This window comes from Fistularia commersonii, chromosome 7 (assembly GCF_037954325.1).
Source record: "Fistularia commersonii isolate RoL2024-O1a breed Wild chromosome 7, RoL_Fcom_v1.0, whole genome shotgun sequence".
NCBI lineage: Eukaryota > Metazoa > Chordata > Actinopteri > Syngnathiformes > Fistulariidae > Fistularia > Fistularia commersonii.
The window spans coordinates 17810332-17954510 of record NC_141290.1 but is presented as its reverse complement, the minus strand read 5'-3'; the positions used below and the strand labels follow the sequence as shown (position 1 = coordinate 17954510).

At 39.7% G+C, this 144179-nt stretch overlaps 5 protein-coding genes across 5 annotated transcripts in view; 1 reads left to right on the top strand and 4 right to left on the bottom strand.

Moving 5' to 3' along the window:
- Nucleotides 1-36996, bottom strand: part of rims4 (regulating synaptic membrane exocytosis 4) — a 40151-nt gene extending 3155 nt beyond the window's left edge. The window contains exons 1-5 of the mRNA XM_086150154.1: nt 35671-36996; nt 13739-13883; nt 5366-5478; nt 3051-3152; nt 1305-1444 (exon numbers count right to left, since the gene is read on the bottom strand). Coding sequence (XP_086006280.1) covers nt 1305-1444; nt 3051-3152; nt 5366-5478; nt 13739-13883; nt 35671-35767 — 597 coding nt within the window. The 5' untranslated portion in view covers nt 35768-36996. The remainder of the gene's footprint in view (nt 1-1304; nt 1445-3050; nt 3153-5365; nt 5479-13738; nt 13884-35670) is intronic.
- Nucleotides 36997-76297: 39301 nt separating this feature from the next.
- Nucleotides 76298-97106, top strand: LOC147232965 (14-3-3 protein beta/alpha-1-like). The gene is made up of 7 exons (XM_086150153.1): nt 76298-76451; nt 84653-84812; nt 85982-86122; nt 91676-91799; nt 92828-92991; nt 93996-94091; nt 94944-97106. The coding sequence occupies exons 2-7, from the start codon at nt 84660-84662 to the stop codon at nt 94998-95000; spliced, it is 735 nt and encodes a 244-aa protein (XP_086006279.1). The 5' UTR covers nt 76298-76451; nt 84653-84659; the 3' UTR covers nt 95001-97106.
- Nucleotides 97107-99219: 2113 nt separating this feature from the next.
- On the bottom strand, nt 99220-105777 carry LOC147232964 (mitochondrial import receptor subunit TOM34-like). Its single transcript, XM_086150152.1, has 8 exons — nt 105512-105777; nt 104086-104241; nt 103359-103458; nt 103113-103265; nt 102794-102963; nt 102477-102624; nt 101747-101873; nt 99220-101218 (listed from the first exon to the last, which is right to left on the bottom strand). Exons 2-8 carry the CDS (start codon nt 104219-104221, stop codon nt 101120-101122), a joined length of 933 nt encoding a protein of 310 aa, XP_086006278.1. The 5' UTR covers nt 104222-104241; nt 105512-105777; the 3' UTR covers nt 99220-101119.
- A 1396-nt stretch (nt 105778-107173) lies between these two features.
- On the bottom strand, nt 107174-121014 carry tgm8 (transglutaminase 8). Its single transcript, XM_086148879.1, has 15 exons — nt 120964-121014; nt 118775-118945; nt 118041-118295; nt 117680-117798; nt 117464-117592; nt 116651-116828; nt 115578-115713; nt 113732-113841; nt 112807-112922; nt 112559-112685; nt 112262-112410; nt 110533-110707; nt 110290-110453; nt 108713-108846; nt 107174-107807 (listed from the first exon to the last, which is right to left on the bottom strand). The coding sequence occupies exons 1-15, from the start codon at nt 120986-120988 to the stop codon at nt 107660-107662; spliced, it is 2136 nt and encodes a 711-aa protein (XP_086005005.1). The 5' UTR covers nt 120989-121014; the 3' UTR covers nt 107174-107659.
- A 1625-nt stretch (nt 121015-122639) lies between these two features.
- On the bottom strand, nt 122640-131823 carry ccndbp1 (cyclin D-type binding-protein 1). The gene is made up of 11 exons (XM_086150149.1): nt 131670-131823; nt 130166-130225; nt 129678-129757; nt 129279-129360; nt 129047-129143; nt 128040-128113; nt 126152-126228; nt 125114-125373; nt 124652-124712; nt 123795-123841; nt 122640-123294 (listed from the first exon to the last, which is right to left on the bottom strand). Exons 1-11 carry the CDS (start codon nt 131755-131757, stop codon nt 123186-123188), a joined length of 1035 nt encoding a protein of 344 aa, XP_086006275.1. The 5' UTR covers nt 131758-131823; the 3' UTR covers nt 122640-123185.
- Nucleotides 131824-144179: the final 12356 nt, after the last annotated feature.

Below are 144179 nucleotides of genomic sequence, written 5' to 3'. Positions count from 1 at the left end.
TGAAATCCCGGCACTCCTTATGGTGCAAGAGACTGATTTTGGTGTATTTTCCAAACCAAAGAAGATATCTTATGATAAAATATCAACACAAAGTGAGAAAGTATTGACTGAACTTTATGTTTTTTATGCCAGATTGTACTTCTTTCTTCTTATTGGCCTATTTTTCTATGCTGTCTTCCCATCTGTTGCATAGCTGTGAATGTATCACTTCCTTGTATTTTGCACCCTCTTTCCAGTGTTAAGCAGCAAGCGGAGCATCCGGAAATGGGTTGGGGGTCTAAGAAAGGGGTGGGGTTGGGGTAGCATTGTGTGTCTGCGGTGTAATCAGCCTCTGCACCCCTCCCTCTTAATTATCTGCTGGCTCTCATCACATTTGCTTGCTGGAAAGTGAAAAGAGCTGGAATCAGCAACCCTTTGCATTTCGTCTCTTCCCTCATTTAGCAGAAACTGTCCACTGCCTGAATCGACCCCCGTCTAGTCTTTGCAACAGCGATTCTTTGTTTTTCTCAACAGCCTCTGTCATCCTCTTGTTTAAAACAATACTCGCTCCATATGTTGTTTTTTTTGCACAGGGAAGAGGAGAGAAAATGCATTGTTTCAATTTTGTGCCTTATTTCCAGACATCCAATCGTGTGGATAGTGGTGTTTTTCAGTTTGTATATGGGTGCTGTAATAAAATATGTGCATCTATATTCACATATATATGAGTATCACAACTAGATGGACGGGAGGACAAATTAATAGATCCTCTGAAAGAGTTAATGTTGCCGTTAAAGGCTGGAGGAAGATCTATAAATAAATCCATTTACTGTGTGAGGAGCAGGATATGGGGAGAGGGTGGGGGGTACACAGGGACGTGAGGTGAGGTGTTGTGTTGCGTATCTCTGCAGTGTAATGTGTGTCACCAGAGTGTGTTCGTATGTCGCTCAAGAGTGTAGCATGTCCCCAGGCTTGTGTGCCGCTGCAGTGTGTTGCTTTTCCAGTGCATGTCGTGTGTCTCTGCAGTGTGCTGTGCATTTCTGAAATATACTGGGGTTGTCTTTGCAGCATGTTTGTGTGTCCTCGGAGTGTGTTGTCTGTCCCCAGTGTGTGTTAGCAGTCCCTGGTGTGTGTGTGTGTGTGTGTGTGTGTGTGTGTGTGTGTGTACGTGTATCTGTTGTTTTTCTGTTGCGTCCATAATGTACCTCGAGGGTATTATGCATCCTGGAATTTGTTGTCTTTCGTTGTGTGTGCTTGCATGTTGTTGTGTGTGTGTGTGTGTGTGTGTGTGTGTGTGTGTGTGTGTGTGTGTGTGTGTGTCCCACCTGCACCACCTTCCCCTGAGGGCTCTCAGAGAAGACCAGGACCTGGTTGTAAAGAGGATCCAAAGATTTTCTGACAGACTTGGTTTTCTTCTTAGCGACACACAAGCCGTTATCCAGCAGGTAGATCTTGATGTAGGCAGCTGGAATTACAGCACAAATGCGTGCGCGCGCACACACACACACACACACACACACACACACACAGTCATTTTACTGGGGGCAGATCATACTGGTCAGCAGTGGGGAGGATGTCAGGAGAGAAAGGGACGACAAGAATAAAATGAGTAAACAAAATGGAAAATTAGAAAATATAACATAACAAATTAAGGAAAACTAATTTGATTGAAATTGATTTTGTTCATTTCATTTGGATGCTTCGATGTCCCTGAAATAAGTAAATTTTCAGTTGACAAATTATTTAATTTTATTTTTTTTTTTTTATTTTTTTTCAATTTCATGTCATTCATGTAACTTCATTCATATAAACTGTGGAGCACAAAGCAAGAGAAGGACAAAGTCAAATTATGAAAAAAAGAGCGGAAGGAGAAGCTCTGATTATCTGCTATCATCAAACTCACTTCTTTTCAAATGACCTATTTGATGGTGAAAGAGGGCCGAGGCTCAGACAAAAACAAACAGTTTCCTGCCGATTCAGTCACTGTGGAAAAACTTGGGTCTGTACCTCCAAATATTCAACAGTAAGATCTGTCCTCTAACAACTTTGTATTATTCATTGCAATGTATGAATATTCTGCAAACTTTACTGACATTGACATTGATACTGAGCATGGGTTTTTATCTCTGAGCTGTTAGTTCCTGCAGCCATACTCGTACACACACACACACACACACACACACACACACACACACACACACACACACACACACACACACACACACACACACACACACACACACACACACACACATACATATACACACATCTACCTGACAAGATTAAAGATCCAGCCTCTGTACAGTGAAATATGGGTCAAGGTTTTTACTTTGTCTTTACATCATGGAGGTTCTTTCATCTCATTTTCTCTTTGCCCTTTATTCTATCCATTCACAATCTCTCCCTCTTTTCCTCTCTCTCTCAAACTTCGTTTGCTCAGGTTGTCCTCTGCTCTTTCATGACATTGTTCCCCTCATGTTGTGGGATTAACATTTCGGTTTGGTTTTGTCCTGTTTTTTCCTCATGTCAATTCTACTCTTATGCAATTAGGATACTTCAAAATTATGTGACTTGAGAAAAGGAATGTGATTGAATTGATCATAATTATAATATAAAAACACTCCTTAATGTGCCTTTCCCCTTTTTATTTCCTGTTCAATTATGATCGTAAGTATAATATCATGCATATTTGTATATTCAGTCATTTATTCCCTCATTATCTATGCCACTTACTTTACACACATGGTTGCAAGGGTGCGTGAAACAATCCCAGGCTAGAGGCAGGGCTTTACCTGGATCAGCAACTTGTCAATCACAAGTCCACCTACTGACATTTTTGTGTTTTCACTTAACATGTTGCATGTCTTGGACTGCAGATTAGAAACCAAAGATAATTATAGGGATAAAAGATATTTTCCTGAAAGGAAGGCTGCTTTGAACCTGGAGACAGCAGTCTCAGGATTGAAGCATGAAAACTACATTCAGCATCATTGAAGAGCCCCCTTCAGCTGTCAAGGTACTTCATGGGCTGAACAGGATGGAGGGAAACTCCCGGCGTGAGAATGAATCACCTGGAGGACCTTTGGAGCCGGGTTTCATCGTTAGTCCTCTGGCTTGGACGACCTCCACCTCAAGACCTCCATTCCTCTCCATCAGGCCAATTTCTACATCACCTGAAACAGTGAAAGGAGGGAGATGTGCTTAATACATGACTGTAATTATAACATGCCCTTCACTTTTACAGCTCATGACTCACTAAGTTGACATTACAGAAATAGCAATGATCTAAAGCTTCACACAGATCCGGAAATTTGATCAGAAAAAATATAATTTTCATTTTCTACCTATCACTTTTTGGGGTTGTTCAAGCAACAGAGATAATTTGGTAAAGGTGTTAGGCTGAGACCCTCACGGTTTCAAACACAATCAAATGTTCTCAAATGAGTGTTTTTTTCCACATGTTGTAGCTGCTGCTGAATTTTGCAGAACCAATATCTGAGAATAAATGCTAGTGTTGTTCAGTATATGTTGGGCTCGGCTCAACCTTGTTTGGTCAAATATGGAGGCTAATCCGCTCTGCAATACAGTTGTGACATTTTTTTGCATTTTTACTAACAGCTAATTCAACTTTTCCTTCAATTTTCACTGGTAGCACCTCCAGAGTGTTTTGTCCTAGAAAATCTCAAATGCTTTGAAACCAAGCACGCACAACAGCCAAGTTATTCTGGGTTGTCTGACATTATATAATTTTGAAGTGGACACTAGGTCCGGAGAGGAGCCAGTCCAGTCCCTGTTGTCAGGTCCAAGGACACAGTCTGGCTGTCGATGAAGGAACTGACCCACTTAGATTTCACGGCTGCTTGTCAAGAGCAATCTAAATACTAAACACTTAAGACCAGCAATGAACATAGACCAATACACTTCCCTGGACACACACTCTCTAACTCTGTCATTACGCATACTATCAGTTATAGACACCACAGGGAATTAGACGGGAGTCGGCTCCAGGATAACGGGCGTGGAGGCGTCGGACGAAATGGGTCACAGACCTTGTGGATTCAAACCTCACCCCGATATATGACTCAGCTCTATCAGTAGAATAGATAAATTGGAAGACCGAGAGGCCAGAACTTTTCATTAAAACCAATGACATCTGCCGTATGTGTCCTTTTGATATCAGCAAGGAACTTTGAAATAACTTAAGTACTCATGTACTAAATATTCATTATTTACAAAAAAATATTTATATAAAATATAAAATTCAGGGTTCCTTATGTGCAAATGTGCAAAATCTTGTTATTTTCAGGAGAAAATGCCAAATTTCCTTATTCCATTCAAAATACTATTCAAATATACATTTTATTTTCTCATTTCATTTGTCCCTGTGGTAATCTGATAGTGGAAAAAAAAATAGTTTGCGGAAGAACATGTCACATTTGACCATGGATTTTGTATTTTTTCTAAATTTTCTGACATTTTGTACGTAACACTGCCCTTAGTTAATCAAGTTAGAGGAATCAAGGAAGAGGATAGGATAGGTTCAGGAATGACTCCATCAGGAGGGCAGCGATTGTTAGATGTTTTTTAAAATAATATCAGAGACCAGACCAACAATGTTTGGACATGGATCTAGGGTCGGTGTGGTGCAGGAGGAAGAGCGATCATGTTTGGAACCATACATTGGGTGTTGAAGTATCATTGAGCAAGGCACTGAATCCCTAACTTGTCCCCTGACGCTGATAGATGGCAGCCAGCTGCTCATGGTCCATCCATGATGGGTTAAATGCAGAGAAGGAGTTTCCCCACAAGGGATTAATAAAGTATAAATTATTATTATTATGTTCAAAGGAGAGATAGTGAATATATGGGTCGAAGGCTGATGAGTTTGATTCAGTGAAAGCGGACATGAACTTAGTTGGTGTGAGAGATAAGGATGCAGAGGATAGGGTTAGATGAAGCCAGATGATTTGCTGTGGCGCACGGGAAAGAAAAGGAAGAAATGCTTTAAGTCCTTTGTTGAGTGAAAAGTTGTTGACCCAATGATTGTCCAGTCATGTATATTGATGAGTCATGTCCTGTCAAATAGCACAAGATTAAGTTTCACAATAACAAAAACATGTTGCTAGGACATTTATAAATTATCATGAATGTGGGAATTTTCCCCATCTGATATTTCTTTGAAATTTTCAAGATGTTTCTGCAGGTATCTTCTGTAAGGTTTTGTCATGATTTTTATTGTCATTTTAATGGTATTGTAATTGTAAACAATAGTGGATGTTAACATCATCCTTAGTCCAACTGATTGGAGATTAAATGAAACCTATGCTAGCTTTCAAAATATCAATACTTTAAACAAACAACCAAAACAACTAAAAACACATCTCACCCATTGACGTGGTGGCCAACGTCTGTCGCCCAACAAACTGAGCCGGTCCCATCCCATCCAGGAAGTCACTAAACTGGGTGTCCGAAGCTAAACACATGCCACTGTAGTTCAGACTGTGTAGACAGAGAGAGAAAGACAGATATGGGGTTTGAAGGGGTAAAAGCAAGTGAAGGGCTTATATACAGTGTATACAGTATATACACTATATGGCCAAAAGTATTCACTCACCCATCCAATTGATCGGAATCAGGTGTTCCAATCACTTTCATGGCCACATGTGTGTAAAATCAAGCACCTAGGCATACATACTGTTTTTACAAACATTTGTAAAATAATGGATCGCTCTTAGGAGCTCAGTGAATTCCAGCATGGAACTGTGATAGGATGCCACCTGTGCAAAAAATCCAGTTGTGAATTTTTTTTTTGTTCCTAAATATTCCACAATCAACTGTCAGCTGTATTATAAGAATGGAAGTGTTTGGGAACAACAGCCACGTAAACTAATGGAGCGGGGTCAGCAGAAGCTGAGGCGCATAGTACTAAGAAGCCGCCAACTTTCTGCAGTCAATCGCTAAAGACCTCCAAACCTCATGTGGCTTTCAGATTAGCTCAAGAAAAGTGTGCAGAGAGCTTCATAGAATGGGTTTGCATGGCAGAGCAGCTGCATCCAAGCCACACATCACCAAGTGCAATGCAAAGCGTCGGATGCAGTGGTGTAAAACACGCCGCCACTGGACTCTAGAATAGTAGAGGACATGTTCACTGGAGTGGAGCTTCTCCATACGGCATTCTGATTGACAGGTCTGGGTTTGGCGGTTGCCAGGAGAACAGTACTTGTCTGACTGCATTGTGCCAAGTGTGAAGTTTGGTGGAGGGGGATTATGGTTTGAATTTGTTTTTCAGTAGCCGGGTCTTGGCCCCTTAGTTCCAGTGAGAGGAACTTTGAAAGCTTCAACATACCTAGACATTTTGGACAATTCCATGCTCCCAACTTTGTGGGAACAGTTTGGAGCTGGCCCCTTCCTTTTCCAACTAGACTGTGCACCAGGGCACAAAGCAAGTACCATACACTCATGGATGACAGAGTCTGGCGTGGATAAAGTTGACTGGCCAGCTCAGAGTCCTGACCTCAACCCGATGGAACACCTTTGGGATGAATTAGTGGAGACTGAGAACCAGGCCTTCTTGTCCAACATCAGTATGAGACCTCACAAATGTGCTTCTGGAAGAGTTGATGCTGTTTTATGTTTATACATATATATGTATGTATACCTATGTACACAAATACATTATATACACATACTGTGTATGTTTAGCACTAATACACGACAGGGAAGTAAGAAAAAAATGGGAACAATTAGGAGAGGAGGGGTCACATGACCAGTTTCAACTAAAAGTCGGTATTTCAAAATGGTTGCATAAAGTTAAATCCCTTTTGTGTGTGTGTGTGTGTGTGTGTGTGTGTGTGTGTTTGTGTGTGTGTGTGTTTGTGTGTGTGTGTGCGTGCAAAGGAATCAACTCAGAGTGGTTTGGTGGATGAGTGCCAGGTATTCGTGCAGCTTGGAGAGTCTGTTTGCGTGTTTGTGAGTACACATGCACGAGCCTGGATCCCATTGTCAGAAGGCAAATCCATCCTAAATGTACATGATTTATGTGTGACTTTTTTTTAAAAGACATAATGGACTAAATGTTGTTGCCCTGGAGACTGAGGGCCAATCAGGCCTGGTGGGTCTCATCCAAACTCCAATTCTGAACCTGCAACCAACTGTTACTGATTTTAGAAAATGACATCATCAGGTATGGTGTAATTCAAAGTGAAACAAGTCACTCCTCAAACACAGTCTGGTACGATATTAGTCGCTGCGATATTAGTCATGTATGATATCATACATATCATATATGTATGATATTTTTTGGTTTAATGACAGTTGACATTAATTTCCTGTTGATTTTATGCTTAGAATTGCAGATATTTTTCTATTCAATTCCATATCATTTTTCATTCCATCATATTTTTAGGAAATTCCAGTGGATTTAAATGATTTTTCTCCTTTCGTTGCGATTACTGAAAGAACCTTCTGCCATTCTGGTTTGCAGTCGTAGTTCAGCTGACTTAATACTTCGTTCACTTTTTCAGACTGCGAAATTTTTTAGTCTCAGTTCCATCCCTCACCGGTGCAGTTTGTTAGATCCTGAGTGTTTTTGGCTGCCGACCACGGTTTGCGTGATGAGTTTCAACCACCAATGAATAAAATGTAAGGAAAAAAGCAGCAGTGCAATTAATAGTGATGACTTGGGTCCATTCTGTGATGCAGGCACCTTCAGCGGGACGATTAATGTCTCTCTCAGACCAGACGTTCCAATGTGGACATTTATTTTGCCTTTTTTTTCTTAAGCACACTTTTCTTTCCAACTGGGCTCGTGTATTAAGGAGATGTTGTCACAATATCAAGAGATTTTCCATTACTCCCACTCTCTACAGAGTTGAAATACATGCCCAAAATGTGGCCAAAAGAAAGACAAGTAAAACTGCTGTTTAGAAGGAGAAGAAATCCTTGGTGTAATTAACTACAGATAGAAACTGTTCACTTTATTATCAAATGATTACTAGTGAATATGTGCTGGCCTGGAGAGATTGTGGATACCTGCAACTCCAGAATATGCATTAACTTTTCATAACATCGTGTCCACAGCTGTAGTTTGAATCAGTTTCAGATTTTTCAGTCAATTAAATTATTTTCTAATTAATCTAACATATTTCTAAATGTCCTTTTAATTGTCTTTCCTGAGTTTTGCCCTCAGTTTCAAACTCCCAGTACATATATAGATAGTGATATTTTGAATTTACAGTACAATTTTGTCTAATCCCAGGAAACCAAGTGTTCTGGCTGCATAAAAGAAACAGGGGAACAACTTTTTTAAAGACAGTGATTCAGCGCCGGCTGCCACACAGATTACCCTGCAGCGATGACTGTCTTCATTGTGATACAGAAGGAAAGAGCTTTAAAATATTTACAACAGTATTCTGCCAAAGGCATCCGGGGTGACATTTAAAATTAACAGCAGAATGAGTTGACAAACACTCAGCAGTTGTTATACAATTGTTTGATTCGCCCCACAGGACAATTAAAACACAAAATTGCTCATTTATAAGGAAAATTATCCCAGATAGATATAATCATTGAAATACATGTTGTTATTCATGAACTTAGGGTCTTGGGGGATGCTGGAGCCCATCCCAGCTGTCACCGGGTGAGGTGGGGGGGGGGGGGGCTACACCCTGGACTAGTCGCCAGTCAATCGCAGGGCCACAAAAACAGACAGACAAGATTCACTCCTTCATTTGGGGCAATTTTCCCAATTAACCTGCTATATGTTTTTTCGACTGTAGGAGGAAACCAGAGAAATATCACATAGACACGGGGAGAACATGCAAACTCAGCACAGAAAGGGCTCCTTGTATGATTGTCAGAGATTCATCATGCCAGAGGCAGGGTTTTACCTGTCAATCACATACATCCGACCTGTCATTCTCCCATTCATTCCTATAGACAGCTTAGAGACTTCAATGAAACTGCTGACTGTTCATGCGGTGTAGGAGGAAAATCCATTAACTTCATCATTTAATTTTCATTCTTTGACAGATGAATTCTTGTGGTCACAAAAATATAAAATATCAGGAATGATTTTGTCTAGTAGAGCAGCATAGGATAGAACTTTATTAATCCCAAAGGAAATTATTTTGCCAGAAGGCTCCAAAATTACAGCACTAGTGGACAAAACACATTGAAAATGTAACTATGAAAGTCTTAAAGCTTGGAAACGGGCGTGTCTACTGTGTCTGTATGTGTGTGTGTGTGTGTGTGTGTGTGTGTGTGTGTGTGTGTGTGTGTGTGTGTGTGTGTGTGTGTGTGTGTGTGTGTGTGTGTGCGTGTGTGCGCGCACACTCCTCTATGTGATCTAAATGTTTGTGTATAAATGTGAGTATGCTGAACTGCCTTTGCATTTCTGTGCTTTTTACTATGCGTAATGTGTTTGCATCCTTTTGCGTGTATGTGTGTGCACGCATGCGCAATGAGTGGGTATTACAGGGTGATAAAATCCTGAGATTTAGATTAGATTATGATGTCGGTGTGTGAGGCACATCTGGCGATTATTGCTGTGTGTGCTTTACACAAATATGAAGCCCAGTGCCAAGTGACGACACACTCGTCACGATACGTCAAATATACACCCTTCATCACTGGGACATGACGTCACTCTGCATCAGTTTATTAGGATAAAATCAGTGTTGTGAGGGGGAATATTCTGAGTGGGGTCTTCGTCACCATTCATTGTTCTTTTCCACACTTTTATTTTTCTTAGCATCACAAACTATCAATATATCAATATTATTTCGATTCAGCTAATAATCAACCTATTTATTTATATCAACACCTAGTCTTACACAACAGATGTATGTATGTATGTATGTATGTATGTATGTATGTATGTATCTATCTATCTATCTATCTATCTATCTATCTATCTATTTATCTATCTATCTATCTATCTATCTATCTATCTACCTATCTATCTATCAATCTGTTGATCTGTTGCCGATACATCATAATGTATTGTACAGATGTTTGTACACATACAAACATACATACAATTATACATATATACGTATTATTCACATTTTAGCAGATTTGATGATCAAATTCGAGCCACATTTATATTTGGATAAAATTGAGAAAATCTTATGACTCAATGTCATTTGCAAATAATTTGTGAGACTATGATCTTGAATTGATTTAAAACATGTTTGATTCATGAATCTTAATTTTTTTTTTTTTTTTTCAAGTGGCGAATTGAAATTTAATGAACTTCATCTGTCACCTGTTTTCACTGAGCTCTAAGAGAAGACAGTACGAGAGGAATGAAGAAAGCAGATCAGCCCGAAAATAAACAAACCATTTAGCCACACATAAACCATTCATAAACACACACTCACACACACATTGGCTGGGTCATGATTTGCCTGCCTAATAAATCAATAAGCTCATAAGTGTGATTGGATGTCGTTCACTGACAAAGTGCTTATTCATGCCCAAGCAAACGCAGCCTGGAGCTTTCCAATCATCCTGCCGAGCCAAACAGCTGACGGAAACACGCAGAGATTTAAAGACACTGTGGACAGAGCCCCAACACACTCACGGTTCAAGCTCTGGCTGAATAGGACATTCAGAAAACTATAATTGCATCACTGACAGACACTGGCAGGAGATTATTTGTCCAAAAACCGTCACAGTCTTCAGTTAAAAAATAAACACATTTCATGGCACAAACACAATATATCTTTCGGGTCTGAGTTTGAAGTCAAACTGTTCTTTTATTTTACGGCATTTATTTGATGACAGCACAGTTAGGATGTAATGATATTGAGAAGATTATGCCATAATTTTTCACTGACTAAGTAATAATGTATAGGTTTATAAAATTATGTCTATGCTAGTGTGCTGGAATTTTGGGGAAAATCTTCCTGATATTCAATGAGTGTCAAGACTGTAATCACTGAACCAAGTGTTTATGACGCAGAAAAACCTGTTTCCATCAACAGGAAATCTGCATATTTCTAAAAATATAAAAAAGTGAATATTAATATGTGAGTAAACAGTGCAGATACAGCCGTCCTCCCTGTCTGTCTGCTTTGTCTTGTTATGTAACTGAAGGAATTCATGCTGAATGCCAGGTTGGCACTGATCACTGTGTGTATGTGTGTGTGTGTGTGTGTGTGTGTGTGTGTGTGTGTGTGTGTGTGTGTGTGTGTGTGTGTGTGTGTATGCATGGGCTGCACTACATACAACTCTAGTTCTGCCTGATGTCATAAGCACTTTTTCCACTGGGTTTTACTGTTTGCTGCCTCTTGGTGTGATTGGGTGTTTGTCTGCATGAGTTTGTGTGCATGTGTGAGTGAGTATGCACGCACAATTTGGATGGATGATGATGATGATGGGTACAAACACAATTAGGTGCCAGTAAAGGAGATAAATATAATGAGGGGGAAAAAAAAACATTTAAAATAGAGGCTGAAAGAATGAAAAAGCAGCCTTTAAATATTCCAGGCAAAATGCATTTCTGAATACTAGGAAGCCTTTTTAAGATATAATCCTTTAACTCTTAAAACATGTTACACAACAAGTAGATCTAAACTATTACATTGTCTTTCTATGATTTGAAAAATATAAATTTCTGATGATGGTAAAAAGGCCAGATGTCAGATGGAAGACACTTTTAGAAACCAGAAAAAAAACTAAACAAAAAATTGAAAAATTGAGAAGTGAAGAGAAAATTACCCACAAATGTTTAAGGTATTACTCTCATTTTAAAGCTGAAGTTTGTTAAATCTGGTTTTGCTCATTGTTATAAAGGTGATTCACTTTAAAAACCATCTAAAACTCAACTTTGCATTGACAGCCAGCTCTGTGTATATTAAAGTGTGAACCCATATTTGTGGCACTTTCTGGGAGCCATGGCAACAAAAATTCTCCCTGAAACCAAGCAAATTTTATCCCCAACAAAGTATCAGGTGAAACCAGTGTTTGGTAAGGTTTCAGGTAACCATGGCAACAAAATGTTCCAAAAACTAACTGTCAGAAGTGAGTAGCGTATAATGCAGCATCAAGGGGACATACGCCAGTGTCTCCCAAGCCCAGATAAATGCTGAGGGTTGTGTCAGGAAAGGCATCCGGTGTAAAACTTGTGCCAAAACCAAATATGCAAATCAAACCTGAGAATCTCTTACCGGATCAATTGAGGCCAGAGTTAACAACGACAGCCGATCATGCCGATAACCTACAGGGTACCACTGCAAATTGGGCTACTCTGGGTCGAAGACAGGGAGGAGGAAGGTGTGTTCAGGATCAGAGAGAAAAGGAAAGGCAAGAGTCTGGGACTGAGAGCAGGGACTTTGAATGTTGAGAAAATGACAGGAAAAGGTATAGAGTTGGTTGGGATGATGCAGAGAAGGAAAATGGATACATTTTGTGTCAGGGGACTAGGTGGCAAGGTGATAAGGTTAGAAGATTTGGATTGGGAAGATTTGGAGCAGGTTTTAAGTTTACCACTATCATGGTACTGATAGAAAGGGATATGGAGTAGGAGGTAATTTGAAAGAGATCAGTGACTGCAAAGTAGCGGTAAGTGAAAGTGTAGCCAGGCACCGTAGAATGGTGGTTTGTAGGATGAGGGGTGACAAGGAAGACTAAGAGGACAAAGGCAGAGCAGAGGACAAAGTGGCGGAGGCTGAAAAGGGAGGAGTGTTGTATGATTTTCAGGGAGGACTTCAGAAAAAGGCTCTGGGTGATCAGGGTGAGCTTCCAGATGACTGAACAACTACAGCTAATGTGATCAGGGAGACAGGTAGGAGAGTACTTGGTGAGTCAGAGAAAACAGTTAACAAAGAAGAGGTGGGACACAGAGGGGATTGAAAAGAACAGACAGGAGTACAGAGAGATACAGTGTAAGGTAAAGATAAAGGTAGCAAAGGCAAAACAAACGGCATAAGATGACTTGTATGCTCGGTCGGACAGTAAGGAGGGAAACAAAGAGATAGAGATGGAAAGGATCTATAGCAGGTCCGGTTGATTAAGGATAGACAGGGAAACGTATTGACAGAAGCTAGAGGAGTGATGGGAAGATGGAAAGAGTACTTTGAAGGGCTAATGACTGAGGAAAATGAAAGTGAGGGAAGGGTCATGTAGAGAGGAGGGATAGTGAATATAATGGAAGACTGATGCTGGAATTGAAGTTGCCAGGCATTAGGTTCTGAACCGGAGAACTGAAGAAGCCTCTCAGATGAGGGATGAAACACTTTAAAGCGAAGAAATTCAATTCCAGTTTCTCAGACAAAAAGATTTTGACCAGAACTCCTTTGTTTGGCTTTACCTTTTCACATTCCAATCCAGGTATTCCCAGAAAAGTTGCTCTTTTGTCCCAACGAACAGCACCCCCATTAGCATAACAACCCCCTTAGACCTAGTTTCTATCAATCAACTCTTACATTTACATAACAAGCTACCATAACCTCGACATGCCCAAAACCTTGGCAGTTATATTCAGAAACTCTCAACATTAGAACTGAAGAAGCCTCTCAGATGAAATGGAAACGTCATCAAATGAAGAAATTCAAGTCCAGGTTTTTGACAAAAATTCACCATGACCTGGATGACTGAGAACCTCGCAAAGACATGTGAGAGAGGAGGATACAGAGAATAGGGTTAGATGGAGAAGGTTGATTTGCTGTGGTGACCCCTGAAGGAAAAAAACGAAAGGAAAAGAAGAAGAAGAAGAAAGAAGGAAGTGAGTAGTGTGTGTTTGTGTTGAACTCACTTGCCCTCAGAGCCGTAGCTGTTCATACTGTCCTCTATGGACTCGTGACTGGCCTGACGGACGGTCCGACTCGGCATCTCCACTGCCAGGCCGGTCTCTGTGCTCCTCTGGATGCCCCCCTTCAGCTTCCTGCCCTCCGTGTCAACTGTTACACACACACACACACACACACACACACACACACACACACACACACACACACACACAAACAAATACAATCAATTTTAAATCAAAGAATCAAAGAAGTTGTGTAAAACATTTCAAAAACAGGATGAAATATATTTACACAATTTACACAATTTTGTATATGATCCATTCAGTGTCAAATCAAAATGAAAGATAGATTACTGTGCTTTTCAAAACAGTCCTTTGTAACAATTATAATTTTGTTGAAATATTGTTAATATAGTCTCTAAACAGCAAATGAAAAATGAAAAATGGCAGGAATATAAGTGACCAGTTGCCAAGACTGTTCTGCTTTTTTAAATGGAATAAAATGCAAAGTATTTCCAAATGTCACTTTAAAACCAGACATACAAAAATGTTATTAACTTGAGTAATATTATCTGTGATACATGGGTTGTATTTAAAAGACTTTCTGCAACTGCTGTTTTTAAGTTTTACCTTTGGATTATGATTGGGATTTTAATTATAATCCCAATATAAATAATTTTTTTGTTTTTGTGGTAAAAAGAGATCACACGATCAAAAACAATGATGTAAATAGAAAGGGAAAAATATGAATATAGAGCAGATAACAAATAGATAAAGGAATAAGCAAATTGGAAAAAAAAATTGTTGATAAGCAGTGACGTTCCCGCTCGGTCATAATCTGATTTCCATATAGACTGTTCAATAATTTCTACATCTGCAAATGAAATCTGAAATTCGATGACATTCTACATGAGGACACAAGCTGCCGTGCCCTTGTGTGAGTATCACAAGATGAGCGGTGATGAGAAATCACTCGAAGTGGCCGAGGACAAAAACTCTTAGACCCTCCTCAGATCCCAGAAGCACATCTAGCAGTAAAAAAGACCACAAATTGATGCGCGTTCCTGCTGCACACCTTTGTGTGTCGATGGAGGTTGAGCTAGTAATTAAGTGCTTCAGCTGCGGGTCTTTGACCTTGTAAAGAGGACGGGGAAGTTGCTCTCTTTGATGGCTACACACACACATGCATGCAGACAAACATCTTTAAATCAATGCTACCAACATCAATATTATCATAATCACTATTATATTATATAAAAGTTTTGTTGTTTGTGCCCCTATTTTCTTATCTCATTTACATTTCTTATGTGATTAAAATGCAATCCAATCCTAATTTCATTCAACGTTCTCGTAGATGTGTTTAATTTTAATTATATTCTATTAGGTTCCAAACAATGTGAAATGTAGCATATTGTATTCTATTATATTCTATTCTAAACTTCAGAATCCTTTGAATTTCCGGGGTTTCTCAAATATTCCAAGACACATCTTTGTCCACAGTGAAACACGCAAACACACACATATTCAAGCATGTGTGAAGAAGTGAGTGGTCGAGCTGATTAAAAAGTGAACTGGAACGTTACTATTTCCATCGCGCTCATGTGGGACGAGTCACTGGCAGATTTGGGTTGTTGCTGCTGCTCTAACTTTGTTAGTATTGTTTATCAACACAGAGGTCGTTCGCCAGCACAGAGCTTGGTCAGAGGTCGGGAGACCAAGGTCATATGGAGATCAGTCGGACAGAACATGCAAACTCCACACTAAAGGAGTCAACTCTCATGCAACTCTTTATGGTGTTATATAATCAATTCATCTATTGACAACATCACTTATCCTGCACATAGGCAAACTGACATTAGATGAGAGGCCGGGTTTAACGTTGATTGACTCCTGTCAATCACAGGGTCACATCCATCAACGCTCCTTCATAGCTGCTAAAATGCTATGCTATGCTATCTGTTCCTTTCCATTTAATATGCCCGCAGAGAAGGTCCAAAATTAATGAAGAAAAGTGACTCAAGTCTGAAATTATAAGCATGACAGAACAGAAGAAAATCCCTCAGGGAGAAAGGTTGAATGATTTTGCTTCCCCCAAATGTTTTGTCCTCTGTTGTTTTCTCCCACTTGCTAAATCTTTAATTTCATCAGATCCGCCAGGTTTCTAAAGCTTGTTAGACGACACCCTGACTGCTTACAGGGAACATCCAAAACACCTCTGATTAATTTAGAGCCTAATGACTGTCCATCTGCCCTTTTGCATCAAGATTATTAATCCTTCACCTAATTTTGACGAGCCTCATGCGGCCTTAAAATCATATGTTATAGGTCATTTAATTTGTCCCTTAATGATGTTGACAATAATCTCCCGTGAGAACTGTGTGTTTGTTTTCTCTTCTGAATGCAAATGCATTTTCAAAAAAGCAGTGGGTGATTTATGACCATCTGGCATGTGAAAGCGTTTTTGTGTTTGGGCATGTGTGTGTGTCTGTTTTATGAGTGTCTTTCGGTTACAGACAGTTTGTTACACAACCCCCCTGAAATGATTAAATATAGACTCTTGAATGACAAAGAATTTTTAAAAAATGGGTCACATTGCACTTTTTAAATGCATGAGTGACCTGGTAAGCAACCTGAACATTCAGACGTCCAGTGTGTGGAGATCTTAATCCTAATCTTGCACTGCAGCTGGATTTGCCAAAAACACAAATCTGCTTTCCTCTCTATCCTCAGTCCAACAAGTGCAGTACTGCGGTGAAGAGAGAGTGAGGTCATGAGCATATACAGATCATTCCAAACTTTTTAAAATTTCATATATATCTATAATCATATTTTTAACAATGTTTACACTCTTCTACCAGCATATATACCAATGCTATGCAGACAGCAAAGTAGGAATTTCGCTATAAACCATTTCAATCTTAAATCTTGACGCTTGAATACATACATATTTAGTGTTTTCTTTGATATTTATAGGTCAGGCTTGATGTTTTCACTGCATATTGATTTTTGTAACAAATTCAACAGAAACCGGTGACTTGTAATAACCATGTTATAAACTATGACCGATAGACAGGGGGGCTATTGTTGACAGTCCCTTCACAAATGTGATCTGTCTTTGACTATGACAGAAATCCATGTAACCTCAATGGACGCCTTGTAAATCCAGAGGGCAGAGCTAAATCTACTCAAAATAGAGAAAGAAGTTTCAGTTGGAACATAATTAATTTGACTTTTTTGCATCTTTTTTGTTGATCGGGACCATTTGAGCCACTATTGTAATTCAGCAGAATAACAGAAGCATGGTTTAGAAACAGCCCCACAACTAGTCACACTTTAACTGGATTAACCCATTAAAAAATAGAAAATAAATATTATATAAAAGAATATGTCAATATAGTTTTCTAAAATTCAAAACAACATTAACCTCATGTCTCTCATGTTATTACTTCACTGCTCAAGGGATTTCATGTACAAAAAGGTACTAATTCGCTGTCTGACATTTCATTCCGGGAAGTAATGTTTTAGAAAATGTCGTACCATGATGATGGAATAACATGTTAAAAGGTCACAACCATTTCTTTTCTTTTTTTTTTTTCTTTTCTCAGGGTTGTAATTTATTAGACCTGATTAACCCCATAAATACCACATAGTTTCCATTTGGACAACATATGAAAAATACACATTTAGTAGAATCCACATGAAAACAGCAGGGTATTGTGAAAAAAAAGCCATGTGTCGTAACTATCAGAGTAAAATAATGCAATTGACTTTCGTAAAGCTACAAAATAATTCCAAGCCAGGAGAGACTGATCATTTGAAATCACACAAAAACAAAGCTTCATAGAAGGTTAAATGTAAAGAGGTGTAAAAATGCTTGATCATGACACTTGTACTTTGCAAACCCAGACATTGTATTCCTTGTAAACATTAATCCCTCAGACAATGATACAGTTGTGTTTATGCTCCTCTCCTCTGATGTACCAACTGTCCATCTGTCCATCTGTGACTCTCCGTCACCAGCCACCCCGGCACCTGGGAACAGGACATTTTGTCATGCGGCAGTGGTGACACAGATACAGTTTCCATGGGCATGGATGCCGTTACTATGGAGACCAAGTTGGAACCCGAGCCTGTGGTGTGCCTTCTCGAAGAGCTTTGCAACACACTGGAATGTCATTCTTCGCGTTATTGTCTTTGCTTATGCTTCTGTGTGTGTGCCTCCGTGTGTGTATGTCGTGTGTGTATCCCGTCAGTCATCGTCAGTGATGGTGTGTCGGGGGAAATGGAGTTACATAACTAATGTGGCAGGTGTATAATAAGGCTGGAGACAATGGATTCTTTCATTGCTCTGATGGAATATTATCTTCATTCACTTCAATCCAGCTCAATGAGCTTTTCTGCAGCAAAAAAAGAAACAATTCCGCCACACAGTCAAGATAAAAGATTAAGGTTTAGAGGGTTTAATTTCATTAACTGATTTAAAATCAGAAATTGAAAAAAGATCTCAGCTGTTAATTTTTCAGGGGAGAAGTCGAAGAGAACATTAACATTTCAGGTAAATTTACCTTCCAATGCGGTAGGTTAACAAATTGAAGTAATATGAGCCACATAATGGGCCTTACAACAAAGCTTCAATAAATTATTTCGCTTAAACAAAATTTTAACTTTGTCCACGAATAATTCTTATATCAACATACAGTATACAGATTCCAAATCTACCTTTTTTAATTTCTTAGAATAGACAGACATTAGCCTTCAATTTTTAGAGACCTTATTGGAACTTTGAGCAAACGTTTGGTTTTAACTGTCGCATCTGACCTCGGAAAGTGTCAGGATGACCCAAAAACACGGATGTTTACAGGTAGAGGGGGCAGATGTTTGGATGGACATTGTTTGCTTGGAAAGCTGAGCTGGACCACTTTTCCTCTCTGAGGCCAGCTGTTTATTTTTTTTTCCAGATGTTTGGCATCTTAAGGCCGGTCAAATCTCATCTGGTCACGGAGGAATTGCAAAGTCTCCTTCTGCCCACCATGTCAGCCTAATTTTGTCTCTTTTCCTTTCACGTCAACAGTATTGGCTCATCTTGCTCTTGCAGTTTGCGAGTGAGCACCCACAGCATGTGATGCTAGGCCCTGCTGAGGTGTTGCACAAAGACCCGCCGACGTGATGCTCCAAAGTTGTGATGTAGCGATCGTAGAGCCAGGACTCATTAGTCTGGTCCCTCAGCAGAGAGATATTAATGAAAGCAGAACAGATGTAAAAATAGCTGCCCCTCCCATATGCACACACACACATACACACACACACACACACACACACACACACACACACACACACACACACACACACACACACACACACACACACACACACACACTCCGATAGGACAGACAGCCAGGCCGGGAGACAAACCTGGTGGCCTAGATTGGAGACTCAAATTTCTAAGGTTGTGACCCCCAAAATAATGGCAAAGAGACTTCTTGTTTCACTGTCCTGGACATGGACACAAATAAAGATTGACATTTTTTTAAAGTTTTGTAACATTTAGGGTTAAAGAAGTTTTTTTTTTTTTTTTTTTTTTTTTTTTTTTTTTTTTTTTCATAAATTAAATAATTAATTTAATTCTTAATTTTTAATCATTAATTATTATTATTAATAAATTATATAGAAGTCATTTTGAAATAATTTCTTGTAGTTTTTAAGGAAATGTTTGGCTTTATTTTAAATGTATTTATCTGAATGCTTGGATAGTTGGCATTTATTAGCTTCTTAGAGCTATCAAAATTTCAAAGTCAGTCAGGGGTGTTTGTGAGGAAGGCATGTCAAATCATCAAAAATATTTATCAAATTTTGACACAACTACAAAATTGTAACTTTTTAAGAGCTAGATCACTGTGGTATAGATACCCATCAGGTAATTTTTTCCAATTTTCTGGATGATCTCTTGCAATTCTTTTAAAAACTTTCTTGTTCATTTTAGGCTTCACTGTAAAAAAAGGAAATACTTTATCAAACTCTGACATACAACTAGGTGCTGCTAATTTGGACATAAATTCTTGATCCTCATTTTACAAGACAATTTACACTAACCCTAAAATAAATGTGATTCTTCTTCTCAGCCTCAAGGGAGCCAAGATACTCGATGTAGAATGTGAGAAGGGGAATCAGTGGGGTCTTTGTATGAAACAAGGTTAAAATAAGTTCGAACATAAACGAGGAGTCAGAGGACAGAGGCTGTTCTCCTCATTAAAAGTCTGGCTGCAGATCCCTGAAGGGGCCAAAGTTTTCCAATCAACTTTCCAGTCAAAAAGATGCCGGGGTTGCCCAGGTTGCCGGACACCAGGCCACAAATAAGTTGATGCGTCCTGCTCAGTCACCGACAGAGGACGCAGCCCTGGTCACTTTGCCGATTTGGGCTCAGAGTTTGTCACATACGCTAATGAAGACAGTAGGGAACACGTCCTCCTCTGGGCGACACTGGACAGCCAGTTACCCTTTAAAGTCCTTTTAAGCAGTCCCCTTTTATTATATCACTACCATCAATATGATTACCACTACTGCTAATAATGTTATCTACATTTCTGTGATACTTAATTATATTGCATTTTTGAGAAGACCCGAGCAACATGAGAGTGTAGTTCAAGTGCCAAATGTGCTTGACTTGATCCTTAAAGAAAAACATGATAAGGTCCAAATTATATATGAACATGTACAGTTGAACTTGGCTTAAATCCTCACAGTGTCACTTTGAGTGAGGATGTAGTCATCCTAACATGGCTCTGGGCTGAACACCAGAATGCTTTCCTGATTCCTCCACATTGAACAGCCACATATTTGACCCGCCAACCATTTGCCAAGGAGACAGGTTTGATCTCAGGGGCCAAGCTGCACATCTTAACCTCTATGGGCAAATAAACAGTTAAATAAAACCGAACAGATGCACTGCGTCGCCTGCTGAGCGAGACCTCTCATTTGCCACTAGTCTGTTCATTAGGAAGAGAGAAGGGAATCTGGCAGTGATCGTCAAAGTGAGATGGAGGGGATATAGGATCATGGAAGGCAGTGAAGAAGCGGCATTTATTTGAGAAATGACTTTGTGGTGGAGCTGCAGAGTGGAGCCGGAGAGACGGATGGGCAGCAGCAGATTGCGGCTAAAAATCAGCCGCTGGGGAAGCAATTTTTAAACTCTACATTTTTTATTTTTTTTTTATCTCAGCAATTAAGATTAGCTGAGTGATAAAGTCCATTTTTTTGGTCAGAGTTCTATACATTTAAAAAGAGAAGGTGTTCCCTGCCAATGCATTACATTTCTTTTTTAACTTGTAATGCCTTATTTTCATTTTGTTTTTTTAAGCAGAGCAAGATATTCTGAAATAACAAGAGTCCTTCTGTGGCTTAAAATTATCTGAATTATGAAAGAGCTTTGAAACAAATATATGTATTACATTGATACATTTTAGAAATTAAATCATCACTTAAAAAAAAAAAAACTTTCGTGCCATAGAAATACAGTGTCTTAAGCTATTCATACTCAGAACTATCCATCATTGTACAACTTATGTGCCAACATAAAAGCGGGAATGACAACACCTCTTTTGCAAATAAACAAGTCCACTTCAAATTTCTAACAAAAATGTTCTCAGAAATCCTCTGAGAAAAATGCTCTGCCAAGATAATATAGGGAAAAACAAGCGGTAAGAGCCCCCAAACCAAAGCTGAATTATGTCATTTGTTCTCGCAGCCCTGGGAGCGAAAACATAGATCTCGCCTCTTGCAGAGGAAAATATGGGCCTCATATCAGTCATGAAATGACATAATTTACATTACAATGTAAACATACAGCGATCTGAGTTGTTCTCAAATTTCTCAAAACCAACATGCCTGCTTGGTCCAAAACACCAACAAAACACCAACAGAAACAAAATTCATGGTTTGAAGATATTTCAGGTTGGAGGCAGAATAGAACTCTGCCTCATACTTGAGTCAACCTCCTTGCACCCATCAGAGTGTATTTGCATCAACTAGAGGTAAACCCTGATTTATGCTAATCAAAGTACTTCAATAACCTGATGCCAGTCAAGGTCAGATTGCAGCTCTCAGCGGAAGATAAATGACATCTGTCAAAACAAGGAGGAAAAACTATCTCCTATATTGTAAAAATAATTTTTACCCACATCAACGCAACTGATCTTTCAAAATAATTTTGACCCAACATCAACGCAACTGATCATTCCATGGAGTTCTTAACAATGGAAGATGTTTCTCGGTGTGGTCTAGTTAGCCTTTGCCTAGATGGAGGCTGTTTCTTTGACTTAAGTGTCAGCAACAACCTCTCTCTCTTTTCAAGTGACTGCACAGATTCTGGCTTGTCTGAGAATTTGAGCTATCACAACTCCAAAGTTGGCTTAAGTTTTGCCAGTCATGGGTCATGGGTCCCTTGTCACCTCACTTTTAATGTATCAAAAAAAATGCGTTTTGTCAGTCATCTTTTTACTTCCCGACCTTATGATGTTTTTCATATGCAGTGAAATGCTTCGTCCTTTTTAAAAAGTGTTTTCGATTTTCTCGGAACACTGATGACCTTCCACGCTCCGTGTATTGCATAAATTGTGTTTGCCTGTAAAGCCGAGACTCAATGACCCCAACTGTAATTATGTGAGGACGTTAGTCCCTGTAGAAGCCATTTTATAAGGGCGAGGCCATTTTTTTAAACTTGACCTCACTGTTTGAAATTAAGAATTATGACCTCGAGGATGATTACAGCCTTGTGAAACTTCATAACCATAAATTAGAGGCTGGACGTTCAGAGAATTTGAAGGATATGGAGCTAAAAGGGGAAATAGGGGACACTGTGGGGAGCATTAGAGACTCGAACACTGTAAAATGAATTGACTTAGATCAATCGATCATGAAATATAAAAATCTAAATAACAAAAGGGAACAGTTAATATTGAAAAACTAAGTGATATAAAACAATCACATATAAGTTATGGTCAATGAACAAGGAAAGAGACCTGTTTCTGGAAAAAAAGAGATAAAGGCAATATTCTGAGACGCCTGGGAAAAAAAACAATGACAATGAATGAAATGAATGAAAATAATAGGAAAATGGGAAACAATTAACCTTAAAACCATCAAGAAATAACCCAAAGATTGTCAATAAATAGCTTATGACCAAATGATTTACCCAAAAATGAATGACTTATTGATTTACAATGATGAATTACTTTGAAATCAGGTAGGAGTTATCCAAATATGAAAAGTAAGAGTATTAAACAGTTCACAATCGGTTTAAAAAAAGTAAAAACTATCTTCTCTGTGAGAGACATTTTGACTTGACATCCAACATGTCTCACATGATCAATGACCGTCTATTTGTGTGTGTGTGTTTTACACACTTCGTTTGCAATCGCCCAATCTTATTTCATTACTACTGTCAAGGAAACCTGAGACAGTTTTTTTCACAAGTCCCATTAAGGCCAATTGGAATGTCCTAATCATCACCAGGAGGGTTATTGATTATGAAGTTCCCAATATCTTTGTTAAACCTGTGGATTGATTGGGTATCTCTGTCATTAGCGTCCCTACTCCTTGTTGCCTCAACGTTGACCTTTAGACCCTTTGTCCTTAGATAGACCTGTTGTGGTGAAAACACACACTCACAGGCAGAGACCCACACATACACTACTTTCATCTGAATATTATGCTGAGACAATACAATGTTCTGCATCTCTATCATAACAGTTATTACCGTAATTAATTACTCTCATTCTGTCTAATTAGCAAAGTGAGCACAAAAATGGAAATGTTCATCAGCAAGTAAAGACTTTCTATATGAGATTAGTGGAGATGTTCACTTAAATCATAGGTTGATGATGTCCAGCAAAAATTAAAAAGACTTGCAACATGACTTTCACAGTAATTTTGGTGGCTTAAGACTTCAGTTTCATTATGTGGCACAGTACGGGGAAAAAAATGCCATAAAAATAATTATCCAGTAATCTTAATTTGCAGGGTTCAGCAGGCTTTACTGCTTCAAACAGAACTAGAAACTAGAAACATCTGCAGGAACCCCAAAAACCTGAAACTGGCCACAGCTGCACATGCAAAAATGTACCAAACTGCCATACTTCCATTGAAAAAGCTCTTGTTTCAAAGCACCAGGACTCCACTACCTAACCCACTGCCTCAATCAAACGTGCATAGCTTGGTTCATGTAGCTATTATGAGGTATTACTGAAGTATTGTGCAAGGACAATGCTTAGGATTTATATTATTAGGTCCAAGTAATTCTAGAAGCTGCATCAATGCTAGAAGATGCTTTATAACCCATATCACGGGATATGCCATTAGGTCCTGAAGTCAACAAATGACTAATTCTACCCCGATAGTCATAGCAATTGATAATTAAATTTCAAAATGGCTTGTTGTGCAAAGAAACAACGTTGGCATCCTCGAGTTCTCACTCAGTCCTGCGTGGACGAGATCTTGACATCAGATAAGATAAGCAGATAAGCAGGCAACTTATAAGGCACTGACTGACTCCCTTCAAGCTTCTCCAATGTAGCTTTAAAACCCAGACACACTTTCATTGATATTAAAAAAAAAAGAAGAGATATAGTTTCATAGAGACGCAGGAATCTTCCAGGCTTCCTCCTGGCTTGCCAGCGACAGATGACTGGACAATTTCTCGGCGGCTCCCCCAAGGCAGAATAAATCACTTTTAAGGTGGACAGATTCTGTAGTGGCTTCCAATTAGATAAATGTAACATGATTTTTGGCTGGATCTTTCAACGGCTGACACATACAGACACACACACACAGACACACACACAGACACACACACACACACACACACACAAGCAAATCATCGAGCCTCGATTAAAGCTGGTGGAGGTGATTTGTTCCTGTCAGTACTTGGGCCATGGGGCAGCAGGGAGGTATAACATAGAAGAAAAAGAAGAAACAGAATAAGAAGAAGAAGGTGCAGGAAAACATGGTAAAGTGAGATAATGTGTGATTGTGAGATTTAATCTGTGGATGTGTAAGTGTGTGTGTGTGTGTGTGTATGTGTGACTACAACACACCTTTAAATGACATTTCAACAAACAGCTGTTGTTCCAGCCTGTAACTTTGTTAGAGGAGTTGATGCAAACTAAGCGCAAAAAACAAAATTAATTAATTTAAAGCTGAAACATCTGTCCACACGGACTCTAAGCTCATCTGAACAAACCACAGGGTAATTCTGATATATTGCATTCAACTGTCGTCAGTAATGAGACGCACTAATAACGTTACGTGATCATAATGCCATCAACAGTTGTGCATTTCCAGCAAAACGCCATAATCATCATGTGAACAGAAGAGGAGGGGCTGCTGTCTGATCAAAGGAGGCTGGTACTGAAACATCCATTAAACATATAATACATTTTACCTTAAAGAGAAAATATATGATCCCTCACATAAATATATATTTTTTAATCTTTCAAAAAACATTAGTACCATAATCAAATTTTGCCCTAAGATTCTCATTTTCACCCCTTGTTTGTACAAATTCATTCTAAAGGTAAAGTAATTCCAGAGTGTCTTGTCTGGCAAGCAATTAACAATGCAGGTTACTATGTGCATTTTCATGATGCTAATTTTAATTTATATATTTTTCATGGTAAATACTTGCAGCAGGGTTGGAAAACAGTTGGAAAAATTTGGTGAATCTGCCTCTGTGATTTTCACACTTTGCTCAGATAGCGTGAACCACTCTGCCTCTAACTGGTCATTTCATGGACATGTGGTGAGAAACAAGGAAGTAAGGTTGCTGTGAGGCTGTTGTCATTTAAGTTAAGTGCTGCTGAAGAAATCTGTCTTCCTCCTGTTGTCTTTTCCATTTAAGAGCGGTCCAATACCAGGCATCAAACCCACACATTACAATGTTGCTATTTTGTGGGAGAAATCCATCCTGAATACATCATTTCTTGGAATGCAGAAAAGAATCTGGTTCTGAATGATGTAGAGGAAGACATGAAGGCCCAAAACTATTTTGATTGATGTTTGCAGTGATATTTCTGTCATCCAGGGATTTGCCAGGAGGGGGGATAACCTGTCGAAGCTCATTGAGGGAACACGTTAGTGCCGCCACTAAGAGACGTCCTGTGTTTGACAACACAAAGCATGGCAGTAAATATCACACGGGTTCATCACGTGACATTGTGTTTTGAAGATGCTTTCGTCTCCATGCAACAGGCCTGCAATCAGCTGGCAGCTGTCAATAAGAGCCGACATGAAGAACCTTCATCTCACCGTAGTTTCCCCCCTTTTCCTCAATTTCTTTTCATCATGTTGAATAGGATTTGAAATCATAGCACCTTATTTTCTGTCTAAAATCCAAGCTTAAAACTTTGACGAAGAGTAAGTTAAACATTATAAGTAATAGAAATCATTACTGAGCAAACGCAAAATAAAAGATTATTTGGTTCTTTGATATAGATTTATATAGAAATAATTTAGCCCACCCCTTTCATTCCTCCTTACGAAGTAAAAGATATCTTGATACATTTACTCCTCCGTGACCTGCCACCTTGCCATGTGGAGGGGTTTGCGCATCTCAGTAATACTGGGAGCAATGGTGTCGGGGGCTTAAGGCCCCTGGAAGGGTCACCCAAGGCAAACGGGTCCCAGGTGAGAGACCAGACAAAGCACAGCTCAGAAGACCCCCCATGAGGAAGAAAAACATTGGATCTAGTCTTCCCTTTCCTAGACGCGGGTCACCCGGACTCCCCCCTGGAGCCAGGTCCAGGGGCAAGGCTCGATGGGGAGTGCATAATGGCCGGGCCTTCACACAAGGGGCTTGGCCAGGCACAGCCCAAAGGACTGACATGGGTCCCTCTTCCCCTGGGCTCACCACCCACAGGAAGGGCCAAGCGGGTCAGGTGCAGTGCAAGCCGGGCGTTGGCTGCAGAAGCTGGCTCTAGGGACATGGAATGTCACCTCTCTGGCTCGGAAGGAGTCCAAGCTGGTGTGCAACGCTGAGAGATTCCGACTAGCTATTGTCACCTCGACGCACAGCATGGTGTCTGGTACCAGGCCTCTTGAGAGAGGCTGGACTCTTTTTCAATCTGGAGTTGCCCCTGGTGAGAGGCACCGGGTAGCTGTGGCATGTTGATTGCCCCAAACTCGCCGCCTGTACGCTGGGGTTCAACCCGGTGGACATGAGGGTAGCCTCCCTCCACCTTCACCTTGTTTGTGGCTATGCACCCAACAACAGTTCAGTTTACCCATTCTTCTTGGGGTCCCTAGAGGGGCTGCTAGAGAGTGCTCCTACCAAGGATTCCCTCGTCCTACTGGGAGACTTCAGTGCTGACGTGGGCAATGATAGTGACTTGGAAGGGTGCGATTGGGCCCCTGATCTGAAACCGAGTAGTGTCTTATTATTGGACTTCAACAAACACCATGTCCAGCTATAAAGGTGTCAATATGTGCACTTGGCACCAACACACCTCAGGCCACAGTTCTTTGATCAACCTTGTTGTCGTGTCGTAGGACTTGCTGCCACATGTCCTGACAATCAGGTGAAGAAAGAGGGGGTGAGAGATGCCGTTAAACTGAAGAAAGAGACCTATCGGCACCTTCTGGCTAGTGGGGCTCTGGAGGCTTTGGTAGTTGCCAAGGCAAAAACTCAGGCATGGGAGGAGTTCAGGGAGACCATGGAGAATGACTTCCGGTGTACGTTGAGGAGATTCTGGTCCACCATCCAGTGGCTCTGCAGTGCTCCATCAACACTGTGAGAGTGAGGCACTGCTGTCCTCAACTCGAGACATTGTTGATCGGTGGCAGGAATACTTCCGGGACCTCCTAAACCCTTCCAATAAGGAAGCAGACCCGGGGGACTCTGGAGTGGACACATGTCTTTCCGGGGCTGAAGTTACTGAAGCAGGCAAAAAGCTCTTCAGTAGCGGGGCCCCAGGTGTGGATGAGCTACACCAAGGGTTTCTCAAGTCTCTGAATGCAGTTGGGCTAGCCTGGCTGACATGCCTCTACCGGGACAGTGCCACTGGATTGGCAGACCGGGATCGTGATCCTACTATTTAAAAAGGGGGATCGGAGGGTGCGCTCCAACTATAAGGGGATCATAGTCTTCTGTCTCCCTGGTAAGGTCTATTCAGTGGTGCTGGAGAAGAGAGTCTGTCAGGTCATTAAACCTCGGATCCAGGAGGAGAAGTGTGGTTTTCACCCTTGTCATGGAACAGTGGACCAGCTCTATACTCTGGTCAGGGTCCTCTATGGGCCATGGGAGTTTTCCCAAACAGTCTACATGTGTTGTGTGGATCTGGAGAAGGCATTCCTTGTGTCCCGCAGGAAATCTTGTTGGGGTGTGCTCCAGGAGTATGGGGTACCAAACCCTGTTATATGGGCTGTTAGGTCCCTGTATGATTGGTTTTCGGAGGTTGCAGTGATGCAAACTCTATACTGGTCTGTCGTGGTGAAGAGGGTGCTGAGCCAAAAGGCAAAGGTCTCAATTTACCGGTCGATCTATGTTCCCACTCTCACCTATGGTCTCCTCCACATAGAGAGGAGTCAGATGAGGTGGCTCCTGGACGTCTCCCACGGGAGGTGTTCCAGTCATGTCCATCTGGGAGGAGACCATGGGGAAAACCCAGGACACGCTAGAGAGACTATGTCTCCAGGCTGGCCTGGGAATGCCTTTTAGTCCCCCAGAGGAGCTGGACCATGTGGCGGGGGAGAGGTAGCTCTGGGCCTCACCGCTTCGGCTGCTGCCCCCACAACCCGACTCCGGATAAGCGGGGAAAGATGGATGGATGGATGAATAATTTAGCCCAACCCTTTCATTCCTCCTTATGATGTGAAAAAAAATCTTGATACATTTACTGTGCAGTATTTTTAGAAGACAAGACAGCAAGTTGCAGTTATTCAATAGTCAAAGGTTTCCTGGATCATTATGAAAAATTTTAAATCATATTGACTGAAAAGCAGAGAGACTTTGAATTAATACAGGTTGATATTTGGTCCGCATGTTAGTCTGTAAGAAATTATTTAAATGACATTCATAAAAAGTAGCAGTAAGTTCCTTGAAAAATAAAAAAAAAACAAATCTTACTGTGGTCAGAAAAGAACCTTGAGTACTAAAAATGTGATGAAGATATATCCAAATTGACAGGGAAATTCCAAAAAAAAATGCCCCTGACAGATTTTCCATCGTTTGGATGAAAACGGCCTTATAGTCAACCCAGCAAAGTGTCAGTTTGGACTGCCATTGATTGACTTCTTAGGTCATCACATTTCACCATAAAGCACAGTCCCATTATCTTCAAAGGTGCAAGCAATAGTGGACTTTCCTCGCCTGACTTCAGTCAATGCATTGCAGTAGTTCTTGGGTATGATTAACTTTTACAACAATTTCCTCCTTCATACTGCCCACCTCCTTCAGCTACTTTACTGGGCTCTGCGGCTCAAGAAGGGAAGCTACACAGTCGTCCAGGCTTTTCAAAGGGCTAAGCGTGCTGTGGCTAACGCAGCCCTTCTTGCCCATCCCACACCCACATTGACAGCGGATGCATCTGCCATTGCCATTAGGGCTAGGTTCAAACAGCGTGTGGCAGATGCGTGGCATCCAGATAGGCTGGCCAGTGAGGTTTTTTTTCCCTTTCAACGTTCCCTGTCAAGGTCGCCTTCCATCCAAGACCCCAGCAGTGCCTCCACAGGTCCAACGTCCAGTGCCTCCTGCTGCAACAAGCGGGAGGGATGCAGTTGTTACGGCAGGCTGCTCAAGCCCCCCATGAGAGACTAGTTTGTTTTCAGGAGTCCCTTCTGGGTATTCAGGAGTGCTGTATGGCAGACACTAATGGGTGTGGCCTTTCAGCCCCAAGGAACTCGGGGCTGGGGGCGTGGTCCAGGTCAAGGCGCATTATGGTCCATGAAAATTCAGTCAGTTTTCTGTTGGTGTTTAAGGAATAAAGTTAGAGTTCTTCTTCGTCTCCCCAATCCTTCCTTTTACCCCCACAATAAATATAATTATATGTGTATAAATAATTTCATTTTTTCTCTTACATAACAAGTACAGAAAAACAGTAAAAAAAAAACCACTAAAAACACTAAAACAAATGACCACCTGCCTACTCTTCCTCCTCCTCCTCTTCCTCCTCCCAGGTGAGCAGACCTCCTTTAGTGACACTCCATTTTTTACTCCTGACTTTTCTGGGTCGTCTCAGAATCTCTCCCGGGGCCCTTCTGTCTCCGACGTAAGTCGAATCTGCAGCAGCTACTCCACACCTCATTTCTCACACTCTGGTCATACCAGATTAACGTCGACTCAGAAGACTAATTTGTTTTTATAACTGTTTTTATTTTTTGTCTTTTTTTTTTCCTGCCCGTCAAGTGATCTTTCTCCCAGTTGCAGAGACACTATATGAACTTGTTCACTAAATGAACAAGTACATATCTAGGGCTGGAAAACAGTAGAAGTATTTATAAGCCCACTTTTATATTAGCATTTCGTTGCTATTCTTAGCTGATTGTCCTTCATTCTGGCTAATGTTTTAAAAATAATTTTTTGAAGCATTTTCCTGAAATTTTGGGGCTTAATTTCTAAGCTGTTTTAGATTGTTTATAGATAATTGTTTTGAAATATTCTTTCGATGATTATCTGGGGATTTGTTTAATGATTATGTTTTCAGGGTTTTTTCCATTTGTTGCTCCCTCCAACATCCTTCAACTAAGGTCTGATATTTCCTTTCCATCCATCCTTCCTTCATTCATTAATTAATTCCCTTCTCTGGAATTGAAATCTCATCCATGATGACTTTGCAGTTTCAAGTCTGCACAAATTATGTTGTCACTGTGGAAACAATGTCACACAAAGGAGAGTCAAGATGGAAATACAGAGGGTCTAATTCCGGTGCACACAGATGGGATTGCTCATTTGGCAGTGACTCTGATCTGGATCTGGTTCGGTTCTGCACTTTATGTTTATGTTTTGGACTTTTGTGTGTCTTTACCATCTTTACCATCCGTTTTCCTGAATTGTGAAACTCTGGAGGTCTTTGAATGCAAAAACATGGGATATTTGGGGGATGGAGCTTCAGGTCAGAGCTATCTTATTCATAAATAATAGCATTCTCATTAAACACAAATAAGTCTTAGCTGAATATGTTAGTATTTAGATGAAAGAAACCCTGACCATACTAAACCGAGCAGGAGAGAAGACAAGTGAGGATGCAATTAGAGGAGGATTCAAGGCGTAAAGATGGGGTTAGCTTCCAAACAGGATTTTCATGGCCGGAAAGAGAGAATGGGCTCTGTGAGAGAGATAGACAGTGGAACTGAATGGGAGAGAGAGAGCATTAACCTGCAATCAGGAGCCTATTTAGCTGCAGTCAACCACAATCAGCTGCCATATTAGCATTTAATTAGACTGAGAGCCACAAACCACAGCCTGCCCCTGCACTCTGATTACCACACACGTGTCCTCATACCTGTGTGTGTGTGTGTGTGTGTGTGTGTGTGTGTGTGTGTGTGTGTGTGTATTAGCACAGGAGGGAACATGTACACCAAAAATGTTACTTGTGTATAGATTTCATCTACTGTGGTTGCTAAAAGAGGTAATAAAACTACTACTACTATGAATAGTAGTAGTACTACTAGTATTAGTACTCATACTATTACCACTGCAGTACTACTACTAGTACTTCTACTTTTAGTGCTAATACAAAGTACTAATACCAATAACTACTACTAATGCTAATAGCAATAATAATAATACTTTTTTGGTGTAAATGTGTATGTATATTCATCCATAAGTATAGGTATATTCATAGGTATATTCAACCTATGTACATGCATCCACATGTACATAGGTTTGTATAAATATATCATAGGCATATGTGTGTGTATATATACATATCAGTTACTTTAAATGAAATAATAAATATCTAATTTGGGATTTTGGTGTATACTACAATATTATCTGACATAAATAAGCTTTTATTTTGCTACACATGTATGTATTGATTTTTTTATGTTTGATTCAGATACAGGGTTCTACGACTGAGGGAGCAGCTAATGCTCCCTATCGCCATGGTCTATAATGGTGAGGAGGGACCTCCATCTACAACTGGTTGCCACGGGGACAGCAGCTCAATATACTGGGAGGCATGCGGGCCTTTAAAAACCCTAAAAATCAATCCCAAAAACAAATGAGCAGCTGCTTTAAGGCTATCAAAATAATGTAATGCTTCTTTTTTTTTTTTTTAAGATGCTGCTGCTGTCTGTATATTAAGAGATGTCTGAATTATATCTCAGGGAAAACCATTAAGGGAGTGATAGTTTGTCATTAAAACTCAGCATCGATTGTTTCCTCTGCGGCCAGTCAAAGGACACCAGGACTTGGAGATAAATGTACAGCAGCCACCTCTTAAGTGCGAATTACAGGGTGGTACAACATTTATTAAAAATAGAAGACACATCATAGTCTGTGAGGATCCTCCCATGACTGAATCGCATTATTTGATTGCTGAGGTTACAGCCCCCCCAGCTCAGTCCATAGAATTTAATCTCCAATGTCCAGTTTTTCATGGATCAATACAATTATTAGTGTATGAAAACTTTCCTAGTCAAAGTTCCCGATCTGATCATTCTGTTGTATCTATCCTCCAAGCTGCACAACAATGTCAAGATGTTATTCCAAATGCAGGTTGTGAGATCAATGTCAGGGACCTTCAATTTACGTACCAAAGACAGCTGACAGCTGACACTAAGGTCTAATAACTTCAACCAGATCATATCAAAGTATTTTTCCTGCTCCAAATTATTCCAGAGACGAATAAAAACAGAAACCGCTGGGATGTCAGATCATTGGCTGCATAAGAGGGTTTCATACAATATCAAGAAAATAAATGGCTAAAAAAAACATTTTTTGGACGTTCACTATTATGTGACACAAAGTGGATCCACGTGAGTACAGAGCTTTTAGCATATTTTCCATCTGGGGACACTGAAAGCAATCACTAAACTAACACAGCTTAAAGAAATCAAGAACTGGTTGTGTTACTTGTTACTCAGTGAACACGAATGTGGGTTTTATGTGTTAGTACTGTAAATATAATAGTCATACAGCTATGTTTCTGAATGTCAGTGTGTGTCTGTGTGTTTGGGATGTTAGGGCAGGGGTGTAATTATCTCTGTTTCATTTATTTATTTTTTCAAACTCCTGTTTTTCCATGGAAATGCCCGGAGGAACAAAGGAGCATCGGAAGGTTGAAATCGGCTCCTGAGTGTAAAACAATTATTCATACCCGATGTTCACATGACGCTCTGCTTCAGACGGTGCCAAGAAAATAGAAAAACACACACACGCACACACACACACAGTCACACACACACACACGTCCTTTCAAAAACGAATTCACACTGTGACCTGCTTCAAAGAAGCACGTGTGTCTATGTGCATGCACCCATGTATTGATTTACATCCCCTTGGGAAATCTTAACATCACTAAGATCCAATTCTCCAGCAAAACTGTTAATTTGAAGAAAATCCGTTTTGTGACTAGATGTTTCTCAACACTTTCTAATTTGTATGCCCCCCAACACACACGCACACAAACACACACAAACACACACCTGGTTCTCATGTAAAGGTTACACATGAGGAGAATCAGTGATAATCATGACAAGCAGACATGAAGTTCTTAGCTTCCAGGGGTGTTTCAGTCTTCGAACCACTGCCTTGCACCATTATTTAACCCTATAAAATTATTAGCTGTGCAGGCAATTGGGCATCTTAATGTTCCAGTCTGGCTGCCACAGAAAGCAGAACTTTAAAATCAAATGGCATGGCAGTTGTTGAACAAAGACCAGGAAATGAGACATATCAAAGATGGGAGCAGCCAATCCAGCATCTTAGAGTGGTTTGTGTGTGTGTGTGTGTGTGTGTGTGTGTGTGTGTGTGTGTGTGCGTGTGTGTGTGTGTGTGTGTGTGTGTGTGTGTGTGTGTGTGTGTGTTATTTCTCATCTGGCATCACAAGAACAAATCTCTGATGGCCAATTCTTCAGGTCTACCACAAATTAGATATTCAGTCGGCAGTAACAACAGTTGTAGACTGTTGTTACTGACATTGACGCAGTTGTCTTGTAAAACAATAATTGGTCATGGAAAGAATACATGGAAAGAATACAAAAAAAAATATAGTAATGGGAGCTTGTGCTGCAAAAGCAACAACAAATATGCTCACAGACAACATGCTACTAATAAAATGTCACATGCGGTTCAGCAAACACATGATTTCTCTGTTATTAATTTTGTCATTTCATCTGCTTTTGCCAACTTGCTTTTTTTCCACCTGCTAATTCATCGATGTCATGATCAGAACAAATTAGCAAGCATGAGAAACTGGAAAAACATTGCATGATATAGTTTTGGCTTGAAAATCCTGAAGTAAAATTTGAAGAAAAAAAAAACAGACAAACTCAATTATCAAAAACAGAAATGTATGTTCAAACTGGTTTAAGGTGTTACCTATCATTAGTATTTTATTTTAGTCAGCTGTGCTATAGCCCAGGAGCCAATTTAGGCAAGATTATTTTCCAAATTTCAATGACGTTCAACATTTTCCAGCATAAGAGCAGCTGTTCTGATAAATCACAAGGCAACCAAAGGAAGCCTATGGCGGGTGGTGTCGATAGATATCAGAATTTGCAAGAGGAAATTATTATTGATGTCCTGCAGGATAGTTATTACAATAATGCATTTAAACTGAAAATACAACTTTTTCTTTAAATAACTTAGTTCCTTCTAAGAACTACAAGGCCAGGTGCCTTCTTATTCCTATCCCAGATCCTATCCAATGATTTAATGCAGGATGAGATATTTCTGTGATAGTGACCACTGTTAGACTACTTGTTTAAAAAAGTAATAATGTCTTTAAAACATAGTATAAACATCATCACTGATTTTTTTAAATAGATATTTCTGTGATCCCACCGGATAATCTTATCAGAATAAAAGAGGACTTTTCATATTATCTACTGGTTTTCATTCTGTGCAATAAAGATATGGTCGAAACTAATGCTCAAAATATTGAACATGAAAATCATTATCCCGATCTCCTAAATTGAGCATCTATACACAAACGAGGTTGTTTGGGGGGGAACAGAGAGCAACAGAGCGTTTACAAGACACTCTGGCCATGAACTAAACCATCAGTTACCCAGCAGCCCAATGACCAATGGCATGGCTGCCTTGATTCATGGCTGTGAGCGAGACTCTGCAATTTACTGACATTATGATGGAAACTGACATTCAGAACGTTGAAACCGCTGAACCTGATTCTCAAAAGTTAACCTCATTCAATCTCATGCCTCTATGAGGTCAGGAACAGGTGGAGAAAAGGAGGTGGAACACTGAGTAAACAAACAGGCCTTTAACCGAGCAGCTTGTACCCATAAAATAACATAACATCCACAGTTTAGACGCAGTTTGGCCTCATTCAGGATGATGGAACAAGAACGGCAGAGACAAAAAAAAAAAATAATTGAATGGGATTGAAATCTGCTGTTCAATTCGATCAGTTTTCACTCTACAGCCTTCAACACCAGTCGACTCAAAATTTTGAGATATTAAGAGATTGAAACTATGAGAAAATGCCTTTGACTGGGTAAATACAAAATAATAACCTAAATAATCTTAAATCCAAAACATTCAAATTACATTAACTTTGAATCCTCAACTGATATGTTCAACAATAACATTTGAAACAAATTACTCACAGTAGTTTGTCGGACAAACTTATATTCTTAAATGGACAAAAGTCAAAACAGTTATCAAGCAACTTTACAAGTCATTGTACATTATTCAATATAAACTGAAAATACAACTCAAGCAGGCTTGACTTTAATTTTTCAGGGCATGCGTGTGACCACCAACTCACCCCCGTCATCCTCGTCGAAGGAGTTCATGCAGGGGAAGTAGATGGCAAGGGCCTCAAAGGACGCCGACAGGCTGATGCGGCTCTGTGACCTCTCCATGTAGAGACCCGCCGTCTGGCCCGGGTCTGCCGGCTTGGCCAAGCGCGGCTGGGCATTTTTCACGCGGAGTACGGCTCGCGGCGTCTTGGATGTCTGTCAACTGCCCCCCGAGGCAGATCCTCCTCAATCTGAAAAGAAGAGTCCAATAGTGCCCCCCAAAAGATGCACCGACTGGAATCGGTGCCAATAAAAGGAAACTAAAGTCTCAGGATGCAAACTTTAGATGAGCAGTTGTTGCAAAATCAACCTAGAACATGAAAACAAGAGGGACTCGTTGAGCTTTGTGGCCCACTCACTTCTTCTATCTATCTATGGCTGAGCTTTGTGGTGTGAAATGTCTTTCTTCCTAACATCTCTGCTTGAGTTTTTTTTTTTACGTTTGTTTCGCTTCTCCTCCTTGGCTGTTGCTCTCCTGGGCCCTCCTCTTCATCCACATTCACTCAGTTTTCTCTGGGATCAATAAAGTATTTCTGACTGATTCTGATCTCTCTTTTGCTGTCAGAAGTTGAGAAGACACTCTTGCAACGGCAGGGGGTTCCAGGTGAAGATCTCCTTTCTTCAGTTTGGTCTAAAAAAAATCCTAATTGTGCACCTTTTTTGATCACCACAAAATTCCATGAACTCCGCTCACCAGACCATGATCAGACACCTCCTGCTTGAAAACATAAGATGGGAGGGGATGCTGGTGAATGGAGGGGATGAAGACGCCCAGCTTGTTGCTTCCTAAAACCAAAGCTTGTGTTTCCGTCTTTCAGCAGTGTCGCCTTCTTGTTATCTGCTACACAAGGACCATGATTTTCTCAGACAGAGAAACTCACCCTCTCTCTCAAAAAAAAAAAAAAAAAAATAGGAACGGGATGTCACCTGCGGGAGCTGCTGCAATTCAGCGTTGTTTTCAGTCCGGCATCAGTTGCAGCAACTGTTGCTTCTTACTTGTTTTGCAGTTTATTTTCACGCTGTCCTCTTGTAGGTGTGTTGCTGTCCATCAAAGGTTTGTTCTTTTGGATGGTATTTTTTCGCCTGTCCTCCACTCTCCACCTTGAAATCCCGTTGCCACTCAGTTGCCGTGCCGATGCTCACTGACTGTCTGCTCCGGAGACAGGAAAGGACACAGGAGGAGGGAGGGGGGAAAGGAGGGGGAGAGAGAGAGAGAGAGAGAGAGAGAGAATGAGAGCGAAGAAGGGAGAGAGAACGAGACAAACGATCGTAGTGTTTAACAGCTTGTGTCTGACTCGACTCATTCAGTGGCGGCGAGCGAGAGAGAGAGAGAGAGAGAGAGAGTAGATGGAGGGAGAATGGAGGAAAGGAGAGAGGGAGAGTCTGTTTCTGGCAGCTCGACCAATCACAACAGGGATGAGGGAATATGGGCGTTGCTTGCTGGGCAGAGGAGGAGATGCAGGGCAGGACAAGTTTAAAATCTCTGTGGTTTCAATCATCAAGTCAAGAGGTGCCTTTTACTGTTTTAATATTTGACGAGAGCATTAATATCTTGCGGCTATTTTTTCAATAGACCCCATGTTGTATTTATCATTTTCCCCCATCATAGGTATTTGCCTCCTCTTGCATTTATGTAAAGTTGTTTAGTCACAGGATAAGAGTGGACAAATCCTTAGGTTGCTGTATCTATAAGTCTCAATTTTACAACACGATCAGGTTTAGCATGGAAGAATAAAACAGACAATGGCTAGATAAATGCTAGACTGAGCAGCTGAAGGCGGCATTAAAGTGTCAATGTAGAATAATTCCAGAATAAATGTTCTGCATTTGAGCAAGTTGAATTATTAAAAATTTGAAGGCTCATAAAACATGATATTGGTTGGTTTGGGTTTTTCTCTGGTAAATATAGTTTTCTTGATTTGAATCCCAATGAACTGCCATGCTTCACAATTTTTCTCCCTCGGTGTTCACAGCTGAAGGAAAGCAGCAGAACCTTTTTTTTGCATCCAATGCCTTCGTTTGCATCCAACACGAAAAATCCTAAGCAGGTGGATTGCTTTTTTACACATCTATGATCAAAAATACATTTTTTCTGATGAAGAACTGGTTGTTTGGCTTGTAAAATGGAATGGACGGGTTCTAGATGTTCTGGTTCACCCTTAGACTGCCTCAGCAGAGCATTGACGGAAGAGCGGCATGAAGTTAGCATTACTAAAGATGCTTGGTAAGAAGTAGCTCAAAGCAATAGATGCGGTCAATGCTTTGGACTCGGCCGTCTGGTTCAAAAGATGGACAGGTGGTCAATGAGTTTGCCCGCAGTTCTCAGCATTTCCCGGCCTTTACTTCATTTATCTTCCTTTGTCTTGGGGTCATATTGGGTTCTCTGATTCTCCTTTCATTCATAACAATTCTACCTTTTTCCTCTACCACCTATTTTTTCATGCCCACACTCTCCTCTGCGCTCATTCAATCTTTTTCTGTGGATTAGATGGACTGTGTAATCCAAACTGCTGCAGGGCTCCATTCTTTACTATACCTTCCTTCATATACACCAGAGGAAAGACACACACTCACACACAGGCGTGTAAAAAGAACTGATAAATATAACTGTTATATATAACTGATAAAGATAAATATGGAAAAAGAAAACAATTTCAATCTCTTCTTATTTCAGAGGCAGCTACACGATGAACAACATACATACGTTAAGACACATTTATGCATGTACAATCATATGTATACGAAGAAGTTGGTTTGTCTGTTTTAAAGGACATTCAACAAGCATGATCTTAACTCTGATCTTTTAACAGTAAAATAGATCCTGGTAATTACAGGGATATTTGTTTTTTTATTACACTTGTGTTGCCAACAATATTTGTCTCACCCCAATAATTAGGGGTATTTTTCAAGGTAACATGTACTCAAAGAAAACATGGACTTAGCTAAAAATTAACCATAGGTGAGTTTGCGATAACACAAATGGCGGGCTCCAACTCCAGACACAAAAGCCTGGAGTTGGAGTATGTGCCCTTGCACGAGGGATTGGAGAGCAGAAATCCACAAGGGAGATGATTTTCCTAATTCAGCAGCGCTAATGTTGGTCAGCAAGTTTTTCGTAGATGACATTGTGATTTTAGTGAGAGCAGAAAACAGGTAGAGGAAAATCTACAGATGTGGAGGTATGCTCTGGGAAGGAGAGGAATGAAAGTTAATCGCAGCAAGACTGAATATATGTGTGTGAATGACAGGAACTTGAGTGGAACGGTGAGGCTACAGGGAGTGGAGATCAATAAGCTGGAGGATTTCAGGTACTTGGTGTCAACAAGAGCAACGGAGAGTGTGGAAAAGAGGTGAGGAGATGGGTCCAAGCAGGTTGGAATGGGTGGAGAAAAGTGTCAGAGGTTCTATGTGATAGAGGACTATCTGCCAGAATAAAAGTAAAGGTGTACAAGGCAGTGGTGAGACCAGCAATGTTGTATGGCCTAGAAACAGTTACAATGACAAAAAGACAGGAGGCAGAACTAGAGGCTGCAGAGATGAAGATGTTAAGGTTCTCTTTGGGAGTGACCCGGATGGATAGGGTCAGGAACAAGTCTATCAGAGGAATAGTACAGATGTTTTGGAAAGACCGTCAGAGAAGCCAGACTGAGATGGTTTTGTCATGTACAAAGAAGGAATAGAGAATACATTGGTAGACGGATGCTGGAATTGGAGCGACCAGGCAAGAGGTCTCGAGGGAGACCAAAGAGAAGTTTTATGGACGTAGTGAGAGAGGATATGAAGGTAGTTGAAGAATAGGGTTAGATGGAGAAAGTTGATTTGCTGTGGCCACTCCTGAAGGGAAAAGCCAAAAGAAGAAGAATGTTGGTCAGCAAGTGAAATGCCAAAAGACCCAAACATGTTTTACTTTCCCCTGAGATTCTTCTTTGGGCATTTTGAGGATGCATTTGTTATTTGTGCAATGCCAATTTCCTCAAGGTTTAACATTCCCTGTGTCACATGGTTCCGGTGTCATGTTTTCCCAGGTCCAGTGATCCCTGGGTTCAGTGGTCCAAGAGTTCACTGTTTCCAGGGACCAGTGATCTCCAAGCTCATTCTTCTGCACAAGCATAAAATCAGATGTTGGGGATTAGAGTTCCCCAGGTGCAGAGCATTAAACCTGGACACGTAACATGGGACAAAATTAATTAACACGAACACAATAGTGAAAAGCACAAGCCAAAGTGTAGCAAATTGTTCAGCAAAAATTGAAACACAGCCAGGCACTTGTCTGTGTTTGTCCGAATCACAGGCGGACTATGTAAATGCAGGATCGTTTTGGCTGCGTGTCCAATCTCTTGCACATTCTAGGTGACCCGTCTGATGTGTGCAGTCTGCTGTCGTGAAAGGGCATCAGCAGACATGACAGGAATTCATGAGGAAATTGTTGTTCACTTTAGAAGCCTACCTGGGAGTGTTTCTGCTCGAATGTAATGAAATACATAAAGTAAAATGTGATGTCTTTGTGTGAAGGTTTTGTTTGGCATTGTGCTCAAAAAGCAGAAAGATTACATTAATACAACGGATTTCCTGTGAGACTCGACATTTTTCAATGTTTATGTTATGCAGACTGATGAGCTTGATTATTAACAGGTTTTGTGTTTCAATCCGGTAAATTTAATACTTCATACTTTATTCATGTTCCACAGAGGAAGGACTGTGTTATTTAAGATTTGTCAAATGATAGCATGCGTTAAAATGTATATCAATGTGGAACATTCTCTAAATGTGCTGTGTGGGTGATGGAATGCTCTGAAAAGGGGCTCTGGCTGTGTATATGTGTGTGTTCCATGACCTTCATGGCAAAGCAGGATTAGTGGGTCAGCAGGGTGTTTTCAGGTTCAGCTCAGAATTTTCAGTGTGACAGGGCTGGTTCACATTCTAGCTAGATCACCATGGTAACGTCTGCTGTAGACCTCACCTGCTCAGAGCAGGTTGGGGTGAGAAACAATGTGGTGTAAAACACTGATCTTTTTCGGTAGCACGCTGATCTTATGGTATGAAAATACTGATCTTGTTTTTGATTGGCCTTCAACCAATTGGTCTAAATGCAAACCAGTTATGTCTGATTATTGAAGGCGGGCTGCAAAGAGGCCGCTTTTCAACCCATTCCAAGTTCACAACCAGAATGATCCCACTTAGCAAACACATCTTTATAATCCAACATCTCCATTTTCACAGTTATCTCCTCCTCGCCATCTTGTCTAAACAGCCGAAGCCAGTAGCATTATGTCCAAGCAAACTGCTCTGTAGCCACATAGACCAGCACAAATAGTTTCATCAACCAGCAGCCTCAGATGACAAAATACAGAGATGCATGTCTTTTTGCCAGAGTCATTTCAGCTTGTCCATTCGTATACTTTTCTCTCTTGGTCTGTGTTTGCGGTTGTTATAGCGTGATGTCAGCCTAAGCCTGTACTCAGATTGCTTATTTTAGATAAGATATACTTTATTGATCCCCATAGGGGAAATTCTGTTGTCACTGTTGACATTATCAATAAATATGGGTATAAATATGAATAGACAATTAAAAGATAGAAAGAGACATCCACAAATAAATAGACAGAAGGGTGAACAACAGCAAGGATAAGAATAGACAACAGAATGCAAAAAAAGACAACCAAAACGACAACAAGGATAAGAACAGAAACAGGGTGACAATAACGATTGCAAAAATAAATACGATGCGAGTGGAGTGACACCAACAAGGATAAAAAATAGATAACAGTTAGGTCATGACACATGCCAATGAGTGAGGTAGTGAGGTTCCAGTAGCACAGATGCACCTAAAGCGCTGTCCAGACTGCTGTTATCCAGTCTGATTTAGAATTAGAACTATGAGGAGGCAAGGACAAAATCTGACTTCCTGAGGCAGTGTGCAGCGCACTTGCACGTTTTGAGAAAAGAGTGAATTCCTATGTAAGCTTCCTGAAGTGGACAGTGAACATCCATCTGAGCAAACAACTTCATGAAACAAGTGTTTGGGACCTCAGAAACAAAGCAATTATTGAAAAGGCACATTAATGAGAGACGCTAGATAAATAAAGAGAAATCAATACACTTTGTGTGATTTCTATTACTTCCAGTTTCCTCTCTGAAAATTAACTCCACTTTAACTTTGTTTTTATGTGAACTTTTTCTGGCTACTTTAGTAAATGCATGCGTGATTAAAATCCTTATCGCTGCTTTACAGTTACAATGTGATCTTATTAAGACTCTACCCGCATTAAGACTATCCGCCCTCCCTGCCCCCTCTCTATGTTTGTGTTATTTTCAGCTTGAACTTGCAGTGGCTCATAAAAGAGTCCTTAAACTATGATGTTTGCACTGCCGAGGCTTCTGTGGCCAGTCAAGTGAACCAGCATCGGTTTGACAAGCGCTCACCGTGAGCACGCTGTCCAAGCTCGTTTATCACAGCACCGTTGACCTTTTACTACAACTACCTGCCTCTGCATCCATAGCCGCCTTTTTCATGTCACCGTCTCTAAGAGTTCCTGCCTTTTCTTACCCTCCATCAGACGCTTCTTGTTTTAAGGCTTTGAACCCATTGTTTGCAAAGAGCTAAAGTGTGTGGCAGACATTAAAGTAAAATTATGTGCAAATGCAATGCTAGTAAAAAAAAAGAAGTCAGCCAGATGGTGGGGGTGTAATTAACGGCCCAAGAGGAAAACTTAAAAGCACCCAGGATGCACACACACTCGGTCTCCCTCTGTCACACACATCTTGAATTTTTCAATTGCTTGATAAAAACTCTTCAACAAAAAAAGTTAAGCTCCACTCTGACTCTGACAGACCCTCATATATATAGATATACATATATATCTATATATATAATATATAGATATATATAACCCTATATAATGCAGCCTCAGGGCGGCACTGGCCCATGTGTCCCCAAGCCTGCCATGGGGGGGGGGGGCACAGAGCAGTGTCTCCCTGAGCTGGTCCCAAGCCCGGATAAATGAAGAGGGTTATAAAGTGTACTTTTTAACAAAAACACAAATATATAGCTTTAAGGCAGGGGTGTCAAACTCATTTCTTTTCGCGGGCCACATACAGCCTAGGTAGATGTCAAGTGGGCTGGACCATTAAAGTAATGGCATACTCAGCAATAAATAACCAAAATATCATGTCTTTCCTCTGATTTGGTGTAAAGAAGTACAAGGACATTAGGAAAATCTTGGAATTTAATGAACAATCCTTTAATAAAACATTTCATGAAACACCTTATATTTCCTTTGACAAAAATGCAATTTACTTTTATCATTCACTTGTGTGCATTGCAATCATGAGATCATGCGATCCCACTGATTGTACAAAGGCACAAAACTTTAACAAGTAATTGGTATTGAAAAATATAGTAATGAACTTTAAGATTAAATGAGACTTATACAGAAAGGGATTTTTAAACCATTTACACATGTGCATTTAATATCTGAATTGAATCCCTGCCTACACCCTACAAACTAAAAAGAGTGCTATTAAATGTGTAAGGAAGAAAGTATTCACCTGCCCTGTAAATGTGGAAACTTCATACATGAAACATGCATACACATACAATACATACTGAAAATGTATGGAGTTGCATGAAAATTGAATTCCACCATACTCGTTTGTAGTGAAGCTGGTGACGAACATTAAATTGCACATTTTCGCTAGCAGTTAGCTAGCTGGCTTTTACCGCTGCTTCGCTGATGTCTCAGCTATTGGTGAAAGTGGACGCCGTTTCCTCAGACCGGCCAGCAAATCGTTGATCTTATCTCTTCTCAGTTGTCTTAGCAAGCTGTCATATTTTTCGCTCTGGTGAGTCTCGTAGTGACGCCGAATATCATATTCCTTAAATACCGAAATTTGTTGCAAACACGCCAAGCACAAAGGTTTCCCGTGCGTCTCCGTAAATAAATAGGAGGTAGTTCATTTTTCTTTGAAAATTCTACACTCTTCAACAACTTTTCTCTGTTTTGATAACGACATTTTGGCTAATGAGGGAGTAGAGAATAAGGTAGAAACAACGACATAACAAGCAGCAGGTGGTGCATTTATAACATCTGCTGATTGGTCCGTCTCAGTGATGCAGATTGTCGTATACTTTGACAAAAAATAGTGCGCCCCCTAGCGGAAAAGTCTTAAATTGCATTTAATTTAAAAAATTAAATCCTTGTCTTAAATCTTAAATCCTTTGCATTTTTTCACTTTCAGACACGGAGACATTCAGAATGATGACTGTCTAGCTATTCCATATTAAAACACACACATACACAAATAGTCAGCCCTGTTAAGTAAATTCTACAAAGTGAGTATCAGCAATTCCACAAAAGACCCTCAAAATCCATGGGTTCATTTTCTTCCACCTCCAGTCAGAGATGGCAGCCACAAAAGAACATGTTAGCAGCTTCAATGTATCTTCATTGTTTGCTTAACTACACACAAAACGTATCACTTACTTGGTTATGAAGGTTGCCATCACTGAATTTATCTTGTAGATTCAGTAAACAAGGCTAATTATCAAGCCAACTCTTTTGACTAGCAACAACTAGCAAATAAGTTTTCAAGCTCAGCTCTCCTCATTAGCGTAAAGTCCTCACAACATGAATCTAAATTGAATTCCATTATTTAATGATAATGTTTGCTGTGAAATAATAGCAAAATAAAACCATTTTTAAAACACAATGTTAATTTTGTAAATCAACAAGCTATGATGATGATGAAAAACTGTAGATTGTTCATAAGATAAATATTTTTATTTTTTATACATATTTTTTATTCAAAAAAATGTGTATTCAAAGTTTGAAATGAAAAAATACTGTAGATAATTAGGCAACAGACCAAGCCATCTGAAGAAAAGAATATTTTTCCATACTTTAGCATTACATTACATTATATTCCAGTCATTTGGCAGACGCTTTTATCCAAAGCAACTTACAAAAAGTGCAATTCAGTCACCAAAGATCCAAAGGTAAACAGGATAAACCTGCATGAAAGTTATTAATGTAAGTCAGAATCGAATACAGTTTGCAATTAACATTTTTTACAGTGTTTCCATCTATTTAGACATTCTCTTTAACCCTGTCGATATGTATTGAGCGATCACTCAATTATTTATTTAAAATAGGCTAGCCTCAGAAATTGATCAAACACCAGAAAATCACATCTCTTCAGTCGTTTGCCTTCCAGCGTGACCAAACTGATTCTGTTGCCAGGGCAACACAGTCAGCTGACACTGCCACAAGGTGACAACAGCATCCAGGGAGGAACCGAGAGACAAAAATCCAAAGATATGTGACTGAGAACCAGTGAATTTTCTGATGTTCAAATTGCCAGAACAGAAGGAACATTGTGGAAGAGACCAGATAGATGGACATGATAATCAGGAGATAGGGGGTTCTTAATTTTTTATCACACACACTGACACACTCATGTCATCCAGTTGTCTCATATAATGTGTTATATTCCACCAAAATCCAATTTTGCAGGGTTATAAAACAAAAACTTTCACAGGATCTGGAATGATTCTTTTTGTCTCTTTGTTCCTTTCTCCCTAAATGATCCTTTGTCTTATGATGTCTCACACACACACACACACACACACACACACACACCATTTTTTTAATAAATGTCAACTTTACGTAACCCCCCTCATCATTTTTATATAATTTCAAATCTTGCAGCACATTACCTTTATTGTTTTCATTTCAAATTTTTTCTTCAGATTAATTCTTTTTTTTTTATGAATTCCTGAAAGGGGAAAAAATAATTGAAGAAGTCTAACTTCCATAACGTTCACAGTTTTTAGTGCTATGGCTCTTGCTTTTCCATCCATCCATCCATCCATCCATCATCTGCCACTTATCCTGCACTCAGGTTCGCTGGACTGGTCACCAGTCAATCGCAAGGCTATACCGGTATATACGGACAGACATTCGCTTGCTCACTCAGTTATTCAGGGCAATTTTGACATTTGCTTTTCTTGGAAGAAAACATTAAAAATGGTTCATATGCTTTATTGCCACTATTAAGTGTACTTATACCCAGATAAACATGACTTAGACCAAGAAAGTTTCATTTTTTGTTTGATTATTCATCTGCTGCCACTTATCCTGTATTCAGGGTTGCGGGGGATGCTGGAGCCTATCCCGGCTGTCATCAGGCGAGAGGTGGTGTTAACCCTGGACTCATCGCCAGTCAATCACAGGGCCACATCAACAGACAGACAACATTCAGTCACTCATTCAGGGCAATTTTCCCAATTTTTTCCAATTCACCTGGATAGGACTGTGGGAGGAAACCAGAGAACTCGGAGAAAACCCAAGCAGACAGAGGGAGAACATGCAGACTCCTCACAGAAAGGTCCCCTTGTCGGAATCGAACCAGGTTCCTTCATGCTGTGAGGCCAGCTAACCACTGCCCCACCATGCCGCCCCTATTATTATTATTATTATTATTATTATTATTATTATTATTATTATTATTATTATTATTATTATTATTATTATTATTATTATCATCATTATTATTATCATTATTATTATTATTATTATTATTATTATCATCATTATCATTAGTAGTAGTAGTTGTAGTAGTAGTAGTAGTAGTAGTTGTAGTAGTAGTAGTGGTAGAATTTACAAGAACAACTGCCATCCTAATACAAAGCTTAAATGTGTTGAAATAGCAGAGCAGGTAAAGAATATTCAGCCATTTGCTGAGGTGAAAAACAACAACATCCCCTGAACCTCACAGGTTTTGGAATTATTCATCTCAGTTTACATCCTTGTTTTGCCATGTTTTTCCCCTGCTTTGAGGTACTCTATTACAATTTATTGGAAAGAGACATCAAATTTAATAGACACCAGGCTGACAAAAGAGAATGCGGAATGATTGATGCTGAAGATCTTGTGGCTTGAACACACACACATGCACACACACTTACACGCGTATACACACTGACGTCAGCCTGTCAGCCTGGCTGTGTCTCTGGGGTCCGTCCAGGAAGAGACAGAAGGCTGAGCAGTCAGAGGTAAAGACCTCGACTGAGCATCAACGCAGAGCGCGTGTGTTTGCATGAATGTGCTGGTGGCGTGCAGACAAAGCGGGGGGTGATGGGATGGAGGGGATAAAGCTGTTATATAACCCTGTCATGATGGATTACCAGGTAGCTCGGAACTCTGTTTGTGGATGACTGTGGTTAACAGTTAGAGTTGTGGTAATTATCCCAGGCCGTTTCAATAAACTTGCCAACTCGTTGAAAAGCACACAAATTTGCAAATTTACGCTTCCCACCATCCTAGCACATGGAATGAGTTGGTCGGTGGTTTTGTTGCCCCCCATCTCCGGGTGGGGAGCGAAAGAGGTGTCAGCTCCTCACTGACCCCTGAACCACACTTGTATTTTCCATGGTCAGCTCGGTTGACACTAACACCAAGGCAGGCATGGCTAAAGGAGCTTGAGAGCACATGGATGAGATAATCCACTTCATTATACATAAGAAAAATTGAGCTGTGCATCATGTGTGTGAAACAGCTGCCACATACTCATATGAATTTTCTATTATGTTCTTCTTCTTCTTCTTCTTCTTTCGGCTTTTCCCGTTAGGGGTCGCCACAGCGAGTCAACTTTCTCCATCTAACCCTATTCTCTGTATCTTCCTCTCTCACACCAGCTACTTTCATATCCTCTCTCACTACGTCCATAAATCTTCTCTTTGGTCTTCCTCGAGACCTCTTGCCTGGCAGCTCCAATTCCAGCATCCGTCTACCAATATATTCACTATCTCTTCTCTGTACATGACCGAACCATCTCAGTCTGGCTTCTCTGACCTTCTCTCCAAAACATCGAACATGTGCCGTCCCTCTGATAGATTCATTCCTGATCCTATCCATCCTGGTCACTCCCAAAGAGAACCTCAACATCTTCATCTCTGCAACCTCTAGTTCTGCCTGCTGTCTTTTGGTCATTGTAACAGTTTCTAGTCCATACATCATCGCTGGTCTCACCACTGTCTTGTACACCTTTCCTTTTATTCTGGCCGATAGTCTTCTATCACATAGTACCCCTGACACTTTTCTCCACCCATTCCAACCTGCTTGGACCCGTCTCTTCACCTCTTTTCCGCACTCTCCGTTGCTCTGGACTGTTGACCCTAAGTACCTGAAATCCTCCAGCTTCTTGATCTCCATTCCCTGTAGCCTCACCGCTCCACCCGAGTTCCTCTCATTCACACACATATATTCTGTCTTGCTGCGACTAACTTTCATTCCTCTCCTTTCCAGAGCATACCTCCACCTCTCTAGATTTTCCTCTACCTGTTGTCTGCTCTCACTACAGATCACAATGTCATCCGCAAACATCATGGTCCATGGGGATTCCTGTCTAACCTCATCTGTCAGCCTATCCATCACCATTGCGAACAAGAAGGGGCTCAGTGCTGATCCCTGATGGAGTCCCACCTCCACCTTGAACTTCTCTGTTACCCCTACAGCACACCGTACCAGTGTCTCACAGCTAGCATACATGTCCTGCACCAGTCCAACATACTTCTCTGCCACTCCAGACTTCCTCATACAATACCAGAGCTCCTCTCTTGGCACCCTGTCATATGCTTTTTCTAGGTCTACAAAAACGCAGTGCAACTCCCTCTGGCCTTCTCTGTACTTTTCTATTAGCATTCTCAACGCAAATACTGCATCTGTAGTACTCTTCCTAGGCATGAAGCCATACTGCTGTTCACAAATGCTGACTTCTGCTCTCAGTCTAGTTTCCACTACTCTTTCCCATAACTTCATTGTATGGCTCATCAACTTTATCCCTCTGTAGTTGCCACAATTCTGCACATCCCCTTTATTCTTAAAAATAGGCACCATCACACTTTGTCTCCATTCTTCAGGCATCTTCTCACTCTCTAAGATCCTGTTGAATAATCTAGTCAGAAAATCTACCGCTGCCTCTCCTAGACACTTCCACACCTCCACAGGTATATCATCAGGACCAACTGCTTTTCCACTCTTCATAATTTTCTATTATGTTCATGCACATAAATTCAATGAAGTGTGCAGAAATAATGACCTCAAGGTTGTTTGTGGAGGTTCTCAGTCATCCAGGTTATGGTGAATTCTTGTCAAATTCTTTTCTTGGCAACTGGACTTGAATTTCTTCACTTGAAGACGTTTCACCCCTCATCCGATAGGCTTCTTCAGTTCTAATAACCTATGGGGATTTTCCAAATATAACAGCCAGGGTTTTGGGCAGGTCTGGGTTATGGTGGCTTGTTCTGTAAATGGAAGAGTTGATGTGCAGAAACTAGGTGTAAGGGGGGTTGTTATGCTAATGAGGGTGTGCAGAGGTTGTTCGGTCTCTCCGATGTAGACGTCATCACAATCGTCAGTGCAAGTGACAGCACTCACCACATTATCTATCTTGTGCTTGGGTGTTTTGTCCTTGGGGTGCACAAGTTTTTTTCCTCAGGGTGTTGTGGGATTTCAAATGTACCAATATATGGTGTTTGTTGATCACCCTTTCTGAGTTTCTCCAAAACACCAGCAATATACGATATGATGATGATCTTTAGTTTGTTGTTGGCATCTTCCTTTTCTACGTTCCTGCGGCTCGTGGTTTCTGATTTGGCGAAGGCCCAAATAAAATAACCTGTCGTACCTTGGTCTTGCTTCCTTCGGCGATTGATGGGATGTTCTTGGCACGGTGACGTAAAAATCTGATTATCCCCAGTTTGTGCTTAAGGGGGTGGTGTGAGTCGTAAAGTAGATACTGGTTGGTGTGGTTTGTTTCCTGTAAATCTTGATGTCCAGGCTTCTGTCCTGTTGGATGTAAACGGAACAGTCCAAAAAGGGGAGTTGGTCAGAAGTGATATCCTGTCTTGTGAATTTGATGTGGGTGTCAATCTTGTTGAGATGATTGGTGAAGGCTTCTACCTCATTCTTCTTGATCTTGACCCATGTGTCATCTACATACATGAGCCAGTGGGTTGGCGGCGTTCTCCTGAACTAAGCGAGGGCCTTGAGCTCAACCTCCTCCAACCTCCACTGTACATCTCCCTTTTACGGCTGGGTGGATGGTGATGCTCTTTTCCAAGTGAGAAGAGCGCTGACTGCAAAATTAAGACCCATAGACAGGACGCCAACCTTGTCAGGGTTAAGTTGCCGGCCGGATAAGTTCCAACCCACTTCTTGTTGTCGCTGTTGGTGGTATTGTCGTTTCTGTACCATGTAAGGATTGCGTTCCAATGAGTCCCGTTTAGTTTCTTTTGGAGGGAACAGAATTTCCGTGTCTGTCTTTTCTCGCTAATGTTCTGTTGAGATGTCTGTGCCTTCTCTACAAACCTGTTAACCTCTTCCATGACCAAACCAAGAAGAATTGATGTTGTTTCTTCCCTTATCTTATCTTATCCTTTCATTTAGAAGCTGTTGTTGGGTTCTCTGAAGGATGCTCCCTGTTCTGTGTCCCTTGACAGAGGAAACTAGATGTAGACCATTTGGGGTGATCTTCTGTTGTCTACAACGTAGATTGGAGCGTTATGAACATCAATGTTCATAGCAATATGACAGACAGCAATTTATCAATAAGATAAAACCCTTGCTGTGCTGGCCTCTGTAAAAACTAAAGGGTTCGACCTTTAACGCAACCATTTCTCTTTGTTTTAAAGCTTTACTGCAGCTCTACTTTGTTTTACATCGCTACTGCAAATTCACATCCACATTTCAAAAAGCCCATTTCAAATAAAAAATAGAAGCCCACAAACTAATGAATAACATCAATTAAATAATCTATAAACACTGTGTTATGATTGTGTCAGATGTAAAAAGCTTTGGTGAAATGAGTTTAAATGAATGCATGTTTTGGTTCATTATTATGGAGTGGGGTTTCTGGCTTAATATCATCCTGCCTCTACAGTAAGGACAGTAATTTACCAGCAACGTTTAATTATAGCATAGGCTGTGACAGCATGCACTGACCTCCACAAACCTGCACTGGAGGCATGAACACATGTGCACATCTTTATGTATGTGCGTGTATGTAATTACTATTATAGACACACAAGATGGATAACGCATTATCTGGGTGTGTCTGGTGGCAGAAGGGAGGTGAGCTGCTTTGCAAATCATGCTCGCAGCTGTTGATCGACTCAGAAAAATAAAGAGGTGACATTGACTCACCTTTGGGGCCATGGCATCCCTTTGGCAATTCACGTTGCCACCCTTACCTTGACCATTTTCACCCTTGCACCCCCTATTTCCTTCCATCATTTACATCTACTGGACCCTGACCCCACTGAAATGGGTGTTTTCAACTGACTTAGACAAACAGGAAGTCAGTGCCTTGAAATTAATAAACATGCGCTTCCTCAATGTGTTTCCTAGATTGAGAGACACAGGTGATGCTGCAATTTCCAATACAAATCTGGAATGAGGGAATTGTATCATATTGTTGTAGTTCATATATTTCTACAAACAATAGAATGGGTGCGTCACAAGATGTTTGATAATCATCATAATTGTATGAGTATATTGCCAGCTGTCCTGAAACAGATGATAATCATTAGTGTGTGATGCCCTTTTCTTTCAGCAATGGAAAACTGAACAATGCAGCCATATTTGGAGACAGTCTCAAAACATTGCCTCTATTTAATTTGTTTGGTTTGCATTTCGGATTAAGGTTTACTGCTGACCCGGTTGCAGAGTGAACCCATCCTCTCCTATAACAGCTAGGATTGGCTTGAACCCCACTGTGACACTGAGTGCAGGACAGAGGGTACAGAAAATGAATGCATTCAATTTTAACAATCTTCTTTAATTATAAAGAACTAACTGATGTTGGGTGTCAAAGTTTAGCTGAAAATCTAGAATATTACATTTTCACCAATTGTATTGTGACCTATGTGTGACCATTTTCCTCATGTTTTCTGTCTAAGGGATAACTTTTGTATGTAATTTTGTACAAAGTAAAACATTGCAACTGCCAGCTACCAACTATGATTTTACTTAAATTACACTCTGAGGTTTATCTCAATAATTTCAACCTACGGTCTGGTGTTTCTTGTGCTCAGTGATCTACCTCAAAATATGGTCCGCATCAGGGATCTTCTCTCCTGAGGCCAATGGTTGGAACGTCCTATCGCTTAGAGCGAGCAAAAGAGTGAAGAGAGTAGACATTAAAAAAATAATCATATAGATTCAAAGGTGTTTGAGGTGAATTTCTAACTAAAATTCAATTTCTGCTGAATTAATAGCTGTTGAAATGTGTTTTTTCATTTGAACCTGAATTTCAGTGTGGCTTCTTCCATATTCATGGTAACTACATTATTTATCTCTCTCCAACCCTAAATTTATGGTCTTGTACTTTTTTGTGTGTGTCTGGGGAGATTTGCTACTACCAGACCTGATAATATCTATATTTCCTTGTTGATCTGATCAAGTATCAGTACAATCATCTATATTAAATGTCAAACCTCTTATCTGACTTTATTGCGTTACTACATTACATTACCTTTTTACATCTGTATTCAGCTCATGTTCATTCCAACTTTGATGAGTGTTTAAGTTTACTGACTGATGCATCAATTGTTGAATTCTGACATCATAAAACTACTATTTATTGCATATACATCTTTTGAGGATTTTCTTTTTGAAAACATTGCCATTTGTGGTTTGAATGAAACCACAGCTGCAAATGTGAATACTTTGTTTTGTTTGACCAGGGAACAAGGCATCGTGTGTAAAAATATAATTCATTGAACTCTGTGTGCATTACTACCGCTACGTTTACATACAGAAGACCCTTGTGAATGTCTTGCAGGTTCACGTAGTACAAGTATTCTGTGTGAGTATGTTTCCACCAAATGTCAAAGAAGCACATTGGCAGAGTACAGCTGGTTCCCTCTGAGAATGACTAATGCCGCTGCTGTTGCAGCCCAGCTGGGCTCCAGCCTGAACTCGCACTCTTTTACCACAGTGACACACACACACACATAAACACAAACAGTAGCAGACATACCTTAAATGTCTAACACCTAATTCACACTAACTTTAACTTAACATAACCTCCACAAATAGTTTAGGCTTGGGTTAGTTTCAGAAGAGGATATTTGGATTTTGAAATAAAAACCAACCAGCTGAAATACAAAATAGCAGTCTGCAATATATATATTTAATTGCAAATGACAAAATACGACAAAGGTACTTTTCACAGTATTGCTCTTCCTCACTGTCCAGATTTTTAGGATTTTGCAACCAGTCACCGGTCTCAAGTATTTGAAATTTTATTTTCTCTTTTATACCCACATTATATAAATGTATAATGTTTATGTTGATGCCAAGTATTGTACAATTTTGCCAAGACAATAAGAGGAAAATAGCAGTTACTGTCTTCCTGATATTTATGTGAAAGATACATAAAATGTAATCTATCATTAATGTAATTGTTTCCTTATTGAATTTTTGCCATTTTGACATTATGTAGGCGAGGTATTAAAAAATCAACACACTGACTTTGAAAGAAAGGAATCTTCTTCCTTTCATCCTGGCTGATAGTCTTCTATCGCATAGTACCCCTGACACTTTTCTCCACCCATTCCAAACTGCTTGAACCCATCTCTTCACCTCTTTTCAACACTCTCCATTGCTCTGGACCGTTGACCCCCAAGTACCTGAAATCCTCCAACATCTTGATCTCCACTCCCTGTAGCCTCACCGTTCCACCCGGGTTCCTCTCATTCACATATATAGTCTGTCTTGCTGCGACTAACTTTCATTCCTCTCCTTTCCAGACCAGACCTCCACCTCCGTAGATTTTCCTCAACCTGTACTCACAACAGATCACAATGTCATCTGCAAACATCAGGGTCCATGGAGATTCCTGTCTAACCTCATCTGTAAGCCTGTCCATCACCACTGCAAACAAGAGGGGGCTCAGAGCTGATCCCTGATGGAATCCTACCGCCACCTTGAACTTTTCTGTTACACCTCACCACTGTCTCACAGCTAACATACATGTCCTGCGCCAGTCTAACATACTTCTCTACCACTCCAGATTTCCTCATACAATACCAGAGCTCCTCTCTTGGCACTCTGTCATATACTTTTTCTAGGTCTACAAAAACACAATGCAGCTCTCTCAAGCCTTCTCTATACCTCTCTATTAGCGTTCTCAAAGCAAATACTGCATCTGTAGTACTCTTTCTAGGCATAACGCCATACTGCTGTTCACAAATGCTGACTTCTGCTCTCAGTCTCGTTTCCACTTTTCTTTCCCATAACTTCATTGTATGGCTCATCAACTTTATCCCTCTATAGTTTATCCACTTGTTCTTAAAAATAGGCACCATCACACTTCGTCTCGATTCTTCAGGCATCTTCTCACTCTCTAAGATCCTTTTGAATGATCGAGTCAGAAACTCTACAGCCGCCTCTCCTAGACACTTCCACACCTCCACTGGTATATCATCAGGACCAGGACTTCACTTTTACTAATCACTTTTACTTTGGGTTACAATAGTCACCTCTTATACCCTTGTCTCTCTTTCATTTTACTATAATAGTACAACTTTAAGTCTGCTCCCAAGCTTCTAGCCTTACTACCTTTCCACCTGGTCTCTTGGAAACACAGAATATCCACCTTTCTTCTCTGCATCATGTCGACCAATTCTCTACCAATTCCTGTCATAGCGCCAATATACAAAGCCCTTACTCTCTCTCCCAGACTTTTGCCTTTCCTCTTCTCTCTCTGCTTCCGAACATGCCTTCCTCCTCTCCTTCTTTGACCTACAGGGGAATACAATACATAAATAAATCATTTAACCTATCCCACTCTGTTTGGTTATCAAACTGTTATTTTAACTTGCTGATGAATTGAAACCTCCCGTTTTGGATTGTTAAACATTATTTTTTCATTCTGGGTTTATTCTGGGGACAGTATGAAAAACTATGCAAACACAGCCTCTCTAATGTCCCGGTTTGTCATACCCACACATGGAGAATGTGACATCATTAAGACGCCATTGCTGTCCACATTCACTCAAGATTATGGGTGCCAGAGAGAGGGATATTAGAAAAGATTTAAAAAATGTGTCTGTGTTGTCTCTGCAGTCCAGGGGGAGACGGAAGGGACGCAGCGCACAGATGGAAGACAAAAACATACCAGATTTGCTTTGTTTGCTGGCGCCAGAAGTCATTTTGGCAGAAATAAAAATCCCAACAGACTTAATCAGTGTTGCAAAATTAGACTCTAAGCGAGCATGAGTGTGAAAGTTGCATGTGGGAGGGGCTTGAATTATTTCATATCACCTGACGTCAAGGCATAACTTCAGGTAGTAGTTTGAAGGCTTTGCTTTCTAGTTGTAAAATTTAATGCAGTGAGCTTACATTTGGTTAAATCTAGATAATTTCACTAGAAAAGTCAAGTAACTCCACCTTGTGGTAGTTTATACTGTTAGCAGTAATAAATATATATTGTTTTCTTTTTATCAATGGCCATTATGTTCAGTAAATAATGACTAACTGAGGAGCTTTTCTATATTCATCCACACATACATGGAGACATAAATACACTAAGGTGTAACAGCAATGCGTGTCTACCTGGATTGTTTGTTCATTCAGAATCTGAATTAATAATGTGTGTGAATAAAACTCACTCTGCTCTATGTCTGTCTCTGCAAATGTGTGTGTGTGTGTGTGTGTGTGTGTGTGTGTGATTCCTTTTGTTTGCCAAACACACGTTGTGTCCGTTACACTAACACAAGCCCTTAAAACTGAAGATATTTAAACAAAACTACACAAAGGGAAACACCATCATAATTCCAAATAATATCAGACCTCCCTCTCTCCCTTTCTCTCTCTCTCCCTCTGTCTTTTTTCTCTTTCACCCACATACACACACAGCATTTACTCACATGCCAGCAAACATTATTAATTCAGACCGCCAAACAACAAACAATCAAGGTGGACAGTGATATGATGTGAGTGTGTGTGTGTGTGTGTGTGTGTGTGTGTGTGTGTGTGTGCGTGTGTGTGTGTGTGTGTGTGTGTGTGTGTGTGTGTGTGTGTGTGTCCCTGTCCTCTTGTTCAGTTAATGACTGACAGCAGGTCCTGCAGGGGCATAATAAGTAACAGACCATCAAGTCAAGGACACAGAAGCCTTCCTTCCACTGTACACATAAACACAGGCACACACACTTATATTCAGGATATTTTATGTATACACCATTGTTTCTTGAACTCATACAATCAAACATTAGAATACATTTGATCTATCATATTTACATTTCATTTTTGTGGTAACAAATAAATCTAAATGATTTGCTATTCAAGCTGAAATTAGAACCCCAAAGATGAGCATTGGTATCTTTTCTGTCATTTTCATTTTGTTACATTTTTGGCTGTTCTTGACCGGAATTGGGTGGTAATTGGCTAATGGATGACATGAAATGAGATTAAATTACCATCAGGTGGAGGGAACTTGTACCCACCTTTGAAAAATGTGGATAAATAAGTAAATTAATGAATAGCAATATTTTCTGGCAGTACACTGTTTTGTGTGTCTTCTAATATCAGATAAAAACACAAGCAAGCTGGTGTTTTTCATGGCGATCATAAAAACTGAAGTTGTGCTTTCTGCTAAAGCCAGTGTGAAGAATCCACCATAAAAATTAGGGTCAAACAAGCAGAAAGAGAGATGGAAAAACTGAAAAATAGAAAAAAAAACTAGGATAGCACACGGGAGATCAAAGTGTTGACAGCTAATGAGTCCGATGGGCGGGGTTTATTGTCAGAAGGAGCCAAGAGTTCTACAGGGGAGGTAAATGAGAAAAACTCATAAGAAAAAAAAATAGCGATGATTAAAGAAGGGTGAGTGACTCTCTGAACATTGTCAAAAGCATTTTGACTAACATAACATCAACATAAATGACGATGCAGTTTAAAGTGAACAGCTGAGGAAGAGTAGTTAACATGGCCACCAAATCATCCAGCAGTGGGATTAAGGTTTTCATATATACAGTACGTGGAGGTCTTAAAGCTACCCCATTACTAAGGTCCACTGGGTTTAATTACCTGTTACAAACATTTTAAAAAATCTATTATTGCAATAAAAACTATATATAATTCAAACATCTTTTGTAGAAATATGGGTAACTTTACTAACAGTGAAGTTGTTGTTGTTGACCCCTTTTGACAATTTGATGTAACAATAACACTGATATTATGAAATTATTTCCACTCATATTGATCTATAGATTACGTCTGTAATTTAAATTCTGGAATGGCATTCATTATATTGTATTGTCAAGTTTTTATTTTATACTAATGATTGTGACATTGAAATACAGACAAAATAATATGTGAGACTTGAAAAAAAATTGTTTTGATTTTTTTTTTTTTTAAAGTGAAATACAGTGGCTATATTTGTGTTAAGTTTATTTTACAGTGTGTGTCCACCAGTCAAATACCTTTATGGTGAGCCAATACAGCATGAGATTTAGTTGGGCAGATGTAGATGTCTTCCACATCCCTGACATGCAAATAAGCAACGTACAATAGCATTCAAAATAATAAGTGCCCTAACTTTTAGTGCTTTTCTTTCTCAAAGTGTTATTTGGTTGTTCTTCGGTTTTTCTTGATCTGGAAACAATGGACAAACACTGGATAAGTTGCAGAGCCATCATTGTTATTTCTTTTTATACTTTAGTATATTTATGTCTATTTTCATTCAGTGCTGAAATAATTCTCAAACACCTTATAGACTGAGAACCGCAATTCAGCTGTATGTGACAACCTCCTTACACACCCACATGCACACGCACATGCACACACACACACATACAAACACACAGACAGGCACACAGGCACACACACACAGACGACGGCTGATGGATGAATGTGTGCAAAGAATGAGGTGTGAGGGTTGGGCAGCAGATGACTGATTATCCTTCTGAGCTCAGAGACTCAGACCTCAGAGTGTGTTGCTGCGTAATTTCAGGACTGGACCGAGAAGCGGGTACATGGCAACATGTCAACATAGAGACACTTAATCATGATTATTGATGACTGTAAAGGCCCACTGGACCTCTACAAAACAACATCTGCAGCATCAGCTAGATATAGTGGGAAATTGAAAATTATGTAATTTGTGTGTTTTTCAATATGTCAATTAAAATATTCGCACATTATAATGGTGGAAGTATATCTACTTCTTTTTCTGTCCACTTCTATAAGCTGCTGAGTGTCGTGATGTAAAAGTCATCCGTGACTTTTCCACATTGTACGTCTACTGAGCAGTAACACAAGGGACTAGTAAAAGACTTTCTGCACAAGCCTCACATCCAAAGTTTCCAACTAATTTTAAAGTCATTAAATTGTTTTAAATTGCAGCTCTTTCTGAATTTATAGATGTTATTTGGCTATACAAATCAAATTACGATATTTTGAACTCCCCAAAACATTTTAGACTGCATCCATCCATCCATCTACCCATTGTCTGCCACTTATCCTGCCCTCAGGGTTGCAGGGGACGCCCGAGCCTATCCCAGCTGTCGTCGAGCGAGAGGTCACAGGGCTACATATACAGACAGACAACCATTCACTCACTCATTTGGAGCAATTTTCTCTCCATGAATATCTATGGAGAAGAGTTTTGTGCAGCCAGTTGGGTGCCGCCATACTTGCAGTTACAATTTGGCCGCTATGCAGATTTATTTTCAGTTAATCATTTATTAGTCATCTAAACCACTTATCCTACACTTATCCTTATCCACGCACAGTCAGGGTTGGAAGCTAGATCCTATTCCAGCTGTCATTGGGTGAGAGGTAGGATGTAACCCTGGGTTGGTCACCAGTCGATCACCAGGCCACCGGGGGAAAAAACAACCATTGATCCTCTCCTTTACATGTCTGGGGAATAAAAGGTCTCCAACTAATCTGCTGCAAATTTCTGAAGTGTGCAAGGAAACTCAAACTGAAAAACCTACGCAGACAACATGCAAACTTCAAAAAGAGAGGCTCCCAGACAGAATCGAACCAGGAACCGTCTTACACTAACCACTGTTCCACAGTGCCCCTGCTTCTCGTTACATACAAGTTTGATTTGTTTGTAGAAGGAAATAACTGCTCTTTGCTCTCTAGCCTAAACAGATCAGAGTCACAGCCAAAGACTCATTTTAAAGCCAGTCAGATAAACTGGATGATTAAAATCTCCTTCTCTATTTTTTTTTTCCAAAAAACCCTGTTGTTTCTATAACTGACTTCAAGCCAGGGCAGAAAAAGTGCCCCAAACTTTGTGGTACGAAAACAATGAGGAACAAAGAAATAATAACCTGCAAATACTGTCCAGTAGGATGGTCACTGGAGTCTTGACACACAGCAGAAACAATATCTACATCACAGATGTAAACAATGCAATGCAAGTTCTTCATTTGTCTCATTTTTGGCAAACTACCAGTAATAAAATCTCCAGAATGGTGCATGTGTCCAGGCCTCCAGTGTCCATGAGACTTAAAGCCTCTGTGCACTCTACAAATTTGTTCTCATCTCCCAGGACTGCAAGAACAGAACAGAAGTCAAGATAGTCCCAACTCCCTGAAACGGGAAGAGCAGTTGTAGAATTAATTACTTTTTAATAAAAGTCCAAAAAAATAAAAAAAATGAAAAAAAGAAACAGACAGACCATGACAAAGAGACAAAGGTGAACTATATGACAAAGAACTGTAACATTTCACAAGGAAATATGTACGCTTATTCTAGAACCTAGCTCAGTTCTGTGAAAACAAATGGATGGTTATGAACTATGTTCACATTGTCATGATATTCCAGCCCATTTGCTGTTTCCAATCATACATTTTACAGTTTGTGATGTTTTTCAAAAAAAAGCTTCTTGCAGGCCATGAGCCAAAACATTTATATAAGTGGTTAACAAGAGAGGCAATTTGAAATCAAGAAAAATCCAAAATTGAACCCATGGTGAGAAGCTGAAAAAAGACGTCCCCCAATCAGTATTTATGGAATTCGTTGAAATCTCCTCACAAAGTGTGCTGCCATGTGTGTGATTTCCATGAGTGATACTTTGCTCATTTAAACATCGGCAGAGGAACACTCTGGCCCTTTCTCTAATCTCTTATCATACTCACAGGTTTCGCAGCATCACAACTTTTTCGCATACGTTAACATCGTAAGTGTCGAAATAACTCCCAACATCCCCAGGTGGCTGAAACAATGCAGGTGGCTGTAACTCCGTGCCACAAATAGCTCCCAGGTCATTTTCATTTGCCGGTGTGACATTTTCTCCATAAAGGTTAGATAACGCAGGCATAGCGGGAGGCATTCTTCTCATAACCAAGTCTGTAGTTATGTGACATTGCCTGCAGTTATGCAGTTATGTGATTTGTTAAAGATGATTATTATGTAATATCAGGCATTGTGAAATCATGTCTCTTTCCATCCACCTTTGGCCTGGATAGTCTCTGTCTCTGTATTTTAAGATCTCTAACCCGATCTTGTTCTTTTCATCTTTTTTAGAGAGCTGTATCCGTGCATTCTGCATGTCGTGCACACACACTGTGATTATGGAAATAGACAATCAAAAATCTTACTGTTATTGAGTCACCGAAATAAGCCGGTGCTAAAGTGCTGCTGTCATAATTTAACAGTCATTCTCAGCTCTTCAGACTAATTGAGTCCACTTCAAAATAAACACTGTGCTTGTTCAGGTTTCAAACTCCTCCTCATTCGACTTTGGCAGTTTTGTGCAGTTAATTTACCATCATTGATCAAAACAAAATCAATTTCTCCCGATGTTTCACACTGGACGCCCTGCCAAGAATGGGCTGGTTTAGGCTACTTTAGGAAATGGGAGGCTTTTAAAATAAAATGAGTTTAATTAATTCATTCCCTATCATTTCTTCAAAGACTTATCAGTCAGTGCCAGGTTTTTTCCAACAGTACGAAGCAGTATATCTTACAACTTATATAAAAACAACACATTGCTTCAAGTGTCTCCAACACCAGTTAGCAAATTTCGTTTTCTGCAGTCAAAACAATTTACAGGATTTCATCACTATTTTAACAAGAAAGGGGAATAGTATGTGCATTACTTCTGTCAGAGGGGGTCTCTGTGTCCAGCCAAGGAAAATATCCTCTCTAAGGTGGCCATTCCTACCAGACTGCAGGGGATCACTGCCTGGATGCAGATGGAAGACTGGCTACTGCAGCCACTTTTTCTAGTTCTGGCAACCTATTTTTGTCAGATGAGAATTAAAACAATATCATGAGTAATAGAACTGTTGCGTCACGAATAATCTTGTCAACTGTGGGGAAATAGAGAACCATAACTTTGAAAAAAAATGTCATTTCCATTATGATGACGTGTTGGTGTACTGATAGACCTATTCAAAAGCAAAACAACAACAAAACAACATTCCAGAGGATCTTCTGCCCTTCACATGCACAATCACTGGGATAACTTTTCAAGTCATTGTAAATATAGGCCGCTTTTCTGACACCCGCTTGCAGTTGCATCAGTCAATTCTTTTTAGGACATTTCAGCCTAGTTTGCAGAGAAACTGGGGCGAGGCCTCAGACAGAGGAAACTAGAGCTCAGACTGACCATTATATCCTCCTCCTCCTCTTCCCTCCCACCTCTGTCCCTCTTTATGTCCCATCTGGCTGATCAATTCCTCAACAGGTCTTCTGTTTTGTCTACGTTTGTCTTCATTAGCACTTACATCTTTTTAATAAAATTTTTATACATCTTTATAATAAAAAAAAAAAGTTTTGTAAATTTTAAACAAGCTTCCCTTCAAAAATCAGTAACCCCTTTGAAAATATGGAGCAATCAGGCATTTTACCCGGTATTTCCTCAAACTCAATCGTAGACAGACATTTTAGGTAACCTCAGTAAAGTTGTTAGCTTCCTGCAGTGATCACAACAACGAAAATGGAGACATTGACCAAGGCTCTGTGCTGACGTCAAACTTGACAACGAAAGTCACTCTGATTTATTATCTGCCAGGAAATAACCTGCAGGAGATCTTGACTTGATTCGGTTTTGCACATGCAACACTGGAGGCAAAGTGTCTAAAGTTCATAGAGAATAGACACTTTCAACCCCAGATCTATCAAATGAGCCTATTGGTGCCAATCCATCACAGTACTCCGAACATTGCAAGCACTTGTGGTATTTCAGTGCTTATCTACCCTGTTCACGTTCACATTTCGGTTTTTATTTTACTGACTTATTCATTTTATGGCTGGTACTTTTATGGCTGGTACTAAAATCATCTCTGTTTTATCAGTGAGTATTTGATACATAAATCATTCCTTTGCATGAAAGCGGCAGTTAGCAATCTGGTCAAATGCTGCGACCAATCAGCCTCACTCCGTCACACCCACACACACACACACACACGTACCACCATCACCACCATCAGATCATTGCACCAGTCCTCCATCTGCTCTTCCTCTCAAGGAGTACATTGTGTTTTCTGCTGAGTCAACATGACTTCCGCTCCAAATCCTGCCATAGCTCATTCCTGCAGATTTCCCAGAAGGCCACAGGCAACATCCTGAGATTAAGATGGTTTCCCTATGGGACACAGCTGCCCTGGGTGGCAGAGAGATGACATGTACATAACCATGGTGATTATTGGTAGGCCGGGAGGGATTCTACACTCCTAACAAGGATGATTGAACATCAGGACCGCACATAAATATTCAGCTGGGTCAGTATGGGTGCTTTATCTCTTGGGTTTCTCATTTTCCCTTCCAGCCATCTGTCTGTTGATCATTTGCCCCAACAAGGGGTCATATTTCCTGGGAATTTGTCTTCGTCTCTCAGCAGGGTGACACCAAAAACTACAAAAGCAATTTTTGTCAATATGAAGTGAATGATTAGATAACGAGTCCCTTGAATTCTTGGAAAGGATGGTCAAACACATTTTCATCTTCTCTTTTAAATGTCAAGTACAGTTACTGAAGATCCCACCACCAAATCCTCTTTGATAATGCTCCAGCAGGTTACTGGATTCCATCGCATGTTAAGGGGCTCTTCCAGCGTCACAAATGAGGGGAAGTAAGCAAATGTCATGTTGTTTATTTATCAATTTGTACCCCAATACATAACTTGCTTTTGTGCTGTCTTGTATTGTAAATAGATGAGTAAAAAACAGTTTCTCTGAGTCTGCGAGTTGGCGGCTAACCTTCGGATTACAAACTGCTAGCATAGTTAGCATGCTAAATGTTGTATTCCTTCTTCATGGCAATACTTTCTTGACCAATGAGACACATGGCTCAGGATTCTGCAGTCCGCTCTTTGTTGAAAACCTGACACTCGCTGTTGATTTTCCACCTTTTTGATTGATTATCCATTATGGGTGATGAGAACGTGAGACTAAGGCAAAAAAAGAAACGGGAATTAGCATAAGAAAAGGGCCGCTGTAGTTGTGGTGCACCATCTGGTGGTACTAGCCAAGTATCACAGGAGGGAAAAGTGAATGAATCATATAGGAATATAGTTGATGTGACCCTGGGAGTAAATGACACTGTGGGACGAATGTTGCCTACGGGTCATAGATTGCCAACAATGTTAAAAGAAACCCAAAACTTTTAATGCAATTACAGAAGATCAAATAGCTATCCCACCCCCTGCTGTTCTTCTCTCTCTCTCCCTCTCTCTCTCATTCTCTCCCTCTCTCTTGCTTTCAGTTTCTAAAGGCATATATATATAGCAAAAAGTGTTGGTGATCTTATTCGGCTGAAGTGGGCCTTGGAAAAACAATTACAAATTGCCCCTTGCTTCCTTTTCAAAGTACAAATATATTATCAAAGAAGGATTTGGAATTTTTTGTCCTGTGAAACCTCTTTGCAGCCTTAACATGAATCACCCAAATAAGTGTGAACTCCCCCCACCAGCGACCTTATATATGTTCAGTTACATTTGTATTATTTTAGGAAGGCACACATACTCACACAAAGAAACGCACGCCACCACTAAAATCTTGCGTGGGTTCCTTAATATCCTGTTCTGATTCTGTTTACAGCCACTCCAAAAATAAACACCAACCTGCTGCCTGTTGGATTCAGATGGCAGTGAGGGAAAAAAAAGTCGGCTCTGCTCCAAAAGAAAACTGCAGGCACTCTCAAACACAGAGAGAACAATCAACAGGGGGACAGAAATCATACACAATTCATTTAAGAACACCTTTCCACTCATAAGCTTGCATTTTTTCATATAAATCAGTTATTACAATCAGGCAGGGGAAACAATCTCAATCTATTTTTTACTCTTTTTTTTTTTACTTTTGGAAGTCAAAGGCTTAAGGCGTAAGACATTTTCTTCACTAGATTGCAATGTGCAAATCAGCACTTAATAAAACCAAAGACTATGAATAATTGAAGATATACACAAATTAATGCATTCAATATTCATAGGCCTATATATGTTAGCAGAAGAAATTATGTATTAAGTTATTTTACAAAAAATACAAGATAAATGGAACTTTGATCTTAAATTGTTTACATCTCAAGTTTTGTGTTGGTTTGTTGAACTGAATTTTTGGAATATGTATTTAGCATCTTTTCCATCCATTTTGATTGTATGACAGTTTAAATATCCTTTTTCCATTATGAGCAATATAGAAATATTTTTTTTCACCCACGGATGAATTAAACCATGCCTTTATGAAGTAAACACTCTTGCATGTCTTTCAGTTGCCACCACCGTAAGACACATTGGCACTGATGCACCGGCGTGCACGATGGTCATCTCAGCAGAATAAAGACCTTATTATGCAGACAAACCAACACACACACAGACACAGTCTTCCACACCTCCAGTCATCAAAGACCCAGTAAGCATGCAAAAGACAACAGGAACAGCACTAATCCTCCCCCCCAACCCGTACTCAACGCTCTATAAATAACTGCTCTGTTCTCGATAATCTGAAGGAGCCGACAGGAGTCACCAAACAATCTGCTCAGAGGCCTCTTCACTTTCTGCTCTTTTCTCACATTCCTCAAATGCATTACTTTCACCTTGGTGTGCATGTTCTTGTGTGAGCTGGTGTCACGACTCGCCTTCACGTCTTGCCACATGTGTTGAATAATTCCACATTTGTTTCGGTTTTAAATAATCTCTAGGAATAAACAGGATATTAATCGTTAAAAAGATAGAAAAACATATAATATGCTTGGAAAATGTTTCCAAACAATCTTCACTATCCTTTGGACAAAGTGATCATCGATGGACGGAGGTGGGGGCTGCAGTTTATTTTAACTAATGGGTATCAAAAGTGCCCCAAAAAAAATCTGGAGGAATGCTCCTAATTTAACAGTTACATAGAAATAGTCCAGTTGATTTACTCAAATACAGATTTAAGAGGCCGAATCACCTGGTTAGAGGTATAAAAAATAGAATATAAAGTGAAAGAACATTGCAGAACCAATCTAAAGATTTCCCCATCATTCTTTACACCGCATAACTAGAGCTCTAATAAACCTGTATGTTACAAAATGGCTTTCTTTTCAATCAAATAATCCTCAGTCATTCATTATTGCATTGGACGTCTCTTATGAATTGCCTTTTTAGTGTCGATGAGATTCTCTCTGTTTCCCTGAAACATTATTATTCCCATTTGTCACACTTAGCTGTTTTTGAAAAAGATGCTGCGGCGAACGAGACCTGGAAAAAATTCTGATCAATAACCATACTGTCACCTAACTGATCAGCTGTTTCTCCAACCAGAGTCCTAGATCTTCAACAGCCTGCTAAAAACATGGCGGGTCCAAGCAACATTCTCTCACATCCCTCTAAAGCAGCGGTCCCCAACCTTTTTCGAACCAGGGACCAGTTTTATGCATGAAATGTTTCTGCGGACCGGTTAGAAGCGTGAGAGCTGCTCCAAAGGACATTCAGATCAATTTGACGTATTTTTTTCAGGCTTACATAAATGAAAACAGCTTTCTTGTGGGCTCAAGTAGTTTTTTTTGTTGCAAGCATTTAATTGAGGCATCTCATTAGCATTTAAGTGACCATTTGGAGCCTGTTTGTGGAATAAGAAATATAAACTTTTTATCTCACATTCATGCATTTTGTGAATAAAATGAGCCTCCCTGAATGTATAGCTGGTGTAGTTACAACCCACTGGCAGGAACACAGTTGTGTCAATTTAATGAGGTAGTAACAAATACAAACGCATGAAACATGTTTCCTGCTTTCATCTCTGTTTCTCTCCCCATGTGACAGAGTGATGGATGACAAAAGACTACAATGTCGAATTGAACGTTTGTCCTCCTGGGATTCATCTAACATGTGATTGAGATTCAATCTGGAGCAGCACAGTGAGATGAGGACTCTTTAACAACATGTTCACACAAGCGTGCTTCTGATTTGTAATTCAGATGAAGTTGGTATTGATGTTGAAGTACAGGTCTTCTCTCATTGTTGCCATCCATTTTTTTTTCCCCCTTTCTCTGTATTCCTGTTGCTTCTGTTTTTTGAGCTCAGGGTAAACCTCAAGGCTTTGACATGAGTCAGGATTTTCCAATCAAAAAACATCCAGACAGGCAAAGGTGAAAAAGAACTCTTGCTCTTTTTCCCAAATAATCAGACACTTTGACTGCAGTAAAAAACCTACTTACCGCTGGAGAAAATGTTTGGATTTTCTGAAATCTTCACCTGAAAAACTGCAAACTGGCAGGAAGGGGGAAGTGGAGAGGCTTCATACTTAACATTTTTCGCAAAATATATGAACCAGTAATGGCAAGGGTCACCATTAAAAAAGTAAACTGTGAATTTGCAGGCTGAATGTTCAAAAGGAGAACTAGATAGCTGATTAATGAGTGGAGTTTCAACGCTGCTCATGAAATTGTGCATTTTATTTTTTTCTCCTTAAAAATGTTATCCAGTTTGAGGAAGATCTATCAGGTCCATCATTACTAAAATGGGCCGCCCTCTAGTGGGCTGGAAGACGCAGGTCAAATTAGAACAATAAGGCAGTATTTGTAAATGACATGACAATGACATGAAACCTGGTGTCTAGTCTTCACTATTTTGTTTGACTGTGCTTTCATATCTAAATTATCCCCTTTTCTTAAGGCCCTTTTGCATGCACTTCAAATTAAAAAGCCACGCTTTGCCTTGATCAACTGAATGTGACAAAGCAAATATATGAATCATGTGGATCGAACATCAAGGTGTCTCCCACCAACTAGCTGTCTGCTTTAATATCTGTGTTGGTAGTAATCAAGTCGCAGGCAATTAATTATTGGTCAGATGACTGGAGAAAAATCGAATATCGAATAGATGTCTATTCTCAAAGATATGCCAAGTTATTTGCCAAAAGGAACAGCAATTGTAAAACGACAGATGATGTGAGGAAAACACTTTAAATGCAAGGCTGCAGGACTGATAAAACAATTTCTTGTTCACCCAGAACATTGAGCAATATTATGTGTAAAATCATTATCACGCGTCACAAATTATCCAACAAATTTGTGACTATAATATGCTCCTTGGAAGTCTTGCACCCCTGGAAATCACTGGAACATCTTTATAAGCTTGAGTGACATGATGGAGGTGGGAAACACACTGATATGCATATATTAGAATTAAACAGATAACAACAATATGAATGAGGGTTTAAACAAATTTTGTATTTCCTTGTTAGCGAAAAGAACGAAAAGAAGACGGCAAAAAAATTCTTCTCTTTCTTTCGGCTTTTCCCCTCAGGGGTCAATACAGCGAATCATTGTCTCCATCTAACCCTATTCTTTTTATTCTCCTCTCTCACACCAAATAACTTCAGATCCTCTCTCACTACATCCATAAATCTTCTCTTTGGTCTTTTTATACCGTCACTCATATTGTCGTTATCTGTTTAATTCTAATATATGCAAATCAGTGTGTTTTAACTGACTGGTGATTGATTGGCAGTGTTTCCCACCTCCAGCATGTCACTCAAGCACACGGAGATGTTCCAGTGATTTTGGGAGGCTGCAAGACTTCCAAGGAGCTGCCAAAAAAAATGTATTTGTTATAATCAGATAGCACAGGCCTCCATGATATCATTATTACGGGACAAACATTTGATATTGATAGACTGATCCCAACTTTTTTTTTTTTGCAAAACACTGTGTTCAATTTACACATTTTTTTTCTTGCAAAAAGGTAATTCCCAAATTGCTGAGTTACAACTGATTGCATCATACACCTTTCTTTTGTTCTTGTTATGAGCTTTTTGATGTCAAATGAACACATAAATGAACTTTTTTTTTCACTGATAACGGTGAGATTATTTAACTCTCACGCACACATACACACACAAATACACACACACATATTAACACTACCTTGTGGTGTATCATCATCATGCAACAAAGCAGCCACCTCAGCCTCTAATTGGATCATGATAATCAGAGAACTCATCTGTGCCCAAACACACATCCTGCCTATACATTCCATCACGCCCCAGCCCTTCCTCTATCCAGTCCCCTGCACCTGTATCTCCTCCTTTTTTGTGTTTCTCTTGTTTTTATGCATTCGCCACAGCCGTCACATGGTAAATGACTGTGTTGGGAACCGGTGGCTCCATTGATTTTCAATCGATCTTTCTTTCGGCTGGCTGCCCCACAGCCCGACCTGAGTTATAAGACTTCATAACACATTGATTAAAAGTCTGTCAGATTGATTGCGGGCCACTGAGACATGATGCCAGCGCAGATCTCATCTTTGTCATGTCTCTGCTGTTTACCATCACAGCTGCGTGATCCACATGAGGGTCTCGCAGGTCAATCAAACCAGGTCCAGTTGGCTTGAATTTTAAATGTGGGAAAATATAAAGCAATAAAAATCACAAGTAATCATAAATAAATATCCTACAACTATTCATTTGATGTGGAAATTCAATATATTTGTGATACTGCGAGAAATACTATTGAGAAAAAAAAACAGTTTAATATTGAGTCAATCAATGTACTACTAATCTTGCCAATTTCATATTTAACCTATCGTATTAAGTTGATATATATTCATTCATTAATTGTCTTTATTGCTTATCCTGCTCACAGGATCATAGGGTGTCAGAGCCAATCTGAGTTAAGCATTGAGCAAGCAGTGGGCTTTAACCTGGAATGGTTGCCTGTAAATCGCAGGACCACATAAAGAAAAGTCCAACCTTTTGCTCTGTCATTCACACCCAGAGACATTTTGGCTTTCTAAAGTTGACTCTAGCACATTGGATGTAACAACAACCACAATAATCAGAAAATAGGAGTCCATACTCTAAGTAAGTGAATTTGGTAAAACTTTAGGGAGATTTTACTTTATGTTTTGATTTGTAGGTGAGTTTTACACTGCAGGTAACAACGTCATAGGATTTGCATAACTGCTGTTTACTTCGGATCTTTTTTTTTTGTTTGTTTTTTTGTATGCTTCTTGTATTGGCTCTCTCCATGCAGTTCACACAGTCTGTTTTCAACTCCTCCAACTCTCATTGAAGAGTTCCACTCTCAACCTTCATGCTTATCTCCAAAATGGGTCTGCCAGCGGAGGTCAATGAAAATCAAGTGATCTGAATGTAGCCGTGATTATGGAGGGAGATGATGCACACATACGCACACACATGCACACATGCTCTTTTCATTGCAAATGTCAAAAATGAAGAGAATCTCACTGCAGCAAATTTGAAATCACCCAGCATGTCGTTTCAAAACCGTCTTAACACTGGAGGAAAGATGTGTCTTTAAATGGCAGCAGATATTTTCTGATCAGGTTTTTTTTAAAACCTTGCTTGATCCAATACCAACCAGAGGAAATAGGTAAGCTTAGACATTTAACAAATCTAGGTTTTTTTTGCGCTTGTGACAAACAATGTGAACCTGAAATATAGCCTGTGGAAATGGTTGCCTTTGAAAAGCAACAGGATTTAAAAGTGGAAAATAATAGCAGATTAATGTGCTGGGTTGAAACCCCTTTCACTCAATCATGCCACTTTATTGTTTTTTAGTTAATAGTCATGGGTTTCCTCCAGGTGCTCTGGCTTCCTCCCACAGTCCAAAAAAATGCAGCAGGTTAATTGGAAAAAATAGGAAAAAATTGCCCCAAATGAGTAAGTGAGTGTATGTCTATATATGTGTCCCTGCAATTGTCTGCCTCTCACCCGATGACAGCTGGGATAGACTTCAGCATCCCCCGCGACCCTGAGTGCAGGATAATCAGCAGACAATGGATGGATAGATGGATGGATGGATTTTCTCAGCAGCGCAAAACAGAAAACAAGCAATTCATTAATGCTCAGGTGTGTGCTGCCCTTCAGTGGGCAATGAAGGTACTATACGCAGGCCGTAGGAAGAGTCGCTAACATTTCCATAATGATGCCAAAAAACTGATCATCTATTTTAAAAAATAAATGTTGGTTGGATGATTTAATACCTTTGACATTTTGTGATGGACCAGAAGGATTTGGGACAGGTAATATTTTGGTTATACTTCACAGAGATTATGTTGATAATTTGGTGATTCTATTAAGTAACAATTAGTAAATTCTTTGGAAATATTTGGCGATAGTGTTTCCACTTTTACTTTTTTCTTTTTAAATATTTTTCTATTTTCTTTTAATTCATACATTTTTAAATTCACTTCAAGTAACCTACTTGAATATTTTACAGGTTTTCAATCAACTTTTCATTTGATATCATAGACTTATGTGCTTGTTTGTATGTGGGAGTGAGTACCTAATAAAATAAATCACAATTAGTGATTTTTTTTTTAAATTATTTTTTTCATAAAACCCCATGTGAACCACCTCAATAGTGCAAAGTCAAGCAGTCTTTACTGTCATCAAGTGGCCAGGATGGCAAAGTGCAGCTACTAAAGTGTATCACACAAATTTTAATATTAAGCCTAAAAGAAAATGTATTCCCTTTATATTCCTTTTTCCTTATTACTTTTTTATAATATTTTTTTTTTCATTTAATAAAGAATATCGTAATTTGAGGTGGTAGTTGTGTCACTTTTTATCTTCCCATCAATTTTTTTAGCTATTTCGACAAAGGATAAGGAATCACTTTTGAATACATGAACAAGTAAACATAGTATCTGCATTGTCTGCAAAATTCTTGGGATGAAGCGAAAATGTTCTAATGTTCACACTTCCTCCAAACAAGCAAGAAATTATAAATGAAACCTTTTCAACAAAGAGATTCCAGACTTAATTTCATAGTAAATACAAACATGACAAACAATTTGAGATGATACAAGGCAAAATCAGCTCGAACTCCACAGCAGGTTTTGTGTTTATGTTACATGTCTGTGTCATCCCGTTTTAGTGATTTCAAGATTGAATGTATTTAAAAGGAACACATCAAGGAAATACACTTGGAACTTCTAGGTTTTCAGTCACAAGAGAAGTATTTTAGATTGTAATTGTAATTATCTTTGGACACTGCTGTGTAATTCAAGCTCCTGCCTGTGGCGAAATATGGCAGGATAATCACAGGGGCTTTTTAATAAAATGCTTCATTGCCAGCAGTGACAGCATGCAGCTGCTATTATCTTCATTGGGAGTGTGTGTAGAATGTTTTTGGTGACTCCACATACCTTGTGAGGACCAGAAGTACTTAGATGCACAGGATGGTGACAGGAAGTCAGCGTCCTGATAAACAGGACTGTGAATAATCTATCTCCAGCCAAAACGTAGTGAATGTACGGCTGAGAGTAATATGTAGGCAGAATCTGAATGTGCGTATTTTTCAAAATAAATAGTATTAGATATTTGCCTATAGTTAATGTAGCAAGGACCATTCACGACTCATGTCACAATATATTACCGACCACTCAGTAACAACATAATGAAATAAATACTGATAATAAGAAAAAGAATATTTGAAAAGCTCTCTTCATCAAAGTGCTGTACTCAAATGAGAAGAAGTAAGAGTAGTGCACAATGAAATGGAAAATCATTCATTCGTTGTCTATTCTTGTTCAGGGACATGGTTGGGTTAGAGATTTATAATTAATCTACTGCGTGTTTTTGGACTGTGGGAGGAAACAAGAGAATCAGGAGGAAACCCATGCAGACAAGCGTAGGACATACCAATTCTGCATGAAAGGCCCAAGGTCGGAAACCTTCTTGCTGTGAGGGGTACTTGCTAAACCACTGCACACTTGTACTGCCTGTAAGAAAATAAATAGATAAATACAATTACTGGGTACTCGTGTAATAATTGAGTGTGGACTGTTGTCCACTCATGTGATAATACTAGAATGGCTACCCAGTGTTTAAACAATGACTAGAGTGCTGATCAGAATATATTAACTAAGCACTCCATAACTGAGTACCCATGTACTAATGTCAAGCCATCCATCCATCCATTGTCTGTCGCTTATCCTACTCAGGGTTGTGGGGGGGGATGCTGGAGCCTATACCAGCTAGCATCGGGCGTGAGGTTGGGTAAGCCCTGAACTGGTCGACAGGCAATTGCAGGGCAAAATATACAGGCAGACAAACACTCATTCTCTTGATATTCCCACTTAACCTGCTGAATGTTTTTGGACTGTGGGAGGAAACGGGGAGAACATGCAAACTCAACGACTTCCAGGATCCTTTGTGTTGTGAGGCCAAAGTACTAACAACTCTGCCAATGTAATGTAGGAAAAAAAGTAAAAAATGTAGTTCTCATGTTCTTTATTTTGAGTTTTTTTTGTTTTTCTTTAGAATTTCTAAATGTTGACTTATAACTTAGAAGTCAGTGTGTTGAGAACCCATACCCAGAGCAAGATTTAAAAAAAAAGAGAAAATAAGAACAACAGATTTTTCCTTTCATATCCCAATTCATAATAAGCTATAATCATTCATATTTACCTTCTCATTTGGGTTATCTGTCCTCCATGCACTCAATGGTTCCACATGGAAAATGTCTGTATTTTGGTTCAAACAGAGAAAAAAATGAGGAGTCGCTTCACAGAGGCATGTGGGGGGCTTATTGAAAAATGCCAAAAACTGAAGGAAAAAAAACACAATCAATTATTTGAAAGTTATTCTGTTTGAAAGGCAAACATATATATATATATATATATATAAAGAGAGAGAGATAGGATAGACAGACAGACAGGCAGACAGACAGACAGACAGATAGACAGATAGACAGATAGACAGATAGATAGATAGATAGATAGATAGATAGATAGATAGATAGATAGATAGATAGATAGATAGATAGATAGATAGATAGATACCCACACAAAGCACACTCAGTTTTGATAGCAGTAGCCTGTGGAGAAAGTTGCCATGGAGACCAGTGAACGTCATTCTTTCTTATTTACAACAAGAGGGTGAAACAAAAAAACAAGTCAGATGAATTTTTTTTCCAAAAAGAAGCTGAAATTTTATATGAGCAGGATGAGTTTATATATTTAAGATTAAAACAAAATCAACAACAACCATTCAAATGTTTACTTTAATTCTTTATACGTTATGAATTATAATATCTCCTTATTACATATAGTGAGGTACCTGGAGATAAGATCAGAAAAGCCAAACTTAGATGGTTTGGTCATGCACAGTGGGGTGATGGTGAGTATATTGGTAGAAAGATGCTGGGGTTGGAACTGCCAGCGAGGAGGCCTTGAGGAGGACAAAGAGAATATATGTACAGATACGCATATATTAGAATTAAACAAATAACGACAATATGAGTGAAGGTTTAAACTTATTGCCGCTGCCAGACAGGAAGAAGAAGACCAAAGAGAAGATTTATGGACTTAGTGAGAGAGGACGTGAAGTTAGTTGGTGTGAGAGAAGAGGATACAAAGAATAGGGTAAGACGGAGAATGTTAATTCACTATTACGACCCCTGAAGGGAGTTGCTAAAAGGAAAAGAAGATTACATATATTGAGGTCCCAGAGAATGTTTAGAAAGGTTTGCTGCTTTGATTTTGATTTCATCAAGCGATTACTCGCTAACTTTTAAAAAAAGGGCTGAATCCTTAGGAAATATGTGGTATAAAAAATAAATAAGAAACTATATAACAGCAAATGTGCCTATTACACAAATACCAACCTCCTACAAACTGGACAGCTTATAGTTAAAAATTGAATAAAAAATCTTTACAGGACACACGTAGCACTGCACTCAGGTAAAGCTTTTTTTGTCAAGAGCTATTTTTGGACTCTCTTTTTGGACACTTTTCTTCTTGTGTTTCTTCTTGAGTTTCTTCTTGTCTTACTATAGGTTCCCTCATGTGATTCCCCTCCTCATCCCGTCATGTTCTTCACCTGCCAGTGGTTTGGTCATTGTCGGCACATGTCGCTCCCTGGTCCTCATCCAATCAGCTGCCTGCTCACCCTCCCGTCCCCTTCCTCACCTGAATCTCATAGCGGGGTTAAGTGTATTTAACTTCCGCCTGCAGTTTGTGTAACCTCTGTTTGTCCAACTCTCTGTTGCTTGTTCAATTTTGAAGTGTTGCATTTACTAGCTTGTTCACTAGCTTAAGTTATTTCTTTCATGAAAAAAAAAAAAGAACAGGGGAGAATCTCCTCAACTTCCTGTCTGGTAATTCATACATTCTGGTCCCTAAAGTCAAAACACTTAAGAGGAGTGTGACCAAGCTGGACCCAGCAGACGCTGCTACCCTCTGCCAGGTCCTTTGCAGGGCAGTAGTGCTGTACAATGCAGGAGGTTTGAGAGGTTCTCTCAACTTTCAGCATATTTAATCTTGTAGGCCTGATGGACTGAGTGCCCTCCCCCGTCCTGTTGATCTCCTTCATCTTCAGGATTACATCATCTCCCTTGCCACCTGCTGTAAAACCCCAATACCACACCTGGCTGTGCAAACAGGACAAGTTCCTCTCCCTCAGCTGGCCATGTCACTGTATTGACCTTTGCCTCCTGTATTATTGTTCACAGCTACTGGTGAGCATTGCCTCCTGCATGCTCCCAAATCCTTCCAAAAGTACTTCCAGTTCTACCTGTTGGCCTCCGGAGTCACCCAGTCTGCCTCCCCTGGCCTCTGGTCATATGCCATGTGATCAGAGGTCATCAATCTGCCTACCTTCCCCCTCTCTAGTAGCACATGATTTCTCCATGCCTTTTTGGTCTTACCTCCATCTTAATTTTTTTTTGTCTCTCCATTTCCTGGCTCAGTGACATGATTTTTCTTCCTGCCCTGCTTCCCGTATAGGTCTGCAACACCTTTCCAGCTATGTGTTTCACCTGTCAGTACTTTTACTACTCATTACAGACCTGCTTTTTGTGACCTTATCAATCAACCACTAAGCATTATGACTGTTGAGTGGCCCTTATACCAATTCTTGGAGGGGACAACCATAACTGACTGCAGCAACCAAGAGTTATAACTTCTAATATGGGTTCAACATTACAGAGAAATGATCAACCTTACAGTTGGGCAATCATTGATAAAATGTTGTATCAAATTAAATATGACATGAGACACTCAAATATCGGGATTAGAACAATGCAAAACGGGCCTTCTGTGATACTTTGACTTTGACACTTTATATTTTATTCGTATTTCTTATTCTCCCTGCTTCCTACTATTATCTATTATTGTTATGTTTTACTTGAAACTCTGGCACAACAATTTCCTTCAGGATAAATAAAGTTGTTCTTATTCTTATTCTTATTCTTATTATTCTTCTAAAAGTAAATCAAGGCAGGAGATATCTGGCACTCATTAGACACAATGCACACAAAAGTAAATAAAATAGCAGGAAAAATTTGGGACAGATAAAGGAGCGGGAAAGAGAATACCCCCCAACACACACACACTTCTTATATTTACCATAGTGTAGTTTATGTTGATGCTTGTTTTCTGTGTGATTTTGGGGTTGCTAGGAATTATGTGGGTGTGGCTTGGGGTGCATTGAATACTGGGTTTGTTTTTTTACCTGGAATGGAGCGGTAAAAGTTATTTGTATTGCAGGCTTGTGTGGCGTGGCTGTGGCCAACAACAGCTATTCCTCATTAAACAGACATCTTACTGTCACCCGGGTGTTTCCCTGACTAAAATGCAACAATATGCTCCTGATCATGAATCTGTGAATTTGATGTTTGTGTTGTTCTACTTATTCCTTCTACATGTATTCATGTCAATGAATTGTCACAACACTGCCGCCACTTCTGTGCATTAGGCTTTTCAATCTGACTTATTATAATCCTATTTTGATTTACATTAGCTTCCTTCCAGATTTTTTTGCTAATTGCCGCCTTTAAAAAACACATGAAATTCCAATTGGTAAATATTTTATTGAACACACCCCAATGACTACTTGGTGTCCCTGTCCTTAATGCTTTAAATGGTGAGATAGAATCAAAACAGATTAGTATGTCACTGCAACCTGCCCGTTCTGTCCATCCTAATGCCGTCAACGTGGAAAACAACTGCACACATGCGTGCACATACTCAGACAATCACACCGGTAATTTCTAATACAAGCCATTGCTTTAGAAACCTGGCTCACGTCATCCTGACACGGTTGCCATGGTCCTCCTGACGTCAAAGCCCCTCAGAAGATGCTTAGGAAACCCCCTGGCGCGGTCGCTATGGATACTGGCGGGGGGAGGGGTGGGGTTTAGAGGAAGCGGAAGTGTCAGAGCAGGCGGAAGTGGTACTGCCCTGAATACCCTGAGCAGAGAGAGGAGGACGGCTTGATAAACCCCCGTCGTTCAGAGAATAAATTTGGGATCCCTAGTACGCTCCAAATGTGAGTTTACTTCCATCTCACTCGATTTTTTATTATTTTTCGCCGGTTAAGGAGGCTGTTCGGAGGGGAAGATCGGGCCCGGCTGTGGCACTGCCCGCTGCCGCTGCGGCGGAAGGTGCCCATTGTGGTTTGGGGCTGGGTGCGAGGATTTAGGCCGAGACTTGTGGCCGCATAGTCAAAAGATGAAAAATGGGGGTACCCTCCAAATATCTAGCATTGTGATATCGTTTGTTACGTGTGTTCGTCGGTCTTTTTCAACGCGGCTCGTTTTGAGGGCACAGATTTCGGTCGATGCCATGCGCGCTGCGCGGTTACCCGTGCGGGGAGGGAGAAGCCTCGTTTGGCCATTTTGACAGCTTAGTAACGCTGACCGTCGCGGGGGCGAGGCGATACGTTCTATCCGTCAGCGCCTCGATGTACAGGTGATCACGGAGAGAGGTCAAATCCGACTTGCTCCCGTTAACTGGACAACCGACACTTTTGTCCTCTATATTCGCTGAACAAACGGGACGTCGCGCTCGTCGTCTTAGCCTCGCTTCGTCATGGCGTAGTGAAACGATGTCGAAGCTACACACCCTCCTTATGTCTAGGGGAGTCACCCTTCGTACACGATTTCAATGTTAATCAGGGTTATTCGTGGATTGCATTTAACTGGCCTCGGAAACAGAAAACGATTTAGGGCAAATTCTCGATTCGATCGAAAGCTTAAACTCTGCCCATAATATATAGCAAACCAGATTGAACTGGGTCAGTTCCCGTTAGCTAGCAGGCTTACCGTTATAGCCGAAGGCTATACTGTGAGGTTAGCAGTTTAGCATGCTAGGCGGCGGTAATCTATCTCTCCATCTTAACATTCCACAGGGGAATGCGACAAGGAGGGCGTAACTATAGGCCGCTGCTGCGCTTCTTGTGTGAAATGTTCTCAGCCCCCGGCGACGGTTTCGTTGCGCTATACTATAGCGTTTCTTTGTGCCCTTGATACGGCCTGCGGCCGAATGTGGCGTTGACGTTACCCTTTTTGTCGCTCCACAGAAGCCTGTTAACCCGAATAGTCCGCTAGATTGTTGAGTTCAACATTTGCTAATGTCGCCCGTGCTGGTTACGGGCCAAGTTGGATCGATAACCGATGTGTGGGTCCCTGCGGCCGGTAACTAGCGCTACAACAGTAGGATTGAATACCGCAGTAAGCGGCATTTTAGCCTGATGCTAATTTTTTTTAGCTCGAAGATGCTAAATTGATGTTAGCCTACAAGGCAGAGCACGTTCATGAAAATGACAGTAGTGTGTAGATGCCACATGCAGACTTTAGCACGATGTTCTCTATTTCAGTCAATTGAAACGGGAAACCTAGTATTTAAACTGTTTTTGTCGTCATGTCATTTATTTGAGGATCCCTTCCATATGTTATACATTATAGCAAAGTACAAAGAACGGAAATACTAAAATTCTGTATTATACTTTGATAAATACATTATAATATCCTCATCTACTGCCCGTTCGCTAACACGATTCCAGTATGTAATACCTTGCGAATAATTACAAAATATAAAATGGTTACTTAAAATGTTTGAGTAAAATATTTACTCAAAATTGATCACAAATGTTGGCATCAAACTATCCGTGTACAAATGGTGCTCTTAAAATTCCATTTCTTGCATGATAATTAAAGTGTGAAATGAATACAATAATAGCCTAAAGGTATTCAGTTCTGTTCATATTTCCAATGGTTAAGTGCATTCATTTAATATGTATATATCTATATATATATATATAGATATATACATATAAAAGTCAATTTTTACAAACACTAACAAATGAGTGCAGTACCACTTTAAAGGTGAAAATGAAATTAAAGTGCTTTATAATTGTTACTGCACAGCCAAACTGACGCTCATAATTTTTGAAAAGTTAGGATTAGGCAGTGGATGCAAACCCACTTTTAATAAAAATATTTAAAATTTGTGATTTTGTTGATCATATCAAGAGTTGTAAATCATAGGTTATCACTGCAGGTTTCTCTCTTTTTTTTTTTTTTTTTTTTTTTTTTTTTTTACTCAAAATTGACCTTCTGTGCAGTTTGGTATTGTCCTCTGCAGAGACTGTGATTTTTAAAAGTGGTCACACCCTAAGATGTGTAACTAAAACCAATCAGGTATCGTTGATACCGTGCAGTTTTAAATTACACAAAACAGTCATTCCAATGATTAACACAATATATAAAACATGTCTATGGCAAAGTGTAAGAATATAAAATGGCATTAAGTACTGCACCTTTTTTTTTTACACTTGTATATATTTTTCCAGAGATTCTAATTAATAAACTCTAGATGCAAAAATGAATCAATACTGTGGGCTTATACAGTATTTTCTTTTTCTTTTTAAACACATGTAGCAACAGCATATACTCCTAACTACTGTGTAGATGAAACATGGTATCAGTGTGATACACTTCTGGTCACTCTGCAGCCATCACCTTTGCATCTTGTCAAGTATTACTTTATTTTCCTATGAATTAGTGTATTCATAAGGCAATTGATATTTACATCTAACCTGTTGAAATTGCATTCAAAAGTTAAGTACAGGCAATTGTGACCTAGAAGACACTTTTTAAATCTATTATTACTTTGATATGGTGAGGGGGAAAAGTGTAGTCTATTGCAAAGTAATCGTCCCTCCAAAACACACAAAAAACCTATACAGACAGACATACAGATAAAATAAAAAATACAGGGGATAAATGATACAGCAATCATTATCATCTGTGATATATTTTAGATAATTGACTGAAATACCTTGTATTTGAAATTATTTCAAACTGAATAAGTCATTTTTTTTTCCTATCAATTATACAAAGATTAACAGGGAAATAAAAATGAAATATCTTGCAGCAGTTAGGGTTGGACAGAAACCTCCTTCCTCTGCTGATCCCTGCTAATTAATGAACACAAACACCAGAGATCAGTGGGAAGGTTTAAAATCCCATTATCTGACCCCAGAACAAAATATACCACAGCATAATGGACAGCTAGTACAGTGGTTTTTATTCACAAATATTTGATGCGCAGTTAGGATTGGAAGACTTCTGGTAGAGGAAAAACTTACTCTTATATACTGATGGCCCCGAAATGTAGGGATAGCGCCACAGAAAGTAGGCATAACTTTGAACAGTTTCGGATCAAATTGTATTTGTCAATTAATATATCCATAAACATTCATACATGCTGCATGCATTTTTAAGTGTTGGTCACCAAGATGACACTACATATTTTACATTTGTAAAATGTATGTGAAATGGATGCTACATGGTAGTGCTATGATGGGCTTCTGTCTTTTTGTAAAGATTTTATGTTTTAACTATACAAATATGATGATTTCTCAATATGTAATCAAAGTATGTTTATTGAAACTATTGCTGTTTTGGTAGAGATGTGTTTCATTTGTATCACAAGATATCCAAAAATTCTGATATCAAAATCAACTGATTATTTGTGGTGTTTAAATATTTTCATATTAAACCTTATTTCAACAAAATAGTGTTACAAAGTCTAACACTCAGCATCACAGCTTAAGAAAGCATACTGTCTGAAACAAATTTGGAAGATTACATTTTGATTTGTGAACTGCACAACTTGCGAACAACAAAACACTACAGGCTTCATCAATAATAAGTATGTGAATTAAGTGTTTTACATTACCTCTCCTGACATTATTCTCACAACATATTCAATCTCATATCACAGCTGCTATTCAGTTGGATATGTGCATAAAAAAAACTGATGAAATTTGGTTCAAACTATGTGACATTTTGATACTGATTGATCTATTCCATAGCTCTTTGTTTTTCCAGTTCCATTCATTTTATTTTCCATGTATTCATTTCTCACAAAAAAATCACTCAGGCACCAGCTATAAAAAGAAAATGTACATAATTGTGAAATGTAAATTAGATATTTTTTTTCTAGTTGGATGTTAAGGGACTACATCAAATCTGCCCACATTCTGTTTTCATAAAATCCTTCACAGTCCATCTTAGAAAAGCATGATTGAGCAAAGGACATGACCTGAGATACAAACCTCTATTACTGAGAGGAGGTGTATTCAGCAATTAGAAATTTATGGCAGGTCAGTCTTAAAGGGGCACTAAGCTGCTTCTCTCCTCAGAATTAGTCAGTTTCTGACGTCGAACTGTTAGTTTCGAGGTCGTCTTGGCAAAGCGGGGTGTTTCCTTGTCACGATGTAAGTGTGGAGGGCCAGCAGTGAGAGGATCAATGACAAAAAAAGGCGTGTTCCCAAATTAGAGGTTGAGTCAGGTAAGAGCCAAATTAAAACATAAATTTCCATGTTCATAGCTGAGTCCAATCAAGAAAGTCATAAGTGGCAGTGAGACACAACTGCTGCAGGAGCGTCAAAAATAACAAAGAAGTCAGCAGGTGCTTTAGATTTTTTTTTTTATTCGCTGTGCGGATATGTATACCAAAACGTTAAAGCAGTGAAATAGACACAGGTCCTGATATTGTTAATGCCTTATTAAAAGTAGTTTTGCTTGTTAACAAAGACAAAATTCAGTTTTATTAGGAACAACCATCATCCATAGTAAATACCACTTACCATCAACTAAGTCCCACTTGACATCGGGATTAACCAAGTCACATCAATCATGCCATTCAAATGTGGGTTCCAATTAATGGCAGCGTAAACCACTTCACAATTTAATGTGTCTTGGGGATAGACATTATTCTCAAGACATTATGCTCATCTTTTTGTAGCAGTTTGAGAGAAAATCTGGGGTGCAAAATGGATTTGAACCATGAACCCTCTTGCTTTATGACAGAGCAAACCATTGCACCACTTTGTCCAATCTTCAACTTTATTAAAGTTGTTACTATGCATCTAAATGAAAAACATTTGAATGCATACATAATTTGATCTGGTGTTTTCATATGGTAATGTACTGCACAAGGCCTTCGGGAATAAAAGCAGGCAGGGTGATATATATTGATTTGTCCCATTTGCATTGATTTATATAATCGATAAACCAGTTCATTTCTATGTATCATTATATCCTTTGACACGGAAAGTTTCACAGGCAAACACTCAAGGATTGTGTTTTTTAAGAAAATAGTTCAAACTGTAAATTTGCCTTGAAAAATACAAGTTTCTACCAATTTTTCTGAATGTAAAATTCATGGGCTACATGACTGCTCATTATTGCCGCCCTCTGGCAAGTGAGATAAATGTCTACTGAGGGAAAATGTATTTCCCTTACAATGGTCAGTTAATGTATACATTCTTTTTATGTAATCTGTTCCCACTACTCAGTTGGTTGTTTGTAAATGTAAAAACCTTGGATGGGGGGCGGGGGGGAGAGTCCAAGTTTATTTACGTTGAAATGACATAAATATGCAAATGTAGACTGTTAATGCTGGTTAAAGCGCATTGTAGAGAGATTATAGTGTGATGTAGATATAAAGGAGATGGAGGCGAGGCTGTGGCCTACTTAGACCTACAGATTCATCTGGAGAGCGCAAAGCCCTTGGGTGGAATTACTGCAAGCAGCCATTTCACTGGAATTCAAAATTAAAATGTCATTTCTGCTCCCCATATATTTTAATTTTAGGAGGCAGTAAATACATTTGTAATCATTTTGCTCTTGTTGGAGTATCACCAGAACTCAGGCGACTATTACTTAATGTTTTTTTCCTCACTTATGTTTGTTTTTATTTAATGCTATACATCACCTTATGTTGCCTTATATGAAAATAGTTTCTTGGCTTCTTGTTGTGGGGTAATATTGAAACTGCAAGCTAAACCTCTTGTCCTTTGATTACATTTCCCTCAATTTAGATTTGTTTGTTCTTTTTCTTATCCCCTCTTAGTGATTATAACCCAGTTTAAATTTTTTTCTTATTTGATCCTTCACTTTTGCCTCTGTTACATTATTTCCCAGCCCAAGCTGCTTCTCTTTCCAAGATATAATCACGTAATTTTGAAGTATGCTCTGGATGCAGGGGGAAAGCCTAAAATCCATGAGGCCAGTATGACTCAGTGAATTTATTTAGCCATCCTGTTTTGTGAAATGAAGTTCATACGAAATTGCAGTCTTGCTCATCCTGGCTCACACTTCTCTTGTCAAGGCTGCGTCAGGACTTGACGCGACAGCAGCTTTCGATTGTGCAGCGCCTTCATCTTAAAAAAATCAAGCTGCTCATTTAACCATTAACCATTAAGAGGTTTAGATATTTTTCCAAAACTAGTTAGTGTATTTTTGCAATTCAGCCTTATCTCAATAACACCAACAAATCTGTTTTGAGGGTCATGTGGATTTATGTGGATAAAAGTGTTGCCATGATACCTCACAGTAGTATTTATAAAATGACAAGTCTTTGGAGATACCATGTTATGAAGAAGCCTCACACAACAGGATGGATTTATTTAATCCACAGCAAAGTGTCACTTAAAAAAAATTAACATCTTCATGGGTTTTCAAAAATGTAAATGAAAAACATAAATACTATAAAACATGAACATGTAAGTAGTTGTAAAAAATAAAAAATGAGTTTCCCTCAAAACGAAGATAAGTAATCTTGAGAACAGGAACACACCTGATTTCTTATGTAATAGTAGGAACAAAATTCAGTCGTTGTCTGATTAGCTTTTCAGTTCAACCAAACAGCACAAACATTTGATTTTATACTGGAATGGAGGGGGCGGTGCATCATAAAAGTAACTTGTCAAGGTGGATTGAATGGAAGGAAAGGTGTCTAAAACCCATCTCCAGACTTCACATCACTACAGGTCATTTATTGTGTGTCCATGAACATTTTTGTCCATTTGCTGATCTGTCGCATGGGTTTGTCATTATTTGTCCTTTAGTCACAGAATGGGGATCAATGATTTTTCTACCATGCTGCTTCATCCAGTTTAAATCGCAGATTGTAGATCTGTTCGTCATTTTTCCCCATTAAAAAAATTAATTGCAATCTTTTCAACCCATTGGCCCAAAAGTGTCAAAGTACAGATACTTTTACCCAGCCTAGCCACATGATTCTTGCCTTGAGGTCTGTATTGATAGAATATTTACATAGAGATAAAGCAAATAGGTTTTTCCTTAAATTATGTGCCTCTCTAGTGTCGGTTGATTATCCTTCAACAGTGCAGGAATTTTCTACCTTAAAAGTGAGATCCAGAATTCTATAGGAATGGGATAATCTTAATACGTGTTACCTTTTAATCATTACATATTTATGCATGGATCATTTTAGTCTGTGAATCTCTGGCACCTTTTTCAGTGGTTGGAAGTTGAATGTAAACGAGCCCTGTCGTTTTTGGTTTTGGGATCCACTTACAAATAAATTTCCAATGCAATTCACATTTGGTCTTAATAATGATAATGATAACCATTAATAACCAATAATTAGCAAAACAGTCTTATTGTCTATTAAAGGTCAGAAAAGAGTGAGAAGCAGATTAGAATGATGACATCATCAAATCTTCTCAATCCAAAGATATTTAACTAACAGTCATTAAGGGATAAAAGAAACCAGAAAATTGGAATTAGACAGGTCTCTTAAAATATGACTTGCCAGTAAAGAGATGGTGTGTAGAATTAGTGCACAAATATTCTCAACAGTTTTCCCTTTCTGCATCTCTATCTAATAGATATATCAGCCATTTTTAAGAAATAGAAAGCACTAATCCACATTTTTTGAATATTTTAAACAGCTATGTTCTTGTTTCAGCTTCAAGAAGGGCTGAATATAGGACAGCATAGATTGAAGCAAACACAAACTGTATTTGGAAAGAGCGAACATTGGTTTTGGCCCAAAGCATCCACATCCAACTTTAGTTTGCCACTGTTTTCACTGGTTGATCTCACACTTAACTAATTAACTTTTCTCAAACATATTCAATGTTTGTGCTCATACTAAAACCGAATTTCTGAATTTATTTGACCCAAATAAAGCATCCTGTGACTGAGCCGTTTTAATAACGGTGGCATTAACAGACCACAAGAAAACTGTGCCATACCCGTCTGTCTTAAGTTGTCTTTAACAATTACCCATCCTCATTCTTTCTTTACTTATTCATATTATACACCATATTTTTCCATGTGGTGGAGGCTTGGAGGGAAGAACTTTCAAATGCTCACACCCTAAATTCTAACCAGGTGTTCTTCCTCCCTTCCCTTCTTCTTTCTGCAGCCTTAAGATGGATAAGAGTGACCTGGTGCAGAAAGCCAAGCTGGCAGAGCAGGCTGAGCGCTATGACGACATGGCGTCTGCCATGAAGGCCGTGACGGAGCAGGGTGTGGAGCTGAGCAACGAGGAGCGCAACCTGCTCTCTGTCGCCTACAAGAATGTGGTATGGTCTCCTTCTGATGCAAAAAAAAAAAAAAGTTTTTGTTCTCCTGTTTGATTATGTTAAGGGTTTTACATGCAAACCAATAAAAATTCATCTGTTTTCCAATGGTGAGAAGATGTTTATAGAGCTAATCAATGAAAATTTTCTAGACTTATTTGTTTCACAGGTCCCAAAATGAAGGCGAAAAACAATTAGATGAGAAATGTGCTGCATTTCTTAACCTGCCTGACCATATTGAAACCCCCGGTATATAATACATACATTGTTTTTTTCTTTGCTCTGAAGCACTTGTTATATAAAAGGACATTTTAACCCATTAGTGTTCCACTGCTACTCACAGCCTCACCCTTATATGACTGTGTGATGACATTAAGGAAGTTTTCCTCTGAGTGTATGCTTGTCAAATATATTATCAAACATTTCCCCTTTCCCTCATGGGACCCTTGATCCTAATGATTATATTGACCGCTTGAGTTCTCCTCACATTGTTCTCTGTTCATTGATCATTTGCAACAAATTATTTTTGACTTATTTTCATGAAAATCTGAAAAAATCAAATGAAAAATACACTGAATGAACACAAATTGACAAGATGACTGCCTTATTTTGTTCTCATTTTCTTTGACTTGTGGTCCTCAGATATTTATGCCTGTGAGCGACAGCATGTCAATAGTTTTTCTAACAGTAAAAATGGAATCATTCTTTTTCAAATGTTGGAAAAATATAAAAACTGCAGTTTGATGTGGCTGGTAAGGAGAATTAAAACTAATATCTGTCAAGCTATGATGCTCATTATTACGAAGTACCCTTTGAAGACGATGGGACCCATTGACTTTTCCCCACCATGCACCTTAACTGGATCACTTGGGACACTGACAGCAGCTGTGGGGATGATCACTAGAGTGAAAATAAATGTTTTGATTCTTTACAGTGTAGCAAATTAAGTAAAATAATTCCATTGTCCCCATTTGAGGATATTTTCTTATTTTGGGAACATGCTTAGCGGTTAAATACAATGTAAAACACATAATGGTTCCAGTTTCAGAGGGTTAACTGATATTTAGTGCATTTTGTAAGCAAAGTTATTTTCCCAACAAATAAACTGTAATGAGATCTTAAATGGCATTTATGGGGGGGAGACGGTGATGTATTTGCCATTTGTTTGCCAGGTGGGGGCCCGTCGTTCGTCCTGGCGCGTCATCTCTAGCATCGAGCAGAAGACGGAGGGCAACGAGAAGAAGCAGCAGATGGCCCGTGATTACCGCGTGAAGATCGAGTCTGAACTCCAAGAAATCTGCCACGATGTGCTGGTACGACAGGGAAGAGGAAGGGGGCTGTGAAGATGATGGGAGATGGCTTGCGATAGGGAGCAGTGAGGATGGGGGTGGTGGGGGGAGTCTTTGGAAGACATAATAGCTGAAGAGAAGCCGACTGCTGAAAGGCTAACAGTCACATGGTGTTACTTGTGGTGACAAGGATGATGAGGCTACCAGGAGCCACAAGCAGCTGCTGACTTACTGAACAAAGCATTGATTTTTCCCTCAGATTTTCACCTTGCCGCCACATTCGGTGCGTCCTGGATTCATGTGTTTCTGTAGTTAGTGAGTGCAGTGGCAGAGTGAGTGATGGGATAAGGGGAAACCAAAAGTCATCAAGCCTTCTGTTGTGTTTGTGGGCTGAATAATTAACGAAGACATGGGGGGTTTACAGCAATAAGGTTACTATACGGCTTGTCATTGTGCATAAGCAGGCCAGTAATAAACCATTGTTAGTATCAGATAAGTGTGCACTTTGGTTTGGATAGGTGTTGGTGCCCAGTCAGATGATATCAGATCCTGAAAATTCAGGTTGTTTTAAAAAAAAAAAAAAAAGGTAGTAAATGCGCATAGGATGTTAAATATCGGGAGGCAGGATCTATAGCTTTAGAAACAGGTTTATATGTAATGTTTTTCACCTGAAGTATTAAACAAGGCCAGGGCTATGTGTCATGTAAAATTACATTATGTGGAGTGTATTTTTCGCTTTCTCTGCTCGTATTAGATCCCAAAATTCCGAGAAATGCTCCTAAGTCTAAAGAAATTATGAAAATTACCAAGAGGTAAGTATTCAAATCATCTTTTGCTGTTGATTTTTTTTCCCCGTGCTAGATCCGTAAGGTACTTTGGTAGAATGTGTTTTAAAGGAAGCAGTTACTTAAGAGCTTTTTACTGAAAAGCACTGGGTTAGGGAACAGCAACACTACCTCCATGATACCAAAATTATGTAAGTAAACTCTTAATGTCTGTTGTTACAAGCAAACAATAGTCAGTTCCTTTTGTGGAAGTCCTCTAAAGGTTATATATATTTTAAAGTATATTTTTAACACAGAAGCCCAGCACACACAAGAAAGATCTGTGGATTTTCACCTTCCTGACTGAATCATGCATTCCTTTGACCATAATACACAAGGTTGCCACAGAAACATGAGAACAGGTTACTAGCAGCCAGAGGTTAAAAAAGATCCACTCAGATCACCTGCTCATCTGTTCTTTCACAACTGTCAGGGCTGTTGTCCCTCCATCCCTGCCCAGTGTCCACACTCCTTTCTGTGAGCATCACTCTCTATGCGCCTGGGGCTTGTGGGTATTGGAGTCTCCCGTCTTTTAAAGGGGGTTGTAATGGAAAATACACAATGCCGCAAGAGGGAACTGCACTTAGGACACAGTTGATTAACGTCATGTGTGACTTTATCATTTAAACAAATGTAGTTTAACATAATATGGTTAAAAGAGGAATAAATAGTCTGAAGGATTAAAAATAGTTTAGGGATTTAATCTAATTGTAGTCCTTACAAACATCGCTGCCATGTCCCGACTGTGTTAAAATCAGAGGTCATCCAAGGTCAAAGAAGACCTAAAAAGAAGCATTCAGCGCCTGAGCAGACTTCTAATATTATCTTGAAGGTCAAATGGCGGAAGCGTCTGCAGTAATGTGGTGCTGGAGGAATGAGGGAAGTAAGAGGACGGGGTGGAGACATGCCATCCTTAAAGCAGCAGGAGGCGCAGAGACACTTTGGTGAATCCACAGTGAAAAGAAACCATGTGACCTTGAGGGAGTTGGTGAAACAATCCCTGGTATTAGGTTGTCTTAATTTCGAGATGTGATCGCAGGAAAAAAAAAGCGGGTATATTAAAGGCGGTGGCTCGATATGCTGTTTTGGCAGGACAGTTCCTCCGTAGTAGTTCTATTTGAAAAGGTGACAAAACGGATGTAACTGGGCCAGAACAGGGTGCATCCTAATGCTATGCTCTTGCAGGAAGATGCAGCTGCTGCTGCATTTTTTTGTGTGTCCGGATGGTGAAAAAACTACAGTTTCCTGTTTCTGTATGGCGAGAAAGAAGCACTCTTCAAATTGTCCACATTTCAGATTTTGTATATTCAATTTTTATTTTTTTAGGATCAAGTTTTAGAATTCCTGTCAAGAGCACCTAAGTAGTAGTATTTGATAGTATTTAGAATGTAGTTACAGGTTCAAACAATGTCCTTATAAGGGCTTAAAACCTGTAAAATAGATATGTTTTAAAATATTTGTGACAAAATCAGGGAATTGTTAGTTGCGCTGGTGACTGCACATTTGCACTAGACATACAGTTAAAATATCCCTTTTCCAACTGTTTGTGCTTGTTTGACAAGATGTTTTCAAGGAATATTCTGTGGGGGGGGTTTGTTTTTAGCATGCAAATAAATGTTGATTGTTATGCCCTGAATATACTGCATACATGAAAGATGCATGGCAACTATAACACACCTTATATGTTAAGAGCAAAAATGAAACAACATTTTAACTAAATCACTGGTTAGTACAATTAAAAAAAAAAAAAAAAAAACAAGGTAATGGAATTTATAGAATGTTCGAAATGCAGCATGAGGGCTGGTGTGTGCGTGCATGTGCAAAGTCAGCAGACGTGAAAGGCAAGCTCTGGGTTCAGGAGCAGGATTTCATCACCCCTCTTTTTTTTTTTTTTTTCTTTGAGTGGTTTGTGGAAACTTGCAGAAACTTTTATTACTCTGAGAGTTGAATCCACTGGAGGAAAATTACCTTTCACCTCACCAGTTTGCAGTGGGAAAAAAGCTAATTTTTATCTATTCAGTTGTTAATTAGATCGATCCATTCCTCTTTCCTCCATTTTATGACGCAGTTCCTGTATTTAGTCTATTTCTGGACACAGCAGATAGTTGTGGTGGATACTCAGTTTGTAAATCTTGAGAACCAGCATGTTTATACATGATTTAAATAGGTGTAATTTTTATATCAATGTGAGCTATGATGCCATTTGATTTTAGCCAAGAGCTCCTAATAGGTAATATTACATCCATAGTGATTATTGACTATACAGGTGAGTTATTGATTTAGATCATTGTACGTCAGAAGCCTAGGTTTTCTCCAGAGTCCAGACAATGCTGCTGCAGTTTATGATTTATTTGGTCATTGAGCAAAATTTTATCAAGTAATTCATAGTTGACCAATGTGTTTCCAAGGACACTGAAGGTCTGAACATGTAAACAAAACACACGCTAAAAGGCTGCATGAGGTTGTGGTTCTTTTAACGAAGCACAAGTTCAACTTTGTTCCATCCACCATGGTGCATTAGTACCCCTTGAGGAAAATCGTACAGCCTGTACTTTTAAGCTGTAAATTGTAAACAACAAACAGAGGAGCTAGTGTCTACCGTTGCGTAGATTTACTGATGGCCGCCTCAGAATAAGCCACACCGACCATCAGACTGATGTTACAGCGGCTTTAGGATTCCAAATCATAAATCATTGAAAAGCTGTCAGCAAAATGTTGAGTGTCTTGTTCCTGCGCTTCATGTCCCTTTTTTTTTTTTTTCTCCCCTGCCGGCAGTGCATTTTATCCAAAACACCACTAGCACCTTTCTTGAAAGAAAAAAACTATCTTTTAACAACACGCTTGAACATCTGAGCAAGGAATAACCATTTTAGAAAAGAGAACAGCTTCAAGCTCTCCCACACAAGAAGCGTTCTGTTGCAGTTTTGTCTCGTTTAAGTCTTTGGCTTTCAGATACTTGTTTTTTTTTTTTTTTTTTTTTGAGGGGGGCCTACAAAATGTCAACATGTTTACCAATTTCAAGCAGAAAATCACCTTAATGTACCTCAATGTTTCTTTTTGCTATTGTGCATAGGGTTATTGAATTGGAAGTTAAATTACCTAGTACTCAGATCCTGAACTGAAAATTATCCCAAAAATTAAAAAAAAATACATGTTTAACATTAAATCTCCTGAATACCGCATTTAGAAATTAATAATAATTTGATTATTAAATGATAATTTGATATTCAGTTTACTATTTGATTAATAATTGAAATTACCCAAATATTGGGGAGGTACTTAACAGTAAAAAGAAATTTAAACTTGACACACAAAAAATTATTTTGTCGAGTTTTTTTTTTTGTTTTCATGTCATACGCCGCTTTCATCAGGAGACATTTAACAGTTTCACGGCTTGTATGTCTTGATTCTTTTGGAAAATACAGACTACAGTATCGGAATTAAATTATAGTATACATTTCATTAAGCTGCCCTGTCAATTCTTATTTTCTGTCATCTAAACTGAACTGTTTCCGCCTCTTCCGGTTTGAGTAAAACAAGGTGAACAAGCTGTTTTGCTTTTCATAAGCTCATTTTTATTGCTCTCTCCCAACCTAATCTGCTGCTTTGTTTGTTAGCCACACCATTCATTTTCAACTGATGACTCTGTAGTTAATCTTAATCTGGTGATTCCAGCCGGGCTCGGTGACTACAGGCCCGGCCACCGGAGTCACCGCCTTTTAAAAAACAGCTCTCTTTGTGGTGGAGTGGTCCACATGTAACCACTGAAACAAAGCCCGGCTCAGAGAGGAGACACTCCGGGGGTTAAAGTTATCCTGATCACATGACCTCTTGAGAGCGATCAGATGAGGGCAGAGTCGGGGGTTGGAACAAAAAAAGACACTCATGCATCCCCTTCATAAAACTGATAGTGAGTGGAATTTATTATTAACGTGTCGTCGTCGTCCCCCTCAAATTAACAAAAATATACCCAAGACCAGCTTCCAGGAAAATTGGTTATTTGGTAGTTCATCTGTTTTCTTTTTCTTACTTCCCTATTTGAATTTAGTCTTGAAATTTTTAGGAATTCAGTCTAAAATGGTGCAACTTTTTTTTGCTGTGCTGTAATTAACTACAACTAAAATCTCAATACTTCTGAATAATTCAGACTGAAGAAGGAGACCAAACCTTAGCTCATAAACATTACTTTGCAACAACTCAGATTTTATCACCGCAGCAACAGCGCCCAAAAGAGCCGATCTTAACACGATGCTCTGCTGTGGTTTCTGCTGTGATTTTGTCTGAACAAGGGATCCAATGAAAACCCGGGAACACGGAATATCTCAGGTTGTGACTTCTGCCGACTCTGTTTAGAATGAAACCAGTGTATTTAAATACATTATCTATGTCAATGCTAAATTTAGGAAAATAAAGATGAAATTGACAGTGAGACTAATGGGGGAAAAGACAGAACCGTCTATAAAACATAATAATTCTACAACACTTCTTTATCGGTGCCTAAAATAAAACAAATATTTCAAGAGAAGAAATTGTTTCTACCCTGCCAAGAATTTAAAAACATAGCTGAATATTAGGGGAAATAAAAGTGAACTACAGCTGTATGCAATATCATGTTTGTACTGCTGTATAGTATCAGAAGCACATCTAGATAATGTTTAATTTTTTCAAGCTGTTTGCACTGTTTTCCTTTTTTTTTTCTAATCTCATCCATTCTGGTCTTTTTACAAGCCGTTCTGCTTCTTTTCTGTTTCAGAATCTGCTCGACAAATTCCTCATTCCCAACGCATCTCAGGCGGAGAGCAAGGTGTTCTACCTCAAAATGAAAGGAGACTACTTCAGATACCTGTCAGAGGTGGCTTCCGGGGACTCGAAGAAGGGTGAGCCACCCCCACATTTTTTTATTTATGTATATGTGTATGTATGGATGTATATGTTTAGCTTTATTTTACTTTGGTTTGGCAAGTTTACACTCGTACCCCCAAAGCGAGAAGGGTTCCTCTTTCAATTCTTCTCTATCAGCTGGTTTGCTTAAGAGTGTATTTGTCAGAAAGTGTGCTTTAGAGAGTGATTGTTTAGGAGTCCCTATTGATTTGTGGCTACATTTTGTGTTTTTCTTAGTTGTTTTCATTATTTATTTATATTTAATTATTATTTATTTTTCCTAAGACAAAATTTAGGTGCCGGTCTTCTTGGGCCTCCGACTCAATGTGACCCTACTGTCCGGCTCAAAGCAAACTTCTTCACGAGAAAGACCTTTGCTCACAAGGCCACTTGACAAATAATATCTGAGCTGTGAACTCGGGCTGCAAATGTTTATTCTCGTTCAAGAAATGATGGAATCCAGAAGAAAATCTTTCCCTTTTGGTTTTATTACAAATTTAATTATGCGCTTGCCTTTGAACAGTCGTGTCACTGTTTGCTTTTTAATTAAAAGCAAAAGCGCAGCAGAAAGGAAAAACTTCTAGTGCAGGCAGTCAAAAACACAGCCACGTTAAAATAAGCTTTAAAGGAAAATTGTATGTGTGATGCTGCAACGTTCCCCACGTGGATGGTCCAATTGTCACTTTTGACTAAATAAGGCTACAGTAATGTCTTTTCTGCCCTGGTTTCTGGTCGTTTCTCTTCACAAAGATAAACTTGCCTCCCACATTTAGCACCATAAACAGTCATCTGACTGTAAGTCATATATTTGTATAATTTCCCAAACATTTGGCATGAAATGAGCAGATAAATTGTTTGACACATAAAGATACAATTAACATTATTTGAAAGTTTAGATAATGTCTCTCTGATTCAGAATCTGAATCAGTTATTCACGTTTATTCCTCATCACCAAGTCGACGGAATTTAGGTCCGCTGTCCACCATGGGAATGTATGACAAGATATGTGCACTTGTGTTTCCAGACACGGTGGAGAACTCTCAGCAGGCCTACCAGCAGGCCTTTGACATCAGCAAGAAGGACATGCAGCCCACACACCCCATCCGGCTCGGCCTGGCCCTCAACTTCTCCGTCTTCTACTACGAAATCCTCAACTCCCCAGAGCAGGCCTGCTCTCTGGCCAAGCAGGTGGGTGAACACGAACTCCCATAGGCGCTTCTCTTCCGGCCGAGAGCCTCAAAACATCACAAAGGAGGAAGAGACGGATATCCACGGAGACCCCTGGCATGTTCAGCTGCCCCAGCTGCATTTCCACTGTTTAAAAAAAAAAGAAAAGAAAAAAAAGTCTCTTAGACAACACCGGAGTCCAGTCCTTATATCACCACCTGGGTTTGTATTGGGTTTGTTTTTTTGTTTGTTTTTTTTTAAAGACAAGATGGCTGCCACTTCTGAAATAATTTAAAGAACCCGTAGGTTGTTCAATCGAATATTCCTTCACCCTGACTGGCTATTGGTCCAGGCAGTTGTGTTCCTGGTGTGTAATTGTGTGAAGACCAGGAGAAAATGTAACATCGGGCAGATTGTTCTGGTAGATCGGTCCCCTTTTGTTTTAGAGGCATTAAGCCGAATGTTAGCCGCATCCATGTCGTAGCGCCTGAACCACAAAACCCACAGCCCCATCATTTTTATAACGTCAAGAAAAGCTGCAGTTCCCCCTTCGATCAGACCCTGAATCTCCATCCAATCAATAATATTCCTGACTTCTATATTTTGAATTGATCTGTCTCAAACTATGACACATAGGGTGTCAAACGTGCAGTTCCAGAAAATTAGCTGTCCCGCTCGTCAGCGGTTTGTGCTGGAAAATGCCCAAATAAGTCTGAGATAAAGCTGGGCCTCGTGATCACTACTTTCATGATAATACCAACAATTTTACCAGTCCCATCTGCTTTTTCTCATCAGATGAAAAATGTATCTGAGCATGGAATATCCTGCCCAAGCGAGTCGCTCTTTCCTCCCCTGGGGCTTATTCTCAAATGGACACAGCATTCCTCTTTTAGGTCTGATTAAATACCAACGCTGTCTTAAAAAGTGGCCGCAGCTTCCAGATGTCAGCCTGACGACACAAACCAAGACGACGGCAGGTGTGTTTTTACTTTTGTGTCAGACTGACTGTGTCAAAACGGTTGCAGGCTTTCGACGAGGCGATCGCCGAGCTCGACACCTTGAACGAGGACTCGTACAAAGACAGCACGCTGATCATGCAGCTACTAAGGGACAACCTCACTGTGAGTATCAGTAACTCCCAACGTTTCCATGACTGTCAGTGTGCAGACCATCCAGGCTTTCTTTGCTGTAGAAATGCAATGTTTCCAAATGTTGCCTTGGTGACGATACGTCCTATTTTTGCTCTCTAAACACCATGTTTTGTAATACTTATTGATAGGGGTTGCTTTAAATTCATGTACTATATGCATTAAGCTTTCAACATTGTGATATAGACTGATGACTGGGTGGTTGTCAACGCTGCATTTAAATACTGCTACGGGATAATTGAAAGGTGGCGCTGTAAAATATACTGCTCAAAAAAATAAAGGGAACACTTGAACAACACAATGTAACTCCAAGTCAATCACACTTCTGTGAAATCATAGTGTCCACTCAGGAAGCAACACAGATTCATTTTGACTTGTTTTAAGGACATTACATCAAAGTTGGATCAGCCTGGAGTTTGTTAGTACACTTTAATTTTGAGTGTGATTCCTAATCCAGACCTCCATGGGTTGATACAATTGATTTCCATTGATCATTTTTGTGTGATTTTGTTGTCAGCACATTCAACTGTGTAAAGAGCAAAGTATTTCATAAGAATATTTCATTCATTTAGATCTAGGATGTGTTTTTTAAGTGTTCCCTCTATGTTTTTTGAGCAGTGTATTTTAGCAACCTGCTACACTCAATGTAAGTGTAACAGACGCCAAAGGTCTTGGATCAAGTACTGAATTAATCTGTACGCAAACATTTCGGCCAACGACACCGCTTAGTCCGGTTCCATCGGCTGACCAGTATTTTCCCTGCATGAGGATGTAGCGAATGGAGTTCCCGGTTGTTGACATGCTCATATCCTCTCTGTCCCGCAGCTGTGGACATCAGAAAACCAGGGAGACGAGGGCGAAGCCGTCGAGGGAGAGAACTAGAGGGCACTTCACTGTTAACCCATCCCCACTCTCTTCTTCCTATTTCTTCCTCGCTCTCCTCTTCTTCCTCTCTTCGTACACATAAACAGCCTGTTCATTCCCTTCTCCCACCTTTTTCAAGCCCCGCCTCCCAACTTCCCTTCTGTATAACCAGCGGCATGAATCGCACCTGACCTTTGCAGACAGATAGAGACCTCGGAGGGCACAAACAAAGAGAAACCTCCCTTTCCCTCCCCACTATTCTCCTCCCCACTCTACATGGTCATGGCACTCCAAGGCCCTGCCCGGCCAACTAAAGACCCCCCCCACCCCCCCTGCTCTACTTCGCAGCTCACAGGGTTGGTGTTTACCCAACTTCACTAAATTGATTTGTCTTTTAAAGTCCCCCTCCCTTTATATCCTCCCTTCTTCGCTCGCTCCTCTACCTTCACCCCTTCATAACATTTCAGTTTGTCCTCTCACCCCCCCTCCCCCCCTCCCACACCCCTAGTGAGTCAATGCATTTATCTAGTGTCCATCCCTTTTTTGGCTTTTATTAGTGTAACTGGCAAATGGCTGGTTTGATTCCACTTTAAACAAAACATAAACAAAACAAAAAGGTATTAAACTGTCCGTTTATTTTGAAACAAACACTGTGATGCTCAGTCTTTCCTCCGCCTCACCACCAGATGTCACTCTCCTCATGGGGGGGGCAACAAAAAAAAAAAAGAGAAAGAAATCACACATGAAAAACAAAATCGGGAAAGGAGGGTTGTGTTGTTTCCGAAGCAGCAGTGCTCTCCTGCTGAGGTTTATACAGAAGGGTCCTCATACAAGGCTATATTGTGACACTGACACATCCGAAAACAAAGCATCGTAGCTGCCATCGCAAAAAAGAAAAAAAAAAACACGGTTTTTACTTTCCTCCCTAAAACACGCGAGTCAAATCCAGAGGGACCCCAGGGTTCATTTCACCTGCATATTTGAAACTAAAAGGCAAAGTTTATAACCAAACCAAGTTTTAAAAATCATACATTCCATCTTGTCGTCCCCCGGCGAAGTGCTGCTGTCCCTCTACTGCCTCGTCCCCTCTTTTTTTTTTTTTTTTGCTTTCTATATATACATATATATATGTATATATATGTATGTATGTATATGTATATATATATATATACATATACACACGTGTGTGTGTGTGTATATATATAAATATACTTTTTTTTGTCCTCCCTTTTCTCGTCCTGTGTCTTTTTACAAATCAAACTCGCACCTTTCTTTTCCGTTTTCTTTCTCTTTTTCTTTGAAAACTGTACAATTGTAAACATTTTTAGAGCTTAACTGTAAATGTGTCTTTTTGGGAAAACAAAATAATAAAAAAAAAATAGTTTGTTGATGTTGTTCGTTAAAAAACCCCTGCTTGCAAAGAAGCCGTTACAGTCAGCTGCTTGTTTGTGCACTTTTGACCACATCGGTTTTGTTTTAGTTTTTCTTTTTGTTTTGTTTTTTTTTTTTTTGTTTGTTTTTTTTGTGGGGGGTGCTTTGGTCACATGATCCCGAGACATCCAAAAGTCTCCACTTAGCAATGCGACCCACAAATCAGAACACATCTTCATATAAAACCTAGATTGAGTTTCCCGAGCCTTAAGTCACCCGACCTGCTGCTATCATGAAGTACTGCAGGCCAGGTAGTAGTACTTCGATGTCCCAGCGACGAATGGTCTACAAATAGACCTTTTCCACATTAATTTTACCGTTTTTCAATTGAACCAACCAGATCTGTGTCATTTGGACTGGATGGACACCTTGTGAGTGATTGGTAATCAACATCATTGGGGAGAGGTCAGACCCACAGGGGGGGGAAAAAAGGCCAGCGTCAAGAACAAACTACCAAAAGGCATATCATAGCTGACGTCAGTCCAAAATATACCTGTTCTGTCTTTCCACCAGAACCTTTCCCCTGAAAATTCAATCCTTAGGGAGGTTTCTTGGGTTGCTCCCTGTTTGTGATGGTCTTGTGCTGCTCATCTGTTCTTTCTTCCTGCTGCATGCGTCCCTTTTGAGATGCTGGATTAAATGAGAAACCTTTAGTTTTGGTATTCTCCACATTAAAATTCACAATCCAAGAAACATTGATTCGCCCTGGTCATGATTTATCTCTGGGGACGGATGCAAATTCCTGACATGTAACCTCCTTGTCCTGTACCCATCAGTGTCTCGACTTGAGACGCACAAATAGAGTTTAGAGACGCCTTTGTTTCACAGTTTACACTCACTTTACGGTTTTGAACCACTACGGCGGCTGGATTTCCCTCCGTGGGATCTCAGTCATTTGTTCCTCGGATTCTGTTTCCCCGCACGCATCCCTGAGTCGCTAAAACTTGATTGGTCGATATAGCATTGATTACAAAACAGTGACGCCTATGCCTCATCGTCAATAGTGCATGTCATTATTAACCCGGGTACCCACGTCATTTATCCCACTGCCTTATATCCGTCAGGTTTACAGCCATCAGATTTAAATGTTTAAAAAACACCGCAATGATATGACTCTTAACTGATTATGATTTCGAGAGCCACAGCAGGTTCAAGCGCTGGGGACAAATCTCCAAGCCGCTGATCAGCCAATCATCTGTCTGTGGCTGTAAAAGTGTGGTATTACATCACAACCCAAGTACGTTTAGCGAAGTCGAGGCAGACGGATCACTTCTCTCACCGGTTGTTTTTAACAATAGTCCTGATTTAACTTGACTCGACCCAGGAGACAGATCTTTATTTCTTCAAAGTCAAAAACAGTTGGCTAAAAATGGATAATTTGCTGGTTTTATCCACCACTCAGTGTCACAATAACCTTGTCATCTGCCATCTTGACATTCCACTCTGTAGGTGTAGAAAAGACATGTGTCTCAATGTTTTTCCTTTTTATTTCCCCTTTTTTTGCTGGGTATAAAAGTTTTCATGCACTGAAGTTTAAAAGAATTAAAAAAAAAAAAATCTCGCCCCGCCGCTCTTTTCTCATTAGCTGATCAAAAAAGGCAGTGATTCTACGCTTTCTAAATGAAAAACTGATCCCATGCAGTAGTGAATGTGGCACCGAGCCTGTCTGTATATCTGGTATTTGGGGGGGGGCGTTTTGTTTTTACTGACCAGTATTCTGCTTAGAATAAAATAATCCAAAAAAAAACAAAAAAAGTTTGCTTCTGTGACGGTTTTATTGCTTAGCGCGCACGTGGTTGTGAAAATTTTAGACTTTAGCTTAAAGACACCGATTAAAAAAAAAAAATGAGAAAAAAAAATGAAAAGCCCTTGGAAACCCTCCCCTCAACCCTGGTTATTGACGTAATACTAGATTTGTGTATGTCTTTTAAAATAAATTCTAGTTTCACCTTACATGTAATAAACAGGACAAAATGTAAAAGACAATTTAAAGTGAAATAAAGGTTTTATCAGTTCCGAAACATCCCTGTTTTGTTTCTTACCACTAGTCTGTTAAGGATGCATGGCGTGCAGGATGTCTGGATTAAGTGTGGGGGTCAAGGGGGCGTGCTGAACGGCTTGAGTTGGAAATACCAGAAACCTGAGGAACTTCAGACTGTCAGCATTTTACCTGGCAACGCCTGTATCAGTTGATTTGGATAAAACATTTGGTTTTCTGGCATCATCTTGTTTCCAACACACGGAAAAATGAAGTTTGCTTTTAAATATGATATCATTCTGAAGTCTCCATGCTATGCAAGCCAGACAAGATACTAGGACTGCTATATTAATGCCGATATTACTGACTGATATTTGGGTGTTAAAAAGGTTTTCTTTAAATCATTACTCCCTAACTGCTGTGACTTTGATCTAAGTTAAAGGTTCAGCAGGCAACATAACATTTAAGCCCAGTTAGATTTTGATAAGACCTAATAATCTTAAACCCAGTTTAATCTAAATGTTAAGAAAAGGTATGTTGAGACCAAAATTTAACTTCATGTCAGCTGACATCAGTATGTACATCAACAAGACACCTTGATTTTGACACAACCTATGTTGAACCCAACGCTGATGACAAACTCGGAATATAGATACAAGGTGATCAGATCTAATGCTCTAACTACTGTTAGCTTGAGGTTTAAATTGCTCCAAGTTAGAGTGAAGACACTTTTCTCAGATGAATGTGACTGGAGTCCCCTGGAAAAACAGGATTTGAACAGGCTTTAGGCGGAGGGATGTCTCCATGGCAACAATTAGCAGACATAGATCTAGCGCCATAAAAGGCCAACTTTATTAAAATGTATTTGTAGGTAAAACAAGCGTTTGACAAAAAAAACAAGAAAACCAAACAACTTTGTGATAAAAGCATCACATCCAATTCCTTGCCTCTGTTTGGACGCCTTGATGCAGATATTTCAAATGTTTCTGGAAAGAAACTTCCAGAGCAGCAGGTGTAGGACGAAGAGGATGAGGCGAGGCACTTCCGGAAGGACAGGGGTTTCTAAGCTTCACAAAACTAAACACTCAAGAGGAAACACTGCTTTTACATCATCAGTAGCCAAGACATCCAGTTTCTGACAGTCACTTTAAGTTTCTACAGAAAATCAAAGAACATTTCAAAAAGGTTTCAAGGCATTTTGGAAAAATAGATTTTCCAGAGAAGAAAAAGCCTGGAAGAAAAATCCAGCTTCCAAGATCTCACATCACTTTCATTATCTCTGTATAAATCATTCAATGTCCAATTGTTTGAATTGGATTTTATGAAACCAGTTAGGATATTCACTTTGAAATTTTAAGCACTTGTTTTCATTATGAAAGTTGAATAGAAGCACATCTTTAGCTGATCGATCTTTGCAATGTTTTGTTGGAAAAATTAACAGTATCTCCATCCTCGATAAAGACTGCTCTTGGATTATTTTATAAATTTGACAGGAAAATATCCTTGAGGTCCTGGGCCCTAAGGGGGACTTTGGCTGAATCTAAACCCCAAGTACAACCTGAACACATTGCTGAAAATGCCCGCGGGGCAGTAAAAACAGCTTGAATAAACCATCTGAGTTGAAAAGATAAACGTACAACCTTTCAGTCAATCCTTTTATGATCAGCAGTGTGAGGTGGGGCCACGCCAAGACACTCTCCATGTGAAACGATGAGCAAAGAGCGAGCATTTCTGAACCTTTTTTAAAAAGCTCAGTTTGTTTAATCATGGTGAATGCATTGTTAGATTAGGGGCAAAAATCACAAGGATTCTGGATTTTATGCTTAAATCTCAAACATTTATATTTTTATGCATCGTAATCAGAACAAAACATTCATATTGTGTAACAAACTAAGTTTATAACCATTAAACATTTGAAATTGGGAATTAACACTAGCTCATCCCTTAAGGTGTTTTTCTCAAAAGTTGGTGTTTACTTGGTTTTGTTTCATTTCTGATTTTAGACATACTATAGGAAATGTTATTTTAGAGGACCAGACTTTTAGGGTTGCTGTTTCTACTTCAGTTGACAAACAAGAGCATTTTATTAGATCTGATAGCAAACAGGAGCTGAAGCTTAAACTTTAAAATGGAACACGAAATATTTCCTTTCATTCTCTAAACATTGAAATGCATTGTTTTACATGTTTCTGCTAGAAAAAAAAGGCTGAGATGGCTAATTACAAATCGGCGTTTTTCTTAAAAAATGCATATTAGTCAAGGAACCAAATTAAATGAATTGTAACTTTATTTAAAAACTAGAGTTCTAAATGTGATAAATTCCACTTTTGTTATTGACTTCACATTTTGTAATCACGACCAAAACCAACTGAATCTGAGATTATTCTGTGATGTTAATCTCTAGAAGCAGGACAGTGACTTGATGGACATGAAGGTCGAAACGCTTTATACTCAGGCTCATAAATAAAGATAAATACTTAGTTGAAACTTGGCAAAAACTAAAAAAAAAAAAAAAAAAAAACATTTATAGGGTTTTATTTTCTTCCCTGTTTCCACCATTTAGATTTTTCCGGAAGGGCCTCAATGCTGGCTTTTGTCCAGGAATCAAATGTGAGCAACAGGAGGAGCTTTTTGGGGGAGATGAATCATATCGCTGCTCCATTCTTGCGGACAGCATCCCCGTCTCATCCGCAGGCTGCACTGTGACGCATGTCTCCGCCAGATGGCATTACTTCTTCTGCACTTCCTGCAGCAGCTTCAGGGCAGCCAAGTTCTTTGGTTCCACCTTGAGCAGCTTATTCAGGTCCTCGACACAAGACCTGATGTTCTACAGGATGAAAACACCAGGAAATAATATACGATGTAGGCCAAGGCAAGCCCCCTTCCAGGCCTGGATCCAGAAGGTTTCTCCCCAGTCTCTCTAATCCAGGGCAAGGTACCTTCCTATCTGATTTATATCAGCATTGATGATGTTGAATGACCATTTCTGGCTTCAAATCAACACCGGCTGCTGTTTTTAATCTTATCTCTCTTACATGTCCAGTTTCATTACAAGCAAGTACTTAAAGTAAGCTTCCATTGTTATATGTCAAAAATACTGGAGTTTTTCCATCGGTTACATGGCGAGGGGGGTCAAAGTTCACAACTCTCAAAGGTAATAAAGATTAAGGTTTTCACTGTGGGACTGCAGCTCAGCATGCAAAGTCTCTTACATACAAGTGAGAGAGCGAGATGTCAGAAACACATTGGCAACTACAGGACCAGAAAAGGTCCTCATTTTGTCACTGACACCCAGGTGACTGCTTGTGCCAAAGGTATAAGACAGTGAATGAAATGACAAGAGATGCTGCCTCACCTTGAGCTCTTTGTGGGCCTGAGCCCTCCTGTACAGGGCCTTTACATTACTGCCCTCCATCTGCAGAGCCTTGTCACAGTCCTGGACCGCCTGCTGGTACTGTTGCAGTGCCAAGTAACACAGAGCCCTGCAGAACCACATGCAGACACACACACAAACACACACCACAGCTTTATCTACTGGCCTGTTCATCACCTGAAAGAAACCCATTTAATAAAACATGTAAAAGTCAAAAAAGCAGGTTATTTCAGTTCTATCTGATAATGGAATGGGTGGAGGTTGGGGTGGTAATATACAGTCATTCATATGGTAATATTAATCTATCCATCCATCTATCCATTATCTACTGCTTATCCTACACTTAGGGTCACAAGGGATGCTGGAGTGTATCCCAGCTATGGGGCAAAAGGTGGGGTACACCCTGGACTGGTCCAGATGTAACAGCAAAATTGACAGAAATGCATTATGAAGCTGAATCTTCAATCACACTATCAAATCAGCATAAAAAACATAGAACAAAACCACTACATTTGGAATTTTGTATCCACTTGAATAAGTGTGGAAAACAAAAGAAGTGTGTCCTAAACCTGTACAAACAGCCTGACTGTAAAGAGGATCTACATTCGTCACTTTATTGATTAAATTAAAGCCTTTTAAGGGTTGGCGGGCAAGTATCGCTGTGTTTTTATGTGTGTGTGTGTGTGTGTGTGTGTGTGTGTGTAAGACACACCGGTTTGTGTAGGTGGTGACCTCTGTGGGGTTGTGTTTCAGGCTCTGGCCGTACTTCTCAATGGCCTTCCTGTGCTCACGCTTCTTCACCAGGGCATTTCCTTCTTCCTTCAGAGCCTGAGCTTTCTTCACATCAGTCTCACTGGGAACTGAAGACAACAAAACTAAATAAAACTGGCACCCATTAACTGTTGTTGATTATTGGTTGTTGTGTGCTTGTGAATAAATTATTAGTCCCATAGAAGTATCCAGTAATTTACCACACATTTGAAGACACCATCTAATTAAGTACTGGTGTGTCTGTAGGTGTCTCCTCACCAGATATATGTGACATTCCAGTACTGTTGGGTTGTAGAGCTGCTCTGCTCGGCTGTGTGGATGGAGTTTGTTGGGCCAGTTTCTCCCTGACAGAGAGAGGGACAGTGGGAATGGGAGGAAGCTTCTCTCTCCATGATAGGCCATCCACATCTGTCAGAACCTTTGTCATCCTAGGAAACAGAGTGTGTGTGTGTGTGTGTGTGGGGGGGGGGGGGGGGTGATAAAAAAGGAATGTTGAAAAAATACATAGTTGAAGCAGTTAGGCTTTGGAGATCCGATATCTGTTTCAAATACTCAGTCTGGTATTGAAACTCTGTACCTGTTGGTCCCATCCTGAGCAGCTGCTATGTTGTAGTCGATCTGCAGCGCTGTCTTGTAGTCAACGTAAGCTTGACGGTAACGCTCCAGAGCTTCAGATGCGGCAGCACGACGGAGCAGAGACTTGATGTTGAACGGAGACAAATCTAGAGAACTACGTGTACATTAACAGAATTAAGCTGTCAATAACCAATCTAAGAATCTTACCTCTGAAAAACATAGACACACAAAAGGTTAAAACACATACACGTTGCAGTCCTTCACACACTCCACGCAGTTTCCGTCCTTCAAGTAACTGGCTGCACGATTTGAGTACAAAATGGCCAAATCCTCTTGGTTCTTTTTACCTTTTAACAAGCAATGAAACAGAAGAATTGAATAAAGGTTGATGAGTGAATCAAAACAGAAAGGAGAACCAGTGCAAATACACAACAAATAGAGTGATAAAATAAAAAATACATTGAATGATAGATAAAAACTATTCAAACTTGGCTTTATCGAAGTAATCGAGAAACTATATACAGATATTTTGTAACATTGAAACAAGAAATTCCTAAATTGATACAGTTTCTGAAAAAAAGAGATAGTTAGAACAAGTAACCAAAAATCAAACACTGTTTACTGTTGATGTTTCCATTGCCAATCTCTCTGGAACTTTAATTGCTTGATTTTGCAGTTTAACCCATTTATCTTACTAAATACTAGAATAAAAATATTTAGGTAATGCAAAAAGAAGATCCTTCAGGTGACATGTAAGGTTCTTCAATTGTAAAAAATTAAGGACAGCTCGTAAGCAGTGAAATAACTGCTAGTAAATTTAAATTATTGTCAATTTCTCAGCAGACCCTTTAAGATTCAGCAGCTGAGTCGGTCTGAACAAAGTCTGACTCGGGTAATATCAGTATTTCGAAATAATCTGTGCGTTACTACTGTGAGAATTATGACCATGAAGATAATGCAGATGAAATACACACCACTCTTTTCCAGCTCTCGGATTGCCCGGCTGTACAGCTCCATGGCTTCTCCATACTGGCCTGTCTTGAAACACTCATTTCCCGCCTGCTTGAGCTCAGTCCAGGACTGGAAATTAGGTTTCTGTTTCTGAGGCATGTTGTCCTTTTTCCTACCAGCTGTTTTCAGAGAACGTCAAACAAAATGAAAAATGAAACTTATGAAGTATTCAAACTGATTTGCCAGATAAACTCCTGAAATCTCATTTGAATATTTTGCTGGTGCCATTTTGTTTAACATTTACAAAAATAAAAACACATTTTAAAGTTCATTTCTGTTTTTGAAAAACCTTATCATGTGAAGACACTTTTAACTAAGTTTATGATACTCAAAATCTATTTGATATTTATGAAGATACATTTTTTCTAAATCAAATACAAGAAACATTACAACTGAAAACTGCAAGTTTTAAGCAGTTTAACAATTATATCATGCAAAAAGGCCGGTGTAATTTTTTTAAATTTCTGACTATGATATGTCGCTAAATTGATGGCAATTTTTTTTCAGTGATATATGAATGACAGATACACAATTGGACTCAACTTTAAAAAAAAAAAAAAAACTGCCAGTTCTCGCATCCTTCATGATACTTTATTTGACTTATATTAAATGGGTCAATAGACATCTTATGCTTATATATTGGGTTTCATACCATGTGTATCACTGCCACTTTTATAAGTTCAAATAAAATAAAGAATTGTACTTAAAATACAAAATAGAACACAATAATCCTTGAATCATCCCATAGCGGGGAAATTTCAATTGCTCAAGATGTATACATTCTCTTTATTTCCGTCACGAGACGGGTAAAATAGATATAAAAACTGTGACGCTACAACTAATAATTGAGCAAACTTAATACATGAGTCACTACTGTTTCTCATTCGCCTGCATGCTTGTCCCACAACAGCAACAACTATTCATCGATAAACATTGGGCTAACACTACTTTAGTTCATTTTATTGTGTCAGGTTTAGCACTTTGGGCCATGTAACCGTGGATATTGGACAGAAATTCAAACTAACAGAGCTTTTTTCCACCCGATTTCAATGCCGATGTTTTGTGTCTTACACCCAAAATAAAATGCAGCGTAACATTAGTAGATTACTTTAATTAAGCGGTTGTCTTATCACACTAGCTAGTTATTAAGCAAGTGGGCATCATTTCGCGGAGCATCACTACAACGGAGTTAGTTCCAGGAACATTTATAAAATGTTATTGGAAAAATAAAGATTGGTCGTAAATACACTTTCGGTTGTTCGTTTAGAACGTTATTAGCACCCCAGCTAACACACGCTTGCTCTTCCAGGAGGCATTACTAGCGGTTTTTAGCATCGGGCTAGCAGCCGCAGCCAGCCATGCTAACGTTCAGGAGCTCGGGATACTTACCGGCTTTCGAGGCCTGACTGCCAAACACTGCGGTCCTCCTTCCGCACAAGTAATGGCGCAAACTACAGTTTCCTCGCAGAAAACGACCGGGTCGTTATCGCCACCCGACACACTCTGTAACCGGTGAGAACGCTAAAAGTACTGACATCGTCCGAGGAACCTATCCCACCTCCACCGCGTGTTTCTGTGCTATGTCTCAGGAGGGAGAGGGAACCTGAGAGAGAGAGAGCGAGAACTTGACTCCAGTAACTTCTCGGCTCTTCTCTAAAAGGGAGGAGACTTGCTTGCACTCCTTTTACACGATGCTGCATTCACGGTCCATGGGAATGGGAGATGTTTGGAGGGACATTGATCACTGCGGGTACCCCTGATATTTTGATTAACACACTTTTGGCAAAAAAAAATGTAGATTTTTTTTTAGAAATGCTTTCACTTTCCTTTTTTTTCTCTTTTAATAATTTGTCACTGACTTGTCTGTGGAGGTTTGAAATTTTCTTGTACTGCCCTGAATTTCTTCACTTGATGATGGTTCACCCCTCATCCGAGAGGCTTCTTCAGTTCTAATGACCTGTGGTGAAAATATGGATGGATGGGTTTTGGGTGGTTCTGGGTTATGGTGGTTTGTTGGATAATTGTAAGAGTTGATCGTTTAAAACTAGGTCTACAGGGGTTGTTATGCTAATGAAGCTGTCGTTCCTGAGAAAAAAAGGGCAATTTTGTAGGATTACCGGGATATGAATAGGAATTGGTAACAATAAACAAAGGAGTGAAACCTGTTGTGAACTGAGGCTCATGTGGACGCTATAGGAGGGCAGGTCTTTCCTGGTTGTTTGGAGGGTGCAAATGGGCTTGGTCGGTGTGTGCAAATCTGACTTGGTATTGATCTCAGTACGGCATTATATGTTTGTGAAAGGTTGTGCATGAGGCCCCCTCCTCTGTTCAGAGATGTTTTTTTTGTTTTGACCAAGATGGGCTTCTTTGACTTGATCTGTCTTTTCCAGCCAGAATATGGACATTGCTGTCTTTATTGTCACTGACATTTCTTTGTGAAGACGTGGTCCACAGCTGCAAGTTCGAACAAATGAGTATCTTATTGTAAAATACAGTATTGACACTAAAGCCAAACACCATACCTACAGTTTTCTATCTCAAACAGACAAAAGGTTCTTGGGGAATGAGTGAAGAAAGTCGAAGACAGGCAGGAGATGCTGGATGCTGTCCTGCGAGGACATCAACAACCCGCTACTGCAGAAGTAGCATCTAATGACGAAAGAACGGGCACGACGAGTCACCTGGTCAGTCAGCACAGTGGCCCATAAGTCTACAGTAAACAGCCGATGGCAAAAAGTGGAGCTACTTACAAGAGATGCTCTGTTAGCATAGCAAGGCAGTTGCCACATGCACCTGTGACTTTTGCTGACTCTTGCCTCTTCGTATCTTTGTTTGCCTCCTCTCTGTAGCTCAGCTTGGCTTATGTCTTCAGCTTTATCATCGCTCACGTCTCTCAGATTCAAGTGGGATGAAGAAATGGGAAGGGGCCAGTGCAACTTCATCACGTCACTACCCAGCATTGTGATGTAAAAACAACAATGGAAGCTCACAGGTGATTTTTTATTCAATTTTATACAAACTAATATTTGTTGAGAGATTTTTATTATCGTTTTCATACAAATATTGATCAAATAGGACAATAACATCTTTGCAGCCAGGGATCCTTTTAATACCTGTACTAGCATATATACCCGACATCTTCTAATTTGGGGAATAGCATCCTATACTATCCTATCCTATACTAATTTCTTACATTTAAAATTGTTGTATTATCAAATTAATCAACAATTAAATTGCATATTTTCCTATTTTCTTCCATCCATTATCTACTGCTTATGCTGCAATCAGGGTCGTAGGTATGCTGAAGCCTATCCCAGCTGTCATTGTGCGATTACATTAAAATAGCAATTTGCCTTTTTTTCTTAGTTTTTTCCATGGGTCTCAACCATTTTCTTACCTATGAATAAGTGAAAAGATAACTTCCTATTTTACCATTGACTCCTTGGAATATATGATGTAACAAAAACAGTATGGTCTTGTAACCAACTGATTTATTACATTTTTGAATTGATGTTTTGTCGTCATCAGTGTCTACATTCATGGCAGGACTTTGACAGTGCAGCTCCCCTTGACATTTTTTAAAAGAGAGCAGGAGAAGTCAGCGGCTAGGACCTTCTCTCCGGCCTTGTGTGGAGTGAAGAGGAACTGAACAGTAATACGGATGTTTGGTGACATGTCCTTAAGCCTAGAGTTTGGAAGAACAAGATTCAGCAGGGCTGGTTTGTGGGTTGCACTATGAACATTTCCAAGGACAAGTGTATTTTAAAGGTGAAAAAAACAAATCCTATTTGTTGTAACAGTATGCATGACCTAAAGCTTCTTTTGGAGTTTCATCAAAAAATGTGAAAACACAAACAGAAACAATGATCTGTTTTCTGTCTGTGGAGGTTCTCAGTCATCCAGGTCATTGTGAATTCTTGTCAAAATCTTCTTGTCTTGGCAACTGGACCTGAATTGCTTCACTTGAGGACGTTTCACCCCTCATCCAAGAGGCTTCTTCAGTTCGAGTGACCTATGAGGAGGTCATTCGAACTGAAGGTCATTAGGTCATAGGTCATTAGAACTGAAATTGCCTCTCGGATGGGGGGGGTGAAACGTCTTCAAGTGAAAAAGTTCAAGTCCAGTTGCCAAGACAAGAAGATTTCGATGATCTGTTTTCTGCTTAGCTGCAAATTTTTGGGTAATTTCATTATGATTTTCATATAATTTGTGATTGATTTCGTCTTCATTTCCTCTGGAGTTTTAGGTAATTTCTTGACAATTTTAAGAAAAAAGATGTTGGTGATTTTCAGATGATTTCTTCATGATTTGTTGCTGATTAAAATACTTTTAAACTGATTTATTTTTCTAATGTCAATATGTTGCTCACTTATAAAAGTGAGATTGAAAAGTGAATTTACTACCATGCAAATTACAAATGTTATGAAGCCTTCATGAAAAAAGCAAAACGAGCTATTTACCAAACATTGTAACACAGACAAATCACTCACACACACACACACACACACACACACACACACACACACACACACACACACACACACACACACACACACACACACACACACACACACACACACACACACACACCTGACTTCAAGATCCTCTCTGATGAGTCCACTTCCAGACACAGTCAAAGTGCAGTCTTTCAGTGTTTCCTGGACTGGATTTGCAAACACCACCTGCCCATAGACCTCATTGTGCAGTGTAAGTGGACCCAGAACCTGCAATACACATTGTTGTTATTAATACATTTATACACACTACAATAATGCAACCTCAGGGCAGCAAGGGGCGGTGTCTCCCTGAGCCGGTCTCAAGCCCGGATAAATGCAGAGGGTTGCGTCAGGTAGGGCATCCAGCATAAAAGTTTTGCCAAAATCAAACATGCAAATCAATCATAATAACCAGATCATAATGGATTGGTCAAGGCCCGGGTTAATAACGACCGCCATTGGTACCAATGACCTAAATGGAACCAATGAAAACTGGGCGACTGTGGGTCAAAGGAGGAGAGGAGGAAGGCGTGTTCGGAAGCAGAGAGAGAAGTGGAAAGGCAAGAGTCTGGGGCTGAGAGTAGGGACTATGACAGGATACAGGGAAGGAAAGTGGATATGCTGTGTGTCAAGGAGACCAGGTGGAAAGGTAGTTAGGCTAGTAGGGTAGAAGTGAGGTAGTAAGGGAGAAGCTTAGGAGCAGGCTTTAAGTTGTACTACCATGGTACTGACAGGAAGAGAAATGGAGTAGGAGTTATCTTGAAGAAGGAGTTTGTTTGGAACATTCTGGAGCTGAAAAGAATGTCAGATAGGCTTATGAGTACTTGGGGTCAACAGTCCAGAGCAACGGACAGTGTGGAAAAGAGGTGAATAGGTGGAGAAAAGGTTCAGTGGTACTATGCGATAGAAGACTATCATCCAGAATGAAAGGAAAGGTGTACAAGACAATGGTGAGACCAGCGAGGCTGTATGGCCCAGAATCAGTTCCAATGACAAAAAAGACAGGAAGCAGAGCTAGAGGTTGCAGAGATGAAGATACTGAGGTTCTCTTTGGGAGTGACCAGAATGGATAGGATCAGGAGTCTATCACATGTTAGATATTTAAGAGAGAAGGTCAGAGAAGCCAGACTGAGATGGTTTGGTCATGTATAGGGAAGGGATAGTGAATATATTGGAGGACAGATGCTGGAATTTGAGCTGCCGGGCAGGAGGTCTCGAGGAAGACCAAAGAGAAGATTTCTGGACGTAGCAAGAGAGGATATGAAGGTTGTGGTGACCCCTGAAGGGAAACGCTAAAAAGGGAAGAAGAAGAAGATACACACTCTACAATGAGTCTTTTATCGGCTTAGAACCGCAGCTAAACATAAACCACTTTAGGCGGTCTATTAGTTGGAAATTAGAGAAAGAAAGAGTGGTGAGATTTTTACCTTTCTTTTCTATCCTTTGTTAATTTATTACTGCTTTTTGGTAGACTTTTCAATTTGTTCTGAGATCCATTCATGCTATTTTACAGCAACATCTGGTAATGTATTCATATTTGTTCAATTGCTTCTTTCTGAATTTGAGGTAATGGCTTGAATTTTTTGGTAAGTTAGTGTGTCTGGGTGATTTCTCAGTGAGGTTTTTGCTCATTTCTTCTCATGAAGGTACTGTATGCACTTATGTACTCACAGAGACTTCGAGAGGGGGGTCTTGTAGCACCACATTCTCCTCAGCCAGGAAGATGTGATCAGGCTCTTCCTTGTCCGACACTATGGCTGATATCTGCAGGCTGTCGAATTCCTTCATGAGTTTATAGTACGACTTGACAGGGATATGGATGGGGATGGACAGCTCTGCAGGAGAGACAGGGACAATTTTAAACAAATATGACTGAAGCGCTCAGAATCAAGACAATAGCTATCTGCCCTTCACCTTTTCCAGGCTCTAGTGTCAGCTCCTCCACTCTTTTAAGGACATTTGTCTTTGGGGAGGTGTTATATTTCCTGCCCTGGACGTGGATGTTGATTGACAAGAACCTGGAGATGCTACAGTCACTGTGAAGAATCAGTTTCCTTTCCACATCCTTCCCATACACTGGGGCCGATACCTGGAGAACCCATTGACAGGATGAGGGGGGACATATTAAAGAAGAAAGAATATATACTTGTGATACCACTACTACTACTACAACTATAATCTTTACAATTACTAACAACAATAATAAGCAATTGTTGTTGGAATAAACACTGCTAACTTAAAATTGACATTAAAACACACTCAATATTCTAGTAATATATCACAAAATTACAAAATAAAACAATATTGATGGTAGAGTAAAGAAATAAGGCTCGCTTGATATTCCTGACTGACTGAATATGTTTCTTTCGCTGTGTGTTTGGTCTCCTGAGTCAATATGAACATTTTGAAATACCTGAAAAAGAATATGTTAAATTAAATCAGTTTTCATCCCATTTTTTCCTCAATCAGCATGTTTCTTTTTCAAAACACCCCCTACTGTCATTTAGGTCTAATTTTTATCTCCTGTCACTCAATGTTCCATGTACTACAGGTTTTGATTTTGAGTCCCCTAGTTTCAAAATCACTAACTTTCACACGCAGGTCGCCAAAAGTCTTGGTGTAATACTCAATACCACTAGGTGTGGCTGTTGTACCATGTCCTACAGGGAGCACACTTCAAGTACATCATGGTGAGGCAGTTACATTAGAATTTGGAGCTTAAGATCTGGGGGTGTCTTTACTACTCCATAGGTGCATTCAATTCACTGTGTAATGGTAAATATGAAGTCTATGTATTACGGCCTTAAAACATCACCTAGATGTTTCATGTGTGAATTAAGTGGTCTAAATTGAGTATTTTGTGTTTGGACTGATGTTATATATTAAGCCAGCGTGCATCGTTCGGCGCTAGAGCTCTTCATCTTCAACACTAACCCCGAACTTAGCTGGGAGAGACTGTGACTTAACAGTTTATAGAGAAAAAAGGGTGGTGTGAAGTCATGAATATTTGACAAGTTGATGTTATAGTTATGTGCCAATGATACTCAACAGATTCTGGAAGCAAAAACAGCTTTTACTCAGTTACAATATTAGATCGGCATATAATGCAATTAGAGTAAGATTTAATGTGAAGCCATGATTGAAGATTTAGAATAACACTTCTTTTTAGTCCATAGGTTATTTGTGAGATATTTTACTGAGGAACTGTTACTCTATTAAGTGTGAAGAACTCTGTTAAAAACATTACGATTCATTATATTGAAATAAATGTGATACCTGAGCTGAACACACATTAAAAACTTCCAAATTGTTCAAAATTGCAGCTCAGTATTTGAAATTTTTCAGCAACAATTACTATCCCTGTGCTTCAGGTTGATAAGATCCATAATTTTACATTTATTCATTCATTTTTGTCAGTAGTTATTGAAAATTTATTCTAAATAAGTTTGCACTATCCGATAATACAAACCAAGGTTTGACAATGAATGACCATGACCTGGATAACAGAAACTTCAACACTGAGGTGTCTCACTGTTTCATTTTTAAGTCCGAGCTCCAACTACCCCCTTGTTGGGAAATATGATCTTGAGCCAGCATGTCAGCAATAGTGAGTTTAAACACAAACTCAGTTAAATATACCCACCTCTTTGAACTGCAAGAATAGTTGTGGAGGAGAAACCTCGTAATTTGTTTCCAAGCTGCCCGCATCCTCTCCTTCCTCCACGTCTCCTTTCTCCTTATGGATGTCTCTGCTGAGGGCATATCTGAAAACGGTCCGCTCCTTTTCCGACCCTATCAGAATAAACTGGGTGAATATTCTGTCCCTTTATGTAAAATTCACCTTCAGTATATTTGTAGATCTCAGTGAGGTCAGTAAGTCTTTCTTTGTAAACAATCTAAATTCATGATAGCCACATGTGCCTGTTGTGTTTAAACTTACCCTCAGTGTGTTTGTAGGTGTCAGTGATGTCTGACCTCTCATTGGAGCCTATAGCTTTTGTTGAGATGGAGCAACCGACTCTTGCAGTGTGGGAGAAAAGATGCACTTTTAAACCGTTGCTTTTTACCTGCCCAACAGACATACAAACAGAAAAGCATGCATATACACACACATAAACAATTAACATCTGAAAAGATAAAAATTATGAATCATGCTTTGTTGTTTTTGTTGTTGTAAGGCAGACAGACCAGCCAGTCGACACAGTCAGCATTGACCTCAGCAAACACGTATGGGGTATCATACTGCAGGTCGATGTTTCCAGTCAATATAGACCTCACAGACGCTGGGCCGCAGCAGTAAAGACCTAAAATGCCGAAGACCACAACAGTCAAACGACATGCATCAAATACGAGAAGAAAATATTTACGATGAGTCAGGCGCAAAAACAGACGGAGTATGTCTCTCAGCATGATCAGGATTTCTATTTACTTTTAATCGATTCACATTCATTTAGTTCTAATTATCCACTAAGTCATTTCATTCTAATTTTTTTTTGAGAATTTCTTGCGAGTTCTTCCAGTATAAGGAGGAATTTCAATTTTAAGAAATTTAAATGAAATGAAATACAGCATGACCAATTTCATTATTAAATAAGCATATCTAAAATTGCTTATATTGAAAGTACATTTTTGAAAAATATTTTGCCTTTTCTGACACTGTTCATGGTAATTTATTGCTGTTTTTCTTGTTTATTTGTTTTTTGCTTTATTTATTTTATGCTCATGAGTGTAAATACATTTTTTACATAACTTTAGCAGTTTGATCCTCTATGTTTCCCCACTTATGATTATTTCTTCAGTGGATGTTTTCATTAAACTGTCATTGAAGTCATCAAAATGCTATGAACTTTTTAAAAGAGAAGGAATGGGTGACAAATCAATCTCTTTATATTCTTATTCACATGCCTGGAGTGGGTTTTAGTTAAAAAAAAAGACAGGTATTCATAGAAATATGTTACTTACTGAAACCTTAACATCTCTTTGGTCAATAACAGTTACCATATTTTCAAAGTACACACCATTACCTCAATTGAAAATAAAATGATGTACTGTATATACTTTCTCCTAAATCCCTGAAATACAGCTTTAATGCTATGATGGAGGAAACGTTTACCGTCGCTTTCCTGCTGTGGCGTTGGATCCAGTACTTGCCAGCCGTCATATTTGTCTTCTTTTTGCAGGTCGGGCCGCTTCATCCAGGCCTCGACCCAAACATGGAAGTTCCTGCCACAAAACATTGGATTTATATAGTGTAGAATGTTGATAAAACAAGAACAAGATCACAAATACAAATCTTTGAAATGAGTTTCTTCTGTGGGGTGTCCCCGAAACACAGGTTGGGGAGGTCGGCCATCCGTGATTAGTCTACAGTACAGCAGACCTGGGCAAATTACGACGCTTTGTGAGTCCCTGTCCAGCCCGCGTGAGGCCAATCATAAATTACAATACAACTTTCAAAAAATAGCTATGTTATGCGTGAAATACAACTGTGCTGCTTTTATTTTGAAAATTGTTGAAAATTCTTTCGATTTATGAGCTGTCAGTCAAGGTGAACAGCGGTGCGTGATGCTAGCCAAGTCACCCTCAAGCTGTCAACTCACGCTAAGAAAAATTGATAACGAATTCCGTGTTTTCAACAAGACGTGGAGTGCCAAGTATTTCATTACAGAAATAAAAGGTAAAGCTGTGTGCTTAATTTGTGGTACAGAAGTCGTTATGTTTAAAGAATATAATTTGAACCGCCACTGGACAACCTAGCATGCGAGGACAGAAATTTGTGTTACGAAGAGCACGGGAGGGAGTCTGATGCGTTGCTAGCAAAACTGCTAACTCAACAAGGACTTTTTACCAAACTCCACACCCCCAGAGATGTAGTCGTCAGGACGACTTATGTAATTTATCACAAAATCGCCAGAAAAAGTAAGGCGTTTTGCGACCGTGAGTTTGTTAAGGAGTGCTTACTGGATTCTGTATCACTGAGAAAAAGGGCGCGTTTGAGAACGTGTCACTCTCCCGTAAGGAGGCGGGTTGAGGACATCGCCGGAAACCTGGATTTTCATCTGATAAACAAAATTTGACTGTTTTTCTCTGGTTTTGGATGAGAGCTGCGATAAACGTGACATTGCTCAGCTACTCATCGTCTTACATGGACTGAAATGGGTAAAGCTGGCAGGTGTTACAACAGACGGTTATCCAAATCTGACAGGGAAAAAATGTTGGATTTTTAAAAAGAATCAAGGATAAAGTGACAGATATCAACCCTGTGCAGAAATTGACATTTTTGCATTGTATTAAATATCAGGAAGTGTTGTGTAAGACAGTGTTAAGAATGAACCACGTTTTTGATGCAGAATTGAGTTAAAGCTTCTGTTGGTGTGGCCCTCTGACACAATTCAGGTTTCTAATGTGGCGCCTTGTGAAAAATGTATTGCCCACCCCTGGTCTAGAGCCACTGCTCCACCACATTGAGAGAAGTCAGATGAGGGCGCCCAGGGCATCTGGTCAGGATCCCTTCTGGATGCCTCCCTGGTGAGGTGTTCCGGGCACTGTCCAACTGTTGGAGGCCCTTGAGGAAGGCCCAGGACAGGCTGGAGGGAGTATGTTTCTCGGCTAGCCTAGGAACGCCTTGGAAAACTCCCGGAGAAGCTGGACTAAGTGGCTGGAGGGAGGGAAGTCTGGGCTTCTCTTCTTCAGCTGCTGACCCCACAGCCCAACCCCGGATATGCAGTAGAAAAATTGACTCGTGGCTTGATGGATGAATGGATCAAGAATTCCCCTGAGCTTCCCAAAAAGCTACATATGACTATTTCTCCAAGTCATTTCCGTTTTTGTTTTTTAACCGGATAATGTTCTGCAACTTATTTAAAGATATCATAGTTTACCACACCAAATTGTTTACATTAAGGAAATTAAATTACACAAGGAAGTTTTTGTCATTTTTTTAAGTGCTTGAACCTCACCAGATGCTGTCATCGTTTTCTTTGGATTCCACATCAAAGTCAGGGTGGTAAATATCAATGGTCAGATTGCAGTGTTCATCGTGGCCTGACTGGAAATTGGTGACGACACGGCAAGGAATCCCCAGCAGACGCATCACTGGAATACATGTGAAAGGTATCTGCAGTGAAAAGTGCGTGCATCCACTTAAACAAAAGTCAAATTGAATTGCACTGAAGAAGGAAGGCAAAAAAAAAATGAAATTATAAAGTTGTGTTGACTTTGAAGCTGTCTTTTTTCTCCTTCAGATCATTGAAAACTGTCAACACTGGATGTTGTTTATTCTGAGGGAGTAAAAACGGATCTGAGGTCAAACTGACAGCCACACCCTTGGAATAAACTCACTTGCATTAACACTATTGACTTGCGCCATCTGATAGATTTCACTTGTTCATTCTCTAGCATTCCATTATCTCAGCATTTTAATTTGGATTTTTTGCTTTTATTGGAGAAGAATTTTAAGGTGGAGAAACTTGCTGGATTGCAAGGTTTAAATCAGGAAACGCTATTTGTAGACCTATTGTCAGCTGTTGGACCTAAATTTAGGAGTGTGTGTGTGTGTGTGTGTTCGAGTGATGTATATGAGTCTTAAAACAATTTATTTCACTTCAGTATACAAATAACTTATTTTTTTGACATTTTTACTAATCCAAATTTGATAACGATTTGCTGGGGTATGATTTGAAAATTAAATCGAAAACATTTTGAGCTTTTCATTTGGATGACATCACAGATTGACCAGACTGCAAGAAGAAAATTAAAAAGCAGTTTGGATTACTTATGGCTCACTTTATTTATGAGTCAAAATAAGGAGTCACTTTCTGAAAATGAAAAAGCATTCTGGTAATGCATTTTAATTTGAATTATGATCATTGTATGCATTCATACTATTGATGCAACTGTGTTTGTCCACCCGCGGCTACCTAGGATTTATAGTTGAATACTCAAATTTTCCCAATGGGGATCAATACATTTTGATTCATTTATTTTATTTCATTATTTACTGTCACATGAGGCCTGGCAAGCAAGATGGTACCTGAACACATCACACCAGCAAACACCCAGCACTGTCCATACTTGACTGGTTGAAAGTTGTTTTTGAACCAGCGCTGCAGGATGGAGTTGCTGCCACTCCAGTGAGTTGGGGGGAACCCGCCTGCAAAGTTTCCTTCCCAGGATCCTACCAGGACCCCATTGTCATCCTCCGAGTTAATCTGTGCTCAGAAATGTTGCATTAGAGAAAAAAAAGTCAGGAATCCTCATTAGTTTTTTTTTTTCTAAATGCTTAATTTTTCAAGTACACTCTATTTCCCCCTTCTAGGTTTTGCAAAAAGCTAATATTGTACATATAATTTGCCTTTCTTTGTGATTTATTTTTTATTTTTACATATCCTTTTTTCAGTACTTTATTTTTTTTCCCCATTCATTTTCCAATCTTTTCAAAAACCCACTAAATTTGATTGTATTTTGATTTTATTTCCTTTAAATGTATAGGAATTTTTTTCTAATTTTAGGATAATTTTTCGTAATTTCTCTGATGTTTAGAGTAACTTCCAAGAGCGTATTAAGCCATTTTAGGGTCAAAATAATCTTCTGTGATCGGGTGATATTATTTCAAAATTTCATTAATGTTTTGTGAATTGTTTGATCACATGGTATTTTTTTATTTTTTTACACAATTTTTCAAGTGATATCGTTCTACTTTTTATCACATTTCTGAGACCTCTTGCAGTTGTGCACTTTTAAAAGGATAATGATTCTATTCCAATATTTGTTCACAATATGTATATGATATTTTTTTTCCATGTGGCAATGAGCACTCTGTGGAAAGCTTCATTAAGGGTTGTACCATGGCACTGAGTACACGCCCCACGTAGACCGGGTCCGAACGAAAAGACACATCCGTAGCCGGGTCTTCCAGGTGTTGATGGCTCAAATCCAAAATTTTCATGCAAATCTCCATCATGTTATCCTCAAACTGGACAGGAAGGTGGACAAAGCATCAGGGCAGAGACACAATGAGGTCTGTTTGGGATCCGGTCTGTTTTTCGCTGGTCAAACATACCTGCCCAAAGTCCCACTGAAGTGGATGGATGTAAAATTCACTTCCTGTGAAGATGATTCCCTGTTCATTCAACACATACTCTTTCCTATGCTCCTCATCTGACAGGAACACTGAGTCCTCTGCAAGGAGACACAGATGGATGGAAACACTCCCACACATACAGATGGACAAACTGGGGGAAATAATTGCCTGGACATAACAGGAAGACAACCAATGGATGGAAAGAAAGGGTCAATAGACACGTGGATGGATTGACAACTGATGGACTGGTGCCCCCCCAACACACAAGCACAGCTGGATTGATGACACGGAGGCAAGTCAAAAGACAGATAAACATAGAAATAGAAGTATTGCCACTTACCAGGACACCAGGGGTTAAACAGGACCACTGGACAGGCCAACAGAGTCTCTTCATCCTGTATCTTCGCTGTCAGCTTGAATCTCCCGATAGGAGCATCAGCAGAGGGGCAGATGATAAGGGTCAGGCTTCCCCTCTCAAGGGCGGAACTTTTTTCCAGCTTCACCTTCCACGCTGCCTTAGCTGACACAGATGTCTCTTTGTCCTCCGGGATTCTGCAGCATGATTTTGTACCCTGGTCTTCAGCAGGTTGAATCCCTGGATACAGAAAACAGTCATTGTGACTTCGAAAACTTCCATGTTTGATCACCGTCTCCCTGTGAAATGACCAACCATTTATTTCAGTGTGATCCCCATTTACTAATTTAACCTGTTTAATATAATATGAATGTCTTCCTGATCCTCTTGGTTGATTTTTTTTTCAAATCATGGAAAATCCCATGAGTTCTTTTACAATCAATAACTTTCAAAATTCGTAAATTGTTGACGAAAACCCATAAAATTGGCTGTATGTCACCTAATCAATTATTGACAAAATGGCCAAGAGTGTAGTTTAGAATGGGCAAAAAAACATGATAAATCTGTAACAATTTTCTTGATTATCATGGGATTACCAGAAAAAAACAATAATCAAAATCAGCAATTAAATTAAAAAAGGAAAGAAAATCTGCATGAAATGTAAAGGATTAGATTTCCTAAAATCAAATATTAGTCAAAAGGTTTTTCTAGATATCCACCAGTCTCAGCAGTGATGGTTAGAGGGTGAAGGTTGGTGGTGAAAGGTCGCGTCAGGTTAAGGGTCACGGTGAAGGGTTGGCCTCGCCGCACTATAAGCTGATCCTCAGAGAATTCATTGGTACGATGCTCCGTGTTGTTGGTCTCACGGTGGACGTCCACCTTGCCAAAGACTGGGAGAGATGTAAAAAATAAAAGAAATTCATCCTCTTGATAATATGAATCGAATAGAGGTAAACATTTACAGATGTCTTTTTTTAGTACAAATTCCATGGATATATATGCTGTGTTCTTTCTTTATATGTTCTTTCACTCAGAACCATGTGAAGATTTTCTGGACATGATGAAGATTCTGATTCTTCTCAATTGCTGATTTGGTCCAAACCAGACTGAAGAAGACAATAACAGCAGTAAAACACTCTGCCATTCACAAATGTCAAGGTTTGCCGGAATAATCCGGTCCTTATTTAAAGATTATGAAGAGAATTTTCTTCTTGGCAGGAATCTCACCCTGTAATCTTTGTCAATTAGAAACCAATTAAAGTGTGTGCAGGGTTGTTTTTAATGTTGTTTAACAGGATTTGAATATATATATATATATATATATATATATAATGATTTTTACAACAGTGTTGAAATTCCCCGAGCCTGTTTTGCTGTTTTGTAACCTTAAAGAAATATTTTGACATGTTGGGACGGACCGTTTTTTTCCTGGACCATTTTCAAATAATTATCAGTCTGGCACAAAATAAAAGAAGTCAAGTTAAAACTCAAGATGCTAGTGTTCAAAACTTTGGATAAAAACCATTACGGAGGGTGTGTCAGACTTAGGCAGTCATTCTCACAGAAATACATTAAATTCTGTCCTCAATGATTTCAGATATCGAGCTTATCCCTGCAAACATAGATGACACATTTTCTCCATAAAGGTATGAAATCAGGTCAGCACTGTGGTTTGTATTTCTACCTTACAGCAAGAAGGTTCCTGGTTCAATTCAGACAGGGAGTTTGCATGTTCTCCTCATGTCTGTGGGGTATCCTTTGGGTTCTCTGGTTTCCTCCGACAATCCAAAAACACGCAGTGTCGTAGACCCTCCCTAAATTTTCCTGACATGTGAATGATAGAGTGAATGGCTGTTTGTCTCTTTGTGTGGCCATGTGATTCGACTGGCGAATCTTGCAACTGGCCAGAGGCAGTGTACCCTGCTTCTCACTCAGTGGCAGCTGTGTATCTTCCAGCACCCTTGCAACCTAAGTGCAAAAGTGGTACACATAATGAATGTATGAATGAAATCATTATTGAAGACAGAGGTGTTGCTTGAAGAGTCTCAAAAAGAAGGCTTAGTTTGGGATGTTCATTGTTTATAGCACTTATGCTTGTCCTCAACTCACATTTGATCTGCATCAATCGATTTTATAACCTGATCAATCATTCAGCAGATATTGGGCTTTATAGTCATGTCATAGTCATATAGCTCACTATTTTGTTCATTATATATATATTTTTTATTTATTTATTTATATACACGCTCATTGTATATTTCACTGTCTGTTTTCATTCAGAATACACACCAGTCACAGTTGACATTGCCTTGTATTGAAGATGCTTTTGACACTAGACCTCCAAGATCACAGTTACAAGGTGGAACTTGAATGTCCTTGTAAAAAATAAACAAATCCCAATTTTCATTTAACTACAGCGTTAAATGCGACCCATCATTATTTGAGCATTTATCTGCATTGATGACATGGAGTTTAACTTTCAACCGGGTATTATTTCAATGTCACTTTCTCACCTTGAGCACTTCAGAATGACCCTAATTCACTTCTGTATTTAGAGAAAATTACCACATTGAAAAAAAAAAAGAATCCTAAAATCTTACAGGAATGCCAAAATAGCAACACAGGTGAATGGTAATAATTCATCCCTTTGAGATACATTTTTTTTTCAGCTATCTTCAATAATAGTACTTCTTATGTAATTTCTCCAGTCTTTCACCTCAGCCATCAAATCAGTACTTTTAATGGGACGACACTTCCAATTTACTCTTATCACAGCAGATGATATCAAGTCCAAGCCAATATCCAATGCCCAACAGCTATTTAATGAGACTTCACATAGCTGCTGTCATTCCTGTGAGCAGATGTGGTACAAGTTGCAGCAAGGAATAATACACTGTAACACACTTACTGGAGTTCTTGACTGGTGTTGTCATGGTTCCTGTTACTTCTCTCTGTGCAGACAAAGTGACAGATGCAGCAGTGCAACTGGACTGGCTGCTCATATCCTGTACCTGCAAGGCCCAACCTACATTTTGGTGAGCTGAATTTTTTCCCCACCCATACATACTTTTACCTGAAGCTGAGAAGAAACCGGATCGTCAAGAAAAAAAAACATTTGTATCACAGTGTGTGGTTACAAATGTATATGTATGGTATTTGACATAATTTTAAAAGCAGGTGAAGTTCACAGTAGAGCTGGGGCTGGTACCGTGCCATACAGAAAGAATACATGACATATACCCATTTTTATTTTTTGCCAGAGTGAAAGATCCTTTATTTTCAAGAATGATTTGGATTCTCTTCCAATTCCATCCCACCTGGAATGTAATACCCCAATAATTAAGTCCACAACCTTGCCAAAATTAGTAAAAACTAAATGTCTTTGAAGAATGTTTTTTATACACTCTGTCAACATGCCAGTCACTTCTTTTTATTCCATCATTATGTGGCACAAAAAAGGTAATAAAAGCAGGTAAGGAAAACTAAGTTAACAGTTTGATCCTTTTAAGTCATATATTTTCTGCAAGTTTTTTTAGTTCAGAAAGGCTCTTGTTTATTGAGTACCATGTTCAATGCAACCTTTCAAGAACATTATAACAATATATTGGATATACTTTCACTGAGTGACCATCATATATAGGAAATATCAGGAAAAAATTTGATTTTATTTTCATGCTAGCCCATATATTTCAATTTAGGACAATTTAGTCAATTGTGTTTTTAATTTTAATCCCATTGGAATGATCTCATGGCCGCTGAGGATTAATTTTTGGATTAATCCTGATAAATAACCAGCAATCCATCATCTGCCAATTATCCTGCATCCGGGGTCGCGGGGGATGCTGGAATCTATCCCAGCTGTCATCGGTCAAGAGGCGGGGTACACACTGAACTGGTCGCCAGTCAATCACAGGGCGTCAAATATACATATATATATATATATATATATATATATATATATATATACATACGATATACATTGATAGATAGATAGAAAACCATTCACTCACTCACTCACTCATTCGGGGCAATTTTTTGATAAACAAACTTTTATTTTTAATTGGACCTCATTTTGTGGGAATAAGAAGACTCATGACAGAATGTGATGTAAACGCGCTAAACATGTTTTACTCAAACAAATGAGACCGCTATGGTGTCCAGATGACAAAATCTGATACGGTTTGAGAACCAATCTGCACCAATGTGGAGTTCTAGAGTTATTTTGAGTAAAATTCTTTATTAAATGAATCATGCAAATATATGAATCTAGATTAACACATTTTTAATGGGCCTTAATTTGAATATAACTATGCTTTTTGCTTTCAGCTGTACAGAACATCTCTCTTCCTGGAAATTATGCATGCAACTGCAGTATTTCATGCAGGAAAGATTGAGAATTATAAATACACAGCTTAACCAGAATGCATTTTGTTTGCAGTGATACAACCAAAGCCATCACAATCCTGAGCCAGTTAAAAGTAAATAAAACGGAGTACCAGTTGCTTTTAACTATTTGATGTCCTGTGTGCAGGATAAGCAGCATGGACAAAACAATAAATGAATGAATGTATACACAGTATTTCAGTAGATAATTATTTTATTTTATTTCAAAGCAACAATGAAATCTGACATCAGCTCAGAGTTACATTTTAGCACAGCTGTAATGTATTTTGTATGTGTTTTTTCAATCATGTCCTCAAAAGAAATAGGCTGACTTAATTAAAAAGTAATACCTGATTCAGTTCACACACTGGCTGTGAGATAAAACACAACTTATACGCCACTAAATCCTCAGTGTGCGTCTAGAGTCAATCAACAGCCAGTCTGACGTGTTCCAGCAGTTGAAAGGAGTGCTTCCAGAAGCATTTTGTGGTTTGGTATGGCTTTAATGCAAATCATAGATGTTATGCAATTATAACTATTCTGAGACCTATGCCTTCAAGCTGGAATTCTTATTGTGATACATGAAAGTGCCTGTTGAAATGGCGGCACATGTTAGAAATCCATGAACTACAGACAAATTGCAAACCTAATACTGTATTATGCATGCCTACATGCACATGCGTGTACATGCATACGCATGTACACACATACCTCACTCAATGCACCTGAGGGAAAAGTTGACATGCGCTAGGACTCTTGCTGTATAAGATCTCTGGCTTTCTGCAAGTTGTGATTGACAGCTCCATCCAAGAACTGAACCCAAGTCAGCTCTGTCTCCCCACACACATGACTGGACCTGATAGAGCAGGAAAAGGTGTGGACAAGACACGAAAATGATCAGGTATCTGTTATAACTTTTATCAGCAGCTCTGATCAAGTTAGGAAATTTCAGTTGGGGATTGCAGTGCACCACCCACGAGTTTGTTAGACCTGCCCTGTGACTTTTGTTTGTGAAGACGTCTGACTTTCTTCCCACACTCAAAAAAAAAATAAAAATAAATCTTATGTGTTACCAAACTGCTTGGTGGGAGAAATTACTCAGTTTGGTGCTTTAAATGTTCCACATTCAAAGACTTGATAGAATTGGAATTATTTTTATTCCATTAATATAATGCAGAGGAATAATGCACATGCCAAGATGGAAGCTGGCTACTATTTGATGTTTCATTAAAAATGAAGTGATGACTAAATTTAAAGTACAAAGAAAATAACAATATAAATTATTATTAAATAATATCAATAAATAGCTTATTGTTCTTTAAGCTTTTGAAAGACCTGGTTCTGACAAATACTTACCTGATTATCTCTAGAACTTTCTTTAGCAACATGGCCAATTTTGAAATCTGCAAAGAAAAGTAAGATTGCACAAGTTCAAAGTGAGCTTTTATTTTTCTTTAGCCAATTTCAAAATGTGTTATTTCTAACAAAAAATGTAAAATGCCAATCTTTCGGACTAATAATGTACAGGCAATAACATCACCCTATTTGGGTGCAAAAAAAGACTTCTGGTGTTTATGTTAAATGCGGGTAATCATTTAAACAGGTTACCAAATATGAGATTGAGCAACCTATGAGTGGAAGGTTCTTCAGAAAAAGTGTCGTGAATATTTGCAGATGTAGTCACATTGCGACTTCAATGGAAATTCGGAGGTAAACTCATTCAAGATAACCAATCATGTCACAACTGTATCAACAGCTAAATTTCCTCTGAACTGAAACTGGAACCACATTTCCTGTCCCTAGCGTGAAAGGAAAACTGAAACATGGGCTTTTACAAGAGAATAGACTTACAAACAAATTCAGGCTCTATTCGATATACAGTGAAGACAAAAAAGGCACGCTAACATTCTTTGCAGTTAAGTGATTCATTCTATGGGTGTAAAATGTTGGTAACAATTTATTTGTTTCTTACAGTGGTTTATTCTATTAACTGATCCCCCTGAAAGACCCAGACCAGAGAACATACATTTTCAGTTTGTACCGGTAATCATAATATGCTACCTCCAGAGTTTTAAAAGGGTTTAAATAAAAAAACTAAAGAATCCAATTTCTGGAAAGTACATTTTTTTAGTGAAATGTGTGTCCAAACACCATTTCAAATTAAATATTGAGATGCTGCATAAACGACAGATTGCTGATTCTTAGTTCCTTACGTGGCTTTCCACTCCGCTGTAGTCCATGGGCGGATACAGACACAGAGCCAAGTCATCAACACTGAGGAGAAAAACAGATGGGTATTTATAGAAAAATCCGATTTATCCTGTGACAGCTTATGTTCATCCTAAACGGCACATAAAGAAAAATATGAAATTAATGTTTGACTCCTTGGACATGAAGAACATGTTTATACATTTGTCAAAATTTCTGAATATAAGTCCAGAACATTTAAAATCTATCAATTTCAAGACACAATACAGCTGAACTTAAAGAAAAAAAGATTTTTTGGACACTCCTGCTCAATTTTAGCCTATTTATTAATTTCTTGGTGAAGATAATGTTTAACAAAATATTGAGAAAAAACAAAACAATTCCAAACCTTTTTTCCTATAATTGTGGAGTGACTTTAAGTCTCCATCACAATCGAACCATTTCTAACCACGTGTTTGTGCACCTACCCAGGGCTTATGTCCTTGCTGATATCAGCCAGGTCGTCGAGCTGCGCGATGGCGTGCATGGTGCTGACGTCCCCGTTGGCTCTGACAGCGGAATGCAGCTTCCTCAGGCAAGCTGCCGATGCCTTCATCAGGCCCTGACAGGGGGCAATCACAAGGCGGTCCTTCTCTGACCAGTACGTGTCCTGGTTTCCCCGGGGAGGCTGCTCCCCCTCCTCATCATCCAGGATGTCGCTGAAGGGGTCGTGAACCTCAGACAATGCCTGAGAAAGAGGTGAAGAAAGTGAAATTTGAGACATGAACACAAACTTGAAAATCAGATAGTTTCCTGTTTATTTTACACCTTTTTTCTGTTTACATTACATTACATTGCATTTGGCAGACGCTTTTATCCAAAGCGACTTACAATAAGTCTACTTACAATAAGTTTACTTAATGTTTCTTCTTAGGAACTTGGGCTACAGTCATTACTATCTATCATTTACTTATTAGAATCATTTTTTTCAGATCTAATAGGGATGTACAGTATAAACTGATTTTGAAATACTAGGTAAATAAGGTAAATACTTCCTACCAGCTTCAAGGTAACTTTGAAAAGAGAGAAGCGTTTTGATTCGATATGAAGCGTAAAGACGAGTATCACTATATCAAGAAATCCACAGCATGGTATTAGATGGACTATATTTGATAGGTAACAATACATTTATCAGCTCTGGAACCTGCTACAGCTTGGTTCAGCTTGGTGTCTGCCTGAAGAAATTGGGATTTGTTGAGATTTCAAGTGTAGCAAGCCTGCATATTGGTGAGGTTTCTGTGATTCGGCCTTGATATATAGTTCAAAAAAATACCCAAGGATCTGAAGGTGAAAGGCAATGTTGATTTGCACATAGATGCCCGAGACGAAGGCCAGAGAGATCACAAAAACCTCAAACTCAGGTCAGGATCGGTGTGTGTGTGTGTGTGTGATGGGAGAGAGAGAGAGAGAGAGAGAGAGAGAGAGAGCGAGCGAGCGAGAGAGATAGAGGGAGGGTGAGGGAGAACCTGTTCCATCTCCTCAATGGCATCTTTGACCACTCCAATCTGATTGGAAAGAATCACCTGCACAGCTGCCTTATTATCTGTGGAACACACACGCATGCACGCACGCACGCACGCACGCACGCACGCACGCACGCACGCACGCACGCACGCACGCACACAGAATTTGAATGACAGCATTAATTAGATATAGTTTAAAAACAACATTATAACCTGTTAGCTCTTGCCAGAACTACAGGTCTCACTTCTGGTCGAGAGTACTAACTACACTGAAACTCAAGCAGGCGTTGGTGCATTGCAAAGGAAGTTAAACAGTATTAAGGAGTGGTTTTCTGCTGATACAACAAGATGTATTTTCTCAGTTTTCTTGCTCCTGGTACTGCTTTTACCATTATTCGTACAATACTGATAATGTCCTTTTCTGTTTTTTTACACGACTTTAGGTGTTAATGAGTTGCTGGCAGTACATTCAGTGTTCCTGAATCAGTGGGAGGACCGTTTTAGCTACAGACCAGAAATGATGGGATTTCATTTTTAACCAGCATCATAAACAAAATGGAAGGTTCAAAATGTTTCTTTAATTACTCTGACTGATGAATGTATCACCAAAGTGCTCCACAAAATGTTAGAACGGCTTACTGCGTTAAGAAAAACAAAAGAAAAAACAGAAAGCACCCTTATTATTCTATACTCCAACAACGCACTCAAAATAATGAGACTGAACTGAGACGTTGACCCTGTTCTGTTAAAGGTGATCTGAAAATGCTGTTTCAATGGAAGCATCATATTGCTGCATTTGGTGGAAAAGCCTGCTGAGGTGAATAATATCCCCTTTAAAAACTAATGAGGCATTGGACATTTCTGTCATTTCAATACAGAGAAACAATGTATTACTTCTGCTGATAAAGACTGGTGGAGAGACACTTATGTCTTATGAGGAGAAGGATTTGACTTATTGAGCTGGGATTTAACGTCTAACGAAATCATTTCTCACAACCTAAGAGGCTGCAGCTGGTATAGCGGGTGGAGTCAACAGAGAGGGTGTATTAACTTCTGCTCTGATGCTGGCAGATTCTTCTTTTCCTTTCAGCTTTTCCCTTCAGGGGTCACCACAACAAATCAACCTTTTCCATCTAACCCTATTCTCTGTATCCTCCTCTCTCACACCAACTAATTTGACATCCTCTCTCACTACATCCATAAATCTTCTCTTTGGTCTTCCTAGAGACATCCTGCCGGGCAGCTCCAATTCCAGGATCCTACTAATATATTCACTATCCCTCCTCTGTACATGGCCTGAACAATCTCAGTCTGGCTTCTCTGACCTTCTCTCCAAAACATCAACCATGGGTTGTTCCTCTGATGGACTCATTCCTGATGTTATCCATCCACATCACTCCCAAAGACAACTTCATCTCTGCGACCTCCAGCTTTGTCTCTTGTCTTTTTGTCATTGTCACTGTTTCTCGACGAGACAGCATCGCTGCTCTCATCACTGTCTTGTACACCTTTCCTTTCATTCTGGCTGATAGTCTTCTATCGCACAGTACCCCTGACACTTTTCTCCACCCATTCCAACCTACTAACCCGTCTCTTCACCTCTTTTCCACACACTCTGTTGCTCTGGACTGTTGATCCTAAGTACTTGAAATCCTCCAACTGCTTGATCTGACCATTCCACCCATGCTCCTCCCATTCACACACATATATTCTGTCCTGCTGCGACTAACCTTCATTCCTCTCCTTTCCAGAGCATGCTTCCAGCTCTTAAGATTTTCCTCAACCTGTTCTCTGCTCTCACTACTGATCTCAATATTATCTGCAAACAAGACTCCAGATCTAATAAAACTGAATATTCTGTCCTGTTGTGCCACGCGGAAGGTGGATGTACCTTTGGGTAACTGGACGAAACGGTCGCAGGCCAACCACACGCCTCCAGTTGACATTAGCTGCTCCTGGGTTAGACTGGGCAGGAGATAAAACGCTCATTAGTCATCGATTTACCACTACCATAGTAGCCACAGAAAGTCGGGGCCGAATTCAATTGTTTTTACAAAGGTGTTGCGCTTGGACAAAACTGTGAAGGACATTGATAACTATCACTGGACTAATGACAGTCTTATGTATTATTGGCTCTGGATAACATGGACAGATGAAAGCAGCTCAGGAGAAAAAGGGAACATTTATGAGGCAATTTTTCAGGTCCTTTCCAGTACACACTTTTGACATACAAACTATCCTTCACACACACACACACACACACACACACATACATATATATATATATATATATTTTTTTTTTTTTCCCCACTTTGACTATCTTTCTACAATATTTTGAGAAAAACGAGGTAGAATTTATGATTTTTTGCAGTGATTGCTTTCTATTTTACAACTTTTTGTCGCTAGTTACAAACTATTTTTTTTCCTCTGTTATTCAGATGTGTTGATCACTTTCCAGTTAATTTCATCAATTTATTTCTTAGAAAATCTAACAAATGTCTTTTCCCCGTTCAACAACATATTTCTAGGTATTTTCCTGTTAAATTTGGGACACTTGTTTGCCTGTAAGAAACTTCTGGTTAACTTTCACTTTTCAGGTTGTCACTTGTGCATTTTTAATTAATGTATTTTCAGGTCAATGTTTTTATTTTTTCTGGTAAATTTTTGCTTTTTGTCATGAACCTTCTCATTCAGACCAAAATTTTCAACTTTCAGCTTGCATTTTCTTATTTAAAATGAAAGTCCAAGTAATCTATACAAATGTTGTTCCCAGATAACAATGTCTTAAACACACATACACAAGAGAATACATTTTTTGGCAGAAATCTAGCACACGTAAACTGTGTGAAGGGGTATTATCATTATTGTTTGTCAATAACTCTTTGTGTGTATGTGTACCTCTGCAGTGGTGAGGACAGGATAACGTCCACCAATTGGGTGACCCCCTCTAGAACCTCCACGGTAGCATCTCTGACCTGCTGCCTCAGACTGACACCTGAGTGACGAACACACACACAAAAGTTTGGGGAAAAAAAACAAACAAAAAAAAACAACAACAAACAATTAACCCATGATTCAACTTCCCAGCTTCTCTAGCACATAGTTGGTACTGAATGAGGAGAAATTTTACCTTGACTTTTAGGCAGCCAGTAATACACAGTGGAGAGTGTAAGGACACTTTTCAAGATGGAGTCAGCCAACTTCTCTGCATCCTTACTCATGGAGAGAGGGAAAAAAGCAGGAAGAAATCAACATTCTAAGTCTTTAAAATTGAAGATCTACAACAGTCAAAATCAGAACACTGAAAGGGGAGATTCCCCCCGCCCTCAGAGTCTGTATATCAGGATGTTTTTCAGGGGCAAGTTAAACTTCAGCAAACTCTCTGCTATTTTTTTTAAGTTCTATGTCTTCATTTCTTTTGTTTTAGGTCTTCACACTACATTGCTATTGGGTTAATTAAGAAGCTCCTGGTGGCAAAATTTAAACTGAATGGATCAGCAAGCGGGGGAGTACTCTAATGAAATCTGACCTGCTGTTGCGGCAGCGGGGGTTTGGAGAATGCCAGGCTGAGCTTGGTGGCTTCCTGCGACACAGCATTTACCGCCTGGTCTGATAACAGAGGGAAACAGTGTAGTAATGTAGAGTGAATTATAACTATAGAAAGTCTCAGTGGAGACTTTCTATAGTTGTAATGTGCAGATATATCACAAAACAGGAAGGGGATTATGATTTTGGTCCTGTTTTTTTGGTTCTTCCTCAGGTTGCTGCAAGAAACTCAGCAACTGTTTTCTGCTAGATGGGAAAAGTGAACACCCAGGATATCTGAAGAAGAATCTGGGTTAACACTCTGAGGCTTCATCATGGCAGTTATTCTTTATGAGGTATATTGAAAAAATGAAAGACTCAATATATATCTTAATTGGTTTCATGAGGGATGTTGGAAGACATCCTGGGAAAAGAGATGGAAGAAATTAATTTGAATAATGGTTACTGGAAGCAGAGGAAGATAAATCATACTCAGAGTATCCCAGAAGTTGGAGATGTTGAAGGATCCATCAGACTCGTTGGCCTCTCCATCTGTGAGTAAGAAAAATAGGATATTTATTCACCAGTCTTCTATCTTACAGGTTAAATTTGTGGGTTAAAAAAATCCATCCATGAGCAGGGAAAAGCAAATGTGGATAGTTTATGACATACATGAAAACTAATTCTAATGTGGGGAAAAAAGGGACATAATTTCCAGACTATAAGCCGCTACTTTTTTCACACACTTTGAACACTGCAGCTTAAACAATGATGCAGCTAATTTTTTTGTGTTAACAAGCTTTGTGTAACCAAAAGATTTAGCCTCATCACATTGGACCAATGAAATTACTGTGAAATTCTGAGGCTGTTCAATTTCGAAACTGAAGAAGACAACTTCACTGGTTTTAGCATGCAGAGGGAAGATGAAGATGGAAATTATGGTATTTCCATGAAGTCTTAATGTGTTTTTACATTTTTTCCAGATTGAAATAATTAGTTGAACAGTCAGCAGAACATTTTCTATATTGAACTCAATGCCAAACCAGGAAACAAACAACATTTTTTCCTCAATAAAATAGTTTATAGTTTACAACAGGATGAGACAAATAATTTGAATAAAAAAAAACTAACTCCAATTAATTCACAAGATTAAAATGTACAAAATGTGACATATTTTTGACATGTTCTACAACACAGTCCACATATAAATTCGCCCTTCATTGGAAAATAAATCCAGTTATTGTGATAGTTATGTTTTAACTTTTTTTAGAAATACATTACTATCCAAGGATCACTGAAGATATTTAAATATACGATAAATACATCTCTTTGTCAGCCCCCAGTCAGGGCCCATTGGTGCATAACTGTAATCAGCTCACGAAGTATTTATTGTTTTTTAAAATGCCTGTTGGTTTCTTACCATAAATAACCGAACTAATGGAAGACTCGTAAACAAGATAAAGGATACCAAAACATGAGACAGCATAATGGTAATTTCCTATATTTTGCCTAATAGCCAATTGGTGTAACTGGGGCTTTTTTTAAATGTACATTAGTAAATTATACAGCTGGACTTCAGTATTAGAAAATTCGAGTTGAGTGAAAAATTAAGACACAGAATATACAATTATACATCAATTTTAACTTAAATCGAGTATTTTAAAGCTAAGTATTATATTTCAACTTGGTTCGAGAAAGTGGTAGTTTCCGCTGCTGCGGCCGTCTGTTGAAACTTAGGAATATTTCAATATAATAATAAAGACAAACTGCGTAACAAAATGACAGCTGAGTGTTCCCTGTCAAAAACAACACCATTAAGATTAACAATTAGACATTACAAACAGGCGAATCATTGCAGTTTGTGAAAACCGGCGATGTCAGTAAGTAAACGTAACAATTTGGGGCTAATGTTAGCTTGTGTTGCTAACTAGCATGTTTACAACGATAGTACTAGCTTAGTATTTGACCCGTAGCGATGAAAACATGCTGCACTGACCTCGGACTCTATCTTTGATGCACTGGATGGAGTTTAGCACATTTCTAAGCGGAACAGTCACATTTCCAGTATTACGATCGGTACTCATGACACCGTCAGGCCAGATGCATGCGTGTTGTGGAACGGAAGATGCAGGTTGACGTTTAAGGGGACAACGATAGCGGAGGCACACGCGGAAGATTAGAAGTAACACTTATTGGGGAGACGTATAGTCAGGAGGAACAAAAGAAAAGAAAAATCACATCAGTAAGTTGGCACTGAGCTAATACGTTATTTAAGAAGTGTGTGAACTGCGCAGTGGAACCGTGTGATTTCTGTGTGATGTCACACAGAGACATATATCATATACCATATAGTCATAGTCTTTATTTTATACAGCCTCTTCCCCTCTCACATCTGGCTGTGGTATGACAAAATAGCCTCTCCTTAGTTTGATCTATATATCCTTGTATTGAACGACCTCGCAGAAATGTGTCAGCACTGAGGGAGCCTTCAAGGTGGCTGTGTTGGGATGAACCGAACAGGCTGCAGCAATACTCACCTGGTGATGTTGTCTAAAGGGATTTTATCAGGATTTTTGGATCTTGGTGGTCAGGAAGGACCCGAGAAATTGGCACATCACAGAAAAAGGAAAGAACACTGGATTAACAAAGTCAGTGACTCTGAAAGTGGCCGCAGCCATTTGATAATGGACTTGAAGGATGTGATTGAAACCAAAGCTTGAAGATGGTAGTAATTAGAGCCAAACATGATGTCTAAAGCTACTTCCAGGCAGTGCGCATGCACACACACACACACACACACACACACACACACACACACACACGCACACACACACACACACCTTTTCTCATATGATAGTCAGACTTAATCGACTAGCCATTATAATTTCCCAGAAATAAATTTCAAATATCTAATTATAGAGATTATATGAGCACCATTTAGACAGCAAATATCATCATTCATGTATGACTGTTATCATTAGCGCTAACATCAGCCTTTATGAAATGTCGGATGTTACCTTCCATCAAATTCTACACATAATTAGCCTAAATGACAATGCACCACTGACCCTCTAAATTTACAGGTCCAACATAAACATCAGCAAACATAACACAAATGACCAGGAAATAAGATGATGACCATCCCTCAGTCACAAGACCAATGTTCTATTCTGGTTCTATTCTGACTGCTTAGAGCCTCCATGTTGTCCTTGTGCCTGGCTTCTCCAGGTTCTCCTTCTTGCTCCCAAAGTTCAAAAAAGAGTTTGCAGATTCACTGAAGACTCTACATTGTCTGTAGCTGTGAATAAGAGTGTGTGTGGCCCTGTGACTGCTCCAACTTAAGCCTTGCTTCCCACCCAATGTCATCTGTAATTGTCAACCCCCTCTCCCCCCATACTCACAACCCTGTGAGCAGGATAAGCAGTAGAGGCAAAAAAGAGTTAAATATGAGTACATAAAATATCATATTTAGGGGGGTATATCAAGATACTTTATATTAAATCACAATGTACTGAACTCCCTCCAAAATACATGTACGCTCTTCCCAGCAGTATTTATACATACAACCAAATTTTAAATCAGTCTCTTTGTGTCCCCTCCCTATTTTTTTTGGCACCCCAACCTTTTCTCTCATAGTTTCTCATGAGTGTGTCTGCATGAAGAACGTTGCAGCAGTGTGCTGTCCATAACTGTTTGCTTTCAAAACAATTAAATTAGGCCTAGAGTGTGCCAGCCTTTATTACACAATTGATGCTCGGTCCCCGCTGCTGGCTGTTTATATTTTTTAGAACAAGCAGAGTGAATTTGTATGCATTTATTTACTCATTTATTTATATGAATCAGATACCTTTCTTTTGGTATGTGGAAGTTTTTCTGTATGCTCTTTTTTGTCTTGTCTATGCCAAGGACAGATAGGACATCTTGAAGGACCGCAAAGCAACGACTGCCTAGTAAATCCATGGCAGCACTGTAACAGATGTAATGTTGTACAGTGGCAACAAAATTAATTTGTACATTTTCCTCATATGAAGCCAAACACTAAAGTCAGATGACCAGATGTCCTGCTACAGATGCCTATTAATGTCAGACAACAATGTTGACAAAACCAGTGTATTACTTGAACAAGGAAAAAGCAGCCTGAGAGAGTGTGGACAGTAGTTGAAAATTCTACAGATCACAGGCCTTATTGCAAAACTATCTGAATCAAATGTTTGAATAAAGACTAAAATAAGATTTGAATGGACAAATAATTTTACAGACTTTACTGCGAGCAGACTGCAGCAACATAACCACCACTAGAGGAGGCTGTGCTGTTCTTTTTGAAAAGTTATCACTGTATGATTGTAAACGAAGTTACTATTGAAATGGCCAGCGATGTCCCAAATGTTTCACCTTCACTTGTTTCACTTGTTGAAAACAAGGAGAGCACAATAACACCTTGAACCACCTTGTGTTTAATGATTCCTTGTCTGTTCCTTTTTGTGTTGATATATCTGCTGTATGTCTCTCCTGAGGTATAGGGAGTTGCTTGGGAGATGTAGTACCTCTGATGGGAGGAGATACATCTTGCTATTTAGAGTAGTAATTGGTACTCATTTAGCACTCAGCTCTAACCACTGGTTCCTTTTGACTGCATGCAACAGCAGCCATACCCCGGACAATGGCTTTGACCGATTGACTGGAAGAACCTGGTGAGGGTAGCCATTGGGTCTGGTACCCTTGCATAATTTTGATGTTTGCCTACCTATGTATGTGAAGACTGGATCCAGCAGACTCTTTGGAGAAAGGTCTCCTACCAGAGAGCCAGTGTGGCCTCTGGACAGGATACAGGGTACCAACATGGTGTTTCCTGCTCCTAGAGAAATGCTAGGAACAGAACACAGAGCTGTATTCCACCCATAGCAATCTGATTAAGGCTTTGTACACTTTGTAGAGAGGGCCTTTAGAGATTCATGGCACAGTACAGATGTTCATTGCCATTGGAAAATGATTCCACAATGGCATGTAGGCTACAGTTCAAGACAGTGGTACGGCAACTGATCTATTTCCTGTCTCTAAGAGAATGAGTCGAGATTATGTTTTTGTCCCAACCCTATTCAGTATCATGTTCTCTGTCATGCTGGCTGATGAAATCACAGGCTCACAGTTTAACCTCAGGAGACCCTTTGAGAAAAAAAAAGTGATGACAGAGACCATGAATGGCATCCTCTTTGCTTATACCTATGCCCATATGCTTCCTTGGTAGGGGACATCCACTAGCATGTCAACAAGTCCATAGAGGCCCATAACATCTTCAGACTCAATGAATATCACCACCAATGGGTGGAGACTGAATATGATGAACAAGTTCACTTACCTTGGCAGGACACTCAAAATATGTTGTTACTGACGATGAAATGAATGTTAGACTTGTTAAAATGAGTTTCTACTCTAAGCTTCACAAGACTGTTTGAGACAGAAGATGTTTCGCCTCAGTGACAAAGATCAAGGTGTTTTGGGCCCTTGTTCTCACAACACTGCTCTACTATATGGCTGTGAAACATGGATGGTCTACCAACATCATGCAAAGAAGCTGAACCTTTTCCAGGCCACCTGCCTCAGAAAACATCACGGCTCAAAGTGGCAGAACAAAATAGCAGACACTGAAGTTCTCACTGACTGGCCAACATCCATTCCCTCCTAATGCAATCACAGCTGCACTGGGCAGGAGATGTAGCTCATATGTTAGACCATCTGCTCCAAAAAAAAGAAGCCCCTCTATGGTGAATTTCAAGAAGTTAGGCACTCCCAGAGATGCCAGAATTAAACCTTTTTACAGACAATCTCAAAGTGTCACTGAAGGCCTTCAACCATGACATTGCCTCATAGGAGCAGACAGCCCACGACAGAGGAAAACGGCATTCAGCTGTCTACAGAGGCATCAAAACATGTGAGGCCAACAGGTTTGCAGCAGCTGATCATTGCAGACAGGCCTGGAAAAAAAATTGTACTTACAGATTACTATTGAATACCACCATTCCTTGTCTACACAGCCAGAGGATGTTTAGGGCACAGATTGGTTTGACCACTCATCTTTGCATCCACAGACTGCTGCCCCAAACCCAGAATGACTAGATGGCCTTCATCGTTCCGACAGACAAACATCAACAACATGTCCTTTCTGTCATTTCATCTGATGTGAGAAAATGGATGAAAATCAGCATTCCTGCCAACTCTGGCATTTTAATTTATATATTATCATCATTAATCAATAATCGTTATGTAACTTAGTTTCAGTGAGGGAACAACTATTAGCCATGTATTACAGGGTTCCTATTCAAGAGCCCTGCAAGGATCAGTTCTCATACCTCTGTTCCATCTTAACCTGCATCCATTACGCCCACAACAGTTACCGGTAATAAAAGTCTTAACTGTCCACTGTCTATGCACATTCCTCAAGGCAAAGTAAACTTTGGACCCCTTATTTAATCCGAGCATTTAGCAATATAGTTGTTGTGCAGCCACATGTCACTATATTGATCAGACCAGATCTTTTCAAAGTGTATATTTTGATGTTTCCAGACTTGTTTTGAAAATGTACTCATTTAAATCAGTATCTATTTTTGTATGTTATGGCAGACAAAACAACTCCTGAGTTCCAATTTCTGACAGAACTCATGGAAACTTAACTGATTTGACGTTGCCTTAACAATGTAAGATAAAACAACGTTTGAATGGACATATGCAAGGGGTCCTTGTGGGTCAAAATGTACTCCCAGTTTTTTTGCTAATTGGATACTTACTACCTGTGTGGTTGTGTGTATTGCTTAACATTGTTTTTAATTTCCCTTGTCGCATGATGTAGCCTGCCTCATCTGGCCTTGTTTATGTACAAGCTGCTCAAAGCAAATTGCCCCAAGAGTGGTTAATGAAGTTGTTCAATTAAACAGAACCGGATGGTAAGCTAGCTAATAACTAATTGCTTGTACAAAGCTTTGGCTGAAGACTGTTGGCCATGCACTGACTTTAAATCAAGAGTAATCATGAACCAGGGTTTTTTAGCTTGTGGGGGATGTGATTCACTCTTACCACAGCGGTGCCCTTTGCCATCATCTATGCCATGGTGTCTGTTAGTGAGGTCATCCTTTTCTTTGTCTTGCACTGTTTGACAATCCCTTTCATTAGATCATACCCTAAGAAAACAAATACAATATTACAATTTCTTGTCTTCTCAAGCTGCTGAAACCGCTATTTTCTTCAGTATCCATTTCAACCAGAATCAATAATTATAGCACAAATTATATTTAGACACAGACATGTGTCTGTATTGAGGTAGACATGTTAAAATACAGGGTTCATAATGTTCATACTCTCATTTATAATAGCAAAGGGGTTAAGAGGAACAGATATGAGCAAACTCTTTTGAAAACCACATGATAGTGATGTGCCAAAAACACTGATCAGTCCATTTTCTTATAGCTTTGGTGTTTCGTGGGTTCTTTTTGTCTCTCGTGTTATCGTCCTTTCATCTCTCTCACTTTCTCTTCTCATCAGCGTCCTCCTCCCGTCCCATCTTTACTCTTTCTGTCTCTTCCTCAATTAGTCTTTTCTGTCTGAGACACAAATACTTTTTTCCCCCAGAGGGGAGTGAGAAATGAAAAAAAAAAGAAAAAGACAATTGTTTTAAAGCTCCTTTTCTCCCTATCGGCTCCTCTCATTTCTAGTCTGCATCCGTTTTTTTCTTCTTCTCCCTCCAATGCTTCCTCTCAGGTGTGATCTGTGTGGGGAGTCTCTGTCTAGACAACCGATTATACCGAATAATGAGGGAGAAGGAGGGAGGAGGGTAGACGGAGCATGAAAAGAGACAGGGAAAGGGTAAAGGGAGGAGAGGTGTAGTGCCAGACGGAGTGAAAGAAAGGTGCAAAGTGAAGGAGGAAGGAGGGAGGGAGGCTGACAGAATGGAGGATAGAGCAGACGAAATGCAGAGAGCAAAGGGATTAAGAGGAAGAAAAAGGGTGGAAGAAAACAAACAGAAAAAAATGAAAAAGGAAAAATGATGAGGGGGTAGAATGAAAGGGGAGATGACGAGAAGGAAGGAGGGAAGGACAGAGAGATAAAGAAGACGAAAGTAGATGACAGTGAGGATATACTTGAAGAGATGCAGAGAGGGATGAGGGGTGAATGAGTGACAGGAAGCGAGTGACACTCACAGACACACACAGATGCACAACACAAACAGACGCACAAATGTCTCATTAGTTCAGAAAACATCATATTGACATTACTTGTTTCCCCATTATGTGACTGTGTAAATAGATTTATGTCCTCACAACAAAGGCAATATCCAGAACACAAACTCACATACACATGAACATACACATACACACACACACACACACATACACATCCACATCCACATCCACATACACATACACATACACATACACATACACACAAAGCACCACTGAACCAGAGCAGACACAGCCTGATCTGCTGTGTTAGGAAACCCAATCAGTCACACAGGCTTTACTCACAGTGTGTGTGTGTATGTGTGTGAGTGTGTTTTCATTTGATGATGAGTAATAACCCCCCTTCCCGACACACGCACACACACACACTCACACACACACATAGTGTAATAGGCTTATTCAGCGATGCAGCCTTTTTGGAATAAAAGAACATTTTCTATCAGTTAAAATGTTGTTGACTTCTCCAGACACCAACGCATTTGTGTGTCTGTGAGTCTCTGTGTGTATATGTATGTTTTTGTCTGCCTATGTGCATTCTCAGTTTGGCTGCCAATTCCATTCATCTGTCTGTTAACAGGATTACACTAAAAGTACATAGTTCATTTTTTTTTTATGATACATGTCGGGAGAACCCACATTTAGGGGCAGATTTGTTTAATGTGGAGGAAAAGCATCAAATTCTCCACCCAGTGGATGCTCTGCACTTGTAAATTTGTCTGTAGAGTTGAAACCCAGGAAACAAGAGTCCCTGGGGGCTGAATCTGCGCCAGCCTTTTCCAACCTGTGATCATGTCAACAAAAAAAATGAGAAAAAAATGTCACTGCTTCCATTTACTGTGAAAACCTTGATATTTGTGTTTTCTGTTAGATGAATTTCCAACTAACGAATTTAAACCAGTACAAATTGCTTTCAATTCCTCAAAGTGAGAGAAGAGATATGAAAATTAATGAAATATCACTTAGTGTGTCTTTGATAGTATGCTGATACAGATTTAAGAACCCCTGCAAGTATCAGTTTCTCAAAAAACTTTCATCCTTTGAAAATGATAAAGGTCACATTTGCATTTAGGCTGGGAAGGTTATGAAACCGAGTTGTAAAATAAATCCAATGGAATTTAAAAGATAGAAGTTACAATACCTCACTCTGTTATGGAGCTGTTCAGCCTCTAAATTCAATTTGGCAAGGAATTTCAACTTACATATTATACTCAGCCTTTAGAATTTAGAACTTTCAGCTCCGTTTTTTTTTTCTTACTTTGACAAAGAACAATTCTGCAGAATGGTACGGCGGCTTGCTTTCCAGCAGCTCAAACTTCTCAGTTCTCAGTTATTGCTTCAATTCATACCATGCATAAGCTCGAGGTGCTGCTGAGAATTTTTAAATGAAACATGTTTAAAGAAATACCTGCTGCTTCCTCATTTTGTCAAATCACAATGAAAATGACCCAATACTGCCAACACTGCCCAACAGAAGCTGGTAAAAATAATTGCCCTCACCCAGTTGTGCTGCCATCTGAATTTATCTGGTGGCTGATATGAACCAATGTTGCAACACTGTAATCAAAGATTGGTTATCCTCTGTTTTAAGAGCTTTATTTAAATGTTACATTTACTTTATTTGAAATTATACATAGACTTTAAGCCAAAAGTCATATTGAAAAGATTGCTGTCTGCCTAATGTCAAGTTATTTTAAAAGAAAAAAAACTAGTAAAATGATACATGCAGTAAGTTTTGCTAAATTGTTATGAGCTATACAAATCGTATGTATTATTATTATTATTATTATTAAGTGACATTCTAATTATGAACATATACATGTACATACACCAAACAATGGACAGCCTTGATTTAACAAAACAAATAAATATTTTGAGAGAGGATGAAATTACTTTTAAAGCAGTTGTTGGAGAAGACAAGTAAATGAAAAGGTGGCATGTTCTTAAACAATGTGTACTAAACAGAGTTCATTGCCCGTGTGACTGATTGGGTTTCCTAACACAGCAGATCAGGCTGTCTGCTCCGGTTCAGTAGCGCTTTGTATCTGTGTGTGTGTGTGTGTGAGTGTGTGACTGAGTGTGTGTGTATATATAATTGAGAAGTTGAGAAGGTTAATCATCTCATTGGAACAACCCTTTCCCTGCACTGCAAACCTTCACAAGTTTCATCAGCCATGTTGTTCGTCAGTAAGAAAGACACTGTTAGGAAACTGAGACGCGTCAAATCTGTCACAGTGTAATCAGATTAGTCTGATTTCACAATGACATCATAAAATCCACTTAGGGGACAGTGTGTGTATGTGAGTGTGTGTGTCTGTGTGCGTTTCTGTCTATATTTTACGATAATGCTCAATGTATTTAATTTTCTGGGATTTTGGGAATTCACTAGCCGTGAAGGTGTTTAACTGTCTGTGTTTGGTTCGGTTATGTCATGTTTTATATATACACTATATGGCCCAAAGTATTCGCTCACCTGCCTCAATTGCATTTGACTGCCCAGTCCAAATCCATAGGATTCAATATGATGTCGGCCCACCCTTTGCAGCCACAACAGCTTCACCTCTTCTAGTAAGGCTGTCCACAAGGTTCAGGAGTGTGTTTATTGGACTATTTGACCATTCTTACAGAAGGGCATTTGTGAGGTCTCATACTGATGTTGGCGGAGGAGGCCACGCTTTCAGTCTCTGCGCTAATTCATCCCAAAGGTGTTCTATCGGGTTGAGGTCAGGACTCTGAGCAGGCCAGTCAAGTACTTTCATATCAGACTCTGTCATCCATGTTTTTATGGACCTTGCTTTGTGCACTGGTGCACAGTCAAGTTGGAAAAGGAAGGGGCCAGTTCCAAACTGTTCACACAAATTTGGGGGCATGGAATTGTCTAAAATGTCTTGGTATGCTGAAGCTTTCAGAGTGCCTTTCACTGGGACTAAGGGACCAAGCCCAGCTCCTGAAAAACCACACCATAATCCCCCTCCACCAAACTTCACACTTGGCACAATGCAGTTAGACAAGTACTGTTCTCCTGGCAACAGCCAAACCCAGACCTGTCCATCAGATTGCCAGATGGAGAAGCGCAATTCGTCACTCCAGACAACACATCTCAACACAACACATCTGAGTCTGACGCTTTGCATTACACTTGGTGATGTGTGGCTTGGATGCAGCTGCTCGGCCATGGAAACCCATTCTATGAAGCTCTCACTGTTCTTGAGCTAATCTGAAGGCCACATGAAGTTTGGAGGTCTGTAGAAATTGACTCTGCAGAAAGTTGCAAACCTCTTCACACTATGCGCCTCAGTATCCACTGACCCCGCTCCCCTCAATTTACGTTGCCTACCACTTTGTGACAGAGTTGCTGTCATTCCCAAACACTTCCATGTTCTTATAATTCAGCTGACAGTTGACTGTGGAATATTTAGGGGCGAGGAAATTTCACGACTGGATTTGTTGCATAGGTGGCATCCGATCATCCGATCACGCTGGAATTCACTGAGCTGGGCCCAAGCCCAGCAGAGGGTAAATGCAGAGGGTTACGTCAGGAAGGGCATTCGGTGTAAAACTTGTGACAAAACCAAACATGCAAAATGAATCTAAGATTCTCATACTGGATCAGTCGAGGCCCGGGTTAATAATGATCGCCATTGGTGCTGATAACCTATTGGGTTCCAGTTGAAATTGGGCTACTGTGGGTCAAAGAAGGAGAGGAGAAAGGTGGGTGACCAGGATGGATAAGATGAGGAATGAGTCTTTCAAAGGAGCAACACATGTTAGATTGCATAGAAGCCAAACAGAGATGGTTCAGTCTTGTACAGATGAGGGATAGTGATTATATTGGTAGACGGATGCTGGAATTGGAGCTGCCAGGAAGGAGGTTTCGAGGAACACCAAAGAGAAGATTTCTGGACGTAGCGAGAGAGGATATGAAGGTAGTTGGTGTGAGAGAGGAGGATACAGAGAATAGGGTTAGATGGAGAGGGTTGATTCGCTGTAGTGACCCCTGAAGGGAAAAGCCGAAAGAAGAAGAAGTGGAGGTATCTGAGATGAGTATGCTGAAAAATCTTCATGGTATCTCACCCAGTGCATGCTGTACTGAGGTAGTACCAGAGCACTTTCAGACGTAGACTGAGACCAGAGGAGCACCCAAGACGGCTATAGAATATCTTTCTTACCTGTGCCCATTAAACTTGATAACACCTCACTTTTCTGCAAGAGGGAAACCTGACAGCAATAAAATCAATATGTTCCAGTGAATGGATGTAATGTTGGAGCCATCCGGCAAAATGATTTCTTCAGGATAATTCTATTCTATTCTATTCTATTCTATTCTATTCTATTCTATTCTATTCTATTCTATTCTATTGTGGCGAGCTGGGGCTTAGCAAAACAACAGTCAGAGTCAAGGATAAATTTCTCTACGGATAATGGTCTTTACAAGATGGTTAATTCCAGACGCTCTGCCGTGGTGATGGCATTCTGAACAGGAACTGCAAATAATTCTGGCGATTTGGTGAAAGGGTCCATGGCAACCAGGATGTAGCGGTTCCCTCGATTTGAAACTGGCAAGGGAGCCAGGATGTCCACAGCTACACGTTCCATGGGGTTGCCCACCTGATACAGCTTTAAGAGGGCTTGGGAGCACCACGTTGGTCCCTTCTGGCTGGTGCAAGCGTTGCAACGGTGGACAAAAAGCTCTGCATCCTGGCGTCATCTGGGCCAGTAGAACTGGGTTCAAAGCCGCTGGAGCATTTTGGTGACCCCAAAGTGACCTGGCTCCACTGAGGCATGGACCAATCAGAGTACTTGTTGTCTTAGCTTGCGAGGTACCAGGAGCTGTAGGAGGTCATGGTTGCCTGCAGGGGTTTTCCAACAGCGTTGGTGGAAGCCTTCACAGGTCATGATGTTGGCTCACGGTGAATAAAGAGCATTGATACAATTGGCCGTGCCAGTCGCTGAGTACTTGCATCTGTGTCCACAATGAATGGTCGTCGCAGGTCAGGAAAAGCCAAAACAGGGGTCCTGATAAGTGCCAATATCAACTGGGAGAATGCATGGGCACAGTCCTCACCCCATTAAAACGCCCTCACCTTCGTGCAGGGGGTAGCAAAATCCTTAACAAACCGATGGTAGTAGGAGGCCAGGCCCAAGAAGCTCTGCAACTCACTAAAACTTTGGGGAACAGGCCAGTCCCTCACAGCCGCTATCTTTGCTGGGTTAGTGGTTACTCCAGCTGCACTCACCATGTGGCCCAAAAAAGATGTCTCTCAGAACAGCTTGCACTTCTTCAGGTTAAGGCAGAGGCCGGCCCGGTGACTGGCAAGGAAAACGTCCTTAAGATTGCCCTAGGCCCCCTAGAACTCTGCAGAATGGACCAGAAGGTCATCCAGATAGACCACACACCGAGTCCGAGGCAGATTCCTCAGGACCCTCTCCATGAGGCACGCAAAGGTAGCCGGTGCATTGTAAAGAACAAAAGGGCATCACCCTGAACAACCACAGTCCTTGGCCTATGGAAAACGCAGTCTTGGGGCTTGCCTCTGGTGCTAATCCCACTTGCCAATAACTACTCCTAAGGTCAAGGGACCTGAACCAGCTGGACCCTGCGATGTAGTCCAGAGCATCGTCCACCCGTGGCAGAGGATAAGAATTCTTGTGGGTGACTTTGTTTAACAAGCGTTAGTCCTCATAAAAAAGTCAGGATCCCTCCTTTTTCCTGACGAAATCCACCAGGGCTGCCTAGGGGCTGGTCGAGGGCTCAATAATCCCAGCTTCCACCATCCCCCTTATGTTCCCTTCAGCTGCAGCCCGTTTGGTGAATGGTAGATGTTGGGGCGGAGACGAATCGGATGCGCCTGTCCAGTATCAATTTCGTGGTACAGTCCTCATCTTTGGCTGCAAAAATATTGGCAAACATATCCAGGTGTTTCCACAACTTCCGTTTCTGACCAATCTCCAAAGCCCCTACAGCTCCAACAGTACAAGCCATCAACCGCCTGCCTAGTCTCAGTGGATGATGGCTTTGGGGTTGCTTGCAACCTCGGATGAGGAAGCAATGCAAGCGTTGATGTCATTGCGGCTTGGGCTGGAGGTGAGGCTCGACGCAGTCCGTCTTCACCAGTGGGATGGAGTGTAACGGCTTCCGCACCCAGGTATAGTGTTTCCCAGGGTACATCAACCACAGCCCTCCATTTTTTCAGAAGGTCAAGGCCAATGATACAGGGACCCTCCTAGCCAAGCTTTGTGTTCTACGCAGCTGGAGGCAACAGTCAATGGGAGGACCTTCC

What these genes read in the sequence shown, in the direction of transcription:
- LOC147232965 (XM_086150153.1), top strand. Translation starts at nt 84,660, where the DNA reads ATGGATAAGAGTGACCTGGTGCAGAAAGCCAAGCTGGCAGAGCAGGCT. An exon ending in CTGTCGCCTACAAGAATGTG is followed by an intron (nt 84,813 to 85,981) that starts GTATGGTCTCCT and finishes TTTGTTTGCCAG; the next exon opens with GTGGGGGCCCGTCGTTCGTC. An exon ending in AAATCTGCCACGATGTGCTG is followed by an intron (nt 86,123 to 91,675) that starts GTACGACAGGGA and finishes TTTCTGTTTCAG; the next exon opens with AATCTGCTCGACAAATTCCT.
- LOC147232964 (XM_086150152.1), bottom strand. Translation starts at nt 104,221, where the DNA reads ATGCCTCAGAAACAGAAACCTAATTTCCAGTCCTGGACTGAGCTCAAG. An exon ending in TGTGTGAAGGACTGCAACGT is followed by an intron (nt 103,266 to 103,358) that starts GTATGTGTTTTA and finishes ATGTACACGTAG; the next exon opens with TTCTCTAGATTTGTCTCCGT. An exon ending in TGGAATGTCACATATATCTG is followed by an intron (nt 102,625 to 102,793) that starts GTGAGGAGACAC and finishes TGTTGTCTTCAG; the next exon opens with TTCCCAGTGAGACTGATGTG.
- tgm8 (XM_086148879.1), bottom strand. Translation starts at nt 120,988, where the DNA reads ATGACAACACCAGTCAAGAACTCCA. An exon ending in AACACCAGTCAAGAACTCCA is followed by an intron (nt 118,946 to 120,963) that starts GTAAGTGTGTTA and finishes CATCTCTCCCAG; the next exon opens with TCTTTGGCAAGGTGGACGTC. An exon ending in GTTTAACCCCTGGTGTCCTG is followed by an intron (nt 117,799 to 118,040) that starts GTAAGTGGCAAT and finishes GTCTCCTTGCAG; the next exon opens with AGGACTCAGTGTTCCTGTCA.
- ccndbp1 (XM_086150149.1), bottom strand. Translation starts at nt 131,757, where the DNA reads ATGAGTACCGATCGTAATACTGGAAATGTGACTGTTCCGCTTAGAAAT. An exon ending in CAACTTCTGGGATACTCTGA is followed by an intron (nt 129,758 to 130,165) that starts GTATGATTTATC and finishes CTCTGTTATCAG; the next exon opens with ACCAGGCGGTAAATGCTGTG. An exon ending in CTGTCCTCACCACTGCAGAG is followed by an intron (nt 128,114 to 129,046) that starts GTACACATACAC and finishes TCTCCTGCCCAG; the next exon opens with TCTAACCCAGGAGCAGCTAA.